At 42.9% G+C, this 144,179-nt stretch overlaps 6 protein-coding genes and 1 long non-coding RNA gene across 10 annotated transcripts; 6 read left to right on the forward strand and 1 right to left on the reverse strand.

The window, feature by feature from the left end:
- Nucleotides 1–6,905: 6,905 nt before the first annotated feature.
- Nucleotides 6,906–19,451, forward strand: LOC120061496 (TBC1 domain family member 22B-like). The gene is made up of 12 exons (XM_039011376.1): nt 6,906–7,170; nt 9,745–10,106; nt 10,303–10,470; nt 10,585–10,655; nt 13,017–13,145; nt 13,309–13,374; nt 13,543–13,657; nt 14,977–15,083; nt 15,231–15,306; nt 15,477–15,604; nt 15,731–15,826; nt 16,114–19,451. The coding sequence occupies exons 1-12, from the start codon at nt 7,115–7,117 to the stop codon at nt 16,240–16,242; spliced, it is 1,503 nt and encodes a 500-aa protein (XP_038867304.1). The 5' UTR covers nt 6,906–7,114; the 3' UTR covers nt 16,243–19,451.
- A 378-nt stretch (nt 19,452–19,829) lies between these two features.
- LOC120061497 (zinc finger protein 14-like) lies at nt 19,830–23,805 on the forward strand. Its single transcript, XM_039011377.1, has 2 exons — nt 19,830–19,985; nt 21,860–23,805. Exon 2 carries the CDS (start codon nt 21,875–21,877, stop codon nt 23,354–23,356), a length of 1,482 nt encoding a protein of 493 aa, XP_038867305.1. The 5' UTR covers nt 19,830–19,985; nt 21,860–21,874; the 3' UTR covers nt 23,357–23,805.
- A 1,754-nt stretch (nt 23,806–25,559) lies between these two features.
- LOC120061498 (small nuclear ribonucleoprotein G) lies at nt 25,560–33,896 on the forward strand. Of its 3 annotated transcripts, none has more exons than XM_039011379.1 (4): nt 25,560–25,684; nt 26,457–26,479; nt 33,447–33,571; nt 33,705–33,896. In XM_039011379.1, exons 1-4 carry the CDS (start codon nt 25,653–25,655, stop codon nt 33,753–33,755), a joined length of 231 nt encoding a protein of 76 aa, XP_038867307.1. In that variant the 5' UTR covers nt 25,560–25,652; the 3' UTR covers nt 33,756–33,896. The 3 variants fall into 3 exon arrangements, with proteins under 3 accessions (XP_038867307.1, XP_038867306.1, XP_038867308.1); XM_039011378.1 differs by lacking the exon at nt 25,560–25,684 and adding an exon at nt 26,164–26,287 and having other exon boundaries at nt 33,425–33,571; XM_039011380.1 differs by lacking the exon at nt 25,560–25,684 and adding an exon at nt 26,164–26,287.
- Nucleotides 33,897–34,661: 765 nt separating this feature from the next.
- Nucleotides 34,662–49,580, forward strand: LOC120061499 (pyridoxal phosphate homeostasis protein-like). Of its 2 annotated transcripts, XM_039011381.1 has the most exons (8): nt 34,662–34,783; nt 40,090–40,197; nt 45,503–45,538; nt 45,631–45,706; nt 45,890–46,030; nt 47,966–48,108; nt 48,211–48,309; nt 48,475–49,580. In XM_039011381.1, exons 1-8 carry the CDS (start codon nt 34,694–34,696, stop codon nt 48,628–48,630), a joined length of 849 nt encoding a protein of 282 aa, XP_038867309.1. In that variant the 5' UTR covers nt 34,662–34,693; the 3' UTR covers nt 48,631–49,580. The 2 variants fall into 2 exon arrangements, with proteins under 2 accessions (XP_038867309.1, XP_038867310.1); XM_039011382.1 differs by lacking the exon at nt 40,090–40,197 and having other exon boundaries at nt 48,475–49,522.
- LOC120061501 (transmembrane emp24 domain-containing protein 4-like) lies at nt 49,523–52,865 on the reverse strand. Its single transcript, XM_039011383.1, has 5 exons — nt 52,681–52,865; nt 52,249–52,349; nt 51,821–51,946; nt 51,176–51,322; nt 49,523–51,046 (listed from the first exon to the last, which is right to left on the reverse strand). The coding sequence occupies exons 1-5, from the start codon at nt 52,817–52,819 to the stop codon at nt 50,897–50,899; spliced, it is 663 nt and encodes a 220-aa protein (XP_038867311.1). The 5' UTR covers nt 52,820–52,865; the 3' UTR covers nt 49,523–50,896.
- Nucleotides 52,866–53,573: 708 nt separating this feature from the next.
- Nucleotides 53,574–62,523, forward strand: LOC120061502. The gene is made up of 4 exons (XR_005478335.1): nt 53,574–53,699; nt 56,023–56,093; nt 56,221–56,332; nt 62,201–62,523. It is a non-coding gene; the product is annotated as an uncharacterized LOC120061502 (long non-coding RNA).
- Nucleotides 62,524–74,401: 11,878 nt separating this feature from the next.
- Nucleotides 74,402–102,146, forward strand: LOC120061503 (SRSF protein kinase 1-like). Its single transcript, XM_039011384.1, has 15 exons — nt 74,402–74,465; nt 75,176–75,230; nt 78,731–78,867; nt 79,444–79,552; nt 79,754–79,841; nt 80,013–80,207; nt 80,799–80,964; nt 81,098–81,123; nt 81,263–81,500; nt 81,807–82,301; nt 82,735–82,835; nt 83,083–83,190; nt 83,733–83,802; nt 100,546–100,638; nt 100,932–102,146. Exons 1-15 carry the CDS (start codon nt 74,453–74,455, stop codon nt 101,117–101,119), a joined length of 2,082 nt encoding a protein of 693 aa, XP_038867312.1. The 5' UTR covers nt 74,402–74,452; the 3' UTR covers nt 101,120–102,146.
- Nucleotides 102,147–144,179: the final 42,033 nt, after the last annotated feature.

Consider the following 144,179-nt stretch of genomic DNA (forward strand, 5'->3'; position numbering starts at 1 on the left):
ATCCTGTCCTCTATAGTCATCCTGTCCTTTAGAGTCATCCTGTCCTCTTTAGTCATCCTGTCTTCTATAGTCATCCTGTCTTCTATAGTCATCCTGTCTTCTATAGTCATCCTGTCCTTTAGATTCATCCTGTCCTCTATAGTCATCCTGTCTTCTATAGTCATCCTGTCTTCTATAGTCATCCTGTCCTCTATAGTCATCCTGTCCTCTATAGTCATCCTGTCCTCTATAGTCATCCTGTCCTCTATAGTCATCCTGTCCTCTATAGTCATCCTGTCTTCTATAGTCATCCTGTCTTCTATAGTCATCCTGTCCTCTATAGTCATCCTGTCCTCTATAGTCATCCTGTCCTCTTTAGTCATCCTGTCTTCTATAGTCATCCTGTCTTCTATAGTCATCCTGTCTTCTATAGTCATCCTGTCCTTTAGATTCATCCTGTCTTCTATAGTCATCCTGTCCTCTATAGTCATCCTGTCCTCTATAGTCATCCTGTCCTCTATAGTCATCCTGTCCTCTATAGTCATCCTGTCCTTTAGATTCATCCTGTCCTCTATAGTCATCCTGTCCTCTATAGTCATCCTGTCTTCTATAGTCATCCTGTCCTCTATAGTCATCCTGTCTTCTATAGTCATCCTGTCCTCTATAGTCATCCTGTCCTCTATAGTCATCCTGTCCTCTATAGTCATCCTGTCCTCTATAGTCATCCTGTCCTCTATAGTCATCCTGTCCTCTATAGTCATCCTGTCCTCTATAGTCATCCTGTCCTCTATAGTCATCCTGTCTTCTATAGTCATCCTGTCTTCTATAGTCATCCTGTCCTCTATAGTCATCCTGTCCTTTAGATTCATCCTGTCCTCTATAGTCATCCTGTCCTCTATAGTCACCCTGTCCTCTATAGTCATCCTGTCCTCTATAGTCATCCTACGGGATTCAAACTAGCGATCTTTCGATTACTGGCCCAATGCTCCTAACTGCTAGGCTACCTGCCAGCCTATACTAGTGTCATACTGTAAACACATAAAAGGCAATGGCTTATATAAATAATGTTAGAGAATAGGAAAATTGGACAGATGAGTCAACTAATTTCCACCCACAGAAAGAATACTTATACTTGACACACACATACAAGAAGTAGTCAATGCAGTAATATTGAAGAGTTCTTTTGTTTTTTTTAACCATTTGGGGTTGCAGCTCTTTGTCAGGAGAAACCTATTACCTTACGATCCTTATTGTTGGGTATGTTTACAGTACATCAGCACAAGGATCCTACCTTTCTCTGAGAATTCACAGACCTCCATGACCTTGGCTGAGTCTCTCCGTAGTGTTACAGCTGACACCATAACCTCTAAATCAGACCACTGACCCGGCATCACCGACCGCCTGATGAGAAGACACGCAAAGTTACCCTACCTCTTCAATAAACAGTATCTTAAATAAGACATCTCAGCGCTATCCCCCCCCCCGCCACACAACAAAGAAACTACACTTGTATTTTACGACTAGCACTAACTTTGCTTATAACTTCTTTATTCTTTATTGAGGAGAAATGTACTTACTACTTACGTGGTAAGTATGTGGTTGTCTCACCTAACATTTTTTATTTAACCTTTATTTAACTAGTTAAGTCAGTTAATAACAAACTCTTATTCTCTATGACGGCCTAGGAACACAGGGTTAACTGCCTTGTTCAGGGGCAGAACGATAGAATTTTACCTTGTCAGCTCAGGGATTCGACCTTGCAACCTTTCGGTTACTAGTCCAAATTCTCTAACCACTAACTAACCACCTGCCGCCCCATGAGATACAGTATGTGGTTGTCTCACTCAGCTATCTGAAGATGACTGCACTGACAGTGACAGTGATATGTGGTTGTCTCACTCAGCTATCTGAAGATGACTGCACTAACAGTAAAAGGCTCTGGATAAATGACTAAACTGCAAAAATGTAAACATTTAACTGTACTGTTCACAACACCCAACACTGCCACTAATGTGAGTCCTCTGTTTAAAAACAAAGCTTTCACTTTCTCATACCAACAAAATAACCTGAAAACATCTGACAGTGCCCCCTTCGCCCCAAAAAAATACATTACACTTACAGTAAATCTTGTTGAAGTTTAGCATTAAATGTTAACCGAATGATGTGTCTGTAACTAGATAAAAATAAATGTAACCTTTTGATAAAAAGCTTACCTCAGCTGCAAAAAGGAGTTCAAAATGTTATGTGATTTCCTCACTCTTTCTTTACAGTAAACGAGTGCTTACAACATGCAGTGTAGTAGCCTAACAGGGTAGAAGAAGAAAACGTTCCTATTTCCTGAAAGAATGCTGTCGGAGTGGTTTTGTTGCTACTTAAACATTCATGAAGATAAAGTCACAATGCTTTTCTTTCAGAGGGAAGCGCGAGAGTAAAACAAGGGGGTCACACAAACCCAAATATGTCTGGGGGCTAAAAAAAAAAGCTCTCCTCAAAGAAAGAAATATACAGAATGCACCTCTTTATAGAAGACCAAACACTGTACTTAAACAAATCCCATCCCAAGTCCCAGGGTTTGTCCAAAGCCCATAACCCTGGCTGAACTACACGATAAAATGTGTAATTTAGCTGAGCATGTAACAACAGCTGGTACTGTATAGATTTTTGTCTCTAAACCTCAAAAGAAAATTTGAAAGAGCACATCTTGGTTGTGATTCATTGACATTTATGGAACTATGAAAGGCTTACAAAGGCCTGATTGTTCATATTATATTATACATGTAGGCCTAAATATGTTCTCATAATATGGTAAAATGTCACAGCCCTTAAAAAATAAGCAGCATAAGTAATATGTCCTCATATTCTCCCAAGACAGTTATAAAACATATTCCTGTATCCCTCTGAAGTTCAAACTGACTTAGTATAGAGCCTCATTCTGCCTCAGGCATCATTAACAGTCCCTCATTTCAGAAAACAGAGTTACTTATTGTCATGTCTTGTGACATTCTTCCCAACCATGTTTTTGTTAAGTTAACCCATGCCAAAAGAAAAGAGAGAAAGAGATCACAAGACCTGTTTGAGAGAGAGAAAAAAGTTTCAGAAAGTTTTCAAAAAGTTTACCCAGTTGATTTACATAGAGAGTAGGCTACTGAGTCAGGCAGAGGCACAGTCAAGAAGGAACTTAGTCTGAGAAGGATACATAAATTACCCTAAAACACACATAACAAACACATTAGTATTTTTGTTTGCAGGCTACATTTAGCTACTCTTCTCACTGTGTACGAGAAATAAAAAGTTATCACAGAAAACATAATACAGTAGGTAGTAAAAACAGTCTACCTGCATTTTGCCAGTTGAAGCCCGTCAACAGAAGAAATGGAAGAGGAGGAAGATGGCAGTGATTTCCCTAAGCAAACAGACAGACGAGTCTACCTGACATTCAAATATAAGGTGATGTGGAAAGACCAGCTTATTTATGTATGCGCAATTCTCATTTCCCTACATTTAAATATAAAAGAGCATTGTAAATGACATGTTTTGTGAAAGCCATTGAGAAACAATATGCTGTATTAAAGAAAATGGAATAACAATAGCCTACAACTCTGAGTAACACTAATCTACACACTATTTACTTCCACTGGCTTTCACTGCTATGATCTCGAGCAAACAAACTTAAGTGTGTGATGACTGAGCTACCCAAGCCAAAACAAAATCTACAAATGATTTGGCATATCAACAATTTACAGTCAATAGAGTGGTTCAACCGGTTTCTAGAAAGCTCACAGCTACTTACCATCAGTAAATGTCTGCCCTCTTGTGGTAATAAGAACACAATGCAGAACCTGGAAATGGGGAACAAGGTCAACAAATTTGTGTTTTTGCTTTGCAATAATCAAAGTCAATGCAACTGATGCTCAGTGTTTCCCCTATATTAATTTAGCAGTGGAGGTCCACTGCTGCCAAATTCTTGCCCACTGCTGTAGAATAATATCATGTAATTTTTTGAAAATAAAGTACCAGTCAAAAGTCTGGACACCGTTTTATTTATTTTTCTGTTGACTATTTTCTACATTGTAGAATAATAGTGAAGACATCAAAACTATGAAATAACACATATGGAATCATGTAGTAACTAAAAAAGTGTTAAACAAATCAAAATATATTTTTGATTTTATATTCTTCAAAGTAGCCACCCTTTGCCTAGATGACGGCTTTGCACAATCTTGGCATTCTCTCGACCAGCTTCATGAGGTAGACACCTAGAAAACATTTCAAATAACAGGTGTGCCTTGTGAAAAGTTAATTTGTGGAATTTATTTCCTTTTTAATGTGTTTGAGCCAATCAGTTGTGTCGTGCAAGGTAGTGGTGGTATACAGAAGATAGCCCTATTTGGTATAAGACCAAGTCCATATTAGGGCAAGAACATCTCAAATAAGCAAAGAGAAATGACAGTCCATCATTACTTTAAGACGTCAAGGTCAGTCAATCCGGAAAATCTCAAGACTTTGAAAGTTTCTTCAAGTGCTGTCGCAAAAAATCATCAAGCGCTATGATGAAACTGGCTCTCATGAGGACCGTCACAGGAAAGGAAGACCCAGAGTTACCTCTGCTGCAGAGGATAAATTCATTAGAGTTACCAGCCTCAGAAATTGCAGCCCAAATAAATTCCTCACAGAGTTCAAATAACAGACATTTCTCAACATCAACTGTTCAGAGGAGACTGCGTGAATCAGGCCTTCATGGTCAAATTGCTGCAAAGAAACCACCACTAAACGACACCATAAGAAGAAGAGATTTGCTTGGGCCAAGAAACACAAGCACTGAACATTAGACAGGTGGAAATATGTCCTTTGGTCTGATGAGTCCACATTTTAGATTTTTGCTTCCAACCGCCGTGTCTTTGTGAGACGCAGAGTAGGTGAACAGATGATCTCAGCATGTGTGGTTCCCACCATGAAGCATGGAGGAGGAGGTTGCGATGGTGTGGGGGTGCTAAGCTGGTGACACTGTGAGTGATTTATTTAGAATTCAAGGCACACTTAACCAGCATGGCTACCACAGCATTCTGCAGGGATACGCCATTCCATCTGGTTTGCGCTTAGTGGGACTATAATTTGTTTTTCAACAGGACAATGACCCAACACACCTTCAGGCTGTGTAAGGGCTATATGACCAGAAGGAGAGTGGAATGCTGCATCAGATGACCTGGCCTCCACAATCACCTGACCTCAACCCAATTGAAATGGTTTGGGATGAGTTGGACCGCAGAGCGAAGGAAAATCTGCCAACAAGTGCTCAGTACATGTGAGAACTTCTTCAAGACTGTTGGAAAAGCATTCCACGTGAAGCTGGCTGAGAGAATGCCAAGAGTGTGCAAAGCTGTCATCAAGGCAAAGGGTGGCTACTTTGAAGAATCTCAAATATAAAATATATTGTTTACTACATGATTCCATGAGTTATTTCATATTTTTGATGTCTTCACTATTATTCTACAATGTAGAAAAAAGTAAAAAACTAAGAAAAACCCTGGATGAGTAGGTGTGTCCAAACTTTTGACTGGTACTGTATTTATTTGTGCCAATACACACTTTTAAATGGATAGTCGTTGGCTCAATGACAGCTAGCATGTTATTGCGCTAACACTAGTAACAATGCACCCCCCCCCCCCTAGAAAGGCAGCCACCCATAGCTTGGATAGCATGCCGGATTCTCGTTCGTTATCGGAATTAACCAGACAAATCAAATGGAAAATGAAAAATGGATCGGCGATGGCTAGAAGACCGGTGACGTCGACCGCCGAACACCGCCTGAACAAGGAGAGGAACCGACTTCGGCAGAAGTCGTGACACTTACAAAGTAATTACTATGTAGCATAAAGTATAATCTTATTAGTGATAGAACTAGAAGTAATAGCCTTGTATCTCTATCAATTTCACAATCTAACTTCCCAAATCTGACCAAAACAAATCTGATAAACCTATTTAGACTATTTAGCAGAATGAGGCAATGCATGATGTAATCACTTCAGTGTGAGCTATATCTGATCTTCATCTACACAGTGGGCCTAGCAGATCATATAGTCATTAGCCCATAATAAAACTCTTCACAGGTTAGAATCCCAAACTGTGTACAGTATGAATGGACGGTAGACCTATGGACAGATTCAAACATGACGTTGTCAAAAAATGTATTGGTGATAACTGGATTGTAGGAACACTGGCCGCGAGGGTAGGCCTCAGTAGGCTAGCTCGTTTAATATTATTATACAGCAATAATAACAAAGCCAAATGTTTGTTTCCCCCTTTATCTAAAATGTTGCAAGTTTAAGCAATAAGGCCCGAGGAGGCGTGGTATATGGCCAATATACCATGGCTAAGGGCTGTTCTTATGTGCGACGCAACGCAGAGTGCCTGGATACAGCCCTTAGCCGTGGTATATTGGCAATATACCACAAACCCCTGAGGTGCCTTAAAGCTATTATAAACTGGTTACCAACGTAATTAGAGCAGTAAAAATACATGCTTTGTTATACCCGTGGTATACTGTCTGATATACCCCGGCTGTCAGCCAATCAGCATTCAGGGCTCGAACCACACAGTTTATAATATAATTTAAAAACTGGGTGATTCGAGGACCTGAATGCTGATTGGCTGAAAGCTGTGGTATACCACGGGTATGCCAAAACATTTATTGTTACTTTTCTAATTACGTTTGTAACCAGTTTATAATAGCAATAAGGTGCCTTGGGGTTTGTGGTATATGGCCAATATACCACACCTCCTCGGGCATTATTACTTAATTATAACTTGATGGAGGAGGCGTGTTCAGAGAAGGTTGACTTCCTTTCACTATAGTATTTCTATTGGTAAGTGTCTATGCACCTGTTAAACCCGTCCGCCAATCACACGTCCATGTCAATGTACTCCAAGATGGCGACCTCCACCGTTCTGTATTATACGGTATCGGCAATTGCAACAAAAGGACATTATTGACACACGTCAAAACTTTGTTGTTGGTTGCTGCAAAGACAAGCCGGTTTAGTATATCGAATCTGAAACGCTAAAATCTTCTCCAATGCTTTGTACATTTGTATAACTGCGCGCCGTGTTGGACTGAGAGGATTTGCATTAACCGAGCATGGCCACCGACAACATAATTCATTTCTGGAGGAAAAACGCGAAGGTTCCAGGAAGGTATGTTTCAATTCACCCTCTTGTTAATGATGAATACTCTTTCGTGATTTTTAAGATTATAAATGTGTATTCTGATAATGAGTTAACTGTATTTTAGTGGGCATAATAGCGTTGGTTTTGCGTAATTACAGTGTCATTAAATGTTAATAAAACATATGCTTAACCTTGTTTGATAGATAGCTAGTTTATGAAGCCGTTATGCGCAGGTTATCATTTTTCGTCATGAATCTTGTTCTGGAGGCCGCTGTGCAGAGTGGTCACTAGCTGACACAGCCACAAAGTCATACAATCGTATTTTAAACCTAACCACACTGCTAAGCCTAATAACTAACCCTATCCTTAAATTAAGACCAAAAAGCGATTTTCTTGTTTTCATACATTTTTACAGTATAGCCAATTTTGACTTTGCAGCTGTTCTATAGAGATATCGCTCAGTTCTGCCTCCAGGACAAGACTCATGACAATAAACATAAACCTTCCCTTTAGGCAATACGGAAGTGGTGGTGTTTGTTGCACATTGGAGCTCATGAGGTAATCTTCATGCCTTTGTCTTGGCTACCATATGTCCACACAACATGTCAGGTGGTCTGTAATGGGTGAATGTTGACATCTAGGATAAGCAGGAAAGACTGAGAAAATACTTCAGAAACGTCCCCAATACAGTATTACCAAATAGATTGGCATATGGCCTTTCTTTGGGAACCCCTTTGTGGCTGGGAAAATTGACACAATTGACAGAAATTGACACAATGTGTCTTATCTCTGCGGAGGCAGGAGCCAAGGTAATGTGAGTGGTCTCTAAGGATTGGGTGTTGTCTTTGGTGGTAGCCACAAGGCAAACACTAGGGCCAAGAACAGGAAGTAACACTGTTTCCAATCCCTGACAGAACAAGCTATGCAATAAGCTGTTATGAGATACCAACCACACATGATAGGGTATTGCCATTGTACAAATTAATAGTCTACTAAAAGGTTACTAGATCATGTCGATATCCTACAATATCCTTCTAAGACCCAGCTGATGAGCCACTTTACTGCAACATGAGCTATTATTGTGTTAAAGAGGCAATCAGCAGTTTCTACATATATATATATATATATATATATATTTTTTTTTACTTATACTGTATAGCATACTGTATATACTGTATTGCCTCATGGTTAAAACTATAATGTTGATATCATGGATGGTCAGTCCTTGAATTTAAGAGTGGTTACATTTCTCCAGCCCCATCCCTCATCTTTTTACCGAAACAGTGGCGGGGCTTTGTTCTTGTTTCAACTGCTGATTGCCTTTTTAAAGACCCAGTAACTTGACTAATTTAGTCATCTACAACAGTAGGGCTATTTCCTCTCCACCGAGCTTGGTTCCCATCAGAAACACAAAGGGAGACATACACACGGGGGCCGTTGGACTGTGTTGCAGGGGTCACAGGTCTTGTAGCATCATCAGATCGGTGGTGAGTGGCTACTCTCCATGGGGTGTCAGTAAGGCTGTTGTCGCCTCACGTCACATAATGTGTTACAGCTGTACGCCTACTGTACGAACAACCATTATCCAAAACCCAAACAGAAGAGGTTCATATTTTAGGGGGTGGGGGGGAGAGCGAGATAAGAGAAAATGAAGTCCTCTGTCTGCCCATAATGGTTGCTCTGAGGAGTCTATGCTTTATGAACCTGTCAAATTCGTAATGAGTCCACTATAAATGGCCAACATTGTCAATGAAACATGAAAAAGAGGCCTCGATGAGCCCACGTGCTCCCAGTGAAGTGCTGCTAGGCCACTGCTCTTTCTCCTCTACAGTATACAGCCAGTTTATGGAGCGCAGCACCCTCCCCTTGACCCCAGAATACACCGCACGTAAGTGCTCTGCATGCAGCCCACAGGGATTCTTTTTTCACCCTTCATTTCAACATTGATTTTTTTTTGTATGCTTACTTTAGATGGTGGATGTTCGTGTCTATATTGCCAAAAGCCTTTGAACATGTGTGGATGAGAATGGTACTGTTGGTTTGATTGTTCCACGTTAACGCTTCCAAACACATCGACAGCGTCATTGCATTTTGGTACACCAGAATTACATTCATTTCCAATAAAACGCCGCGTTTTGTCTTGCAGCGTTGCGTTGCAGAGGCAGTTGCCGTGCGCGTTCGGTGTGGTGCGTACGGTGGATTTATCGAACTCGGTATGCGTCAAACTGTATGCTGTAGACAGCTTGACAGAAATGGTAAACAGAAGGTGAATGTTGGAACTTGTGTTGCAGACACATCCGGATGACGCCGCGTACTATTTTGCGTAACGACGCTGTCGGTGTGTTCGAAGCGTAATACATTGGTCTTTCTTTTTACGCTATTGTTTTATTGGCCTTTTTATGCTATTGTTTTATTGGCCTTTTTATGCTATTGTTTTATTGGCCTTTTCATGCCATTTGGTCCAGCTGTTCCTTTTTATATTGTTTGTTGTCAATGTATCATCTTGTCTTTACCATGAGAGTGCTGTAGCTACTCAATGGTATCTTCTTTGTATCAGTGACACGTAGACTACATTTTTTATTCTCCTTTTTCTCTCTGCAGGTTTCCTAAAGACAGCCCCAAGGGAAACAACCTCAAGTCTAAAAAAGCGTCTAGTTTCCACGAATTTGCCCGTAGCACCAACGATGCCTGGGACATTGATGACGAGGACGATGAGGACTTCTTAGCTCCCATTCACCCCTCATCTCTCCCGCCCACCCTGCTCTCCACGCACCAGGTTCCTCCTCTTCCTTTACAACAACCCAGTGACACCACCAGGGAGCCAGACACAGGGCCTGCAGACCGGCTGGCTCCCCCAACAGCAGAGGGCTGTCTTCAGCAGAAGGAGGACACAGACTGTGGACAGATCAATGGCAGAGTGGTGGTGAAGTCCAGCAGTGAGGCCCTGCTCAACACCAATACAGGTAATGTGGACACTGGACACTAACGTCAGGGGGGTGGGGTGTGGATTTTAGGGAACATGTCTTTGCATTTATTGTTCATATCCCATGTGGATGTATTAAAGATATTTCTCATTATCAACTAAAAACTGATATTGTTGATAGTCTACTCTCTGCGACTTGTTCCATGATCCTCCACTCTGGGTCTCTTCCTCCACAGTGTGCTCCACCCTGCAGAAGCAACAGTCTCTCCCAGTTCGTCCTATCATCCCGTTAGTCGCCAGAATCTCTGACCAAAATTCCTCGGGGGCCCCAATCATGACAGTGCGAGACAAGAGCCGATTGGACAAATTCAAATACCTTCTGTCCTGTCCTAACACCGACCTTGGTGAGAATAAACGCCACCTTATAGATTGAAATAGCTAATACAAGAAGTCCAATGTTGTGTTTACAATGTATGTACTCTATTCTCATTCTATCTCCTGGTCCTTGTGATCCACAGAGGAGCTCCGGAAGCACAGCTGGTCAGGTATTCCACGAGAAGTGAGGCCCATCACATGGAGGCTTCTCTCTGTAAGTACCATGATGACCTTTGACTTCCTCTCTGTAAGTACCATGATGACCTTTGACTTCCTCTCTGTAAGTACCATGATGACCTTTGACTTCCTCTCTGTAAGTACCATGATGACCTTTGACTTCCTCTCTGTAAGTAGCATGATGACCTTTGACTTCCTCTCTGTATGTACCATGATGACCTTTGACTTGCTCTCTGTAAGTACCATGATGACCTTTGACTGGGCTGGAGATCACACACAAGGAGTATGACGATTGACCCCCCCCACCTTTTGCCCTCAGAGCAGTCTCAATTTGTCAGGGCATGGACTCTACAATGTGTCAAAAGCATTCCACAGGGATGCTGGCCCATGTTGACTCCAATGCTTCACACAGTTGTGTTAAGTTGGCTGTATGTCCTTTGGGTGTTGGACCATTTTTGATACATACGGGAAACTGTTGAGGGTGATAAACCCAGCAGCGAAGTAGTTCTTGACACGAACCGGTGCGCTTGGCACCCACTACCATAACCAAAGGCACTTAAATCATTTGTTTTGCCCATTCACCCTCTGAATGTCACACATACAATCCGTATCAATTGTCTCAAGGCTTAAACATCCTTCTTTAACCTGTCTCCTCCCTTTCATCTACACTGATTAAAGTGGATTTAACAAGAGACATTAATAAGGGATCATAGCTTTCACCTGGTCAGTCTGTGTCATGGAAAGAGCAGGTGTTCTTAAAACCTGTTTGGGATAGGGGGCAGCATTTTCACTTTTGCATGAAATGCGTGCCCAGAGTAAACTGCCTGCTACTCTGTCCCAGATGCTAATATATGCATATTATTAGTAGTATTGGATAAGAAACACTCTGAAGTTTCTAAAACTGTTTGAATGATGTCTGTTAGTATAACAGAACTCATATGGCAGGCGAAAACCTGAGAAAAATCCAACCAGGAAGTGGGAAATCTGAGGTTTGTAGTTTTTCAAACGCTTGTCCTAACGAATACACAGTGTCTATGGGGTTAAGTTGCACTTCCTAAGGCTTCCACTAGATGTCAACCGTCTTTAGAAACTTGTTTCAGGCTTCTGCTATAAAGGAGGGGGGAATGGGAGCTGAATGAGTCAGTGGTCTGGCAGAGTGTCTCAGGCTCGTGACGTGCGCTCCCGACAGAGTTAGCTCTCGTTCCAATGCTTTGCTACAGACAATGGAATTCTCCGGTTGGAACATTATTGATGATTCATGTTAAAAACATCCTAAAGATTGATTCCATACATCGTTTGATATGTTTCTACGACCTGTAACGGAACTTTTCAAGTTTTTGTCTGGACCTAGTGCTCATGAAGATGGATTACTGGGCTGAACACGCTAACAACTAGTGGCTATTTGGACATAAATGATGGACTTTATGGAACTTTAATCAGTAATTTATTGTCGAACTGGGATTCCTGGGAGTGCATTCTGATGAAGATCATCAAAGGTAAGTGAATATTTATCATGTTATTTCTAACTTCTGTTGACTCCAACATGGCGGAAATTTCTTTGGCTGGATTGGGCTCTGAGTGCCGTACTCAGATTATGCTTTTTCTGTAAAGTTTTTTTGAAATCTGACACAGCGGTTACATTAAGGAGAAGTCTATCTTTAATTCTGTGAATAACACTTGTATCTTTTATCGATGTTTATTATGAGCAATTCTGGGATTTCTGTGGCTATCTGCAAGATCACCGGATGTTTTGGAATCAAAACATTACTGCACGTAACGCGACAATGTAAACTGAGATTTTTGGATATAAATATGCACATTATTGAACAAAACATACATGTATTGTGTAACATGATGTCCTATGAGTGTCATCTGATGAAGATCATCAAAGGTTAGTGATTTATTTTATCTATATTTCTGCTTTTTGTGACTCCTATCTTTGGCTGGAAAATGGCTGTGTGTTTTTTTGACTTGGCTCTGAACTAACATAATCATATGTTGTGCTTTCGCTGTAAAGCCTTTTTGAAATCGGACACGATGGGTAGATTAACAAGATGTTTATCTTTCATTTGCTGTATTGGACTTGTTAATGTGTGAAAGTTACATATTTCAAATAAATATTTTTGAATTTCCCGCGCTGCCTTTTCAGCGGAATGTTGTCGAGGGGTTGCGCTAGCGGAACACATGTCCTAGAAAGGCTAATGTTTTGTACACTCAGTGTATTATATATGACAACTGCACACACATTGATATTTGTTGTGATATGATCTACATAATCTTGACTGTAGGATTGACCCTTGACCCGTATCACTCTTCTACCCTGTTCCGGTACTGTTCACATCTTCAAGAGAATATCCTCTTTTCTTGTCTTTCATTGTCGTCCTCTCTGTCGTGGTAGGGTTACCTTCCAGCCAACATGGAGCGCAGAGACCTGGTGCTGAAGAGGAAGAGAGACGAGTATTTTGGCTTCATTGAACAGTATTACCACTCCAGGACAGACGAAACTTACAAAGACACATATAGACAGGTAATACATGAGTCACCAAAGCACTAAATCCTAACAACCAATGCTACCCACTCTGGTGAGTCAGTGTTTAAGTAGCCCTGTCTACTGTAGTGAGTCAGTGTTTAAGTAGCCCTGTCTACTGTAGTGAGTCAGTGTTTAAGTAGCCCATGCTTTGTTTCCACAGATCCACATCGATATTCCGAGGACAAACCCACTAATTCCACTTTTCCAGCAGCCCGCTGTGCAAGAGGTGAGCTTCTCTCTCCCAGCTCTTCTTACTAGTTGCCTGGCTTGGATGGACAGTCTGCCAATTCCACTTTTTGATATTCTGGAGAGAAGTTTTGTTAACACGTAATAGACATGGCATATCACTTTGGATTGAATCCTGTCCTGTCTGTGCCTTCATGTGTTCAATCAGGTGTTTGAGAGGATCCTCTTCATCTGGGCTATCCGCCATCCAGCTAGTGGCTACGTCCAGGGAATCAACGACTTGGTCACTCCATTCTTTGTAGTCTTCCTCTCCGAATTTGTTGGTAGGTCGGCCGGAGGATAATGTGTGTGTGTCAGAGGAGGCTGGGAGGGGCTACAGATGTAGGATCATAATTTGAACCAGTTTGCTACAGCAGGAAAATAATCCTGCAGCAACACGACATGTGGATTATAATTAATGGACATTTTTTTGTAGGGTTTGATACATTTTTATTAGGGCAAATCAAGTCTGACATTTTAAAGTGGAAATTACAAACTTTAGAAGCCATTTTAAACCATGAATAAATACACTACAAGTTTGCATTTCCTCCTGTGCAGTAAACAATTCTCAGCAACAAAAGCGATCAAATTAAGATCCTATACCTGTAGAGGAGGACGGGCTCAGTGTAATGGCTGGAACGGAATAAATGGAATGGTATCAAACACATCAAACCTATAGAAACCACATGTTTGACTCTGTCATTTATTCCATTCCAGCCATTACAATGAGCCTGTCCTCCTATAACTCCTCCCAACAGCCTCCTCTGGTGTGTGTCATAGATTTCTGTCCAACCAGATGAGGCTTGTCCATATGAAAGGAAAATGGCCTCTGTATCCTCTGACAGGGTGTCCAATAATCTTGTTTTATATGACATACAGAAGGATTAATGCATACATTGTTCCTGTCTGGTTATTTGTCAGCATTACAAACCAGTTTGCTTCCCTTAGTGCACATGTCAAACTCAAATATATCTATGTTTTTATTATACCACCCGTGGGGCGAATTTAATTGGGTTTGAGTCATACTTTTTTTGTATTTCTCCCGGGACTCAAATCAAATGGAAACTGTAGAATTTATAATGGAGCTACATTTACAGTCTCCTCACTCTGTCCAGCTAGATAATAGTCATTTACAGTCTCTTCACTCTGTCCAGCTAGATAACAGTCATTTACAGTCTCTTCACTCTGTCCAGCTAGATAATAGTCATTTACAGTCTCTTCACGCTGTCCAGCTTGATAACAGTCATTTACAGTCTCTTCACTCTGTCCAGCTTGATAACAGTCATCTATAGTCTCTTCACTCTGTCCAGCTTGATAACAGTCATCTATAGTCTCTACACTCTGTCCAGCTTGATAACAGTCATCGAACTGAAAGCCAGGCAGTCAGGGAGCATCGAAAATGCCAAAACTCCACATTTTTACGGCAAGATTTAAGTGCGTTCCCCAGGACCTCGGTGAAGACCGAATACGGCCCGGCAGGGAAATGAGTGACACCCCTGCCTTAGTGAACTGGAAGTAGGGTTGTGAGTGACACCCCTGCCTTAGTGAACTGGAAGTAGGGTTGTGTTTCGCTGACCGTGATCGTTTGGGTTTACATCCACAGAGGAGGACGTGGAGAATTTTGACGTAGCGTCCCTGCCTCTTGACACCCAGAGGAACATTGAGGCAGACAGTTTCTGGTGCATGACCAAGCTGCTGGACGGAATACAGGTTAGTAATGTTAGTCAGTTATTTTTCTCCATCTGCTCTTATGGTCTTCATTCTGACCCACTGTTGTCTCCAGCAGTAACCCCCCCAACCCTTACAAAATCCACCTGGTGACGTGTTGTTGATATTACTGTTGTTTTGTCTATGCAGGACAACTACACTTTTGCTCAGCCAGGGATTCAGAATAATGTGAAAGCTTTGGAAGAATTGGTCAGCAGAATCGATGGTGAGATATGATCTCCTCATGTTGTTATCGTATCTGAGGTAAGATCTTACCTTTTAATTCATATGAAAATAGATCTCCAGTCTCCATTATTTTCAGATGGCCCCAGGGTCCGTTTTCATCTCTCTGTGTTTTCTCTACTCACTGTGTGACTGCGTCTTTTTCTCCCACAGAGGACATACACAACTACTTTAAGAGGTACGAGGTGGAGTACCTGCAGTTTGCGTTCCGCTGGATGAACAACCTGCTGATGAGAGAGCTGCCGCTACGCTGCACCATCCGCCTCTGGGACACATATCAGGTGACACACAAACACATAGATATTTGCATTGAACCTTTGTGTTTAGTTCTGAATGTCTGTGCGATTTACAGAGATGATGTGTACGTGTTCTACACATGCTGACCTGTCGTGTATCCCTCCTTGCAGGCTGAACAAGAGGGCTTCTCCCACTTCCACCTCTACGTCTGTGCTGCTTTCCTGATCGAGTGGCGTAAAGAGATACTCTCCATGGTCGATTTTCAGGTACCATTCATTCTATCCTTTCTTGATTTGTTTGAGTGAACAATACTTCGAGAACTTTCTATTTGAAAATGTGTTACTGTTTTTGTATGCTGTGACCCCTCCAGTGAAAAGCTCTCATTAAAAAACAAATCTGCATATTTCGGGGTTCATGACACTGCAGATTGTGACTTTCGGTGTTCATGACACTGCAGATTGTGACTGAGGCCCACCAGGGTTTATTTACACACTTCCACCCATCCGGTTCCAACATGGTATTTATGTCATCAAATGTGTCTCTGGCTTTCCAGGGTCTTCTCATGTTACTCCAGAACCTTCCCACAATCCACTGGGGGAATGAGGAAGTGGGCCTTCTCCTGGCTGAAGCGTACAGACTCAAGTACATGTTCGCTGACGCGCCCAATCACTACAAGAGATAGGCTTCTATGCAATGGTGTAAAAACAGATTCTGATATACTGTTACGAGGAATGTAAGGTTTCATTCCTCTCTTTGATATGACTGACCGACTTATAGCTTGCACACAGGTACAGAATAATTCACTCAAAATGGGAACCCTCGAACCCTATTTCTACAATAGTTTTCTTGCAGGTTCTCTCTGTTTGTTAAGACTTGTATTGGCAAGTTTCATTCCACTAACACTGCAGTGTATTATCTCAGAGCCACTTGCTTAGACATGTCAATAGCAGTCTGTTACAATTAATGCGGTAGGCATCGAGTAGGTTCTGGACATACAACACAGCTAATCCTCAACTGACTAGGTATCCCCCTTTCCCTTTCCCTTCAACCTAACTCCTATTAACCATAACCTTATGTGAGTCCTGGTATTGGGACTCTTTACTGTCCTGGTATTAGAACTCTTTACTGTTCTGGTATTAGAACTCTATACTGTTCTGGTATTAGAACTCTATACTGTTCTGGTATTGGAACTCTATACTGTTCTGGTATTGGAACTCTATACTGTTCTGGTATTAGAACTCTATACTGTTCTGGTATTGGAACTCTATACTGTTCTGGTATTGGAACTCTATACTGTTCTGGTATTGGAACTCTATACTGTTCTGGTATTGGAACTCTATACTGTTCTGGTATTGGAACTCTATACTGTTCTGGTATTAGAACTCTATACTGTTCTGGTATTAGAACTCTATACTGTTCTGGTATTAGAACTCTATACTGTTCTGGTATTGGAACTCTATACTGTTCTGGTATTAGAACTCTTTACTATACTGCATGAATGAATGATATTTTAATCCAGAGGGGATAAATACTTGGCCATCGTTTTATGGTCTTTTAAATTCAAATTCATACTGGCATTAATCAGTATTGATTGTCTCAGAAGTTTAAACATATACTTGAAAGAACTCTGAATGGATGATGAATGTTTAAGTGATCATCGTTCAAGTTTCAGAGAGAATATATTTGAGTTATTTCGTTTTTTATCTAACAAGAGTTTTGTGGTAAAGCTAGTCCACATATTTGACCACTTTGTCCCCACTTGTTCCCTTCATGGCTATATTGAGTCCAGTAAAAGGCCAGTCTGAATATCTACTGAAGAAATTGTCCAATGTAGTACAACATGATACAGGAGGTGTCACAGCTGTTACTAATAGCCGCTCTGTAAGACCAGGAAACGGTACTTTATTTCGGGGCTTACCTATAGTGGTGCCATATTGAATCCCAAGGCCTCAATGTGAATAGAATGAGAATGGGGACCGTGTGTTTTTAGATGGTGTATTATTGTTAACATTTGAGCTACATTTTCAGTTAATCTGGATCTTAGGTTATGTTTATCTCAACTGAGATACTAGCTATTTTGCTTTGTAATTCTCAGGCTTAATTTTCACATTCAGATTAGTCACACTTTCTTTTTAGATTATTTGAAACTGTGACACAATATGAAAGTTGCTAAATTGTTTCAAAATTAAGTTGTCATTTGAAACTAATGAGACCTGTTTACCCTTCAAGTAGTGTACATTTAAGAGTATCTGACACTTTACCAAATGTATATTTTATATGTTTGCGGTGTCCATAACATGCGCTGAAGGTTTTGCATGGTCTAGTTCCTCTTTCTGAAGACATATACAAAGCAACCAGTGCAATCTAAATCAACAATCTGCAACACAATGTAACGACCATCCAGGAAGTTGTTCAGATAGTAGACAAAATGACTGTTCTACTTCCTGTTGTTTGCAACAGCATCTACTCTTATTTACTATGGTTAACTTAAAAACAGTCGTCTGTAAACTTTAATAATTATAGAAGTGAAAATTGTGTATATTAAGAATTCAAATGTTTGTTTTTCAGTAAATTAATGTGTTTTGACTTGCCTCTGAGGGTTGTCTGCTAATGCTGATGTTGATATTCCAACTTTTAGTAACCCTCCTGAGTCCCTGCACAGTTACTTGATCTGTTGGAAACTGTGATATCAACACAGCTGTATTTCAAGTCTGTAATGATGCCTTTGTTATAAGCATTTGTAATGCACTTTGACTAGCATAGAAAACTGAAATGTTATAATTTGCCCTGTTTTGTTTGTACAGCATTTGTGTTTCAATTTAAAATATTGGGGTTATGTGGGAGCTTACCTGCTGTGACCTCACTTAGGTGACGTAAAGCAGGAATAGTAATTACATTTAAACAATGGAATGTGAATATTTATGTTATTATTTCACCAACCTTCATAACCATTTCTCTGCTCTGGTACGAAAGGTTTGACAATCATTCTTTAGATTTTATAATTATTGTATTGGCATTGAGGTTCAAGTTTGTGAAATTGACATGTGGATATGACATTGAACAATATGGAGTACATTTGTTTTTTCAGGTTTTAGTGACCCTATGACAACCTAAAAAAAAAAATATGTTTTAACTGAAGTTCATTTTTTTTTTAATAATCAGTACTAGGACAGTGACCTTGGTGGTATTAGACCTGTAATGATATGAATTAACTTCATGATACTGAGGAAACAGAAGTGCCATAACTTCCCTACCAGTATTATTCTCATATTGGTTTTCAAGATCACCACGTAGTTCAATTAGGATTTTTCTGCAATTTAAATCATCTAATTGAATCATTCTACTTTTGATTTCTGCATGTTCCCAGTGCACATTTTACCATGTCTTCTCAATTCAGTTCTCAATTCAGGGTTTTTGTAGAACAAAGTCAGACTTATGTTCGTTGTTGGCATTTTCAAATATATAATGATTACTTTGTGTATTTGAATATTTACCTTTCAGCCTTAAAGTAAACTATGCTCTGTCCTCATGTGTTTATTTGCTCCCAAAAATGTAGGACTTTATTATTTCAATTGAATTCATTCTACAATTCTATTATTCAATCCATGTCCCGTGTTGTTTTATGGTCATTCAAAGGTTTCACTGCATTTTGGTTCTAAAAACAGGATGTATAGTAACAGGACTACGAAACCTGAATTCATTGTCTAAAATTCATCTGTAGTCATTCAGTTTTCATTTTCTTATCTTCAATGCCAAACTATTTGGCCAATAATGTTTTCATTCAGTTCAATGCTTCTGTAGTCAATACTGGTTTTAGCCTTAAATGGAGGAAATATTACAGTAATCTGCTGTATATAAATGTTTTGTTTATATTAAACGATTGTTACCCTTTGTTTTGACTGAGTCATGGTGTTGTGGATAAGGGGGGGGGTTAGTGGTGGATGGAGGTAAGTGAGCAGATATTTTTTTTTTGTTGCATTAAATGCCCACATTGATTTCCACATACAGAGCAGTTATTTTGAATCGCCATGCTACATCTGATCCCTTACACTTTGAATGTACATACTAAATCTGGTGTTTTTATATACTCTCTGGATAAATCTAATATTTTACTGTCCACTTCATTCTCTAATCATAAACCACGGGATTCAACTCTACCATTATTACCAACTTTCCTGAAGCCATGTGTGTTCTTGAATGTCTCATTGGTCGAAAAGAAAGTACCAGAATGCTAAGTTTTGTAGTCCTACCAAAGCTCAAAGTACACAAACAACTTGGCTTCACTTTGGAACACATGGCTACGGTGCTGCAGGGAAATGGAAACAACGTTTTGATATCCAAGTATTTATCTTTAAAAAATTACTTCCTTTAAACTTGTTGGAAACTGATATGTCACCAGTATTCGGATTTGTTTGACCAAAAAAGGTAGGCTAATTTCGTTGCATGTTTTAACATTCTGTCTTGTTTTAGCTAGCTAGTTAGCCGACTAAACTCCACAATTTCGATGGCTAACAGTAACGTTAGTGTGGGCGGACTGGAGGTCCGACGTCACAAAATGTTTTTACAAAAAAAAAACTACTGATTTGAGCACCCAAAGAATGAAAATTCTTTGTGTGCTCAAATCAGTAGTTTAAAAAAATATAAATATACAAACGTGAATTTGTAACATCCTAAATCGTGGAGTTGAGGTTAACAGCCTAGTTAACGCAGCTAGCTAGTAGCAATAGCGATTTCCTGCATAATGTTTCATTCGATTTTCTTTATTCCCACGTTATCACTGCATGTAGCCTATTTTGCTATACAGGCGGTAAATCGTTTCAGTCTTTTAGAAATGGGGAAATGCCTACACTCACCTACCACACAGTTAGCCATTACATTACACAGAAGTCATTGGACGAAGGCGTTTTGTTAAGAGTCCTGACGCTCGGTCTGAACATTAAAACGCATCGCTTGCGGTACGGTTTTGGAAACCATAAGGCCCTTCTCTTTCATGTCAGGGAGAAATCGTTTTTTTTAATTTTTTTTTTACTAAAGGTTAAATTGATTACACACCATTTTTATAGGGTTCCGACACGGTTATATTTCCATGTTATATAGCACTTGTTTACAGAAAACAGACTGAAGAAAGTGGACTAACTGGGCTAATTAACTATCTGCGTCTCCGAACACCTGTGTGTATATTGGCAGCCATATTGTAAAAAGTCTTCTGTTGGATTAAGAGAAAGTTAATGGGTGAATTATGTGATGACCCTATATCTACAAATCGTTTTAAACCCTATTCTAGCCATGTGTGCAATTTTGTTGCCTCTATCACCAAAGTTAAATCATATTTAAACAGTTGAAATCGCAATTACATGGAATTCTGTGGCTAAGCTTCCAACATTTTAATGTCAATGGCACAAAATGGGTGATAATTTTTTTTGTTGTTGTAACTGATACTTTCGAAGTTGGTTATATTATATATAATTTGAAAGGTAATTTCATGAACTGTCAGAACCTCTTGTCAAACAGTTTAAAATGTATCAGGGGTTTCTGCTTTTAAAGCCATTTTTATACAGGTAATTCTGATATGTACCCTAGAGGTCAAAGTTCTGTTGACCTGAACTTTGTTGGAAAATGTGTCTGATGGATAACTGTGACTCTAAGCTTTCCAGTGAGATATGATATGAAGGGTACAAACAAGCAATACCTTTTTCATATAATGACATTGTTTGTCATATGGGGAAAATATAAGTGGATGGAGGGATGAAAGAAAGAATGATAACACACATTTTCCAACTAAGGGACATAAACCTTGAAGAAAAAAATACCTTATTATACAACATCGGCCCAACTGAGTCCGACGGCCCAAAAGTTGGGGGTCTGGCTCATGGACTATCATTGGTAGCTACGCGTCAAGGGGAATATCCGTGCTTCTACACCTGCATTGCTTGCTGTTTGGGGTTTTAGGCTGGGTTTCTGTACAGCACTTTGAGATATCAGCTGATGTACGAAGGGCTTTATAAATACATTTGATTTGATTTGAATATACCATTTAGCAAATGCTTTTATCCAGAACGATTTAGTCACGCGTGCACAGATTTTACGAATGGGTGGTCCCGGGATTTGAACCAACTATCCTGTTGTTACAATAGCAGCTGAGCTACAGAGAGGGTGACAGATATACAGCCTGTCTCTGCAGCCAACCATTGGTGCTGTAAAAAGAGAGACCAGGGAAATGTTTTGTAGGCTATAGCTAAGTTTTCCCTCATCAGGATGATGAACATGTCTAATAGACTGTCCTCTGTACCTCCAAATAGGTGCCTTGGTTGAAGATGGATGCAGTACCTTGCAGTTGGAACACTACAAGAGTTCAGGAGTCGTTTACTCGGACTAAGCCTGCCTCAGACACTCTAACAAAGCTGGCAAAACTTGTGGCACAAAAGCAAGAGAGTCAAAGCCAAAACCAACTACTGCCTGATGTGTGCCCGTGTGTGTGCGCAGACATGGCTGAGTTATTGCACCATCAGCAGGGAGAACATGCCTTACGTAAGTGTCATCGCTGCCTTTCCTGTGGCAAAGAGTTTTCGCTCCTATCCTCTTTGCAGTTGCACAAGTGCATTCATGATGCTGCTCCTTGTCAGCTCTGTTGTGGTAAACCCCAGCTAGGTGCTCCATGCAGTGCATGCAAGGCTTCAACCTCAGACTCTCAGAGTGTTCAGGATAAGTCCCTTTATCACCAGTCCCACCATCATGATAGCAGATCATATGCCTGTGCTCCGTGTGGTAAAAGCTTTAGCCAAAAGCAGTCTCTGCTTCACCATCAGCAGGCTGGCTGTAGTAAATCTGCCTCACGAACTTCAAAAGTTGTCAGCCCTCCCGCTGACACTCCCTCGCCTGAATCTGCCATCTTGTACTCCTCTCCCCCTGACTCTCCCCCCCCTGATGCCACTAGTGTCCCAGATCCTGACAGGCCAAGCCAATGCCCACTTTGCGCCAAGAGGTTTCGCTCAGGGGCTGGCCTTGCATGCCATCAGCGATCCACCCATCGGAAGGAGTGGATCATCTCTAAGTGTCCTCTACTAAAAGGAGGATGCACAAATGGGGTTAATATTTTATCGAATCAGATGGCTGGGCCATCCCAACCAAAAAGAAGAGGCAGAAAGAGCCAGCTCCTCTCCTGTCGTTCCTGTGACAGGGTCTTCCTAAGCACTGCCAAGCTGTACTTGCACAGACAAGAGTCCCACAGCAGAGAGAAGGATATCAGAAGAGATCCAAGGCCACTGATTAGCAAGCGGAGGAAAAGAGAGACATACCCATGTGAAGTTTGTGGTAAAGTGTTCTTGCACCACTTGTCACTTAAAGCACACGTCAAGAATCATAGTCAAGAACCACCAAGCCATGTTCAGCAGGTTGGGAAAGCAGCCAAAGAGACCAAGTTAGGTGAGAAGATGCCAAAAAAGCCTAAAAGCAACCTATCACGGAAGGTGGGTGGAACATTGGTCAAGGCTAGGAGAGGGAGACCAAAGAAAATCCCAGAAGAAGAGGGAGAGTTTCCTTGCCCATCTTGTGCTGAGGTGTTTTCTTTGCAGTCTGCCCTGAAGGAGCATGAGGAGTTGCATCAGCCTACAGGGAGTATGAGACAGTGCAGCGTGTGCAGTCAGGGCATGGGTATCTCTAAGAAGCCTGGGGCCAAGCTTCGGAGGGCCTACCATTGTGTGCCCTGCCTGAAGGCTTTTGTAACACTGGACACTTTCTTACAACACTGCCAAGATCACCTTGTTGTCAGTGGCGACGAGGAAGGGAGCAATTTATGACCCTGACAGCAAAATGTGAGATGTTGTACTCTTCCTTTTTTAGTTTTTTAACAAGCTGTACTGAGTTCCCAAGAGAATATGATGTGTTCATGTACATTTAAAAAATATGTTTAGACCACTCACCACAATAGCTGTTTGAATGTAATTCATATCAACATGTGATTTCAAGTTGCAACAAAAAATGTTTTTTGTGTGTGTGCTGTCTGATACCATTAATTTTGTGACTGACCAACAGTGGTACGCTGTGAAAGCAGTACAGAAACAGTCTTACTAGGCCTAAATCCTCTTGATCCTAAATCCTCTTGATTTAGACCTTTTTATATTCCTTTACAAATGTTGATCGGATCCAACCATCCATTTGTCGATATGGTTTAAATTAATTGAATATACACAATAACTAATTTAGTATGATGCTGCAGCATTAAAGGTCCAGTGCAGCAGTTTTTTTTTTAAATCTCAATATCTGATAATTTCTGGTTAACAATTAAGTACCGTTACTGTGATTTGTTTTCAATTTTAATGGTCAAAACGGAACAGAAAATAGCTTCTTAGCGAAGAGCAATTTCTCAAGCAAGAATTTAGCTAGGACAGTCTGGAAGTGGTCTGACTGGGGAGTGGAAAACTGAAAGCTGTTATTGGGATTGAGGTTTGGAACTCTTTCTTATTTGCTATTAAAGGGCATTATAATAATTTTCAAAATTTCACAGTATTATTCCAACCTCACAGTGTGGAAAGATTTACTGAGTATAACGAACATTATGAACACCTTGCTAATATTGAGATGCCCTCAGAACAGCCTCAATTCGTCAGGCCATGGACTCTACAAGGTGTTGAAAGTGTTCCACAGGGATGCTGGCCCATGTTGACTCCAATGCTTCCCACAGTTGTGTCAAGTTGTCTGGATGGCCTTTTGGGTGGTGGACAATTCTTGATACACACGGGGAAACTTGAGCATGAAAAACCCTGCAGCGTTACAGTTCTTGACACAAACCGGTGCGCCTGGTACCTACTACCATTTTGTGACCGAAAACTATTGGTAGAGTTGAAAATGCGATGGAAATACATTGAACTTTCGATTTTTTTTTATTTGGTACAGGAAAACTTTATTTTTTAACTCTTGATGACTTATGTGTGACACTGATTTAGCATTAATTTCCTAATTATTTATCTCTGCCTGTCTGTCTGTGTGTGAGATGCATACTCATGGAGCCAGCTAAGACAATGTGACGTAATATAACATGGATATTATGCAAAACACGCAGTGATTGCAACCTTGCTGCTACTGTTGGTTAGAAATTAGTTTACCAGGTTATTCATTTTCTGCAGTTTTTAGTAAACCAAAACCAGAAGAAAAATAAAAGACTTAAAGGTAGACCTTGCGCTTCAACTCTCTTAGTTGTTTTTGAAATTGACCCACTATGCTGTTTTACTTTCTGCATCTACGTCATATCGCTGAGTCTACCTTTTAAAAGAAAGTCATATTTTATTTGGGGAAAAAAGGGTTTTTAAGTTTCTACTTCGGGAAAGTGCCTTTTGTGTCCGAGTTAGCAACCTTTTCTTAGAACATACCTCATTAAAAGTATTCTCCCATGATGTTTTGTGTTGACTCCATTAATCTTCTTACAGAAAACAACAACATTGTTATATTATTCAATTGACAAAATACTATCTATATATACACGATATCCATTACAACATAAGAAAAGATCTTGGGCTTGAAGAGTTGTTCACATGTCTCACTGCCCTGCACTCTAAAATGTGATTTGTTGATTTACGTGGCACATTTTTACACTGATGCAGATGGTGAAACTACCCTCAAATCAATAAATTATTCAGATTTATAGAGAGTGAGAAATGTTATTTGACAAAGTAAATAGGCACACATTTCAAACAACTTTTCTGTCAAGGTAGTTCTGCAATTTATATGAAGAGAGAGAGAACTCATCAATGATCTACTCCCATACAGTAGAGCAGCGACGTGCCCGCTTATGTTAGAGGAAGTTTACATAACGTTCTCCGGTGTATGGTCATTGAGGTTTGGGGGATGGGAGAGGTTATTTGAAGTACAGAGTTGGGTAGGAGGATTTAGAAATGTGGAACTAATGTTGTAAACCGCAATTGACCACACACTCCAGCACAGTAGGTGACGGCATGCACCTTAAACGTTAGTTTGCGGAACGCCATTATACCGTAGAAGAAGAATACGTTTTCCGGTTCCGCTCGTTACGCATGCTTTCCGCTTTTTTCACAAAAGGAAGTCTCACGAGCTGAAGGCCCCCCCAAAAACAGAAGAAACATGAGTAAAGCACACCCACCAGAGTTGAAAAAGTGAGTTATTAAAAATACATATTCATAGTTGGTCTTCCATCCAGTGTAATTTCTAATATTTCGCTGTTCATTTTAGATAATGTGGCTAGCAAGCTAACAGGTAGCTACGCGCTAGCACAAATCTACCGGTAGTCGGTAACTAGTTAACACTGTTGTGGCTAGTAAAATGGCTAGCTAGTTATTGAATGGAACGGTTAGATAACCAAACCATGCATTCATTGACATTTAATTGATGTACGAATATAATTAAGTGTCAGTATCATGAACGGCCCGACGACGAGTTGCCTCTGCGCTCTTGTCGCATTACAATGGGGAACTTCTGTGTGCTCTAAGTTATACTGATAGCCACATTTAGTTTCGCACTGTTGTGGGAGCACGAATCCTAACTTTCGGTATCAACAGCCAATCTAGTTGGGCCTGGAAACTACTGTGAGCTTCGATTGGTCAATCACGACCCGATGTCGCGGAGTATTTTAATAATGTTTAGTTTTTTCCAATTTTCTCAACGGTTCCCCAGCCCACTTCGCTTCCTTTATTGAAAATTAATGGCATTTCCGTTTTCATCGTTCCCAACGTGCTATATGGATCTCTTGTGTAAAAAATGTAATTAAAAAAACTTTTGATGCTTTAGCGAAAAACTAGTTATTGTCCAGCTCCTAGTGAAAATCAGAGGCATGGACCAGAGCCAATCCGTCTCTGATATAGCCTTACAATCGGTGGCGTTGCGATCTCTATTAGCAACTAATAATAACATATTTTTGTTTCATTTCAGGTTCATGGACAAGAAGCTTTCGTGTGAGTACTGATTCTGAATGTTTATGGTTCTGCTGAGTTGAACGGACAAATCTCTTTGCTTGCAGAGTTGAGACTAATGTTGACAAACCCAATTAGGGCTGGGCCAAATGGCCTTAAAATCATATCTGGATTATGGGCAACTCACAATACACACTATGTGGACACCTGCTTGTCGACCATCTCATTCCAACACCACAGGCATTAATATAGAGTTGGTCCCACTGTTGTTGCTACAACAGCCTCCACTTGTCTACTAGATGTTGGAACATTGCTGCGGGGACTTGCTTCCATTCAGACACGTTAGTGAGGTCGGGCACTGATGTTGGGCAATAATAGGTGTTCCAAATCATCCCAAAGTTGTTAGATGGGGCTGATGTCAGGGTTCTGTTCAGTGAAGTTCGTCCACACTGATCTTGACAAACTATTTCTGTATGGACCTCGCATTGTGCATGGGGGTATTGTCATGCTAAAACAGGAAAGGGCCTTCCCCAAACAGTGGCCACAAAGTTGGAAGCACAGAATCGTCTAGAATGTATGCTGTAGCGTTAAGATTTCCCTTCTCTGGAACTAATTTTAATTTTATTTAAACTTTATTTAACTAGGCAAGTCAGTTAAGAACAAATTCTTATTTTCAATGACGGCCTAGGAACAGTGGGTTAACTGCCTCGTTCAGGGGCAGAACGACAGATTTTTACCTTGTCAGCTCGGGGATTCGATCTTGCAACTTTTCGGGTTACTAGTCCAACGCTCTTAACCACTGGGCTACCTGCCGCCCCACTAAGAGGCCTATCCCAAACCATGAAAAACATCCCAGACCATTATTCCGCCTCCACCAAACTTTACAGTTGGCACTATGCATTGGGGCAGGTAGCGTTCTCCTGGCATCCGCCAAACCCAGATTATTCTGTCGGAATGCCAGATGGTGAAGCGTGATTCATCCCTCCAGAGAACGTGTTTCCACTGCTCCAGAGTCCAATGGTGCCTCATCACTCCAGAGAACGTGTTTCCACTGCTCCAGAGTCCAATGGTGCCTCATCACTCCAGAGAACGTGTTTCCACTGCTCCAGAGTCCAATGGGGATTCATCCCTCCAGAGAACGCGTTTCCACTGCTCCAGAGTCCAATGGTGATTCATCCCTCCAGAGAACGCGTTTCCACTGCTCCAGAGTCCAATGGTGATTCATCACTCCAGAGAACGCGTTTCCACTGCTCCCATGGAAACCCATTTCATGAAGCTCCCGACGAACAGTTCTTGTGCTGATTTAGCTTCCAGAGGCAGTTTGGAACTTTGTAGTGAGTGTTGCATCTGAGGACATATGATTTTTCCGCGCTTCAGCGGTCCCGTTCTGTGTGGCCTACGCTTCACGGCTGAGCCGTTGTTGCTCCTAAACGTGCCGTTGTTGCTCCCAAGTGGCGTGGCAGTTTAAGGCACTGCATCTCAGTGCTAGAGGCGTCACTACTGACCCTGGTTCAATTCCAGGCTGTATCACAACCGGCCGTGATTGGGAGTCCCATAGTGCGGCGCACAACTGGCCCAGCGTCGTTAGGGTTTGGCTGAGGTAGGCTGTCATGGTAAATAAGAATTTGTTCTTAACTGACTTGCCTTGTTGAATAAACGTTTCCACTTCACAATAACAGGACTTACAGTTGACCGGGGAAGCTCTAGCAGGGCAGATATCTGACTAACTTACTTGTTGGGAATGTGGCATCCTATGACGGTGCCACGTTGAAAGTCACTGAGCTCTTCAGTAAGGCCATTCTACTGCCAATGTTTGTCAATGGAGATTGCATGGCGGTGTGCTCGATTTTTATACACCTGTTAGCAACGGGCGTTGCTGAAATAGTAAAATCCACTGATTTTGAGGGGTGTCCACATACTTTTATATATGTAGTGTATCTACATAATAATAAAAAATTATTTAAAAAAGTGCAACAAAGCTTATATAGAGAATAAAGGTCAAACAATCAAGAATAATCGAATGAATTCAGGGCTTGTAGAATTATACCTAGGCTAAATATAAGCCTTCTACAACCATAAGATAAGACCCACTAATAATTTTATCAAAATAGTTTACAGGGGTTGCATTAGCTTTCAGAAATCTGCATTTTCAAAATGCAGGCCTTTAAAAATATATATATTTAAAAAATTATACGAAATTCGCCTGCATTTTATATAAAGTCAATAGTGTTATTAAAAAAAAATATATATGTTTGCTAACAATTGAGTGATAAGGGGCGAGCAACAATATCGTTTTTCTAAACAACACTAGTGCAACACATTGAGAAGAGTATTTTCATCAGATGACAACAGAAGTGCATCTCTGGCTTGCAGCTATACAGGAGGAAATTGGCTTAGTGTCTCCTGCCAATTCAATGTTCCCTCTAAGCTGCACGCCTTCCCCGCCAATTCAATTTTCCCTCTAAGCTCCGCTGGGCTGCCTGGCATAAGAAATAGCATCCTGCGCAGAGAAGCAGAAGATTGAACTCCTCAACTTTCTAGAGTTTTCTCCGTTAACACTTAACGTTTCCCTTTTACTGTGGGTTATTGTGATCAATTCAACGTAATATTAGCCACTTTAAATGCAGCATAACAAAACAAACTATGCATGAGATGTTGTTATAGGCACAATGCATTGGAGTATGATTCTACACAGACCAGTGCGGCATAACCAATCAGAGCTGCAGTAGCCCTATATGCAACTAGACCATTGCCAAATATGGATTTGTGCCGTTCACTTTGAACTGGACTGTGTTTACACCATGAGCGGTTGTGAGTAGATGCGCTTATTTTGAGATCAAAGCGAGAGCTGCATGTAGCCACGTGTGCACATTTGTTCATATCCTTTGCTAGTAGTGAGTTATTAGCCCAGTTCTAGATATCTAGTCAGCAATGGAGTGATTGCATCTTACAAGAGCACAAAACATGTACATTTCTAGACATCTTTAAAAAGCGAGTCCCGTAAAGAGCATTTATTTCTGTCTTAAAGGGGCAGTGTTATATTTTGAGACAGGCTTGAATAAGCTATGTAGCCAATAGGCAGAGGGAGCCATAATTTGTCTGATAATCTGTAATAATGTTATGTGAATAATGCATTTTATAAAGTGGTTTCTTGCATCAAACAACACATTTTCAGTCACCTTGTCTGGAGGACAAGTAGATAAACAGGTTAATGTCAAACCCTGCATGTTTTTTTTTTCAAATCTCATGGAATGTAGGCCTACATTGAACACCACACATTGGCTGCTACTGTAGGCTGAATGATAGAACAGCTATTTCCATGTTAAAATGTTATTTTCTCCATTGTTTCTTATGGTAGGCCACTCTGTTAGGTCTACATTATGATCAAATAGCCACTGTAGCTGTTAACTGTAACTTAAAGGGGGTACAGCTTCATTGTTCTCAGTAAACATGCACTGAATTTTGCTCAGTGCAGGAAAAAATGAGAGGGAACATTGCTTACAATGAAAAGGCACGTTTTTTTATTTTATGTATACATAAAAAAATTTTGCAAAAATGATCAGGCCATCATATTTGTTTTTATCACAGAAAGAATGTAGCCAGCTACATCTCCTAATGTTTCGCTTGAAGTTAATTTTGCATTAACTTGCTATCGGAGGAAAGTATTGGAGAAAAAATTGCCTATACATCAATCAGAGAACTGTCTGGTGATCCATTGATGAGAGCTAAGTAGCACGAAATGTGTCCGTTTACATTCCTGATTTAGCGCGAACCTTGACTGAAGCCGAGCAAAATGTACAATAAGAAGCATTTTTAGATCTGCCCTTTCTGTTTAAGAAAAAAAACGCAAAAATCCTGCGTCAACAACGAACCCTGGTTTAACCTGCTTTTTGCAATCACTGATCTGGCTTTCAGGTCTGTCTATGAAAATGCCCCTTTTTTTGTTACACATTTTACCAGAACTATAACAATGACTAACTTCTGGTAGCAGGTATTCTAGAACATTAATACTTCTCATAAACAATATCTCTAGCACAAGCCCACATGCTAGTGAGTAGCCAGCTAATCTGTTATATTTAAACTCTAGTTAACTTGGATCTATTTGTTTGCTAACAAGGTAGAACAGTTGAACTGTTATGAATACACCCTCCTGTCTGTCTCCAACTGTTTGAACAACACGGCCTGTTCATTTTGTTTAGATGTTGAAATCAAGTGGCCAACCCGGATAAGATGATGCTTATTTTTCAGAATTAGAACGAGTTGCCAGTTCCTTGTATAATTGAAAATGTTTATGCTCGTTGCACATGTATAAAACAGACTAGACAACTAACAAAAGAGCATGTGGCTAAAATGCTGCTAGCTGCAATACCGTGTGTAACAAACTGGACATTAACACAATCATGTTAATTCATACAAGTTTTTAGTGTCTGCGCTGTATTTAAATTTTAAAAAGTCAGTTGAGACATGAGGGGTATCGTTAGAAGGGGAATCAACCGATTCGTTTGGACCAAACCTCAATTGACAATAGCGAGTTCAAACTGCTTGTCAGAGAGGAAGAAGTCATCTTTTATCTTTGTAGTTAGGGGCATGGTGTCTTGAGTGGAACGGTGCACAGAACGCGCAAAGGAGACGAGACCTGAAAGAAACAAACGCTCATAAAAACATATATATATATATATATATATATATATATATATATATATATATATATATATATATATAAAAAAAAACTAGATTCTTGCAATACAGGCATTTGAAACATCGTGCTAAAACGTTAATTTGATAGTGCATTTGGAAAAGTATTCAGACCTCGTGACCTTTTCCACATTTTGTTACATTATAGCCCTACAAAAAAACACACACACAATACCCCAGAATGACAAAGCGAAAATCAAGTTTAGAAATTCTTGCAAATGTATATATATAAAAAAAAAACATGCCTAATCTACATAAGTATTCAGACCCTTTGCTATGGGACTCGAAATTGAGCTCAGGAGCATCCTGTTTCTATTGATCATCCTTGATGTTACTTGATTGGAGTCCACCTGAGGTAAATTCAATTGATTGGACGTGATTTGGAAAGGCACACACCTGTCTACGGTCCCACAGTTGACAGTGCACGTCAGAGCAAAAACCAAGCCATGAGGTCGAAGGACTTGTTCGTAGAGCTCAGAGACAGGATTGTGTCGAGGCACAGATCTGGGGAAGGGTACTAAAACATTTCTGCAGCATTGAAGGTCCCCAAGAACACAGTGGCCTCCATCATTATTAAATGGAAGAGGTTTGGAACCACCAAGACTCTTCCTAGAGCCGCCCAGCCAAACTGAGCAATCGGGGGAGAAGGGCCTTGGTCAGGGAGGTGACCAAGAACTCGATGGTCACTCTGACAGAGCTCCAGAGTTCCTCTGTGGAGTGCTGCAGAGATGGTTGTCCTTCTGAAAGGTTCTCCACCTTTCAGAAGGACAACCATCTCTGCAGCACTCCACCAATCAGGCCTTCATGGTAGAGTGGCTTTGGGACAAGTCTCTGAATGTCCTTGAGTTGCCCAGACTTAAACCCAATCCAACATCTCTGGAGAGACCTGAAAATAGCTGACCGAGCTTGAGAGGATCTGTAGAGAAGACTGGGAGAAACTCCCCAAATACAGTTGTGCCAAGCTTGTAGTGTCACACCCAAGAAGACTCGCGGCTATAATTGCTGCCAAAGGTGCTTCAACAAAGTATTGAGTAAAGGGTCTGAATACTTATGTAAATGTGTTATTTCAGTTTTTGGCAAATTTCTAAAAACCTGTTTTTGCTTTTTCATTATCGGCTATTGTGTGTAGATTCATGAGGGGGGATCATTTAATCAATTTTAGAATAAGGCTATAATGTAACAAAATGTGGGAGAAGTAAAGGGGTTTGAATACTTTCAAATGCACTGTATATCACATATCACACCATAAACCCAATTTACATTTTCTTGGCCATATAACTTGTTGGACTGAAATGAAAAGTGGGTCCAACTTGTCTTTATTGGAGGGATCATCTACTAGATTCAGCCGACGGGCCGTTGTATTTTTTCTCTCTTTTTTTCTTGAGCGGATGTTCGGGGGGGGGGCTCAGAATGCAATAAGGCCCGAGGGGTGTGGTATATGGTCAATATACCACGGTTAAGGGCTGTTCTTATGCAAGACACAATGCAGAGGCCTGGATACAGCCCTTAGCCATGGTATATTGGCCATATACCACAAACTCCTGAGATGCCTTATTGCTATTATAAACTAGTTACCAACTGTTCGATTTTAGTTTTCAGAGTACAAACTCAACGGACACGTGAAAGCTTTAAACCAAGTTTATTCTTCCCTGAGGGTCAATACAGCTGCATTAGACAAAGACATGGTTTCATCCATGGTAGTATACATACCCCACTTTGGGTGGAGTCTCCTCGTTATCCGACAAACATTGCATCAGTATTGCCTGTCAGGGAGCGTGAGTGATCTGGGCCTTAAACGGTTCCTCCCCTTATCTGTACTGCCACATGATTGTTTTCCCTGCACTCAGCCCCTCCCAAGCTTCATTATGGTACCCCTCATGTCTCGTTTATAACTAATGGTTAATAATTATTAAAGCTCAAAAACCAAACCTATCACAGTGTAATTAGAGCAGTTAAAATAAATGTTTTGTCATACCCGTTGTATACAGTCTGATATATCGCGGCTGTCAGCCAATCAGCATTCAGACCTCGAGCCACCCCAGTTTATAATTACAAATAATTTGTAGACTGCAAGAAGCCCAACAGATTTGTTTGACAAAAAAAAAAAAAAATTCAAACCTTGCTTACATTGGTATACAATCACGTGTCTCTCTATGCTTGAACAGATTTCTTATTAAAATCACTCAAGCTCATTTCCTGGTGTTTTTACAGTCTTATGTATATAAAACCGCCCCGCGGGCAGCCAGTTTGGGGTTACCCTGCCTTATACTGCCTCAACTGTTGTTCTTACAGTTATACATTGTTCTCCCTCCAGTGAAGCTGAACGGTGGCAGGCAGGTCCAAGGAGTCCTGCGAGGTTTTGACCCCTTCATGAACTTGGTGATGGATGACTGCTTGGAGATGGCCCCTGGGGGAATCCAGAACACCATAGGCATGGTGGTCAGTACCAACAGCGTTAACTATACTATCTCTGGGGACAGACACATTTAGCTTTTATTCTCAATGTTATCACATACCTTGTTTTTTTTCAAGTAAATATTATATATTTTTTTGTTGTTGTTGCTATCTGTAGGTCATCCGAGGAAACAGTATCATCATGTTGGAGGCCCTTGAGAGAGTATGAGGGGTTGGGATGGCAGAATCGTCTTCAAAAAAAAGTGGAATAGTGGACCTTTTTCTTTCCGGATACGTTGACAGATGTTTCATTTGGAAATGTTTTGAATTGTGAAATCTTGTGAATAAACTTGGATATTTGTTTTCTTTATTTGTGTAATTCTGTTTTTAGCTCTACATGTTTCAAGCACTTGATTTGATTATTCTTGACAAGGTGTGCAGGCATAGGCGTTTATCAGAAGTTACATTTTAAAAATGTATTGCGCGAACGCTAGTTGACAACTTTATTCAAACTACACGCAGACATAAAAATGGTATCCACAAATAGGAGCTAATTTACTCGAACCGAGCCCGACATTCTACATTGGGTTAGGGCTGGGTAGGGAAAGTTTTTTTTATTTCAGGGTATGAACAGAGCTCTGCTATCACTAAATTGATTACTTGACATTTTGATGCTGAGCCATTCGCTGCTCAACTGCGCAACAGTCATATCTGACTAAGATCGTAAGTGTCAGAAGGGCTTCAACCTCGTCAAATATAAAACGAGAGATTATTACACAGAAAATAACGTTCCTTGCGTTTTGTCGAAGTTTAGTGACGAAAAGTAGCTAACTGCTCTCATGCCTCGTCATTGAGCAGAGTAGCCCAAGCGGAGCCAGCATTGCTATATGGATACCTAGCCGCCATGAGAAGGGCGCAAGTGGCAGGTGCAGCTAATGGATTTACTTACGGAGTCAATTATTTCTGGTTTCGGGCCGGTCACAGTTTTTCAACAAACACCCAGCTAGTTCGTGTGCACTAGATTGAATTGACGCGGAATGGTTTACCAATAGTCAACACAAGGCGTCGCTCTCACCTCACACAAGCTTTCTATGATATAGAAAGGACTTTTATTTTGACAGGTTGGTCACGTTGCTGTTGCTTACGCACAGTCGGTGGATTGAGGGTATGTGGAAAGTAGGAATGTCGGAGGAGGTTGGAAAAGCGTTACAAGCGGTGGTAGACAGGGTAAATCAAGCCGCGGCACGTCGACCCAAGGTAAATCCAGTTCAATATTATCTTGGGAAGAACCGGTGTATCTACTTTAGATAGTCGTGTCGTGAGAAATGGTCTTATCATTTAAGTGTCGAGGGTCGATGGACCAGTTATGCAAGGAAAAACACCAACCGTTGGATTGGGAAAGCACACCATAACGTTCACATTACATTTTGATACATACTGATTATTTTACGGCAAACTCTTTAAAGGCGCGCGCTGCATGCAACCCGTTAGCGCGTGGAGGGTTCTAGACGATCTGCTGCTTTTATCATTTTGATGTAAACGTCAACAATGTTTTGTAAACGTTGCAAAACATTTCTTCCATCAACTTCCGTTCACTCCTGATCGTAAGGAATGACCGTTTTGATTGGTTCATTTGAAACCATCCCACCACCATTCGAAAACAGTAGGTATACTAGAAGTTGATAGACTCCTTCCAAAATTCAAGTTGACAGAATCAGACCACACAGAAATTAGATGGAGCAACTGTCAATTCCAGCCATGGTTCATTAAATTATTCAGGCAAATTCACTGCTGCACACATTTTTTTATTTCACCTTTATTTAACCAGGTAGGCCAGTTGAGAACAAGTTCTCATTTACAACTGCGACCTGGCCAAGATAAAGCAAAGCAGTGCAGCACAAACAACACAGAGTTACACATGGAATAGTCAAACATACAGTCAATAATACAGTAGGGGGAAAAGTCTATATACAGTGCGTGCAAATGAGGTAGGATACCGGAGGTAAGGCAATAAGTAGGCCATAGTGGCGAAATAATTATAATATAGCAATTAAACACTGGAGTGATAGATGTGCAGAAGATGAGTGTACAAGTAGAGATACGGGGGTGCAAAGAAGCAAAAATAAATAGATAACAGTATGGGGATGAGGTAGTTGGATGGGATATTTACAGATGGGCTATGTACAGGTGCAGTGATCTGTGAGCTGCTCTGACAACTGGTGCTTAAAGCTAGTGAGGGAGATATGAGTCTCCAGCTTCAGTGATTTTTACAGTTCGTTCCAGTCATTGGCAGCAGAGAACTGGACGGAAAGGCGGCCGAAGGAGGAATTGGCTTTGGGGGTGACCAGTGAAATATACCTGCTGGAGCTCGTGCTACGGGTGGGTGCTGCTATGGTGACCAGTGAGCTGAGATAAGGCGGGGCTTTACTTAGCAAAGACTTCTAGATGACCTGGAGCCACTGGGTTTGGAGACGAATATGAAGCAAGGGCCAGCCAACGAGAGCATACAGGTTGCAGTGGTGGGTAGTATATGGGGCTTTGGTGACAAAACGGATGGCACTGTGATAGACTGCATCCAATTTACTGAGTAGGGTGTTGGAGGCTATTTTGTAAATAACATCGCCGAAGTCAAGGATTGGTAGGATAGTATTACGAGGGTATGTTTGGCAGCATGAGTGAAGGATGCTTTGTTGCGAAATAGGAAGCTGATTCTAGATGTAATTTTGGATTGGAGATGCTTAATGTGAGTCTGGAAGGAGAGTTTACAGTTTAACTAGACAGCTAGGTATTTGTAGTTGTCCACATATTCTAAGTCAGAACCGTCCAGAGTAGTGATGCTGGTCGGGCGGGGAGGTGTGGGCAGCGATCGGTTAAAGAGCATGCATTTAGTTTTACTTGCATCTAAGAGCAGTTGGAGGCCACAGAAGGAGAGTTGTATGGCATTGAAGCTCGTCTGGAGGTTAGTTAATAGTGTCCAAAGAAAGGCCAGAAGTACACAGAATGGTGTCATCTGCGTAGAGGTGGATCAGAGAATCACCAGCAGCAAGAGCGACATCATTGATGTATACAGAGAAAAGAGTCGGCCCGAGAATTGAACCCTGTTCACCCCCATAGAGACTCCCAGAGGCCCGGACAACAGGCCCTCCGATTTGACACACTGAACTCTGTCTGAGAAGTAGTTGGTGAACCAGGTGAGGCAGTCATTTGAGAAACCAAAGCTGTTGAGTCTGCCTATGAGAATGCGGTGATTGACAGAGTCGAAAGCCTTGGCCAGGTCGATGAATACAGCTGCACAGTATTGTCTCTTATCGATGGCGGTTATGATATCGTTTAGGACCTTGAGTGTGGCTGAGGTGCACCCATGACCAGCTCAGAAACCAGATTTCATAGCGGAGAAGGTACAGTGGGTTTCGAAATGGTCGGTGATCTATTTGTTAACTTGGCTTTCGAAGACCTTAGAAAGGCAGGGCAGGATGGATATAGGTCTGTAGCAGTTTGGGTCTAGAGTGTCTCCCCCTTTGAAGAGGGGGATGACTGCGGCAGCTTTCCAATCTTTGGGGATCTAAGACGATACGAAAGAGGTTGAACAGGCTAGTAACAGGGGTTGCAACAATTTCGGCAGATCATTTTAGAAAGAGAGGGTCCAGATTGTCTAGCCCGGCTGATTTGTAGGGGTCCAGATTTTGTAGCTCTTTCAGAACATCAGCTATCTGGATTTGGGTGAAGGAGAAATGTGGAGGCTTGGGCAAGTTGCTGTGGCGGGTGTAGAGCTGTTGACCGGAGTAGGGGTAGCCAGGTGGAAAGCATGGCCAGCCGTAGAAAAATGCTTATGGAAATTCTCAATTATCGCGGATTTATCGGTGGTGACAGTGTTTCCTAGCCTCAGTGCAGTGGGCAGCTGGGAGGAGGTGCTCTTATTCTCCATGGACTTTACAGTGTCCCAGAACTTTTGGGAGTTTGTGCTACAGGATGCACATTTCTGTTTGAAAAAGATAGGAGAGCAAAGGCTAACTACCTGTGTATATTGGTTCCTAACTTCCCTGAAAAGTAGCACATTGCGGGGGCTATTCGAAGCTAATGCAGTACGCCACAGGATGTTTTTGTGCTGGTCAAGAGCAGTCAGGTCTGGAGTGAACCAGGGGCTATATCTGTTCCTGGTTCTACATTTTTTGAATGGGGCATGCTTATTTAAGATGGAGAGGAAAGCACTTTTAAAGAATAACCAGGCATCCTCTACTGACGGAATGAGGTCAATGTCCTTCCAGGATACCCTGGCCAGGTCGATTAGAAAGGCCTGCTCGCTGAAGGGTTTTAGGGAGTGTTTGACAGTGATGAGCGGTGGCCATTTGACCGCAGACCCATTATGGATGCAGGCAATGAGGCAGTGATCGCTGAGATCCTGGTTGAAGACAGCAGAGGTGTATTTGGGGGGCAGGTTGGTTAGGATGATATCTATGAGGGTGCCGGTGTTTACGGATTTGGGGTTGTACCTGGTAGCTTCATTGATCATTTGAGTGAGATTGAGGGCATCAAGCTTAGATTATAGGATGGCCGGGGTGTTAAGCATGTCCCAGTATAGGTCACATAACAGCATAAGCTCTGAAGAAAGATGGGGGGCAATCAATTCACATATGGTGTCCAGGGCACAGCTGGGGGCAGAAGGTGGTCTATAGCAAGCGGCAACAGTGAGAGACTTGTTTCTGGAAAGGTGGGATTTTAAAAGTAGGAGCTGAAATTGTTTTGGCACGGACCTGAATAGTAAGACAGAACTCTGCAGGCTATCTCTGTAGTAGATTGCAACTCCGCCCCCTTTGGCAGTTCTATCTTGTCAGAAAATGTTATAGTTAGGAATGGAAATTTCAGGGGTTTTGGTGGTCTTCCTAAGCTGGCAGAGTCTGCTAAGGCAGTGAATAAAACAAACTTAGGAGGCTTCTAATGTTAACATGCATGAAACAAGGCTTTTACGGTTACAGAAGTCAACAAATGAGAGCGCCTGGGAAATGGGAGTGGAGCTAGGCACTGCAGGGCCTAGATCACCAGAGGAACAGAGGAGGTTTCTGGGCACAGTAGAATAGATTCAAGGCATAATGTACAGACAAAGGTATGGTAGGATGTGAATACAGTGGAGATAAACCTATGCACTGAGTGACGATGAGAGAGATAATGTCCCTAGAAACATAATTTAAACCAGGTGAGGTCACTGCATGTGTGGGAGGTGGAACTTAAGGGTTAACTAAGGCGTATTGAGCAGGGCTAAGGCGTATTGAGGCTCTACAGTGAAATAAGGCAGTAATTACTAACCAAGACAGCAATGGACAAGGCATATTGACATTAGGGAGAGGCATGCGTAGCCGAGTGATCATAGGGGTCCAGTGAGTGGCTCGGGCCGGAGACACGACAATTCAGGCAGCTAGCGGGCCGGGGCTAGCAAGCTAGCAGAAGGGCCTTAGAGGGACGTTGCTACGGAAGAAAGTCAGTTGTAGACCCTCGTGCTGTTACATCTGCAGACCAGTCGTCGTGGATCAGCAGGGCTCCGTGTGGTAAAAGGGTCCAAGCCAATTGGCGGAATAGGTATAGTGGCAAAAGCTAATAGTCCGATATGCTCTAGACAACTAGCAGGCTAGCAGATGGGCATTCAGGGGAAGTCGTGACGGAGGAGCCAGTTGATAAACCCCCTCGGGCGAGTTACGCCGGTAGTCCAGTCGTGATAGGTCGGCGGGGGTCCGGGCTGATTGACAAAATAGGTATTGTAGCCCAAGGAGTGGCTGATGGACCTCTTCGGCTAGCCAGGAGATGGGCCTAGCAAGGCTAGCTCCAGGCTAATTGGTTCTTGCTTCGGGACAGAGATGTTAGCCAGGAGTGGCCACTTGGATAGCAGCTAGATAGCTGCGATAATCCAGGTGAAAAGGTTCTGAGCTTGCGGTAGGAATCCGGAGATATGGAGAGAAATAAGTCCGATTTGCTCTGGTTTGAGTCGCGCTGTGCAGACTGGCGAGAGTTGGACGGACTAATGGTAGCTGATGACAGCTAGCAGTGGCTAGCTGGCTAGTAGCTAGTTAGCTGGCTAGCTTCTGTTGGGGTTCCGGTTCAGAAGAAATAGCAGATCCATACCACATTGGGTGAGGAGGATTCCATGAGAGTTTGTTGCAGTTGATGTTAAGAAAACATTTTTTTTTTTATATATGCGAAGAAAAAAGATATATACATGGGACACGACAAGACGAAGACAAAAAGACGTCTGACTGCTACGCCATCTTGAACAAACAATGAAACATAATACAGTGTAGACAGACAAAGACGACCCTTTCAGATTTCTGTCACCTTGATTGTAAGGAAATGCCAGCATGCTAAAATAAGTGCATTTGGACAGCATATCTTGGTTGCGTTCAGGAGGGCACAATGTTTTACACGTTACCAATACAGCTAACAAAATATAGTTTTCTATTGTGTCCCCCAATATGTCTTCCTGAATGAGCCTTAGATGTCGGCTGGGTTCATATAACACATCATTTATTTACAATATATTTTTTTGCTTTTCTTTTTCCTCTGCTCTCCCACCCAAGACGTTGCCCGTGGTTCCGCCCCGCCTGGTAGCTGTAAGTAAGACGAAACCACCTGACATGGTGATCGAGGCGTACCGAAAAGGACATCGCAACTTTGGTGAAAACTATGTGAGTGTTATACCTAGTATTGTACACTGGTTCTCTGTAGCTCAGTTAGTAGAGCATGGTCCTTTGTAGTTCAGTTAGTAGAACATGGTCCTCTGTAGTTCAGTTAGTAGAACATGGTCCTCTGTAGTTCAGTTAGTAGAGCATGGTCCTCTGTAGTTCAGTTGGTAGAACATGGTCCTCTGTAGCTCAGTTAGTAGAGCTTGGTCCTCTGTAGTTCAGTTAGTAGAACATGGTCCTCTGTAGTTCAGTTAGTAGAACATGGTCCTCTGTAGTTCAGTTAGTAGAACATGGTCCTCTGTAGTTCAGTTAGTAGAACATGGTCCTCTGTAGTTCAGTTAGTAGAACATGGTCCTCTGTAGTTCAGTTAGTAGAGCTTGGTCCTCTGTAGTTCAGTTAGTAGAACATGGTCCTCTGTAGCTCAGTTAGTAGAACATGGTCCTCTGTAGCTCAGTTAGTAGAACATGGTCCTCTGTAGCTCAGTTAGTAGAACATGGTCCTCTGTAGCTCAGTTAGTAGAATATGGTCCTCTGTAGCTCAGTTAGTAGAACATGGTCCACTGTAGCCCAGCTAGTAGAGTATGGTCCTCTGTAGTTAGTAGAACATGGTCCTCTGTAGTTCAGTTAGTAGAACATGGTCCTCTGTAGTTCAGTTAGTAGAACATGGTCCTCTGTAGTTCAGTTAGTAGAACATGGTCCTCTGTAGTTCAGTTAGTAGAACATGGTCCTCTGTAGTTAGTAGAACATGGTCCTCTGTAGCTCAGTTAGTAGAGCATGGTCCTCTGTAGTTCAGTTAGTAGAACATGGTCCTCTGTAGTTCAGTTAGTAGAACATGGTCCTCTGTAGTTCAGTTAGTAGAACATGGTCCTCTGTAGTTAGTAGAACATGGTCCTCTGTAGGTCAGTCAGTAGAACATGGTCCTCTAGTTCAGTTAGTAGAACATGGTCCTCTGTAGTTCAGTTGGTAGAACATGGTCCTCTGTAGCTCAGTTGGTAGAACATGGTCTTCTGTAGCTCAGTTAGTAGAACATGGTCCTCTGTAGTTCAGTTAGTAGAACATGGTCCTCTGTAGTTCAGTTAGTAGAACATGGTCCTCTGTAGTTAGTAGAACATGGTCCTCTGTAGCTCAGTTAGTAGAGCATGGTCCTCTGTAGTTCAGTTAGTAGAACATGGTCCTCTGTAGTTCAGTTAGTAGAACATGGTCCTCTGTAGTTCAGTTAGTAGAACATGGTCCTCTGTAGTTAGTAGAACATGGTCCTCTGTAGGTCAGTCAGTAGAACATGGTCCTCTAGTTCAGTTAGTAGAACATGGTCCTCTGTAGTTCAGTTGGTAGAACATGGTCCTCTGTAGCTCAGTTTATAGAGCATGGTCCTCTGTAGCTCAGTTAGTAGAGCCTGGTCCTCTGTAGCTCAGTTAGTAGAGCATGGTCCTCTGTAGCTCAGTTAGTAGAGCATGGTCCTCTGTAGCTCAGTTAGTAGAACATGGTCCTCTGTAGCTCAGTTAGTAGAACATGGTCCTCTGTAGCTCAGTTAGTAGAACATGGTCCTCTGTAGCTCAGTTAGTAGAGCATGGTCCTCTGTAGCTCAGTTAGTAGAGCATGGTCCTCTGTAGTTCAGTTAGTAGAACATGGTCCTCTGTAGTTCAGTTAGTAGAACATGGTCCTCTGTAGTTCAGTTAGTAGAACATGGTCCTCTGTAGTTCAGTTAGTAGAACATGGTCCTCTGTAGTTAGTAGAACATGGTCCTCTGTAGTTAGTAGAACATGGTCCTCTGTAGGTCAGTCAGTAGAACATGGTCCTCTAGTTCAGTTAGTAGAACATGGTCCTCTGTAGTTCAGTTGGTAGAACATGGTCCTCTGTAGCTCAGTTAGTAGAACATGGTCCTCTGTAGCTCAGTTAGTAGAGCATGGTCCTCTGTAGCTCAGTTAGTAGAGCATGGTCCTCTGTAGCTCAGTTAGTAGAGCATGGTCCTCTGTAGCTCAGTTAGTAGAACATGGTCCTCTGTAGCTCAGTTAGTAGAACATGGTCCTCTGTAGCTCAGTTAGTAGAACATGGTCCTCTGTAGCTCAGTTAGTAGAGCATGGTCCTCTGTAGCTCAGTTAGTAGAGCATGGTCCTCTGTAGTTCAGTTAGTAGAACATGGTCCTCTGTAGTTCAGTTAGTAGAACATGGTCCTCTGTAGTTCAGTTAGTAGAACATGGTCCTCTGTAGTTCAGTTAGTAGAACATGGTCCTCTGTAGTTAGTAGAACATGGTCCTCTGTAGTTCAGTTAGTAGAACATGGTCCTCTGTAGTTCAGTTAGTAGAACATGGTCCTCTGTAGTTCAGTTAGTAGAACATGGTCCTCTGTAGTTAGTAGAACATGGTCCTCTGTAGGTCAGTCAGTAGAACATGGTCCTCTAGTTCAGTTAGTAGAACATGGTCCTCTGTAGTTCAGTTGGTAGAACATGGTCCTCTGTAGTTCAGTTGGTAGAACATGGTCCTCTGTAGTTCAGTTGGTAGAACATGGTCCTCTGTAGTTCAGTTAGTAGAACATGGTCCTCTGTAGTTCAGTTAGTAGAACATGGTCTTCTGTAGCTCAGTTAGTAGAACATGGTCCTCTGTAGTTCAGTTAGTAGAACATGGTCCTCTGTAGCTCAGTTAGTAGAACATGGTCCTCTGTAGCTCAGTTAGTAGAATATGGTCCTCTGTAGCTCAGTTAGTAGAACATGGTCCTCTGTAGTGCTCAAACTCTAGGTGGCGTTCTGTCTTCTTCCTACAGTTTTCAGCCATTAGCTTTGCCCTCGACTGGCTCATGTGAACTACAATTACGACGCTCTGTTTTAACATTTAGAAACGTCAATAATAATCACTTGCGAATGCGGTTTGGCTTTCTAAATATATGGCCCTCATCCTTCTTTCATCAGCGAGAAACAATCCTTAAAATAAAAAAGATACCCTTATTGTAGCAGTTACAGATCCATACAGCTATGGAGCCTCCATCCTACTAAACTACACTGTACTGGTTACAGATCCATACAGCTATGGAAAACTAGATAACTTTTAAATTCAGAAAGGATGTTTCCTAAAAAGAAATGTGACACTTCTATGTTTTCTCAATGACATTCAAATCAGCATTGAAAAAAGGCGCAAGTTTAAGTTTGTTCCACCTGAGCGAGTCTGACCACAAGTCAGAGACCACCATGATGACACACCACATGTGTTTGATGGATCGCGGGAAAAGAGCAGGAGTAGGCTTTTGTAGGCTACAGTCCAAGCTACGTCTTCAATGGTGCGACTGCTGTCGGCATCCAAAGATTATCCAACTTGAATAAACGCTTGGAGGTAAGGATGACCGCAGTGGTGTAGTCTACAGCGATACTGAAATCACTATTATTGATATCTACATAGCGCATTGATGTAGCTATTTGCGCCTTACGGATTGTGGTTGTGGATGGCTGTTCACAAATGTAAGTTTGTATTTGAACCCAATAATGGTTGAATTCAAGAAGTTTAAGCTGCCTATCGATAATTGTTTTTGAAACCAGTGGACAGCCAGTGAAAAATGCTCTCTTGTGGCAGCTGCATAGTGCAGATCCCAGCCTATAGAATAACAGCTGTATAGTACAGATCCCAGCCTATAGAATAACAGCTGCAGAGTGCAGATCCCAGCCTATAGAATAACAGCTGCATAGTGCAGATCCCAGCCTATAGAATAACAGCTGCATAGTGCAGATCCCAGCCTATAGAATAACAGCTGCATAGTGCAGATCCCAGCCTGTGGAATAACAGCTGCATAGTGCTGATCCCAGCCTATAGAATAACAGCTGCATAGTGGAGATCCCAGCCTATAGAATAACAGCTGCATAGTGCAGATCCCAGCCTGTGGGATAAAAGTGGGGCTTTTATTGCTCAATCTAATTCATGCTGATAAAAAGACCTAATAGACACATGCTCAAACTTGCACACTTTTGATCAACTTAAAGGGGCAATCTGTAGTTGCTACATCCATTTTTGGACTAATAAATTATATATATTATGGTAAAGATATAATTGAATCGTATTATAGTATGTAGTAGAAAGCGATGGGTTAGAAGAAGCCTACATAAGAAACCCATAAAGTACAATTTAACATCCACATATGGCCAGCTATGTAAACTTTAACATCGATTTATCCTGCAATAGATGTCGTTCAATTGGTAACATACATTTTGGTCTTCTAATGCCTCTTAAGGGCAAAGTAATCTAAAAGTAACTGAGTGTAATCAGATCACATTACTGAGTTTGGGTAATCCAAAAGTTATGTTACTGATTACAATTTTGGACAGGTAACTAGTAACAGATTACATTTAGAAAGTAACCTACCCAACCCTGACTACACTGTAGCAGTTACAGATCCATACAGCTATGGAGCCTCCATCCTACTAAACTACACTGTAGCAGTTACAGACCCATACAGCTATGGAGCCTCCATCCTACTAAACTACACTGTAGCAGTTACAGATCCATACAGCTAGGGAGCCTCCATCCTACTAAACTACACTGTACTGGTTACAGATCCATACAGCTATGGAGCCTCCATCCTACTAAACTACACTGTAGCAGTTACAGATCCATACAGCTAGGGAGCCTCCATCCTACTAAACTACACTGTACTGGTTACAGATCCATACAGCTATGGATGCTTTCATCCGACGAAAGCACACTTCTGCTACACTTCCCGAGTTACGCTTACACACAGGTGGTCGGTGGATGCTTTATAGCTAATTAGCACAGGTGGTTGCCTCTTGTCTTCCCTCCTTTTTCCATAAACAAGCACTGTAACATTGGGATATGGCTGTGTGGGAACACGAACCCTATCAAGGTGTGTATCAATGTAACCTTTTTTTTTTTTTTTTTTTTAGAAAATGATTTATTGTTGATGTGAAAGATAAAATCCTTATGCTTCCAAAACCGTACCGCAAGCGACGCGTGGTAATGTTCAGATTGAGTGTCGGGGCTCCGAAACAAAAATCCCCCGTACAGAAGACTTCTTCGTCCAATGAGAGTTGTGTGATGTAATGGAACTGAGAGTTGGCATCAAAGTCCTCTGTAGCTCAGTTGGGTGAGAATGTCGCTTTTAATGCCAGGATGGTGGGTTTGATTCCCGGGACCCACCCGTACGTATAATCAAGGCACGCATGATTGTGAGTCGCTTTGGATAATAATAGTCTGATAAATGGCATACGTTATATACATGATGGGAACATGTACAGTTCCACATGAAACCTTTATTAGTAATGTGAAGACATTTGCGGTCTGATTTTTTTTTTTTCATTTTACTCCTCACTTTTAGGTGAATGAACTTGTGGATAAAGCTTCAAATCTTCAGGTTTGTTGAAAGGTTTAAGTCACATTGTTCTTTACCATATGGATTATGTCTATCCAGCAACCGTTAAAAATAATATTTCTGTCCTAACCTAGATTTTAGAATCATGCCCAGAAATCGAGTGGCATTTTATTGGCCATTTACAGAAGAATAATGTCAACAAACTTTTGGGTAAGTAATATGTCACATCTTGTGCAACATGTTATGTCTCCATATCTCTAAAGCTGTTAACATCAACTTGCATGTCTCCCTATACCCAGCGATCCTTGTCAAAAAGCAAGCTTTTGAACACCATTCCGTAGAAGCCTTTAGCAACACCGGCATATCTTAACTCTACTCACACACTTCCCACAGGTGTACCAAACCTGTTCATGGTGGAGACAGTGGACTCTGTCAAGTTGGCCGACAAGGTAAACAGCTCCTGGCTGCGGTTGAGAACAGCTAGTACGCAGACGTTAAAGATCATGGTTCAGATCAACACCAGTGGGGAGGAAAGTAAGTGTTCACACCAGGGGTTGGAACCCAAACATTTTTTTCCCCCAATCGTTTTGTTCTGAACAGAACCAATTTTGTTGTTGTTGTTGTTACATTACACTGTTCCGACCAGAAAAATAAAGTTATGAACCGGTTCGAACCGCCAAAAAAGTACCACTTTATTTCTTTCCTTTCTGTTCCTTTTTAAACCTCTGAAATATACATTTATTTTTTAACTTAAGCTCGTTATTAAATTAAATTACCAATCAGTGCGGATAGAGCAGCTTGCTGTGGAGTGTATAAGCGATTTAATCTGTATAGGAAAGCCGTTAAGAACCACTTTTGCAGTGAAAGCATGGTTTAATCCTATTGAAAGACAAACACACACTGTGCTGCCAGTCACAGTGTAGGGCACGAGATGCATCAGACATTTTGAGGGTGAGGATGGAGGAAGCTTGCCTTGAAGCGCTGGGCATCTTGTTATGACATGTATTATCTGAATTAGGCCCATAGAATTATACCTACGGAGCAGCGGCTTCTATGGAGGAACTTTTAATGTCTTTGAACTAGCGAGTTGGTTTAACGTTGAACCAGAGCTAGCTAGCTAACAAGCTTGTGTGTGCAGAGCGGCACCAGAATTTAAAATAAAACATTTACCTTTTTGTAGTTAATAAATCCAATGTGAAACATGGTAACTATAGTATCAAATAGCATTGAAAAAGTCAATTAATTATTCTCTAATTAAACATCTCTCCCTAATTTCTGAATTACACTTTGTCAGTAGGCTACAGTAACCTATTCTTACATGGGGAGGGGCAGGTAGCATGTACACAGACCGATTAGCAAAGATTTCCAACTGGCAGGCAGATGCTGGAATAAGTTTCTGTGTGACAGAGTGAGGGCCTTGCATAGGCACTTTGTTGCGATTTTTGTGGGACTGGAATAAAATGCTCGGAACGTGAAATAACGTTACTAACCAGTTCCCATGCTTTTAAAATAACGGTTCTGTTCCGGAACAGCATAGATCACTTTCGTTTTCGGTTCGGGTTCTGTTCCTCAAATAATTTTGTTATTTTCCGTTTTTTGGTTCTGTTTCCTGAACCGGTTTCAACCCTTGGTTCACACACATGCAGGTTGGCATTTATTGAGATGACTCATGTACTGGAGGAAGCACTGCAGAGGTCACTAGCTGGCACAGCCACAATGTCATAAAATCAGATTTTTAAACTTAACCTTAATCCTAATGCCTAACCCTGACCTTAAAATAAGACCAAAAAGCTCATTTTTTTATATATTTTTTAAACATTTCTATCTAGACAATTTTGACTTTGCAGCTGGCCCATCTAGTAGAAATCGCTCAGTTCTGCCTCAAGGGCAACAATCATGAAGTCAACCTGCTTCACAGACAGATACACAAACTACTGTTCCACACAGAGTGTACAAAACATTAAGAACACCTTCCTAATATTGAGTTGCCCCCATTTTGCCCTCAGAACGGCCTCTATTCGTTGGGGCATGGACTCTACAAGGTGTTGAAAGCGTTCCATGGGGATGCTGGCCCATGTTGACTCCAATGCTTCCCACAGTTGTTAAGTTGGCTGGATGTCCTTTGGGCGGTGGACCATTCTTGATACACACGGGAAACTGTTGAGCGTGAAAAACCCAGCAGCGTTGCAGTTCTTGACACAAACTGGTGCGCCTGGCACCTACTACCATAACCAAAGGCAGTTAAACATTTTTTCTTGCCCATTCACCCTCTGAATGGCACACATACTCAAGGCTTAAAAATCCTTCTTTAACCTGTCTCCTCCCCTTCATCTACACTGATTTTGATGTGGATTTAACAATTGACATCAATAAGGGATCATAGCTTTCACCTGGATTGTCCTGGTCAGGCTAAGTTATGGAAATAGCAGGTGTTCTTAATGTTTTGTACACTGTGTACATTACCTCTAGGTAAACATGGACTGCCTCCTGGTGAGACCGTGACCACGGTGAAACACATTTTATCCAAATGCTCTGCCCTACACTTCTCCGGACTTATGACCATAGGTCGCTATGGCTACGACCTAGCTGATGGCCCTAACCCAGATTTTCAGGTATTTGACTGTTATGATTACCCTAATGTTTTTATGTTAAGGCTTTTGGTAAAGATCTATAGGTGTGTGTGTGTGTTAAGTCTGTTGCGCATCACCAACCAGGCTTTGCTGAGTCGGCGACAGGAAGTGTGTGCCAGTCTACAACTGCCGCTTGAGGATGTGGAGCTTAGTATGGGCATGTCCACTGACTTCGAACACGCGGTGAGTTCCACTGTTCCAGCCTTCTCAATGGCTAATACAATATGTTCTTAACATATTGAATGATCAGATATTGATTAGGCTACCCATTTGCAACTCCAATGCTCATGCTGTTCGTATAAGTTATACCCCCCTGAGGTATATCTCCTCTTCCGTTTCCTCCTTTAGATTGAGGTGGGTTCAACCAACGTGCGAGTGGGTAGTACTATTTTTGGAAATAGGGATTATCCCAACACTCCCACTCCCAGTCCAGAGAAAAAGTCAAAGGTTCCGACAGAAGAGGCAGCTAAGAAGATGGAGCGTCTCACTGTGACAGAACAGTGATGTTTCTCCTTCCTACACTCACAACAGGCTGAAAAGGATTTAGTATTTTAAGAGATTTTCTGGAAAGAAACAACAGCAAGTTTCCACAGTATGTCTTTATGATGTCTTTGGTTGATGTAGTAGTTTTCTACAGAGCCCATTCATTTATTTGAGCATTTTTACATGACGTTCGATCTTTTAAGTTGACATTGCAAACTTCTTCTCACATTAGACATAGATTCTCATTAATCGATTGATGGTATTGGATATAAGAAGTTCCCTACCTCACATCTTGGTCTTGTGCCAACCCTAGATTCAATAGATACCGTTTTACACGATAACGGAAATAGAGATAATTTGGAGAGTCAAGCAGAGGTCGACTCTCGACTCCCCCTTATATCATGACGTATGGTATGAGTCGATTAAATTGTTTTGTATGGTGTCAGATATTTGACATTTTTATAATTGATAAACCAAATTAGAAAACAGCAGGTAAAGAGTGATTCATACCATATGTTTACATTGCCGTGTTATTTCATTTTGTGTGATGTCAGTGATTCTTCGTCTGAATTATTTGTTGGTGCAGTAAAAAATTTAAGAATGAACCTATGCAAAAAGGAAATAGTTTAGTTTGTTCTGTTATGAGATTTTCTATCCTATAGTTATTATGGAACAATAAGGCTGTAGTTAGCATCAATGTAAAACTAAATCCATAACTGAGGGTGATAATGATCACATTCAGTGAATTGTATTGCAAAACATTCACTTAAACAAGATACAGGGTTAAATTAAAACTGAGGAAGGTGACAAGCAATAAAATATTTATTGAAAATAACTTGTGTTATAAAAAAAATCCTATTCAGGAAATGTAAATGAATGTTACATAAACAAAGAACCACAGATGGGAATCAAATACTTTTTCCATTTTTATTGAGTACATTGAAATGACAGCCAACCAAAAGTGAAAACCTCGTGACTTTATTCCTTGTCATAACACTACAATATTGTATTTGCATCTTACTGATATCTAGATTGTAACCTAAACCCATGTTCAGTTTTGAATAACTCAAGGGTATTTTATCATGGGCATTCAAATTTAATCTGCACCTGATTTAATGATTAGTTGGTCTTTAAAAAACCGGGGCTGTTTGGACCTCTAGAAATATAAATAATGCCATGTTTTCTGGAATGATACTGCTCTTCAACAGAAGGTAAGGATGTGGATGCCATTCTACTTGTGAACTGGTGTTTGGGCGTGAACAGGTCAGTCATTAAGATATCCCTATTATTAGCTATGTTACAATCATGTTAGTAGACTAAATCACAATATAGTCCAAATACAAGTGTTCAAACCAAACGTATACAGTTTTCAGAAAGACCAAGATCTACAAAATACTAGTAATGTGGATCTGACTGCTTAGTCCAAAGTGACACAAAATGAAATTTGACTTTTGCCACTGCTTATATGTACAGTCCAACAAAGTGTATACAACAACTACACAGCAGTAGACCTAATACAACAAAATGGACACAGGTGCTGCTTACTTATCACAATAATTAAAATCACTGAATAATAATGGACAATACAAAACACACTGCATCTCCTCAATTCATTTGCTTCCCGGGTTTAAAAGGTGCAATCTGCAGTTGTTACATACATTTTTAAACTTAGAAATGAATATGTTCCCATTGATTCTGGAAGAATAACTTAAATGCCTCATGAGCTTCGTTCACCTGTTGTACCCCATCAGAACCTAAAATATAAGCTTGTTTTACTCCAATGTTTATAAACAAAGTAAATGTAAACACACAATTTTGATCTCATAGTTGGTCAGTCCTTGAATTTATAGCTGTGACTAACAATTTGTGTGGTTAAATTTCTCCAGCCCTATCCCTCAGCTGCAACTCCACCACTTCTCAACCTCATTCGTTATCTCCAGCATAATACCAGTGTTAACATATGTGAAATGGCACATTTATTTTTATATAAAAAAAATAAGTAAAGTTCTACCCGATGACATCAAAAGTTAAAACATTTTAAAAACTGATTTAAAACAGATTTGTGGTGGTGACATGGGGAGCAAGAAACTCATTGCAGGTTTTGAAAATCACTTTTTTTAGTACCTTAAATGAGCTGGTTTCACATGCGTACACTGAGGTTGAAAGTGGCGGAATTGCCCTTTTTAAGCATCTCTACTAAATCACATCGACACCATGTCTCTCTGCCAGTCAGCTCTGTATGGGTGTGATGCCTGTCTTGAACTCAATCAGTGATGGCCTGTGAGCATTACACCAACTTCTTGGCCTCAAAGAAGCTCTTGAGGTGCTTCATCTGCCAGATGCCAGTGACAATGAGGATAAGCGTCTGAGCTATCGACCACCAAAGCACGCGCTGGTTGGTGCTCTCACTTGTCATGCGGAACCGCTCCTCACGATACTGTTAAAAGACAGACATTCCACAACACGGATTTGTATGGCATGTTTAAATACATTTCAAGATTTTATTATCACATATGTTGTAGCTTAGTTATTACACTCAAAATGTAGACTTTATCTTTCAACTTACCCGCTGATAGTTTTGTTCTTTCTGGATTTGTTCTACTTGGTCCAGTAATTGTCGAGCTCTTAATTGCAGCTCTGTGAGCTTGTCTTTTGCTGCGATTTCAGGGTAGTTGTTGGTATGCTCACCAACCTGAATATCCAGGTGGACTCTCTGTAAGATAGAACACAAGGTTATTATGCCAGACTTGTGTATGTGTGTCGTTAACAGGGTGAATGGGCAAGAAAAAAATATGTAAGTGCCTTCGAACAGGGTATGGTAGTCGGTGCCAGGCGCACCGGTTTGTGTCAAGAACGGCAACGCTGCTGAGTTTCACGCTCAACAGTTTCCCTGTGTGTATCAAGAATGGTCCACCACCTAAACGACATCCTGCCAACTTGACACAACTATGGGAAGCATTGGAGTCAACGTGGGCCAGCATCCCTGTGGAACGCTTTCGACACCTTGTAGAGTCCATGCCCCAACGAATTGAGGCTGTTCTGAGGGCAAAATGGAGAGGGGGGGGGGGGGGGGGGGTGCAACTCAATATTAGGAAGGTATTCTTAATGTTTTGTATTCTCAGTGTATTTACTGCTTTATGGATTTTTTTTTTGTAAGCAGAACATTTTTCTGAACAACCCATTCTGTATGAGCAACACATCCCACTCATACCAGTTTGCCACCAGCAAACAGGGCCATCTTGGTGGAGTTGGAGAGCAGGCAGATCTGGTGCTCGCCTGGTGTATGGGATGTGAAGGTGAACCGTCCATCTGACCCATACTGACGAGACAGGATGATCTAGAATAAGAAGGGTTTGGAGAGAAATAGAGACGATGAAACACACATGGAGGCATTGTGTGCATGAAGATATGATATTTAGATTGTTGTCTTGTGTATATGTATTGTGTGATGCAAAATGAATTGCCCTCATTGAGGTCATTCAAGTTTCCTGAATATACAAACTGTAGTGACTGTACACATTTGAGAGTGTGGTAACTTTATTTCTAATCTCTCATGGACTGACAACGTAAATTACGCAAAATTGTTGTTCTGGGTTAACCGAGATTACATTACATTTCTTTTCTCATTGATGGACTGACCTTAGTATCTGGATCCTTGATCTCCACATGCATTCCAAGGCCAGGGGTGGCTGGGAGGAACGATCCGGTCTGCTTGTCCCACAGCTGGGTCCTGTATTTCCCTAAAAATAGAGAGATGACATTTGACAAATAAAACAATTTTATGAAAGCTATTCCTCATATCCTCAATAGATGGCATACTCCATCTCAAAAAACAATACACTGCACTGGCTCACCACATATTAAGTAATCTTCTCATCTTTTGTAGCTAGCTCGAAAACGATTTTTATTTATTAAGACCCATGTGATAGATATTTTTCATCCATCCGGAAATTAAAGACATGCATGCACTAACTGACTGAATAAAAATAGCCTATGAGCCAGAAGCAGCTAACTAGCTAGCTAACGTTAACCAGCTATAGCTAACGCTAAAACCATAGCTAGCTAACTTACCAATAACCATAGTTTCATCTGGAATTTCCTCTATAAAGCATTTTTTCTCCGTCTCCCCAATGTGAAAATAGAGAGCGTAACTTGGAGAGAGCCAAGCAAATAATATGATAATTCCGGCGCCAGGTACAGTGAGCATCATGTCAAAACAGCTTTGTTGTCACCATCAACAGAGTCAGCGCAGTAGATGCTAGTGATGGGTCGTTCGCGAACAAACGGCTCTTTTTGAACGGATCTCTTTGGTGAACGTTGGGAACCGAACCGCATCGGTGAAAGAGCCGTTCATTTGGTTCCCTGATTTGCATACTGCTACTACTGCTTTTTGAGCTCAAATCAACGTTTTTCTGTAGATAATTTAGAAAATAATGATCCAAAGAGGATTAATCCTCACTGCAGAAACAATAGTGGAGAGAGCGCGTCAATCTGATCCGTTTGGGAGCCAAACGAGCCGGCTCTTTTACGTGAACGGAGCCGATTGAGCCGCGCCGGCTCACTAAAAAGAGTCCGAATGCCCATCACTAGTAGATGCAAGCAGCTGCTGCTCTACTTTTATTTTGAAACCCCGTCGGAAGTGTTTTACATTTTTTTACAGGATCGCACACTACCCAGAATGCACTTCACCGAGACAGATTTTGGTGGCGTTATGATGCGAGAATATCTCGGCATCTACAATTGCATTTCACTGTGGGACGTTATAAAACGGTGTTTGGATGTTGTAAAGACAATTTGTCTGTGGCATTTAGCTATTTTTTTCTGATTCAAAGTTATCCTCATGGCTTAGTACAAAGCAGTAACGTAAACTCACCCCATTCCGTACAAATGTGCGCAACCGCAACATTCAAACGAGGCTACAAAGAAATCTAATGGGACTGTAGCGACTGTGTTGACTTCAAAATCGGGAGTGTGAACTAGGTTTCTATTCAAGCGTTGATCGTTCATTTCTAGCGAGAAATGTGTTAAAGCTGCGGTGTAAGCAAGATAATCAACTCTGTTTTCTGGGAAATAATGCAACTCTGTGGAAGGTTGGTGCCACAATGAGCCAGATATTTCACAGGATGTGTAAATGTGAAGCATCCGGTTGGCGTTTCCACTCACTACCAGATATGGTGGTGAGAGTAAGCCCAGTGGCCGGCAGTGGGAGGAGATGGATTTTGTCCGACATTCTACTAATTTTCTCATCAATGAAACATTTGATGTCCATACCGTCCCCCCACCAAAAAACTAGAATCTGTAACAAAGAATCTGAAAAAATTCTGTTTAGAAAGAGTGCCAGGACGAATTTAGTTATTGCACATACGCACTTCAGAGTAGGCGCTCCCTAACAGAAATATGCAATTAAATGCTATAAAGTGTCAACAGGATCTCACTAGTTCGTGCTTGGTTCTGCCCACCTCGTTTTGTCCAATGTTGTTCATAGAGCTAATGGTGTGGAGTAGCTGATGTATAGTTGAAGTCGGAAGTTAACATACACCTTAGCCAAATACATTTAAACTCAGTTTTTCATAATTCCTTACATTTAATCCTAGTAAAAATTCCCTGTTTTAGGTCAGTTAGGATCACCACTTTATTTTAATCACGTGAAATGTCAGAATAATAGTAGAGTGATCTATTTCAGCTTTTATTTCTTTCATCACATTCCCAGTGGGTCAGAAGTTTACATGCACTCAATTAGTATTTGGTAGCATTGCCTTTAAATTGTTTAACTTGGTTCAAGCGTTTTGTGTAGCTTTCCACAATAAGTTGGGTGAATTTTGGCCCATTCCTCCTGACAGAGCTGGTGTAACTGAGTCAGGTTTGTAGGCCTCCTTGCTCACACACACTTTTTCAGTTCTGCCCACAAATGTTCTATGTGATTGAGGTCAGGGCTTTGTGATGGCATCTCCAGTACCTTGACTTTGTTGTCCTTAAGCCATTTTGCCACAATTTTGGAAGTATGCTTTGGGTCATTGTCCATTTGGAAGACCCATTTGCAACCAAGCTCTAACTTTGATGTCTTGAGCACCCCCACAACATGATGCTGCCACCCCCGTGCTTCGCGGTTGGGATGGTGTTCTTCGGCTTGCAACCCTCCCCCTTTTCCCTCCAAACATAACAATGGTCGTTATGGCCAAACAGTTCTATTTTTGTTTCTTCAGACCAGAGGACATTTCTCCAAAAAGTATGATCTTTGTCCCCATGTGCAGTTGCAAACCGTATTCTGTCTTTTTTTATGGCGGTTTTGGAGCAGTGGAAGCCACTTCCTTGCTGAGCGGCCTTTCAGGTTATGTCGATATAGGACTTGTTTTACTGTGGATATAGATACTTTTGACCTGTTTCCTCCAGCATCTTCACAAGGTCCTTTGCTGTTGTTCTGAGATTGATTTGCACTTGTGTTTATACTTGCGGATTATTGTCTGTACAGATGAACGTGGTACCTTCAGGCGTTTGGAAATTGCTCTCAAGGATGAACCAGACTTGTGGAGGTCTACAATTCTTTTTCTGAGGTCTTGGCTGATTTCTTTTGATTTTCCCAAGATGTCAAGCAAAGAGGCACTAAGTTTGAAGGTATGCCTTGAAATACATCCACAGGTACACCTCCAATTGACTCAAATGATGTCAATTAGCCTATCAGAAGCTTCTAAAGCCATGACCTAATTTTCTGGAATTTTCCAAGCTGTTTAAAGGCACAGTCAACTTAGTGTATGTAAACTTCTGACCCACGGGAATTGTGATACAGTGAATTATAAGTGAAATAATCTGTCTGTAAACAATTGTTGGAAAAATTACTTGTGTCATGCACCGACTTTCCAAAACTATAGTTTGTTTACAAGACATTTGTGGAGTGGTTGAAAAACTAGCTTTAATGACTTAAACCTAAGTGTATGTAAACTTCCGACTTCAACTGTACATCAAAGAGGATTTGATCATCCCACATGTGAGTGCTGCTGGACTGGTTATTCCTTGATAGATTTACAGATCTTCCTGATCTTAAATTGAACAATTATCTCTCTGTTTTCTTGTACGTCACAGTTAATTATCGCTCTGTTTTCTCTTACGTCGCAGTTAATTATCGCTCTGTGTTCTCTTACGTCGCAGTTAATTATCGCTCTGTGTGTTCTCTTACGTCGCAGTTAATTATCGCTCTGTGTGTTCTCTTACGTCGCAGTTAATTATCGCTCTGTGTGTTCTCTTACGTCGCAGTTAATTATCGCTCTGTGTGTTCTCTTACGTCGCAGTTAATTATCGCTCTGTTTTTCTTTTAGCATCACAGTTTCTATGACTTCATTGTGATGAAAGCTTGAGGCAAAAACAAACTAAAATGTGCGGTATATTGAAATATGTAAGTTCAACTTTATTCTACCATAGGTCCACTCTTCAGCTTCGATGTCCACAATGACATTCGGCTGGTGAATGACGCCACCGTTGAAAAAGACGAGGTCAGGAGATCTGTATTTGTTTAATCACAATTAATATACTATTCAAATGCGTTTTTGTTACCTTTTCGAATCAAATGTATTTGTCAGTGCAGCTTTAACACTGGTGAGCCTCCTTGGTATGTCGTAGTCTCACACAGGTAGAGTGGTGCTGAGGAGCTGGTATGAGAAGAACAAGCACATCTTCCCTGCTAGTCGCTGGGAGACCTATGACCCCGGAGAAGAAATGGGACAAATACACCGTGAGTAGTATGTCTCTAAGCTTAAAACACTGGCAATATCTACGTAGGAATATTATGATTGCTTTCTTAGTTTTATCAAGCTACAGTGCTGTGAAAAAGTATTTGCCCCCTTCCTGATTTCTTATTTTTTTGCACATTTGTCACACTTAAATGTTTCAGATCATCAAACAAATTTAAATATTACACAAAGATAACCCAAGTAAACACAAAATGCAGTTTTTAAGTGATGATTTTATTTATTAAGGGAAAAAAGCTATCCGAACCTTCATGGCCCTATGTGTAAAAGTAATTTCCCCCTAAACCTAATAACTGGTTGTGCCACCCTCAGCAGCAACAACTGCAATCAAGTGTTTGCGATAACTGGCAATGAGTCTTTCACATCACTGTGGAAGACTTTTGGCCTACTCTTCATTGCAGAATTGTTTTAATTCAGCCACATTGGAGGGTTTTCGAGCATGAACCGCCTTTAAGGTCACGCCACAGCATCTCAATCGGATTCAAGTCCGGACTTTGACTAGGCCACTCCAAAACCTTAATTTTTTTTTTTTTTTTAAGCCATTCAGAGGTGGACTTGCTGGTGTGTTTTGGATCATTGTCCTGCTGCAGAACCCAAGTGCGCTTTAGCTTGAGGTCACGAACTGATGGCCGGACATTCTCCGTCAGGATTTTTTGGTAGAGAGCAGAATTCATGGTTCCATCAATCACAGCAAGTCGTCCAGGTCCTGAAGCAGCAAAGCAGCCCCAGACCATCACACTACCACCACCATATTGGACTGTTGGTATGATGTTCTTTTTCTGAAATGCTGTGTTACTTTTACGCCAGATGTAACGGGACGCAAACCTTCCAAAAAGTTCAACTTTTGTCTCGTCAGTCCACAGAATATTTTCCCAAAACATTTACATTTACATTTAAGTCATTTAGCAGACGCTCTTATCCAGAGCGACTTACAAATTGGTGCATTCACCTTATGATATCCAGTGGAACAACCACTTTACAATAGTGCATCTAACTCTTTTAAGGGGGGGGGGGGGTTAGAAGGATTACTTTATCCTATCCTAGGTATTCCTTAAAGAGGTGGGGTTTCAGGTGTCTCCGGAAGGTGGTGATTGACTCCGCTGACCTGGCGTCGTGAGGGAGTTTGTTCCACCATTGGGGTGCCAGAGCAGCGAACAGTTTTGACTGGGCTGAGCGGGAACTGTACTTCCTCAGAGGTAGGGAGGCGAGCAGGCCAGAGGTGGATGAACGCAGTGCCCTTGTTTGGGTGTAGGGCCTGATCAGAGCCTGAAGGTACGGAGGTGCCGTTCCCCTCACAGCTCCGTAGGCAAGCACCATGGTCTTGTAGCGGATGCGAGCTTCAACTGGAAGCCAGTGGAGAGAGCGGAGGAGCGGGGGGACGTGAGAGAACTTGGGAAGGTTGAACACCAGACGGGCTGCGGCGTTCTAGATGAGTTGTAGGGGTTTAATGGCACAGGCAGGGAGCCCAGCCAACAGCGAGTTGCAGTAATCCAGACGGGAGATGACAAGTGCCTGGATTAGGACCTGCGCCGCTTCCTGTGTGAGGCAGGGTCGTACTCTGCGAATGTTGTAGAGCATGAACCTACAGGAACGGGTCACCGCCTTGATGTTAGTTGAGAACGACAGGGTGTTGTCCAGGATCACGCCAAGGTTCTTAGCACTCTGGGAGGAGGACACAATGGAGTTGTCAACCGTGATGGCGAGATCATGGAACGGGCAGTCCTTCCCCGGGAGGAAGAGCAGCTCCGTCTTGCCGAGGTTCAGCTTGAGGTGGTGATCCGTCATCCACACTGATATGTCTGCCAGACATGCAGAGATGCGATTCGCCACCTGGTTATCAGAAGGGGGAAAGGAGAAGATTAATTGTGTGTCGTCTGCATAGCAATGATAGGAGAGACCATGTGAGGATATGACAGAGCCAAGTGACTTGGTGTATAGCGAGAATAGGAGAGGGCCTAGAACAGAGCCCTGGGGGACACCAGTGGTGAGAGCACGTGGTGCGGAGACAGATTCTCGCCACGCCACCTGGTAGGAGCGACCTGTCAGGTAGGACGCAATCCAAGCGTGGGCCGCGCCGGAGATGCCCAACTCGGAGAGGGTGGAGAGGAGGATCTGATGGTTCACAGTATCAAAGGCAGCCGATAGGTCTAGAAGGATGAGAGCAGAGGAGAAAGAGTTAGCTTTAGCAGTGCGGAGCGCCTCCGTGACACAGAGAAGAGCAGTCTCAGTTGAATGACTAGTCTTGAAACCTGACTGATTAGGATCAAGAAGGTCATTCTGAGAGAGATAGCAGGAGAGCTGGCCAAGGACGGCACGTTCAAGAGTTTTGGAGAGAAAAGAAAGAAGGGATACTGGTCTGTAGTTGTTGACATCGGAGGGATCGAGTGTAGGTTTTTTCAGAAGGGGTGCAACTCTCGCTCTCTTGAAGACGGAAGGGACGTAGCCAGCGGTCAAGGATGAGTTGATGAGCGAGGTGAGGTAAGGGAGAAGGTCTCCGGAAATGGTCTGGAGAAGAGAGGAGGGGATAGGGTCAAGCGGGCAGGTTGTTGGGCGGCCGGCCGTCACAAGACGCGAGATTTCATCTGGAGAGAGAGGGGAGAAAGAGGTCAAAGCACAGGGTAGGGCAGTGTGAGCAGAACCAGCGGTGTCGTTTGACTTAGCAAACGAGGATCGGATGTCGTCGACCTTCTTTTCAAAATGGTTGACGAAGTCATCCGCAGAGAGGGAGGAGGGGGGGGAGGGGGAGGAGGATTCAGGAGGGAGGAGAAGGTGGCAAAGAGCTTCCTAGGGTTAGAGGCAGATGCTTGGAATTTAGAGTGGTAGAAAGTGGCTTTAGCAGCAGAGACAGAAGAGGAAAATGTAGAGAGGAGGGAGTGAAAGGATGCCAGGTCCGCAGGGAGGCGAGTTTTCCTCCATTTCCGCTCGGCTGCCCGGAGCCCTGTTCTGTGAGCTCGCAATGAGTCGTCGAGCCACGGAGCAGGAGGGGAGGACCGAGCCGGCCTGGAGGATAGGGGACATAGAGAGTCAAAGGATGCAGAAAGGGAGGAGAGGAGGGTCGAGGAGGCAGAATCAGGAGATAGGTTGGAGAAGGTTTGAGCAGAGGGAAGAGATGATAGGATGGAAGAGGAGAGAGTAGCGGGGGAGAGAGAGCGAAGGTTGGGACGGCGCGATACCATCCGAGTAGGGGCAGAGTGGGAAGTGTTGGATGAGAGCGAGAGGGAAAAGGATACAAGGTAGTGGTCGGAGACTTGGAGAGGAGTTGCAATGAGATTAGTGGAAGAACAGCATCTAGTAAAGATGAGGTCAAGCGTATTGCCTGCCTTGTGAGTAGGGGGGGAAGGTGAGAGGGTGAGGTCAAAAGAGGAGAGGAGTGGAAAGAAGGAGGCAGAGAGGAATGAGTCAAAGGTAGACGTGGGGAGGTTAAAGTCACCCAGAACTGTGAGAGGTGAGCCATCCTCAGGAAAGGAACTTATCAAGGCGTCAAGCTCATTGATGAACTCTCCAAGGGAACCTGGAGGGCGATAAATTATAAGGATGTTAAGCTTGAAAGGGCTGGTAACTGTGACAGCATGGAATTCAAAGGAGGCGATAGACAGATGGGTCAGGGGAGAAAGAGAGAATGTCCACTTGGGAGAGATGAGGATCCCAGTGCCACCACCCCGCTGACCAGAAGCTCTCGGGGTGTGCGAGAACAGGTGGGCCGATGGGGAGAGAGCAGTAGGAGTAGCAGTGTTATCTGTGGTAATCCATGTTTCCGTCAGTGCCAAGAAGTCGAGGGACTGGAGGGAAGCATAGGCTGAGATGAACTCTGCCTTGTTGGCCGCAGATCGGCAGTTCCAGAGGCTGCCGGAGACCTGGAACTCCACGTGGGTCGTGCGCGCTGGGACCACCAGGTTAGAGTGGCAGCGGCCACGCGGTGTGAAGCGTTTGTATGGTCTGTGCAGAGAGGAGAGAACAGGGATAGACAGACACATAGTTGACAGGCTATAGAAGAGGCTACGCTAATGCAAAGGAGATTGGAATGACAAGTGGACTACACGTCTCGAATGTTCAGAAAGTTAAGCTTACGTTGCAAAAATCTTATTGACTAAAATGATTAAAATGATACAGTACTGCTGGCTGGTGAAGTAGGCTAGCTAGCAGTGGCTGCGTTGTTGACTTTGTTTGAAAGTGTAGCTGGCTAGGTAACCTCGATAACTGGCTAGGTAACCTCGATAATTACTCTAAACTACACAATTATCTTAGATACAAAGACAGCAAAGACAACTATGTATCTAGCTAACACTACACTAATCAAATCGTTCCGTTGTAATGTATTATTAGTTTCTACAGTGCTGCTAGTCGGTAGAAGTTGACTAGCTAGCTAGCAGTTGTTGACTAGGTAGGAGAACGGTGGCGCGGCGACGAAAATAGCTGGCTAGCTAACCTCGATAATTACTCTAAACTACACAATTATCTTAGATACAAAGACAGCAAAGACAACTATGTAGCTAGCTAACACTACACTAATCAAATCGTTCCGTTGTAATGTATTAGTTTCTACAGTGCTGCTAGTCGGTAGAAGTTGACTAGCTAGCTAGCTCCCCAAAAGTCTTGGGGATCATCAAGATGTTTTTTTTTTGCCAAAAGTGAGACGAGCCTTTATGTTCTTTTGGTCAGCAGTGGTTTTCGCCTTGGAACTCTGCCATGGATGCCATTTTTGCCCAGTCTCTTTCTTATGGTTGAGTCATGAACACTGACCTTAACTGAGGCAAGTGAGGCCTGCAGTTCTTTAGATGTTGTTGTGGGTTCTTTTGTGACCTCTTGGATGAGTCGTCGCTGCGCTCTTGCGGTAATTTTGGTAGGCCGGCCACTCCTGGGAAGGTTCACCACTGTTCCAAATTTTCTCCATTTGTGGATAATGGCTCTCACAGTGGTTCGCTAGAGTCCCAAAGCTTTAGAAATGGCTTTGTAGCCCTTGATAGATGTCATGATGTCATAGATGTCATGATAGATGTCAATTACTTTGTTTCTCATCTGTCCCTGAATTTCGTTGGATCGCGGCATGATGTCTTGCTTTTTGAGATCTTTTGGCCTACTTCACTTTGTCAGACAGGTTCTATTTAAGTGATTTCTTGATTCAACAGGTCTGGCAGTAATCAGGCCTGGGTGTGGCTGGTGAAATTGAGCTCAGCTTTCCAAAACATGTGATTAACCACAGTAAATTCATGATTTAACAACAAGGGGGGGGGGGGGGGGCAATTACTTTGTCACATAGGGCCATGAAGGTTTGGATAGCGTTTTTCCCTTAATAATTAAAATGATCACTTAACCCAAGTAAACAAAATAATGCAGTTATCTTTGTGTAATATAAATATGTGTTTGATGATCTGAAATATTTAAGTGTGACAAATGTGCAAAAAAATAAGAAATCAGGAAGGGGGCAAATACTTTTTCACAGCACTGTATGTGATTGTTATAGTAGGTTTTTATTTTGCGGCTCTCTGGCTGTTTCTGTTTTGTCTCTCGTTTTCTCACACGCCCAAATTAATGATCAAAAGAATGTTGCATCAATTGCTAGATAGATTATTATCATGCCTAGTGGCTCATGATTTATAGCCGTCTTCAAAGCACAACAACAGGATTGTTTCATAGGTATGCTCCACATGACGACGAATGGGTGTCCGTTTTTAAAGTGCTGCATGCATGGGCCTGTTCACTTTCAGTTGTTAGTTCATAAAACATGTCAGAAATGGCTGAGGCAACTTGAAAATAGGCCTATTAATAATTGAATAATTGTAGTGAAAATTGTGTTATTAGGTTAAAAAAAAATGGATATGAAGTTGGGAGGTTGATTGTAAAACGTGCAGTAGTTTCTTGTTTTTCAGATCCGGTGAAGATATTGCCTTCAGGATCATTCTGGACCCAGATTTTATTTTCATGTTTTACTATTAATGTATTGTCAGATGCATTCTCCTTTCAGATGAATACATTTCATTAACTTTAAAACATTAGGTTACTCTTCATTGTTACTCCTCTACCTTTTTATTTAAATTCCCCAAAGTGTTGTTGCCTAAATCATGAAACCGTAGTGATCTCTTTACCAATAACATAACAGTTCTGTTGAAGAAATATTCCCATTTGAATTCCTATGAAAATATTTCCTTTAATTAAAAAAAAAAAATACAAATAAACCTACAGTTGGATGCTGTCCACTGTGTTGATATAAATTAGATTATATCAACTTGATTTATTTATATTATTAAAAATATATATTTTAATTTGTCCTTGTCTGTTGTTTTTAAGTGTCATGAATGAGAATATGGTTTGGTTGGCTCTTGGAGATAATTTAAAAACAAAACAGTTAAAAGTTGCAGATTGAGCTGCCTGTGTTTTCTTTGCCCTTTAGCTTCAAGATACCACACCCTTGTCTCTTTCACTCTCTCTCTCACGCACTTCACCCTGATGTGTCGAAACCTCATAGCGTTCTTCATGCTGTACATACAAGGACCAGACAACGCCTATTGTGTCACAGAAAACGGATATACAGTCCGATTGGGAGATGTTTGAGTCCAAGTGCTTTGCTTTTGGGCACTGCTATGTGTGCTTTAGCAGCATGCAGAGATCCAAGCTCGTTTTGCTCCAGGTCCTGACTCTGAGTCAGTACCTCTGGGCCCAGGAGGACCTAACAGCCATCTCACCACAGGACTGCAGTCTGGAATGTGTCCTGCAGGTGAGCCTCCACACATAGTAATTAAGCCTCTGCCACTACCTGACTTTCTATATCGTTCACAAAATGTTTGGCTAATTTTCACTGCTATTGTTGAACACCGAAGGGTAGGAATCAGACTGGGTTATTAGGAAAGGGGGATACCTAGTCAGTTGTACAAATGAATGTATTCAACTGAAATGTGTCCTCCGCATTTAACCCAACCTCTCTGAATCAGAGAGGTGAGGGGGGCTGTCATAATCGACATCCACGTTTTCGGGGAATGGTGGGTTAACTGCCTTGCTCAGGGGCAGAAGGACAGATTTTTAGCTTGTCACCTTTCAGTTACTGGCCCAACGCTCTAACCAGTAGACTGACTTGTACCAACAAAGTTGATTTGATTTCTGTCAGCTGCAAAGTTTCCTGCACCTCAGATGAGGAATACTGAAAGGTAAAATGCTTTGTTTTCTGCCGCTATACACTTATTTTACAAATCGTGTTGTCAAGAGTTCTTGACAAACCTGATATGTCCTGTTTACTACATGCATAATATACATTTTCTGGTTAAAAAAAAAGTTAATAATCTAAAATATTACAAAGGTAACTGACCAGCGAAGGCCTGTGACATGCAGGATAAAAAAAAATGGGCTAAATTAAGGACAACATCTTTAAGTGGATTACAGAAGTACAAAATTATTAATCCCAGTACATAGTCACTGTAGAGTAGATTTAAAGTAGTACAGTGATTGACCGTGTGAAGTTTTGCCCTAGTACATTTCTCCTATCTGACTTAGGAAGTGATATATGCCATTAACAAGCAGATGCTTTTATCCAAAGTGATTTACAGCCATGCATACAAAGGTAGTAGGCAAGATGGGAGGCCTTTAATTAACCTACCTAGTATACTACCCACCTGACAAGTGAGAGCCTGGGCTCTCTGGCTGTTTCTGTTTTCTAATTTTCTCCAGCTGTGTGTTGTCTCTTAGACTAGCAATGACTCCTGAGTACACAGCCAAAAGGAAAGGATGAGAACCTTGGGCTCCTCCTCTCCTCCACCACTGTGTTTACCTATTCACTGTGTCACATACAAGTCCTTTATGCATACCCTGTCCTCTCACGCACCATCTTAGGGGGGTGCAGGATGTGAATACTGCAGAATCAGCAGAGAAGATGTTGGAAGAACCCTAGGCATTCCCTCTGTCGAGGCATTTGGAAGTAAGTGTGTTTCAGACTGGACTGACTAAACAGGTTCTCATCCTACAGAAATTATTCACACCTTCTTTCCACATGTTGTTGTTGTTACAGCCTGAATTTAAAATAGATTAAATTTAGATTTTGTGTCACTGATCTACACACAATACCCCATAATGTCAAAGTGGAACATTTTTGAGAAATTAATAAAAACTTGAGTCAAATATTCAAACCTTTTGTTGTGGCAAGCCTAAATAAGTTCAAGAGTAAAAATGTGTTCAAATCGCTTAATAATATGTTGCATAGACTCATTCCGTGTTCAATAATAGTGGTAAACATTAATTTTGAATGACTACCCCATCTTTGTACCCCACACACACACATTTACCTGTAAGGTCCCGCAATCGAGTAGTGAATATCAAGCACAGATTCAACCACAAAGACCGGGGAGGTTTTCCAATGCCTCTCAAAGAAGGGCTCTGATTGGTAGATGGGTAAACATTTTTAAAAAGCAGATGCTTAATATCTCTTTTATCATGGTGAAGTTATAAATTAGGCTTTGGTGATGGTGTATCGATACATCCAGTCACTACAAAGATACAGGCGTCCTTCCTAACTCAGTTGCCAGAGAGGAAGGAAACTGCTCAGGGATATCACCATTAAGTCAATGGTGATTTTAAACACGTTACATAGTTTAATGCTTGTGATATGAGAACTTAGGATGTATCAACAACATTGTAGTTACTCTTCAATACTAACCTAAATGACAGAGTGAAAATAAGGAAGCCTGTTCAGAATAAAAAAACATGCATCCTGTTTGCAAAAAGACACTTAAGTAATAATGCAAAACATTTGGCTAAGAAATTAACTTTTTGCCCTGAATACAAAGTGTTATGTTTGCCGCAAATACAACACAACACATCAATGAATACCTCTCCTCATATTTTCAAACAGGGTGGTGGTTGCATCATGTTATGTTACACTGGCTATCGGCAAGGACTAGGGAGTTTTAGAGAATTAAAAAGAACCAGAATACAGCTATAAGCACAGACAAAATCCTAGAGGAAACCTGATTCAGTCTGCTTTCCAACAGTCAATGAGAGACAAATTCACCTTTCAGCAGGACAATAACCTAAAACACAAGGTCAAATCTACACTGGAGTTGCTTTCCAAGATGACATGGAATGTTCCTGAGTGGCCTAGTTACAGTTTTGACTTAAATCTGCTTGAAAATCTATGGCAACACTTGAAAATGGCTGTCTAGCAATTACCAACAACTTGACAGCGCTTGAATAAGTTTTAAAAAGATTGGACAAACCAGGTGTGCAAAGCTCTTAGAGACTTACCCAAAAAGACTCACAGCTGTAATCATTCATGTAGATGCTACCATGATTTCAGATAAACATGAATGAATTGTGAATAATAATAATGATGAGTGAGAAAGTTAGAGGCATAAATATCATGCCCCCACAGTTGTGTCAAGTTGGCTGGATGTCCTTTGGGTGGTGGACAATTCTTGATACACACAGGAAACGGTTGAGCGTGAAAAACTCAGCAGCATTACAGTTCTTGACACAAACCGTTGTGTCTGGCACCTACTACCATACCCCTTTTGAAAGGCACTCATATTTTTGTATCTTCCTCATTCATCCTCTGAGCGGCACACACAAAATTCATGTCTAAATTGTTTCAAGGTTTAAAAATAGTTTTGTAACCTGTCTCCCCTTCATCTACACTGATTTGAAGTGTATTTAACAGGTGACATCAATAAGAGATCATAGCTTTCAGTTGGATTCACCTGATCAGTCTGTCATGGAAAGAGCAGGTGTTATTAATGTTTTGTATACTCAGTGTATACAGTACATTCAGAAGGTATTCAGACCCCTTCTCCTTTTCCACATTTTGTTACATTAGTCTTATTTTAAAATGTATTAAATAAATGTTTTTCATCGTTAATCTACACCCAATACCCCGTAATGACAAAGCGAAAAAAGGTTTTTAGAAATGTTTGCAAATGTATTAAAAACTGAAATACCTTATTTACATAAGTATTCAGACCCTTTGCTATGAGACTCGAAATATAGCTCAGATGCATCCTGTTTCCATTGATCATCCTTGAGATGTTTCTACAACTTGATTGGAGTCCACCTGTGGTAAACTCAATTGATTGGACATGATTTGGAAAGACACACACCTCTCAGTATAGGATCCCACAGTTGACAGTGCATGTCAGAGCAAGTCATGAGGTCGCGGGAATTGTTCGTAGAGCACCCGAGACAGGATTGTGTCGAGGCACAGGTCTGGGGAATGGTACCAAACATTTCTGCAGCATTGAAGGTCCCCAAGAACACAGTGGCCTCCATCATTATTAAATGGAAGAGGTTTGGAACCACCAAGACTCTTCCTAGAGCCGCCCAGCCAAACTGAGCAATCGGGGGAGAAGGGCCTTGGTCAGGGAGGTGACCAAGAACTCGATGGTCACTCTGACAGAGCTCCAGAGTTCCTCTGTGGAGATGGGAGAACCTTCCAGAAGGACAACCATCTCTGCAGCACTCCACCAATCAGGCCTTTATGGTAGAGTGGCCAGATGGAAGCCACTCCTCAGTAAAAGGCACATGACAGCCCGCTTGGAGTTTGCCAAAAGGCACCTAAGGACTCTCGGACAATGAGAAACAAGATTCTCTGGTCTGATGAATCCAAGATTGAACTCTTTGGCCTGAATGCCAGGACAACGACCCTAAGCACACAACCAAGACAATGCAGAAGTGGCTTCGGGACAGGTCTCTCAAGCCACTCAAGGAACCAATCGAACATCTCTGGAGAGACCTGAAAACAGCTGTGCAGCAACACTCCCCATCCAACCTGACAGAGCTTGAGAGGATCTGCAGAGAAGAATGTGAGAAACTCCCCAAATACAGGTGTGCCAAGCTTGTAGCGTCACACCCAAGAAGACTCGAGGCTGTAATCTCTGCCAAAGGTGCTTCAACAAAGTACAGAGTAAAGGGTCTGAATACTAACACTACCGTTCAAAAGTTTGGGGTCACTTAGAAATGTCCTTGTTTTTGAAAGAAAAGCATTAAAATACCATCAAACTGATCAGAAATACAGTGTAGACATTGTTAATGTTGTGAATGACTATTGACCTTACAGTGAAATGCTTACTTACAAGCCCTTAACCAACAATGCAGTTTTAAGAAAAATAAGTGTTAAGTAAAGAAATAGCTGAGTTAAAAAATAAAAGTAACAAATAATTAAAGAGCAGCAGTAAAATAACAGTACCGAGGCTATATACGGGGGATACCGGTACAGAGTCAATGTGGAGCCTATATACAGGGGGTACCGGTACAGAGTCAATGTTGAGGCTATATACAGGGGGTACCAGTACAGAGTCAATGTGGAGGCTATATACAGGGGGTACCGGTACAGAGTCAATGTGCGGGGGCACCGGTTAGTCGAGGTAATTGAGGTAATGTGTACATGTAGGTAGAGTTAGTAAAGTGGTCTGAATTTTTCAAATGCACTGTGTGTGTGTATATATCTATATCTCACTGTATAATAAACACTGCTTTTGTGTTCCATGTTAATCATTGCTATTATTATTATCATCAATTTCCCCCAGGTTGTGTTCCGTGGCCATGTTTGGTCTTTCTGGGTGGACAGAGCTCTGATGTGTGCCAGCATTATGTCCATGCTCCACACGATGTGACTGTAGAGTTCGTAGCTGATGAGAACACTAAATATGACACTATCGTTGTCTCCTGGCAACCCAGCCAGTTTGGTAAGGGCAAACATAAGATACAAACATTTTCCTGTAATCATCAATCGTCTACTGTAGATCCAATGTAGTGGTCATTTATAATGTGGTTGTGATGTCACTCAAATGGAATATGAATTAATAGAATGATAAGGTACAGGCCTAGATGGTACCAATCAAATATAAAGTAATAATGGTGACTGTCATCGTGTATTGGCATAAAAATTACATTCATGTTAATGAATAGTATTACCATGCATTCCTGTGTATGTTAACTCACTCACTCGTTACTGGCCTTGTCCCTGTGTTTGTTCCAGGGATCTCCTTCCTCAGAGGGTTCCAGGTCTCCCTTCAGGCCTTGGGAGGATCTCATATGGCCTGTCAGCTTTTTCTTTTTCAAATCAATATTTCTCTCTCTGCCTCACATGCCAAAACGGTAGGACACTTTGCTAACATGACACCATTTCCCACAAAATTGGTCAGAATCTTTGTTGAAAACACATCTATGACAAGGTGGATAAAACCCAGTACAACATTAATACCAGCTTCTTACAGAACTTTTATATACTATTTTTCACTGAAAGGTAGTGAAAGGAAAGCTGCTGTAAAGTGAAACTGTTTAAAGTAAGAATGATATACGTTATTGGACCAGTAAAGCAGGGTTTTGTCTTGTCAGGATTCCCACAACGTCTAATGATGTTTATTGGGTGTTGTAGGTGTACCAGTCAGACACCTTCTCCCGTCTAACCCTGGGGACCCAGTATGCTGTCACTGTGATGGCCCTGCCAGTTCCTGAGTTGTGGGATAAATTCTATCACAGCACAATGTTCTCCACACGCAGTAAATTGTCCTTCTCAATATTCAGTACCACATCAATGGAACACAAGAACATTGTTCACTAACACTGTTGGCTTCATCTATGACAAATGTTATTTATTTTGTAAATTTACAATCAACCATAATAAATAAATAAATCAACCATAAAAATTAAATTACAAAAAAAAAAGCTAATCTATTGTATATAATGTGTGAATTCCCTTGCTGTTTTGCAGCATGCCCAGAGAAAAACGGACTTGAACATTGCAAGAAAGGTGAGAAATAAAACTTTGCTGCGTTTTAAATGTTTACAATCTTATGAACCGTTCTCTGTACGGCATTGGTTCATGTTGTTTGTAAATGTTTTTTTGTTTTCTGTTATAGATTGGTACCCAAAACATATAGAAGTCCAGCAGGAAGAGGATGACGTTATTGTGACATTCAACCTTGCTCCCACACATTTTGGAATCGACCGCTACTTCTCATTATGTTATGGAGAGGGGCGGCGGGGAGGAGGTGGCCTGAAGAGATACATCATTACACCTGTGAGTGAGAGCATGTGATCGACTCTTTTACATGTCTACATGGAGAAGGATTTACTGTCATTATTAGTCTGCCGTGTTTAATGATTTCTACCTTTCTATTGTTACTTTCTTTAGAATTCCACAAGAAACAGAACTCACTACAGTTACCATCTCCAAGGCCTGATGGTAGGGTTCAACTACACATGTGAGGTGAGTCATTGCAAATGTGACACAACACATACTCTATACAAACAAAACTTGTAGTTCCAGCCAATGTTTCCATAAATCACTCCTCTTTTAAATTTATTTTTATTTTTTAAATCTCAGATCGCAGTTGATGAGGTAGACGCTGTAAGAAAAACATTTAATGTTCAAGTGATGCAGATTAAGCACGGTATGTTCCAATCAAGACCAACATTTATACAAGTTATACAAATTCTTGTAGATATTTTTTGCTGTGTACTTAGCGTAGGTATGAGAGATTTTTTGATTGGTTTATTTTATTTCCTTGTCATACACCAATTGGTATGGCCTTAATACACTGCTTCTTCCAACCAGCCTCACAACCGCACATCACATGTAACCACGCCAGCCCAGCACCTCCACATCTGGCTTTTCTTCTGCGACCAGTTACCTAGACAGCTGATGAAACTGTAGGTTTGCACAACCAAATAATTTCTGCACAAACTGTCAGAAACCGTCTCAGGGAAGGTCATCTGCGTGCTTGTCATTCTCTTCAGGGCAGGTTGGAGAAGTGTGCTCTTCATGAATGAATCCCGGTTTCAACTGTACCGGGCAACTAACACAATTGCATTTTATATATGGCAATTTGAATGCACAGAGATACCGTAACGAGATCCTGCAATCCATTGTCGTGACATTCATCCACCGCCATCACCTCATGTTTCAGCATGATAATGCACAGCCCCATGTCGCAAGGACCTGTACACAATTCCTGGAAGCTGAAAATGTCCCAGTTCTTCCATGGCCTGCATACTCACCAGACATGTCACCGTTTGAGCATGTTTGGGATGCTCTGGATCGATGTGTACGACAGCGTGTTCTAGTTCCTGCCAATATCCAGCAACTTTGCACACCCATTGAAGAAGATTGGGACAACATTCCACAGGCCACAATCAACAGCCTGATCAACTCTATGTGAAGGAAATGTGTTGCGATGCATGAGGCAAATGTTGGTCACACCAGATACTGACTGGTTTTCTGATCCACGCCACTACCATTTTTTTTAAAGGTATCTGTGACCAACAGACACATCTGTATTCCCAGTCATGTAAAATCCATGGATTAGGGCTTAATTATTTTTCTTCCATTGACTAATTTCCTTATGAACTGTAACTCAGTAAAATCTTTGAAATTGTTGCTCGTTGCGTTTATATTTTGGTTCAGTGTATATAGTCTATCTTGCTCCCGTCAGACCCACCTCCCACTGCCACTCCATCCCTGACCCTGCTGCTCCCTGTTGGCGTTGCCCTGGCAGCCATGTTAGTGGTGTTATTACTGGCTGTCATCTGGAAGAATCCCAGGCAGATTAGGAGGAAGATGGAGATAAATCCAGGTCGGCATTTTTACATTTCACTAACGATACCAATGCTTTCTTTGCGTGTGCAGGTCAAACAGACAAACGTTTTCCTCTGACAAGAACATGGTAATACAAGATTTTTGTGTTTGTTGTGGTTTTCAGAAATAATCGAGCAACATCATGGCAAGAATGGGAACGAGGAACATGTGTCACTGACCAGCAGGTTAACTCCGCCTCGACTACTGATTTGCTACAGCAGCGATGACGGCCATGCCCATGTCCGAGCGGTAATGCAACTAGCAGTCTTCCTGCAGCAGCACATGGCAACACAGGTAACACAGGGAGGAGAATATCAGTACGACAGAACGGTGTGCAACGTTTAATTCAACACAAGCGGTACTGTACTGAACGACCAGTTGAAGAATGTTGTGATTATAGTGGCCCAGAGAGTGTTTGTGTATGCCATGTTGGACGTGATTTCAAATGGTCACATCCATATTGATCAAGCCACCCCTTGCCACACCCACCAAACAGGAGCAAACGTTCCTCAAAGGCTGTTGAAGAATGGTACACATTGTTTTGCGGGGAAACCTGTAATTCAGTTCAAATTGTTATGAAACAAAGCAATCTTTGAACCGAATGGAATGCACCCCTGCCCTGGTCTGTGTTAAATAAATAGAAAGAAAAAAAATTATTGGTTGAAATGGCATTTTAAATGGACAAATGTAAATGTTATTTATAATATCTTATATTATTTGTATTATTATTATTATATTATTATTTCTTGTTGTCTGTTGCATTGTTGCGCCAGGTGTTTCTGGACCTGTGGGAATCTCTAAGCTTGGCAGAGGAGGGGACCATGGGATGGCACTGCAGGAGGATCCAGGAGAGTGACTTTGTTCTGGTCGTCTGTTCCCGGGGACTACAGAGGCGGCCAACGGAGAGAGATGCGGGGGAAAGCAGAAGCTCTGCTGCAGCCGTAGTATCCCTGATGGGAGAAGAGCTTGGCCGTGCCAAAGCCAAGGGGAGAGACATCTCCAAGTACATGACTGCCATATTTGAGTACTCTGAGGAGAAGGACATCCCTGCCGAGCTAGGGTTTGTGTCACGCTACACCCTAACTAGAGACTTGCCTTTGCTCTTCTCCCACATCCATGGTGTGGCCCTACATAAGCCCGGGGGGTATCTGAGAATAGAACACATTACAGAGGAGGGTTACACCAAACTGCCTGCCGGTGCTGCTCTGCAATGGTCTATATATGAAGCTGGCATGGCATTGACTAATCATCAGGAATCATGTGATGAATGGGGAGGTAAATCTCAAGACAATCATGTGGAATGTGTGTGAGCATCCCAGTTGGGCCCTGCACTGCAAACTCCGAGGCAATTGACTTATGACGACTGTATTACCAGTATTATTAAAACACTTCTTTCCAAAGTGGTCCTCGATGGGGAACTATTCTGTGACTACTGAGCCGCGATAAGCTTTTAAAAATGGCCTTGCTTATACAATATGTTAGGAGGATTATCTTATTGGTGTGTTATATGTGCTGTGGTTAGGGTTGGCCATGGGCTATGGTGGATCCTTTTAGATTCCCTACAAATAATCTGAGAATAACACCAGACACAATCTATACATTTTGATTAGATGTTTTGGGATGTAAATATTTTTGTGATTAAATTACCACACTAACATATCACACAAGCAAACACCCGAGGCTGTCCAGATCTCTAACACCTCTGACGTAGATGGAAAATTATTTTTGAAATGGGGAAATATAGGCTGAAGGATTTTGATTGTGAAAATGTTTGATGCCATGCGATCTTAATTAACTAAATACAAAATCCAGATGTATTTTCTTCTGGTACTGATAATATTTATTTACATGAATGATCTGTATGTAGAATGCTATAGCCTGAACAGCCGCTAGTGGTCGCAGTTTACCTGTCTATTGACGGTCTCACTATCTGCAGGCTAGGATATAAACTAAGAGATAGAATATAAACTAATTTGACAGTCATTTCATTCAGTCCAGAAAAGAGTATAAATCAAATTAATATAGTTTTTATTTGCAATAGGCTACATTTTATGTGATTCCATATGTTATTTAATGAAGAAAGCTGCGGAATGGGAAACAGGATTTTGATTGCCTTGACAGTTGAATAGGTTTTCTCATCTCCGTTCTGCTAGCAGCAGGAAATTATGCTGGAATTTTTTCTCTCAAAATAAGAGTCCCCCCTGCAAAGACATGCTAAACTTTGGGGAAATCGATTTTTGAAGCACTCTAGTGCAGTGAAACGTGTTGCACAGCATTGCAACAATCTAGGAACACTAGATATACCAGCATTTATTTTGAAAGTTTACACAAATACTGGTATGTTCAACTCTATTTAAATAGAGGGGTATGAAGTGCTCCTGGATGTGTATGAGAGTCCCCCTCAAAGCCTGAACATATTTGGTTAGTAGAGACCCTACTGAGTATTTTCCATCAAGCTTTTTTGTTGTTGCTATAGCCCAATGTGTAATACGCTCTATTCAGTGGCGACCCGTCATTCTGCCCCACCTGTTTTGAGACCCACATTTTTTGCAAAAAAAACAACAAATGTTTTGGGGAGGCTTGCATGTTATTTGGGCATTAATATGTGTCACAGATAAGTTTGCAAACAATGTAAAAAAAAAAAAAAAAAAAATGTATATAATTGAGTTAATAAAGCCTCATACAACCATGGTCTCTTGATTGTTTTCTTTAGTAAGGCGCAGGTGTTTCAGCCTAGCTCAGTGCTTTCTGCAGTGGTGGGGCGGGCCAGCAGAAAATAGGAGCATTGCGCCGTGATTGGCTCAGTATTCTGTCACTCATGGGGACCTTACGCAATCGCCTAGCTTCAGTCCTTTAGTAATGGTAGACATCCACAATTTCAGCCCTTTGGGTCCTACCATGGATTTATATTACAAGTGCTCTTCCAAGACGGCTCAAGGTCATTGGCCACAGAAATGACGTCAAATCACGTTATATGTACAGTAGCTTTGATTGGACTGATCATGTCAACATCGTACTTTCACTTAGCTAGCAGTCATCATCGTGAATCAAGTCTACTGGCAAATCCTTTTTAATCCTTGTCATATGAAGAGAAATAATGAAGATAAAATATAGATATAACTAGTAGTTATTGGCAGAGAGGTTTGGAACTCTTTGTTATTGGTCTATTAACCAATTTATCACATGTCGATGTCACCATGTAAAGCTGAAACTCCCACCCATGTAAACCTGGTGATTTAGAAGGCCCTGTGTAAATTGTATTTTCAACCAGCAACTAATTTACTATATCAGTAAATAACACTGAACTTGTTCACGCATTTACAGTGTTAGTTTTATCAGCTGCTGTACAATATGACATAAAACACAGGAAAAACGAATTTTGACTGCACTGGGCCTTAACATAAAAAAATATTTTATTTTTTTAAAGTCAGTTATTGACATTGCAATGTTGAAACGCGGGCGTTTAATCTGAAGGTTTCCTCATTGCCATACGAGAGTGACGTCGTCGTTTGTGCTGCTGGCAGAACGAACGTCTCTGAACTACCGGATCAACATGGAGAGAAAAGGTAATCTTCATAAAGATACAAAATACAAACGTTTAAGCAGTTGTGCGTTAACATATTATTAACAAATGTCAATTGATGTCGTTTTTAAAGTTACAGTTCATTATAACGACGTAATCTTATGTACGAAGTATTTTGTGGAACTGCATCTACTGCTAAGCTGAACGCTAGGCACGCGTTGGTTCAGCTAGCTACCTTTTACTAACCAGTTAGCACCATCAACCTGGCCCCTACAATCATTGCTAACTGCTTCCATTTCATGTGCTTTTCATGAAAAAGTAATTGAGTAAACGTGGAGGGAATAATGCAATATTTATACGACAGATCTTCAGTGAGTGGTGGTTGCACGAAAGCTTGTTAACTAACGTTAGCTGGCCAAACATCGCAGTGGTTGTTCCTGTTTTAATAGAGGACGTTACTGAATATTTTCAATCACTATCTCACTTGTGTAATACGACCAGATTTTGATTCCTGCCTGTTTTCTGCGGTAATAGCTAGCTAGTTAACAACTGTGGCTAACGTTAGCTAGCTAGCTAATCATTTATTTGATACCTCAGCCAGCTTTCAAATGTCTTTGGCTAACTAACTTAGCTAGCTAGCACATAACGTTCAACCCAGTGAAGAAACATAGCCTCTAAAATACTGGTTAACCAGAAATGGGATAGTTAGCTAGATGATATTGAATAAATGTGTTTTTATCATTACATTTACAGTTCTAGCACTTCAAGCAAGGAAGAAGAGGGCGAAAGCAAAGAAGTCGAGCAAGAAGTGAGTATTTATGTAGTGTACTGTTAGCATGTCTCGCTACATTTGACACAGGGCATTTAGTTTGACCATAAGCATTGAATCAAGTATCCATAGGGTCCTAAAAAAGACCGACTGCGCGTTGTGGTCCAGTATGTCGACGACAGTCACATTACTAGACTGCACTTGCGGCAGTTGTACTGATGTCGCAGTACCCGTGATGTCGTGTATTTTTCGTTTGGATAAATTGTCAGTTGCCTGTCAAGTCAGTACATCCGTTTTCTACCACATACCATAAACACCCAGTTAATTATTTATTTAGGAATGAAACTATATGAGATGTTGTAGAAAAATGCATTTGTGTGAAGTTTCAGGGAAATACTTTAGATGTCATCTGTCCTTCGTTTCCATAGCAGCAGTTAATTGGTTGGCTTTGAGTGTGTGAACTATAACGTCCTCTGTTTGGTTTATTCTCTGTAGTCAGAAGGAATGCAGCATATCTGGAAATGTAATGAACTAATAACATCAATATTTACATAGTGACACAAACTGCCATCACACCAGTGTATAGTGTGACCATGACACGTCTAAGGTAGATATGGACATCTGAATGCATAGAGGAGGGCTACACCTGGGGCGCCCAAAGCACTTCTGGGTTTTGTTTCCATCGGATTGTTAATTGCACTCAGTTAATTGGTGTCCTAGGCCTACACTAAATCAGTCCCGAATTAGTAGGCAAGATTGAAAGCTGGCAGAAGTGTAACTGGCCTCGAGGGCCCGATTTTGAGTTGCACCGGCACATAGTTTAGTACAAATGTAGGTGACTCTTGGGCCTGCCCTGAACAAAAATATACCTTTTTAAAAAATCCTATGACACCCATTTTCAATATTCTGAATGATGTAGAGTATTTTAGTTAATGTTGAGATCGTTGTGGTTTACCCAACAACAGCCAAGCCAACCCACACCATGCCAGCAGACATCCTTTCTGTAGGCCAGATATTATGTAATGCCTAGCTGCTGTGCTGCTATTTAGAGGAGCAGGAGAACGATGAAGTCCTCAGCACGGGCCAGCTGAAGCACAACGTTATGGATGAGGGAAAATGCCCTGCCCTTGAAGTTATTATTCGTTTGTCAGTTCCTCCTTTTGCTGACCTAAACAATGCTAAATCGTTTATTTTAGTGTAAGAGCGCCTCTCATCAGACATCTATTGCCAACCTAGAAGTGTTTTGTCCTCTGTTTCACATTAATAAATCACATTTTAAACATTAACTTGAGTCATTTTGCTTATGTAATGTTGTCCTTCAAAACAATGGATTCGCACACTGTAGTCATCCTATGTACATGTGTGAACAACATTGTTTTATAGAGGATTATGCAATGGGTGGGTATAATCCTGAATGCTGATTGGTTAAAACCGCATTCCAACTGGTGTCTAGTCCACAAATTACAACCGGCTAAATTTAAGGCGTTGAAATGCCTATTTACTCTGTTCAATCTGACTGCGCAATCCACTGCAGGCAATTTATAAACTTGTTCTCTAGATTAAAAAGCATCTAAACTAACATTTTAGTTTTCAACAGCAGAGATTTGTATAAATCTTGTTGTCTGACTCTCCAACATTTGCAACATTGTTTCAATATTCAAATTCGATCTCCGGCTGTCCCATAGTAATGAACATGTTGGGATGAGACATACAGGTAGGCAGATTTTGTCAGCCAGTCATGAATCAGCATCGTTTTTATGGATATATTCAAAGAACTATCAATGGAAAACAGGTCAAATTAAATAGTGTAGCTAGTTTGCAGTCTTTCCAGCTTCAGTTTGAAGTGATTTTTGTGTTGTTGACTAGCTCCTCTCAACAACAGTGTCCTGACGAGAGAACACATTTTCTATGCCAGGCGAAATCGCACCTCATTAGCTCATTATTATGGATGTATCCAAATAAATGTCACTAGAAAACAGCTTATGCAAATGCACTACTTTGCTGTTATTCTGGCTGCACTTTTTGATGTGACTGTAAGTTAGCCATAGTTGGCTAGCTAGCAAGCAAGGGCTAAGAACGTTGCCAGCCAGTATGGCAATGGAACATCTAGAACAAACGACTGGGTCACGTCTCTGGCAACCAAACCGATAGAACGAACGACCAGCCGGCTTGGGTAGCAACCCTAGATTTGTGTCAAAACTATATCTTGTGGAAGAATGAATAGTATGAATACATTTATCAAAATGTTTTTAATGAAAATATGTAAATCATTTAAAAAAAAAAATTTGAATATGTAACCCATTGTATAAAAGTCATAATGCCCTCAAAGCTGGTGTTTGGAGGATATATCAGCATCCTCCTCACATCTGATTGGCTTGAAGGGCATTCTAGAGCGTGCATTATTTCCCTGTATAAACTGGGTGGTTAGAGCCCTGAATGCTGATTGGCTGACAGCCGTGGTATATCAGACCATATACCAAAGGTATGACAAAACATTTATTTTTACTGCTCTAATTACGTTGGTAACCAGTTTATAATAGCAATAAGGCAACTCATGGGTTTGTGGTAGCTAATATACCACGGCTAAGGGCTGTATCCAGGCATTCGGTGATGCGTCGTGCGTAAGAACAGCCCTTAGCCATAGTATATTGGCCATATACCACACCCCCTCGTGCCTTATTGCTTAACACAGTATATTTCACGGTAGAATTCAATGTCTATAGTTCATTCTTGCATATTTGAGCTGCTTTTGAAAGCAAAAGCCGAATTGAAAACATTATTGGCATTGTTGAATTCAATTTTCATAATGGCAAGCTAGTACTGATGGTTAACTAAACTAGTACTGATGGTTAACTAAACTAGCAAATATGTTGGTTTGGTTACCAAGGCAACTAGGGTAGCTATCTAGTAAACGTTCTAGCTACTTCTGTGGATGTTGGAACACATTTCTACCGGCAAATGTGTTCAATTATAGCCATGGTATAAAAGGGATAATCACCTCGGGGCTCTATGCGTTCTCTGGAAGATAATGCAACTCTGTGGAATATTGTTCATTATTTTTCATTATTTTCCATAGAACGCATAGCCCCCCCCCCCCCCCCCCCCACACACACACACACACCCACTGATTATCCCTCAGTTAGTGGGCTGTCACTCTACTGTGAGACGTCGTGAATGGAAAGGGTATAACAGTCCTGTATTAAATGTTAGTGTAATTGCCATGCAAGTATCACTCATCTCTGGAAAAATGTAATGTTTTCCCTGGAATGATGGTTATAGAATGTAGACCTAATACTGTGCTGTTATACAACAAGATATCATCTTAGTGCCAGTAGTAATATACATTAGTACTTCTGCCAGAAATACCAGAATGTTTTGTCTTGTACTATTTTCTGTGACTGAAAATAGTTCTACTAATGATTTTTAAGGAAAGGGGGAGAAAGTTGAACACTAAAGAGTTTCGGTAAATATTGTCCAACGCCTGTGCTACGTGCATAGGAGAAGGTCTCTAACCATTGTTCTGCGTGTCCTCCATCCAGACAGCCAGCCCACCCCAGGGGGGCAGCACCACAGCAGCAGCCCCAGCCAGAGGCTTCTCCCCAGGAGCCAGATGAGCCTGAGGAGATCCTAGGATCTGATGATGAGGAGCAGGAGGACCCCAATGACTACTGCAAGGGTGAGGGGATGACTGCTGCAAGGGTGGTGAGGGGATGACTGCTGCAAGGGTGGTGAGGGGATGACTGCTGCAAGGGTGGTGAGGGGATGACTGCTGCAAGGGTGGTGAGGGGATGACTGCTGCAAGGGTGGTGAGGGGATGACTGCTGCAAGGGTGGTGAGGGGATGACTGCTGCAAGGGTGGTGAGGGGATGACTGCTGCAAGGGGGGGGGTGTGACTATGATGAAGTGCCCTGCTAGTCTCTAGGGAGTTCCTGCAGTGTCTGCTTTCTTTCTGAGTTCTGGCTGTGTGGATAGAACTGACCAGAAAATTACGTTCCTTCCTAATATGTGAAACTTGCCACTGGTTTCAGGCAGAGCCAAGAGTTTAAAGTCGGCAAAGTCAACCAACTCATTGTATGACTTTTTAAAAGTAGAATGTTATTTCATTATTAGTCCTCTCTAGTTGTAATACATTACCTTGGGAGTCTACAATAGTCTACATTAGGTTATTTTGGACTTCAAGGCTGAGCCAATGACTCGTTTTAATGATGTTGGCTTTCCTACTGTCACTAATCTCCCTCTGCTGCGTGTCTAGGTGGCTACCACCATGTAAAGATAGGAGACCTGTTCAATGGGAGGTACCATGTGATCAGGAAGCTGGGCTGGGGACACTTCTCCACTGTGTGGCTGGCCTGGGACATCCAGTAAGATCACTTCTCATATCATTGTCTGTGAAGGCCTGAGATTGCATCACACTAGATTCTGATCAACAGATCTTCACAATTCCAGAAGCAGTATTTGTTAAATCAACATTTAATTTTTTGCTGAAATAATCCTATATTGCATAGAATCAAACATACATTGTCTTCTGTGTCAGCTTGATTGACTGACTGTTTGTTTTGTAGGGTGAAGAGGTTTGTGGCTATGAAAGTGGTGAAGAGTGCAGAGCATTACACAGAGACGGCTGTAGATGAGATCAAACTGCTCAGTTCTGTGAGTACTAACTTAGTCAATCATACTCACCAGCATGACATCAGCCTGATATTTTAATCTGTAAAATACTTCCTTTTCTTCCCTGTGCCTTTGTTTACCTTTCCTTTCAGACATTTATTCTGATAGGTTTTTTTAATTTCCTGTTTTTTGTTTTGTTTTTGTGGTTCGTAGGTGAGGAACACGGACCCTGACGATCCCAAGAGGGAGATGGTGGTTCAGCTACTGGATGAGTTCAAGATCTCCGGCATCAACGGGACTCATGTGTGCATGGTGTTTGAGGTGCTGGGGCACCACCTACTGAAGTGGATCATCAAGTCCAACTACCAGGGCCTTCCTCTGCCCTGCGTCAAGACCATCATACGACAGGTAATACCACAGGGCGTAGTCCTCCATACCGGGGCTATCCAAACCTAATCCTAGACCCTGTTGCTGATCAGGATTAGGGTCAATTCCATATCAATTCAGCAAGTTAACTGGGATTCCTTATTTCCTCCATGAAAAGCAATGAATTGAAATTGAATTGGCACCAACCCTGCTACTTATCCTTTACCTCATTGACCTTGTAAAGATTCATTTAAAAACGATTCAGTCCTATTTTTTTTTTAATGTCTTATCTACTTAAACTATCACAGGACCTCTGGCTGAAGTGAAATTGATTTCCAGACTTCCTTGACCAATGACCAAGAGGGATGGCAATATGGGACTAGTATTACTGAGTGGTGCAGCGGTCTGAGGCGCTAGAGGCGTCAATACAGCCCCACTCTTTCGATCTCGGGTTGTATCACAACCGGCCGTGATCAGGAGTACCATAGGGCGGTGCTCAATTGGCCCAGCGTTGTCCGGGTTAGGGGAGGGTTTGGCCGGGGCAGGCCGTCATTGTAAATAAGAATTTCGTTCTTTAACTGACTTGCCTAGTTAAATAAAGGTTAAATAAAGTAATTGGTGCCCATTGTGCAGGTTCTCCAGGGGTTGGACTACCTTCACACCAAGTGTGAGATCATCCACACTGACATCAAGCCAGAGAACATCCTGTTGACGGTGAATGAGCCATACGTGAGGAGGTTGGCCGCCGAGGCTACGGAGTGGCAGAAAGCAGGGGCTCCCCCACCCTCAGGGTCCGCAGGTAGGGGTTAAGCACCCCACAGACGCACCGCACAGATGCCGACACACAGACAGCAGCACTCGTGCAACAGTTCCCCAAAATATGGTACTTTGCTGTACAGCAGTATGTTGATTTGTCTCTGTTCTATTTTCAGTCAGCACAGCTCCAGCTCCAAAAGCAGTAAGTCTCCCCTTTTCACTCATTGCCTTGGCTAACAATTTCAGCCATTCAGTGTTACTGTGCTACTGCAGCCACAACCAGTAGCTATTGTATTCAGTAAACCCTGTTGACGTCTGTCCTGCTTCCTCTTCCTCTCCAGACGACCAAAATGTCCAAGAACAAGAAGAAGAAATTAAAGAAGAAGCAGAAGCGTCAGGCGGAGCTGTTGGAGAAGTGCATTCTGGATCTGGAAGAGATGGAGAAGGCTCCGGAGAGGGAGGAGGAGGATGATGATGAAGAGGATCCGGAGTCTCCCGTATCTCCCAAGCAGCAGCGGCCATATTGTGCTCCTCTCAGACAGGTCTCCTTACAGGAAGTAGCCAGCCAAGACACAGCAGGTGACTTTCTGTAATTCAATTCAATACTACTTTATTGTCACTCAAGGGGACGTTAGTATTTTTCAATCATGGGCCTGGAGATCCACACTGGGTTGTACAGCTTTTTGCTCAGCAGTGATGCACCTGATTCAACTAATCTACTAATTATCAAGTCCTTGATTAGTTGAACCAGCCGAGCTGGGACAAAAGCCTGCACACCCAGTTGGGTCTCCCAGATTAGGATTAAGAACACAGAATTAGACTAATTAGAAGGGAACTACTAGTCCAGCCTCCACTAGATCTAATGTTATTTTCTCATTTACCCAGGATGCATTGCGGGTGCAGAGGTGACGCGGTTAGGACCAGAAGGGATAATAACAGACGCAGAAGTGAACTGTAACGGCCTTCATCCTGAGGAAGAGGACGATAAAACGGAGGAGAGGAAGGCACAGTGGAGAGAGCAAGACCAACACAACGGTAACGTAGACCAAACAGAGGATTGTCCTCTTCTTCAGGAGTCTCCACCACCTCAACCCGTGTATAACGGCCTGGTGGCCCCGGATACCCCAGAGAGTGAGGAGGGGAGTGGAGCTCTGACCTGGAAGGTGGCTGAAATAAAGACTAAAGCATCCGAGTCTGAGACGAAAAGCTTTGATGGCCAGGAGGAGCTATCGCCAGAGGAGCAGAAGAATCAGGAAAGGAGTCAAGTAGAAGTGACAGAGGAGGCGCAGGGCAGGAGTTGGAAGGAGCAGAACAGGAGTCGTGGGGAGGAGGAGGTGCTGGAGAACGCCCAGTTTGGAGAACAGGAGAGTCTGAAGGATGGTGAGTAGACAGTCGGGATGGTGAGTAGGCAGTCGGGGTGGTGAGTAGGCAGTCGGGGTGGTGAGTAGGCAGTCGGGATGGAGAGTAGGCAGTCGGGATGGAGAGTAGGCAGTCGGGATGGAGAGTAGGCAGTCGGGATGGAGAGTAGGCAGTCGGGATGGAGAGTAGGCAGTCGGGATGGAGAGTAGGCAGTCGGGATGGAGAGTAGGCAGTCGGGATGGAGAGTAGGCAGTCGGGATGGAGAGAACACGGGTATCAAAAATCAGATATCTGTATTTTTAAACAGGCGGATTTTGGATTATTATGCTAATTCGATTTTGGCGTGGGCGTCGACTGTAGTAGAGTACGTTGTTGTATTCCTTCTTTATTTAACGGTCAGATCAGTGTTGTAATGGCTGCTTGCTGAGTTTCTCTTCTCTCTTTCTCGATGCAGCCAAACTAGCAGCGGGGAACCTCCTGGTGAACCCCCTGGACCCACTCAACGCAGACAGACTGAAGGTCAAGATAGCGGACCTGGGAAACGCCTGCTGGCTGGTGAGTATCTGCAGATGACCTAAGGGATTTCCTGCTTAAGTCTTCCCCGGGCATTAATGTCGCCTGCTTGCTTGAGTTTGCCAATGGAATAATCCTCCCCCGTCCCCAAAAAATCAGAACTCCGCCCCAGCACCCTCCAATCAAACGTGGACAGTAATTCAAAAAGAAAACCACTGTTTGAACCCAGTTCTGCAATAGCAGTCTCATTGACCTGGCTTCCCCTTGCCCCTTTCTGTCTCCTCCGCAGCACAAGCACTTTACGGAAGACATCCAGACGAGACAGTACCGTTCTCTAGAGGTGCTCATAGGGTCTGGCTACAACACACCAGCTGACATATGGAGTACAGCCTGCATGGTAAGACTGGACAACACACTTTACAACATTTTAAAACCAGTAAATAAACGGAAAAGTAGAAGAGATTAATTTAGTCGTTTCCTTGCTGTAATTGGATGTAGTCTTGGGTGGATCACGAAGCTACGACGGACTAGAATTCCCTTTTACTAGCCATGTGAATTTCCCCACTTGGGATAATTAAGCAATAAGGCACGAGGGGGTGTGGTATATGGCCAATATACCACAGCTGAAGGCTGTTCTTATGCACTGCGCAACGCGGAGTGCCTGGATACAGCCCTTAGCCGTGGTATATTGGCCATATACCACAAACCCCTGAGTTGCCTTATTGCTATTATAAACTGGTTACCAACGTAATTAGAGCAGTAAAAATAAATATTTTGTCATACCTGTGCTGTACGGTCTGATATACCACAGCTGTCAGCCAATCAGTATTCAGGGCTCGAACCACCCAGTTTATAATGGAGGATAATTGACTCGTACACTGTCTGCTTCCTGCCATTAGGTTGTCTGTGTTTTGGTGTTTATTGTTTCCTTCTCTGCAGGCGTTTGAGCTGGCCACTGGGGACTACTTGTTTGAGCCCCATTCCGGGGAAGATTACTCCAGGGACGAAGGTAGTTATGCAGCCGAATATTAATCTGCTTGATTTGAATATATGTTTAGTAGTCTAATTTTAGAAGGTTGCCTCTGTGCTAATCTTACATAGGCCAGATAATTATTAGAATCAGGTATCAGCTGAATCCGGTTATTTACAACTGGGGTTGGAGTTAAAACCCACAGGAGGGTCGGCTCTCCAGGAACAGGGTTGTAGAGCCCCGTTGTAAACCTACAGGAGGGTCGGCTCTCTAGGAACAGGGTTGTAGAGCCCTGTTGTAAACCTACAGGAGGGTCGGCTCTCTAGGAACAGGGTTGTAGAGCCCTGTTGTAAACCTACAGGAGGGTCGGCTCTCCAGGAACAGGGTTGGAGAGCCCCGTTGTAAACCTACAGGAGGGTCGGCTCTCCAGGAACAGGGTTGTAGAGTCCTGGTGTAAACCTACAGGAGGGTAGTTCTCCAGGAACAGGGTTGGAGAGCCCTGGTGTAAACCTACAGGAGGGTCGGCTCTCCAGGAACAGGGTTGTAGAGTCCTGGTGTAAACCTACAGGAGGGTAGTTCTCCAGGAACAGGGTTGGAGAGCCCTGGTGTAAACCTACAGGAGGGTATCTCTCCAGGAACAGGGTTGTAGAGTCCTGGTGTAAACCTACAGGAGGGTAGCTCTCCAGGAACAGGGTTGGAGAGCCCTGGTGTAAACCTACAGGAGGGTAGCTCTCCAGGAACAGGGTTGGAGAGCCCTGGTGTAAACCTATAGGAGGGTAGCTCTCCAGGAGCAGGGTTGGAGAGCCCTGGTGTAAACCTACAGGAGGGTAGCTCTCCAGGAACAGGGTTGGAGAGCCCTGGCCTACAGAGAAGAGATATTTTAGATTCTTGACATTAACCGTTTTCATACTGTGAAATACCTTCCCGAAATATTAATAGGTTTTCATTCAATCTTTTCTTGTCACTTTGGGGTTTACTTGGTCCTAAATATTAATATATGCATTAATGATTAAAAACCAACAGTTATACTTTATGCAGTAAGTGATGTGTACATTCAATGGTGTACAATACCGTGCAATGCATTTGATGGTACAATATTGATTAGTAGTCTAGTTGACAGTAAAGACTACAGTGATTTTGTAATTGGTTTAATAGCCATCTGGATACATTGTTGTAGCATGTGTCAGCTAGCCTGGGCCTGTTCATTACTGTAGCCAGCTGGTCTATCATAGTCATACCATGTGTTTAAATGGAGAGATGAAGTTGTTGACTATAGCACGTTGTGTGGTATTGTAGCTGGCTATATGTCAGCTATAGTCAATCCTAAAGGGCCAGTTTCCCGGATTATTTTAAAGCCTTGACTTGGACTGGAGAGTATGTGCAGATTTAACATTGAAAGTGTTTGTTTTTTTAACCTATCCACCCCTCTTTTTACAGTCTTCCTGCTACGTAATAACCTGCTAGGTGTCATTAACCTATCCACCCCTCTTTTTACAGTCTTTCTGCTACGTAATAACCTGCTAGGTGTCATTAACCTATCCACCCCTCTTTTTACAGTCTTTCTGCTACGTAATAACCTGCTAGGTGTCATTAACCTATCCACCCCTCTTTTTACAGTCTTCCTGCTACGTAATAACCTGCTAGGTGTCATTAACCTATCCACCCCTCTTTTTACAGTCTTTCTGCTACATAATAACCTGCTAGGTGTCATTAACCTATCCACCCCTCTTTTTACAGTCTTTCTGCTACGTAATAACCTGCTAGGTGTCATTAACCTATCCACCCCTCTTTTTACAGTCTTTCTGCTACGTAATAACCTGCTAGGTGTCATTAACCTATCCACCCCTCTTTTTACAGTCTTTCTGCTACGTAATAACCTGCTAGGTGTCATTAACCTATCCACCCCTCTTTTTACAGTCTTCCTGCTACATAATAACCTGCTAGGTGTCATTAACCTATCCACCCCTCTTTTTACAGTCTTTCTGCTACGTAATAACCTGCTAGGTGTCATTAACCTATCCACCCCTCTTTTTACAGTCTTTCTGCTACGTAATAACCTGCTAGGTGTCATTAACCTATCCACCCCTCTTTTTACAGTCTTTCTGCTACGTAATAACCTGCTAGGTGTCATTAACCTATCCACCCCTCTTTTTACAGTCTTCCTGCTACGTAATAACCTGCTAGGTGTCATTAACCTATCCACCCCTCTTTTTACAGTCTTTCTGCTACATAATAACCTGCTAGGTGTCATTAACCTATCCACCCCTCTTTTTACAGTCTTTCTGCTACGTAATAACCTGCTAGGTGTCATTAACCTATCCACCCCTCTTTTTACAGTCTTTCTGCTACGTAATAACCTGCTAGGTGTCATTAACCTATCCACCCCTCTTTTTACAGTCTTCCTGCTACGTAATAACCTGCTAGGTGTCATTAACCTATCCACCCCTCTTTTTACAGTCTTTCTGCTACGTAATAACCTGCTAGGTGTCATTAACCTATCCACCCCTCTTTTTACAGTCTTTCTGCTACGTAATAACCTGCTAGGTGTCATTAACCTATCCACCCCTCTTTTTACAGTCTTCCTGCTACGTAATAACCTGCTAGGTGTCATTAACCTATCCACCCCTCTTTTTACAGTCTTCCTGCTACGTAATAACCTGCTAGGTGTCATTAACCTATCCACCCCTCTTTTTACAGTCTTTCTGCTACGTAATAACCTGCTAGGTGTCATTAACCTATCTACCCCTCTTTTTACAGTCTTTCTGCTACGTAATAACCTGCTAGGTGTCATTAACCTATCCACCCCTCTTTTTACAGTCTTTCTGCTACGTAATAACCTGCTAGGTGTCATTAACCTATCCACCCCTCTTTTTACAGTCTTTCTGCTACGTAATAACCTGCTAGGTGTCATTAACCTATCCACCCCTCTTTTTACAGTCTTCCTGCTACGTAATAACCTGCTAGGTGTCATTAACCTATCCACCCCTCTTTTTACAGTCTTCCTGCTACGTAATAACCTACTAGGTGTCATTAACCTATCCACCCCTCTTTTTACAGTCTTCCTGCTACGTAATAACCTGCTAGGTGTCATTAACCTATCCACCCCTCTTTTTACAGTCTTTCTGCTACGTAATAACCTGCTAGGTGTCATTAACCTATCCACCCCTCTTTTTACAGTCTTTCTGCTACGTAATAACCTGCTAGGTGTCATTAACCTATCCACCCCTCTTTTTACAGTCTTTCTGCTACGTAATAACCTGCTAGGTGTCATTAACCTATCCACCCCTCTTTTTACAGTCTTCCTGCTACGTAATAACCTGCTAGGTGTCATTAACCTATCCACCCCTCTTTTTACAGTCTTTCTGCTACGTAATAACCTGCTAGGTGTCATTAACCTATCCACCCCTCTTTTTACAGTCTTTCTGCTACGTAATAACCTGCTAGGTGTCATTAACCTATCCACCCCTCTTTTTACAGTCTTTCTGCTACGTAATAACCTGCTAGGTGTCATTAACCTATCCACCCCTCTTTTTACAGTCTTCCTGCTACGTAATAACCTGCTAGGTGTCATTAACCTATCCACCCCTCTTTACAGTCTTTCTGCTACGTAATAACCTGCTAGGTGTCATTAACCTATCCACCCCTCTTTACAGTCTTTCTGCTACGTAATAACCTGCTAGGTGTCATTAACCTATCCACCCCTCTTTTTACAGTCTTTCTGCTACGTAATAACCTGCTAGGTGTCATTAACCTATCCACCCCTCTTTTTACAGTCTTTCTGCTACGTAATAACCTGCTAGGTGTCATTAACCTATTCACCCCTCTTTTTACAGTCTTCCTGCTACGTAATAACCTACTAGGTGTCATTAACCTATCCACCCCTCTTTTTACAGTCTTTCTGCTACGTAATAACCTGCTAGGTGTTATTAACCTATCCACCCCTCTTTTTACAGTCTTCCTGCTACGTAATAACCTGCTAGGTGTCATTAACCTATCCACCCCTCTTTTTACAGTCTTCCTGCTACGTAATAACCTGCTAGGTGTCATTAACCTATCCACCCCTCTTTTTACAGTCTTTCTGCTACGTAATAACCTGCTAGGTGTCATTAACCTATCCACCCCTCTTTTTACAGTCTTTCTGCTACGTAATAACCTGCTAGGTGTCATTAACCTATCCACCCCTCTTTTTACAGTCTTCCTGCTACGTAATAACCTGCTAGGTGTCATTAACCTATCCACCCCTCTTTTTACAGTCTTTCTGCTACGTAATAACCTGCTAGGTGTCATTAACCTATCCACCCCTCTTTTTACAGTCTTCCTGCTACGTAATAACCTGCTAGGTGTCATTAACCTATCCACCCCTCTTTTTACAGTCTTTCTGCTACGTAATAACCTGCTAGGTGTCATTAACCTATCCACCCCTCTTTTTACAGTCTTCCTGCTACGTAATAACCTGCTAGGTGTCATTAACCTATCCACCCCTCTTTTTACAGTCTTTCTGCTACGTAATAACCTGCTAGGTGTCATTAACCTATCCACCCCTCTTTTTACAGTCTTTCTGCTACATAATAACCTGCTAGGTGTCATTAACCTATCCACCCCTCTTTTTACAGTCTTTCTGCTACGTAATAACCTGCTAGGTGTCATTAACCTATCCACCCCTCTTTTTACAGTCTTTCTGCTACGTAATAACCTGCTAGGTGTCATTAACCTATCCACCCCTCTTTTTACAGTCTTCCTGCAACGTAATAACCTGCTAGGTGTCATTAACCTATCCACCCCTCTTTTTACAGTCTTCCTGCTACGTAATAACCTGCTAGGTGTCATTAACCTATCCACCCCTCTTTTTACAGTCTTTCTGCTACGTAATAACCTGCTAGGTGTCATTAACCTATCCACCCCTCTTTTTACAGTCTTTCTGCTACGTAATAACCTGCTAGGTGTCATTAACCTATCCACCCCTCTTTTTACAGTCTTTCTGCTACGTAATAACCTGCTAGGTGTCATTAACCTATCCACCCCTCTTTTTACAGTCTTTCTGCTACGTAATAACCTGCTAGGTGTCATTAACCTATCCACCCCTCTTTTTACAGTCTTTCTGCTACGTAATAACCTGCTAGGTGTTATTAACCTATCCACCCCTCTTTTTACAGTCTTCCTGCTACGTAATAACCTGCTAGGTGTCATTAACCTATCCACCCCTCTTTTTACAGTCTTTCTGCTACGTAATAACCTGCTAGGTGTCATTAACCTATCCACCCCTCTTTTTACAGTCTTCCTGCTACGTAATAACCTGCTAGGTGTCATTAACCTATCCACCCCTCTTTTTACAGTCTTCCTGCTACGTAATAACCTGCTAGGTGTCATTAACCTATCCACCCCTCTTTTTACAGTCTTTCTGCTACGTAATAACCTGCTAGGTGTCATTAACCTATCCACCCCTCTTTTTACAGTCTTTCTGCTACGTAATAACCTGCTAGGTGTCATTAACCTATCCACCCCTCTTTTTACAGTCTTTCTGCTACGTAATAACCTGCTAGGTGTCATTAACCTATCCACCCCTCTTTTTACAGTCTTTCTGCTACGTAATAACCTGCTAGGTGTCATTAACCTATCCACCCCTCTTTTTACAGTCTTCCTGCTACGTAATAACCTGCTAGGTGTCATTAACCTATCCACCCCTCTTTTTACAGTCTTTCTGCTACATAATAACCTGCTAGGTGTCATTAACCTATCCACCCCTCTTTTTACAGTCTTTCTGCTACGTAATAACCTGCTAGGTGTCATTAACCTATCCACCCCTCTTTTTACAGTCTTTCTGCTACGTAATAACCTGCTAGGTGTCATTAACCTATCCACCCCTCTTTTTACAGTCTTCCTGCTACGTAATAACCTGCTAGGTGTCATTAACCTATCCACCCCTCTTTTTACAGTCTTCCTGCTACGTAATAACCTGCTAGGTGTCATTAACCTATCCACCCCTCTTTTTACAGTCTTCCTGCTACGTAATAACCTGCTAGGTGTCATTAACCTATCCACCCCTCTTTTTACAGTCTTTCTGCTACGTAATAACCTGCTAGGTGTCATTAACCTATCCACCCCTCTTTTTACAGTCTTTCTGCTACGTAATAACCTGCTAGGTGTCATTAACCTATCCACCCCTCTTTTTACAGTCTTCCTGCTACATAATAACCTGCTAGGTGTCATTAACCTATCCACCCCTCTTTTTACAGTCTTCCTGCTACGTAATAACCTGCTAGGTGTCATTAACCTATCCACCCCTCTTTTTACAGTCTTCCTGCTACGTAATAACCTGCTAGGTGTCATTAACCTATCCACCCCTCTTTTTACAGTCTTCCTGCTACGTAATAACCTGCTAGGTGTCATTAACCTATCCACCCCTCTTTTTACAGTCTTTCTGCTACGTAATAACCTGCTAGGTGTCATTAACCTATCCACCCCTCTTTTTACAGTCTTTCTGCTACGTAATAACCTGCTAGGTGTCATTAACCTATCCACCCCTCTTTTTACAGTCTTTCTGCTACGTAATAACCTGCTAGGTGTCATTAACCTATCCACCCCTCTTTTTACAGTCTTCCTGCTACGTAATAACCTGCTAGGTGTCATTAACCTATCCACCCCTCTTTTTACAGTCTTTCTGCTACGTAATAACCTGCTAGGTGTCATTAACCTATCCACCCCTCTTTTTACAGTCTTTCTGCTACGTAATAACCTGCTAGGTGTCATTAACCTATCCACCCCTCTTTTTACAGTCTTCCTGCTACGTAATAACCTGCTAGGTGTCATTAACCTATCCACCCCTCTTTACAGTCTTTCTGCTACGTAATAACCTGCTAGGTGTCATTAACCTATCCACCCCTCTTTACAGTCTTTCTGCTACGTAATAACCTGCTAGGTGTCATTAACCTATCCACCCCTCTTTTTACAGTCTTTCTGCTACGTAATAACCTGCTAGGTGTCATTAACCTATCCACCCCTCTTTTTACAGTCTTTCTGCTACGTAATAACCTGCTAGGTGTCATTAACCTATTCACACCTCTTTTTACAGTCTTCCTGCTACGTAATAACCTACTAGGTGTCATTAACCTATCCACCCCTCTTTTTACAGTCTTTCTGCTACGTAATAACCTGCTAGGTGTTATTAACCTATCCACCCCTCTTTTTACAGTCTTCCTGCTACGTAATAACCTGCTAGGTGTCATTAACCTATCCACCCCTCTTTTTACAGTCTTCCTGCTACGTAATAACCTGCTAGGTGTCATTAACCTATCCACCCCTCTTTTTACAGTCTTCCTGCTACGTAATAACCTGCTAGGTGTCATTAACCTATCCACCCCTCTTTTTACAGTCTTTCTGCTACGTAATAACCTGCTAGGTGTCATTAACCTATCCACCCCTCTTTTTACAGTCTTCCTGCTACGTAATAACCTGCTAGGTGTCATTAACCTATCCACCCCTCTTTTTACAGTCTTTCTGCTACGTAATAACCTGCTAGGTGTCATTAACCTATCCACCCCTCTTTTTACAGTCTTCCTGCTACGTAATAACCTGCTAGGTGTCATTAACCTATCCACCCCTCTTTTTACAGTCTTTCTGCTACGTAATAACCTGCTAGGTGTCATTAACCTATCCACCCCTCTTTTTACAGTCTTTCTGCTACATAATAACCTGCTAGGTGTCATTAACCTATCCACCCCTCTTTTTACAGTCTTTCTGCTACGTAATAACCTGCTAGGTGTCATTAACCTATCCACCCCTCTTTTTACAGTCTTTCTGCTACGTAATAACCTGCTAGGTGTCATTAACCTATCCACCCCTCTTTTTACAGTCTTCCTGCTACGTAATAACCTGCTAGGTGTCATTAACCTATCCACCCCTCTTTTTACAGTCTTCCTGCTACGTAATAACCTGCTAGGTGTCATTAACCTATCCACCCCTCTTTTTACAGTCTTTCTGCTACGTAATAACCTGCTAGGTGTCATTAACCTATCCACCCCTCTTTTTACAGTCTTTCTGCTACGTAATAACCTGCTAGGTGTCATTAACCTATCCACCCCTCTTTTTACAGTCTTTCTGCTACGTAATAACCTGCTAGGTGTCATTAACCTATCCACCCCTCTTTTTACAGTCTTTCTGCTACGTAATAACCTGCTAGGTGTCATTAACCTATCCACCCCTCTTTTTACAGTCTTCCTGCTACGTAATAACCTGCTAGGTGTCATTAACCTATCCACCCCTCTTTACAGTCTTTCTGCTACGTAATAACCTGCTAGGTGTCATTAACCTATCCACCCCTCTTTACAGTCTTTCTGCTACGTAATAACCTGCTAGGTGTCATTAACCTATCCACCCCTCTTTTTACAGTCTTCCTGCTACGTAATAACCTGCTAGGTGTCATTAACCTATCCACCCCTCTTTTTACAGTCTTTCTGCTACATAATAACCTGCTAGGTGTCATTAACCTATCCACCCCTCTTTTTACAGTCTTTCTGCTACGTAATAACCTGCTAGGTGTCATTAACCTATCCACCCCTCTTTTTACAGTCTTTCTGCTACGTAATAACCTGCTAGGTGTCATTAACCTATCCACCCCTCTTTTTACAGTCTTCCTGCTACGTAATAACCTGCTAGGTGTCATTAACCTATCCACCCCTCTTTTTACAGTCTTCCTGCTACGTAATAACCTGCTAGGTGTCATTAACCTATCCACCCCTCTTTTTACAGTCTTTCTGCTACGTAATAACCTGCTAGGTGTCATTAACCTATCCACCCCTCTTTTTACAGTCTTTCTGCTACGTAATAACCTGCTAGGTGTCATTAACCTATCCACCCCTCTTTTTACAGTCTTTCTGCTACGTAATAACCTGCTAGGTGTCATTAACCTATCCACCCCTCTTTTTACAGTCTTTCTGCTACGTAATAACCTGCTAGGTGTCATTAACCTATCCACCCCTCTTTTTACAGTCTTTCTGCTACGTAATAACCTGCTAGGTGTCATTAACCTATTCACCCCTCTTTTTACAGTCTTCCTGCTACGTAATAACCTACTAGGTGTCATTAACCTATCCACCCCTCTTTTTACAGTCTTTCTGCTACGTAATAACCTGCTAGGTGTTATTAACCTATCCACCCCTCTTTTTACAGTCTTCCTGCTACGTAATAACCTGCTAGGTGTCATTAACCTATCCACCCCTCTTTTTACAGTCTTCCTGCTACGTAATAACCTGCTAGGTGTCATTAACCTATCCACCCCTCTTTTTACAGTCTTTCTGCTACGTAATAACCTGCTAGGTGTCATTAACCTATCCACCCCTCTTTTTACAGTCTTTCTGCTACATAATAACCTGCTAGGTGTCATTAACCTATCCACCTCTCTTTTTACAGTCTTCCTGCTACGTAATAACCTGCTAGGTGTCATTAACCTATCCACCCCTCTTTTTACAGTCTTTCTGCTACGTAATAACCTGCTAGGTGTCATTAACCTATCCACCCCTCTTTTTACAGTCTTTCTGCTACGTAATAACCTGCTAGGTGTTATTAACCTATCCACCCCTCTTTTTACAGTCTTCCTGCTACGTAATAACCTGCTAGGTGTCATTAACCTATCCACCCCTCTTTTTACAGTCTTTCTGCTACGTAATAACCTGCTAGGTGTCATTAACCTATCCACCCCTCTTTTTACAGTCTTCCTGCTACGTAATAACCTGCTAGGTGTCATTAACCTATCCACCCCTCTTTTTACAGTCTTTCTGCTACGTAATAACCTGCTAGGTGTCATTAACCTATCCACCCCTCTTTTTACAGTCTTCCTGCTACGTAATAACCTGCTAGGTGTCATTAACCTATCCACCCCTCTTTTTACAGTCTTTCTGCTACGTAATAACCTGCTAGGTGTCATTAACCTATCCACCCCTCTTTTTACAGTCTTTCTGCTACGTAATAACCTGCTAGGTGTCATTAACCTATCCACCCCTCTTTTTACAGTCTTCCTGCTACATAATAACCTGCTAGGTGTCATTAACCTATCCACCCCTCTTTTTACAGTCTTTCTGCTACGTAATAACCTGCTAGGTGTCATTAACCTATCCACCCCTCTTTTTACAGTCTTCCTGCTACGTAATAACCTGCTAGGTGTCATTAACCTATCCACCCCTCTTTTTACAGTCTTTCTGCTACGTAATAACCTGCTAGGTGTCATTAACCTATCCACCCCTCTTTTTACAGTCTTTCTGCTACGTAATAACCTGCTAGGTGTCATTAACCTATCCACCCCTCTTTTTACAGTCTTCCTGCTACGTAATAACCTGCTAGGTGTCATTAACCTATCCACCCCTCTTTTTACAGTCTTTCTGCTACGTAATAACCTGCTAGGTGTCATTAACCTATCCACCCCTCTTTTTACAGTCTTCCTGCTACGTAATAACCTGCTAGGTGTCATTAACCTATCCACCCCTCTTTTTACAGTCTTCCTGCTACGTAATAACCTGCTAGGTGTCATTAACCTATCCACCCCTCTTTTTACAGTCTTCCTGCTACGTAATAACCTGCTAGGTGTCATTAACCTATCCACCCCTCTTTTTACAGTCTTAATGCTACGTAATAACCTGCTAGGTGTCATTAACCTATCCACCCCTCTTTTTACAGTCTTCCTGCTACGTAATAACCTGCTAGGTGTCATTAACCTATCCACCCCTCTTTTTACAGTCTTTCTGCTACGTAATAACCTGCTAGGTGTCATTAACCTATCCACCCCTCTTTTTACAGTCTTCCTGCTACGTAATAACCTGCTAGGTGTTATTAACCTATCCACCCCTCTTTTTACAGTCTTTCTGCTACGTAATAACCTGCTAGGTGTCATTAACCTATCCACCCCTCTTTTTACAGTCTTTCTGCTACGTAATAACCTGCTAGGTGTCATTAACCTATCCACCCCTCTTTTTACAGTCTTTCTGCTACATAATAACCTGCTAGGTGTCATTAACCTATCCACCTCTCTTTTTACAGTCTTCCTGCTACGTAATAACCTGCTAGGTGTCATTAACCTATCCACCCCTCTTTTTACAGTCTTTCTGCTACGTAATAACCTGCTAGGTGTCATTAACCTATCCACCCCTCTTTTTACAGTCTTTCTGCTACATAATAACCTGCTAGGTGTCATTAACCTATCCACCCCTCTTTTTACAGTCTTCCTGCTACATAATAACCTGCTAGGTGTCATTAACCTATCCACCCCTCTTTTTACAGTCTTTCTGCTACATAATAACCTGCTAGGTGTCATTAACCTATCCACCCCTCTTTTTACAGTCTTCCTGCTCCGTAATAACCTGCTAGGTGTCATTAACCTATCCACCCCTCTTTTTACAGTCTTCCTGCTACGTAATAACCTTTTAGGTGTCATTAACCTATCCACCCCTCTTTTTACAGTCTTCCTGCTACGTAATAACCTGCTAGGTGTCATTAACCTATCCACCCCTCTTTTTACAGTCTTTCTGCTACATAATAACCTGCTAGGTGTCATTAACCTATCCACCCCTCTTTTTACAGTCTTCCTGCTACGTAATAACCTGCTAGGTGTCATTAACCTATCCACCCCTCTTTTTACAGTCTTCCTGCTACGTAATAACCTGCTAGGTGTCATTAACCTATCCACCCCTCTTTTTACAGTCTTCCTGCTACGTAATAACCTGCTAGGTGTCATTAACCTATCCACCCCTCTTTTTACAGTCTTTCTGCTACGTAATAACCTGCTAGGTGTCATTAACCTATCCACCCCTCTTTTTACAGTCTTCCTGCTACGTAATAACCTGCTAGGTGTCATTAACCTATCCACCCCTCTTTTTACAGTCTTCCTGCTACGTAATAACCTGCTAGGTGTCATTAACCTATCCACCCCTCTTTTTACAGTCTTTCTGCTACGTAATAACCTGCTAGGTGTCATTAACCTATCCACCCCTCTTTTTACAGTCTTTCTGCTACGTAATAACCTGCTAGGTGTCATTAACCTATCCACCCCTCTTTTTACAGTCTTTCTGCTACGTAATAACCTGCTAGGTGTCATTAACCTATCCACCCCTCTTTTTACAGTCTTTCTGCTACGTAATAACCTGCTAGGTGTCATTAACCTATCCACCCCTCTTTTTACAGTCTTCCTGCTACGTAATAACCTGCTAGGTGTCATTAACCTATCCACCCCTCTTTTTACAGTCTTTCTGCTACATAATAACCTGCTAGGTGTCATTAACCTATCCACCCCTCTTTTTACAGTCTTTCTGCTACGTAATAACCTGCTAGGTGTCATTAACCTATCTACCCCTCTTTTTACAGTCTTTCTGCTACGTAATAACCTGCTAGGTGTCATTAACCTATCCACCCCTCTTTTTACAGTCTTCCTGCTACGTAATAACCTGCTAGGTGTCATTAACCTATCCACCCCTCTTTTTACAGTCTTTCTGCTACGTAATAACCTGCTAGGTGTCATTAACCTATCCACCCCTCTTTTTACAGTCTTTCTGCTACGTAATAACCTGCTAGGTGTCATTAACCTATCCACCCCTCTTTTTACAGTCTTCCTGCTACGTAATAACCTGCTAGGTGTCATTAACCTATCCACCCCTCTTTTTACAGTCTTCCTGCTACGTAATAACCTGCTAGGTGTCATTAACCTATCCACCCCTCTTTTTACAGTCTTTCTGCTACGTAATAACCTGCTAGGTGTCATTAACCTATCCACCCCTCTTTTTACAGTCTTTCTGCTACGTAATAACCTGCTAGGTGTCATTAACCTATCCACCCCTCTTTTTACAGTCTTCCTGCTACATAATAACCTGCTAGGTGTCATTAACCTATCCACCCCTCTTTTTACAGTCTTCCTGCTACGTAATAACCTGCTAGGTGTCATTAACCTATCCACCCCTCTTTTTACAGTCTTCCTGCTACGTAATAACCTGCTAGGTGTCATTAACCTATCCACCCCTCTTTTTACAGTCTTTCTGCTACGTAATAACCTGCTAGGTGTCATTAACCTATCCACCCCTCTTTTTACAGTCTTTCTGCTACGTAATAACCTGCTAGGTGTCATTAACCTATCCACCCCTCTTTTTACAGTCTTTCTGCTACGTAATAACCTGCTAGGTGTCATTAACCTATCCACCCCTCTTTTTACAGTCTTCCTGCTACGTAATAACCTGCTAGGTGTCATTAACCTATCCACCCCTCTTTTTACAGTCTTTCTGCTACGTAATAACCTGCTAGGTGTCATTAACCTATCCACCCCTCTTTTTACAGTCTTTCTGCTACGTAATAACCTGCTAGGTGTCATTAACCTATCCACCCCTCTTTTTACAGTCTTTCTGCTACGTAATAACCTGCTAGGTGTCATTAACCTATCCACCCCTCTTTTTACAGTCTTCCTGCTACGTAATAACCTGCTAGGTGTCATTAACCTATCCACCCCTCTTTACAGTCTTTCTGCTACGTAATAACCTGCTAGGTGTCATTAACCTATCCACCCCTCTTTACAGTCTTTCTGCTACGTAATAACCTGCTAGGTGTCATTAACCTATCCACCCCTCTTTTTACAGTCTTTCTGCTACGTAATAACCTGCTAGGTGTCATTAACCTATCCACCCCTCTTTTTACAGTCTTTCTGCTACGTAATAACCTGCTAGGTGTCATTAACCTATTCACCCCTCTTTTTACAGTCTTCCTGCTACGTAATAACCTACTAGGTGTCATTAACCTATCCACCCCTCTTTTTACAGTCTTTCTGCTACGTAATAACCTGCTAGGTGTTATTAACCTATCCACCCCTCTTTTTACAGTCTTCCTGCTACGTAATAACCTGCTAGGTGTCATTAACCTATCCACCCCTCTTTTTACAGTCTTCCTGCTACGTAATAACCTGCTAGGTGTCATTAACCTATCCACCCCTCTTTTTACAGTCTTTCTGCTACGTAATAACCTGCTAGGTGTCATTAACCTATCCACCCCTCTTTTTACAGTCTTCCTGCTACGTAATAACCTGCTAGGTGTCATTAACCTATCCACCCCTCTTTTTACAGTCTTTCTGCTACGTAATAACCTGCTAGGTGTCATTAACCTATCCACCCCTCTTTTTACAGTCTTCCTGCTACGTAATAACCTGCTAGGTGTCATTAACCTATCCACCCCTCTTTTTACAGTCTTTCTGCTACGTAATAACCTGCTAGGTGTCATTAACCTATCCACCCCTCTTTTTACAGTCTTCCTGCTACGTAATAACCTGCTAGGTGTCATTAACCTATCCACCCCTCTTTTTACAGTCTTTCTGCTACGTAATAACCTGCTAGGTGTCATTAACCTATCCACCCCTCTTTTTACAGTCTTTCTGCTACGTAATAACCTGCTAGGTGTCATTAACCTATCCACCCCTCTTTTTACAGTCTTCCTGCTACGTAATAACCTGCTAGGTGTCATTAACCTATCCACCCCTCTTTTTACAGTCTTCCTGCTACGTAATAACCTGCTAGGTGTCATTAACCTATCCACCCCTCTTTTTACAGTCTTCCTGCTATGTAATAACCTGCTAGGTGTCATTAACCTATCCACCCCTCTTTTTACAGTCTTCCTGCTATGTAATAACCTGCTAGGTGTTTATTGTACATGGTTGTTATGAGTAAATCTATGATCATGTGATGTTGACTACCTACCTTCATTCCTGTCTTTATTTCCCCCTCAAACTATTGGAGCTGTAGTTCTGTCAACACCACATCCTCTCCAGTTCCCCACGCCCTCTACTCATCTCCCTCCTCCTCCTCCCTCATTCGCGCTTCATCTCTTCTCCTCCTCTGATTCTGTGCGAGGCTTTTTGCTCATACTTGTGTACGTTGAGTAACTTTAAACATTTTTCAATTTGGCACAGCTTGATTTGATTCAGTGGAACGTTTAGGTATTTGCTGAGGTAGGTGGAAGCTAGCCCAGGGCTAACTGTCATAAGCTACAGCTCTCCATCTGCTACAGCCAGGTGTTGACTACTCACACCTTGAATCTGAACACCTAGTTATAGATTGGCCCGACGTTGTGCGTGTGGACACGTTTTACTCGTGAGTACCAGAAGTCCTCACAAGAATCATAAAGAAGCTCAAATTCAGAAGTGGGGACTGTCCTCACTTGTTTTTAAAGGCTATTATAGGGTTAGGAGTAAGGGTTAGGAGTAAGGGTTAGGAGTAAGGGTTAGGAGTAAGGGTTAGGAGTAAGGGTTAGGAGTAAGGGTTAGGAGTAAGGGTTAGGAGTAAGGGTTAGGAGTAAGGGTTAGGAGTAAGGGTTAGGAGTAAGGGTTAGGAGTAAGGGTTAGGAGTAGGAGTAGGAGTAAGGGTTAGGAGTAGGAGTAAGGGTTAGGAGTAAGGGTTAGGAGTAGGAGTAAGGGTTAGGAGTAGGAGTAAGGGTTAGGAGTAGGAGTAAGGGTTAGGAGTAGGAGTAAGGGTTAGGAGTAGGAGTAAGGGTTAGGAGTAGGAGTTAGGAGTAGGAGTAGGAGTAAGGGTTAGGAGTAGGAGTAAGGGTTAGGAGTAGGAGTAAGGGTTAGGAGTAGGAGTAAGGGTTAGGAGTAAGTTGTAAGGGGTAGGAGTAAGGGTTTAGGGAAAATAGGATTTTGTATGTCAAGTATAGTAAGACATAGGTGAATTGGTTAGAAGATCCTCAGATCAATTCACCTAAATCAACTGATCATTAAAATACCATGTCCATTTATCTTACTGGCTTGTAATATCTGCGTGCGTGTAGCAGACATTGTCTTCCTTCTGCTTCGTGACTTCAGTCTACTGAAACTAGTTTCTGCCATAGAGAGAAATCTCCCGAGAGGATGGTGTTAAATGGATTATCTCTATGGTTTCTGACAGCTCTGTTCCAAAGGCTGAAGGTGTTCAGTTGGTAAAGATACTGTGGTTGTCGTCTACGTGTGCTTCATGTCATACTATGTTCTCATTGTCTTTAATATTGTTTTATTTAACCTTTTTATTTAACTAGGCAAGTCATTGAAGAACAAATTGTAATTTACAATGACAGCCTACACCGGCCAAACCCAGACGAAGCTGGGCCAATTATGCGCCGCCCTATGGGACTCAATCACGGCCAGTTGTGATACAGCCTGGAATCGAACCAGGGACTGTAGTGACGCCTCTAGCGCTGAGATGCAGTGCCTTAGACCGCTGCGCCACTCGGGAGCCACAAAATATGCTGCCACTTGCTTCTTTCTTCATCTCTGCTTCCTCCTTGCTTTCTCATTTCTCTCTCTTTTATATATATATATATATATATATATACTCACAGCTCTGATTTATTGAGTTGTTGGGAAAAGTTCCCCACCACTATGCACTGAGTGGGATATTCTCCCAGGAATGGTTCACCAGAAGAGGTACTGTTTGTCTGTGGCCAGCACTGGGGGATGTGGGGAGGTAGAGCAGGCAAGTTCCTCTGACAGCACCAGGAGACCCAACTGCTACATTCCAAATGTCAACACTTGTATACTACGTAGAATCACAACCACTTTAAATCCAGTCTCTGTCATGTATAGGTGTTCTCTACTTAGTTTTAGGCAGCTGTCTTGGTACTGTTTGACAGGTAGTTATAGGGATTGTACACCCCAAAATAAAAGGCGGGTTCCTCAAAGTGCTGTTAGACTGACCCCTTCACCATCACCCAGGGTGGGCTTGTGACTGACTGGCACACCAAGTCTGATGACTGTCTCGTCCTCTTCTCTTCCCCCTGTCTCTCGTTGTGTCTGTGCAGACCACATTGCATTGATCATTGAGCTGCTGGGGCAAGTCCCACACAAACTCGTAACAGCTGGGAGATATTCCAAGGATTTCTTCACCAAGAAAGGTAAAGCAAAGCGGTTATGTAAGGTTTTTAAATGACCTATCTCTCCTTTGTTGTAAATCTATGCGTGTATTTCATAGTGCCAATAATTTTTTGGGGTTGGATTTTCTTGTATGCTGTAATTTTAAAGGAAAGCTTTTAGTAACGGTCTTGAGTGGTGTGTGATGGTGGTGAGTCTTGTCGTGTGCTGTGGTGATGTGAAACGCTGTCTGACTGGCTGGCTGACTGCCGTCTCTCTCTGTCTAATCCTTCTATGTGTCTCTGAGGCTGACTGTCTCTTAACTTCTCTTTCCTAGGGGACCTGAAGCACATCACCAAGCTGAAGCCCTGGGGGTTACTAGAGGTGCTGCAGGATAAGTACGAGTGGTCCAAAGAGGAGGCTGATTGTTTCGCTGACTTCCTCCTCCCCATGCTGGAGCTGGTACCAGAGAAGAGGGCCACGGCTGCAGAGTGCCTGCGCCATCCCTGGATCGCCCCCCAGTGACGGCCCCCAGTACTGCAATACAAAACACCTAGGGCCTCTTCAGTAGGCAAACGTTTTTGAATGTTGCAGCTAATTTGAATGACGAGCTGACTTATCTCATTTTTTTACTTGTCATTGAGGCATGTTTGTTCTCCGTTACGTTCGTTCCATAACGTTTTGCCCTGCTGAATGCGGCCCGGTTTGCCCCTGATAACCTTCCAACCACTGCAATGTAAAACCCCGGGGCTATGTTCAGGAGTATGTAACGTTACTGAACGTTCAGATAAAAATGTATGGTGTCGAACACATGATCATCTGTCAGAGTAGGGAATCGTGTCTGCTCTTTTCATTACATTTCTATCTGCAATATTCCATTTTGTCATTTTAGTCATTTAGCAGACATTCTTATCCAGTGTGTCTGCTGCTAGACCAGTGTTTCCCAACTCCGGTCCTCCAGTTCCCCCAACAGCCCAACTCCGGTCCTCCAGTACCCCCAACAGCAGCCTTTTGTTGTAGACCTGGACAAACCTACCTGATGCAGCTCATTGAGGACCTGATGAATAGTTGAATCAGGTGTGCTTATCTGAGAATGTGTACTCTGGTGGAGTTAGGAAATACTGTGCGAAATGACTCCAAATGTGAAAGTAGCGTTTCACGTCCCTGAATTACAACCCTAGATGTATACCCTCTAGTGGAGGCATCTGGCCACTGGGATGCAAATTAAACCTCTTACAAGAGACTTGTTGCAACAGATCACTTTCCAATTGGATCATCTGAGATGGCTATTTATTTTTGGTTTGTATTCTTACATTTTGTTATTATTATCATCATCCTATATTTGTTTCTCTTTTTTTTTGTTGTACTGATGTTTAAGAAGCCAGTAGACAACATTGACCATAAACCAATCATTTTGGTGGTCCAGAATTCTGTGCTCTGTACACTTCTCACCCATATACACTATATATAAAAAGTATGTGGACACCCCTTCAAAATTAGTGGATTCGGCTATTTCAGCCACACCCGATGCTGACAGGTATATAAAATCAAAGCACGCAGCCATGCAATCTCCATAGACAAACATTGGCAGTAGAATGAATGGCCTTACTGAAGAGCTCAGTGACTCAACGTGGCACCGTCATAGGATGTCATGTTTCCAACAAGTCAGTTCGGCAAATTTCTGCCCTGCTAGAGCTGCCCCGGTCAACTGTAAGTGCCGTTATTGTGGAAACGTCTTGGAGCAACAACGGCTCAGCCGCGAAGTGGTAGGCCACACAAACTCACAGAACAGGACCACCGAGTGCTGAAACGCGTAAAAAGCATCTCTCCTTGGTTGCAACACTCACTACCAAGTTCCAAACTACCTCTGGAAGCAACGTCAACTCCATATTTAATGGTTTTGGAATTGAGATGTTCATTGAGTAGGTGTCCACATACTTTTGGTTATGTAGTGTAAGATAACTTGTGATTCCCACCACCATCTTGCTTTGTTCTACCCCAGCACAAGACCCTGGAGCAGAACAAGATCAAGGAACTGTAGTCACTAGTGCCCTCCACCACTTTTGTAACCCTGTCTCTGTCATCTAACTTGATACCACTTGGTTTTTCCTCTAAAGGCAAATAGTACAAATGTGTTACAAAACAAAATGCCTTATGGGTAAAGGTGTGTTAGGAAGTTGCACATAAGGCAAACGCACATGAACGAACGTGTAGGTTGCAGTCCGCTCTTTTCTGACTGAACTATTTCTACTTCTCCACAGGAAATACATTAGAGGACTGTCTAGCTGTTCCGATCAGTAAAACTCACACCACCTTGTTTGTACAGAATCCGTTATTCTACTACCTTGTCATTGATTCATTCTCATCGGATTAGAGACTGGTTTTCTCATGTTTTGTGGGTTTCATTAAGTAATATTATGTTCATAAGAGCCCCATCCAAAATAAGAGATTTTGAGAGAAAAAATAAAATTGTGTGTGTGTATATACCTGTACCAAAGACTTTGCCTTGTTCTGTATATTACAGCCATGTACAGTTTTTAACAAATCCTAGGATGTGTCTGAAATCGCACCCGCTTCCCTTTACAGTGGATTCGGAAAGTATTCAGACCCCTTCACTTTTTCCACATTTTATGTTACAGCGTTATTCTAAAATGGATTCAATTTGAATTTTTCCCTCGTCAATCTACACACAATACCCCATAATGACAAAGCGAAAATAGGTTTAAGAAATGTTTTCACATTTATTTAAAATAAACTATCAAATTTACGTAAGTATTCAGATCTTTTTCAGTACTTTTGTTGAAGCTCCTTTGGCAGCCTCGGGTCTTCTTTGGTGTGACGCTACAAGATTGGCACACCTGTATTTGGGGAGTTTCTCCCATTCTTCTCTGCAGATCCTCTCAAGCTCTGTCAGGTTGGATGGGGACTGTTTTGCAGCACAGCTATTTTCAGGTCTCAAGGACATTCAGAGAGTTGTCCCGAAGCCACTCTTGCGTTGTCTTGGTTGTGTGTGTAGGGTTGTTGTCCTGCCATTCAGGCCAAAGAGTTCAATCTTGGTTTCATCAGACCAGAGAATCTTGTTTCTCATGGTCAGAGTCCTTTAGGTGCCTTTTGGCAAACTCCAAGCCGGCTGTCATGTGCCTTTTACTGATGAGTGGCTTCTCTTTGCTCATTCTACCATAAAGGTCTGATTGGTGGAGTGCTGCCGAGATGGTTGTCCTTCTGGAAGATTCTCCCATCTCCACAGAGGAACTCTGGACTCTTGTCAGAGTGACCATCGAGTTCTTGGTCACCTCCCTGACCAAGGCCCTTCTCCCCTGATTGCTCAGTTTGCCAGGGCGGCCAGCTCTAGGAAGTGTTGGTGGTTCCAAACTTCTTCCATTTTAAGATTGATGGAGGCCACTGTGTTCTTGGGGACCTTCAATGCTGCAGACATTCTTTGGTACCCTTCCCCAGATCTGTGCCTCGACACAATCCTGTCTCGGAGCTCTACTGACAATTCCTTCGACCTCATGGCTTGGTTTTTGCTCTGACGTGCACTGTCAACTGTGGAACCTTATATAGACAGGTGTGTGCCTTTCCAAATCATGCTTTATCAATTGATTTTACTACAGAAGGACTCCAATCAAGTTGTAGAAACATCTCAAGGATGATCAATGGAAACAGGATGCACCTGAGCTCTATTTTGCGTCTAATAGCAAAGGGTCTGAATACTTATGTAAATAAGGTATTTCAGTTTTTTATTTTTAATACATTTGCAAAAATGTCTAAACCTTTTTTTGCTTTAGTATTATGGGGGATTGTGATGTCATTATGGGGTATTGTGATGTCATTATGGGGGATTGTGTGTAGATGAGGAGAAACATTTATTTAATACATTTTAGAATAAGGCTGTAACGCAACACTCAAGCATCTGCAGAGAAGAATGGAAGAAACTCCCCAAATACAGGTGTCCCAAGCTTGTAGCGTCACACCCAAGAAGACTCGAGGCTGTAATCACTGTCAAAGGTGCTTCAACAAAGTACCGAGTAAAGGGTCTGAATACTTATGTACATGTGATATCAGTTTTTATATTTTAAGACATTTGAAAACATTTCTAAAAACCTGTTTTTGCTTTGTCATTATGGGGTATTGTGATGTCATTATGGGGTATTGTGTTTAGATAGATGAGGGGGGAAAAAATCTATTTAATCCATTTTAGAATAAGGCATCAACGTAACAAAAATGTGGAAAAAGTCAAGGGGTCAGAATACTTTCCAAATGCACTGTATAGTGCACTCCATGGGAAGAAGGGTGCAATTTGGAACGGACCCTACTCTGTCTTAGCTAAAATGATTTAGCTGGGTAGTGATGTTTTAATGACGCGTGTGCAAGTGTGCTAGATCTTTTGTACGCATGTCCATCAGCTGTTAAATGGCACCGTCTCCTAGAGGTCTGAACCAAGAGTTGTATATCACACCATTTTTCTTACATGAATGTCACTTTGATTTGTCTTACCTTCCCGGGGTTACCCACTTGGTCATTGGGTAAAAATATATTATTTTCTGGAACTACTACATGTACCCATCTCATTGTTATTAAATTATTAGAGATGCACATTGTTTTTTTGTTGTTGCACCCACCATGCATCATGTGCGCAATGGTCATGTGAGGTGAAATGTGTATTTTGGGATGTGAAGCACTCCGTTTGTTTGACCTGACGAAGATCTGTTTTGGATGGAAGCGTTGTCAATAAAGATGTGTATTGGGAGCTTTAACAGTGTGCGGGCCTTCTTGTTCTGTACTAGTCATCTTTATTAGCCCAGCACCTATGTTTTTAAGTGTGTGCTTATGACCACAAACATAAAATGTGTATTGACGGTTATACAGTTATATTGTATACACAAAACATTGCTAAATAACAACATGATGAAATAACACTGCATTAAATTACCAAGGCTCGAAAAAGGGGCGAAAACCACGTGAAAACAGGGTACCATTGGATACAGTAATGCCCAAACAACTGTCCTCTAGCATAATGAGTAATAAAACTGTCCTCTAGCATAATGAGTAATAAAACTGTCCTCTAGCATAATGAGTATTTAAACTGTCCTCTAGCATAATGAGTAATAATACTATCCTCTAGCATAATGAGTAATAAAACTGTCCTCTAGCATAATGAGTAATAAAACTGTCCTCTAGCATAATGAGTAATTAAACTGTCCTCTAGCATAATGAGTAATAAAACTGTCCTCTAGCATAATGAGTAATAATACTGTCCTCTAGCATAATGAGTAATAAAACTGTCCTCTAGCATAATGAGTAATAATACTGTCCTCTAGCATAATGAGTAATAAAACTGTCCTCTAGCATAATGAGTAATAAAACTGTCCTCTAGCATAATGAGTAATAAAACTGTCCTCTAGCATAATGAGTATTTAAACTGTCCTCTAGCATAATGAGTAATAATACTGTCCTCTAGCATAATGAGTAATAAAACTGTCCTCTAGCATAATGAGTATTTAAACTGTCCTCTAGCATAATGAGTAATAATACTGTCCTCTAGCATAATGAGTAATAATACTGTCCTCTAGCATAATGAGTAATAAAACTGTCCTCTAGCATAATGAGTATTTAAACTGTCCTCTAGCATAATGAGTAATAAAACTGTCCTCTAGCATAATGAGTAATAAAACTGTCCTCTAGCATAATGAGTATTTAAACTGTCCTCTAGCATAATGAGTAATAAAACTGTCCTCTAGCATAATGAGTAATAATACTGTCCTCTAGCATAATGAGTAATAAAACTGTCCTCTAGCATAATGAGTAATAATACTGTCCTCTAGCATAATGAGTAATAAAACTGTCCTCTAGCATAATGAGTAATAAAACTGTCCTCTAGCATAATGAGTAATAAAACTGTCCTCTAGCATAATGAGTAATAATACTGTCCTCTAGCATAATGAGTAATAAAACTGTCCTCTAGCATAATGAGTATTTAAACTGTCCTCTAGCATAATGAGTAATAAAACTGTCCTCTAGCATAATGAGTAATAAAACTGTCCTCTAGCATAATGAGTAATAAAACTGTCCTCTAGCATAATGAGTAATAAAACTGTCCTCTAGCATAATGAGTATTTAAACTGTCCTCTAGCATAATGAGTAATAAAACTGTCCTCTAGCATAATGAGTAATAATACTGTCCTCTAGCATAATGAGTAATAAAACTGTCCTCTAGCATAATGAGTAATAATACTGTCCTCTAGCATAATGAGTAATAAAACTGTCCTCTAGCATAATGAGTAATAATACTGTCCTCTAGCATAATGAGTAATAAAACTGTCCTCTAGCATAATGAGTATTTAAACTGTCCTCTAGCATAATGAGTAATAAAACTGTCCTCTAGCATAATGAGTAATAAAACTGTCCTCTAGCATAATGAGTATTTAAACTGTCCTCTAGCATAATGAGTAATAAAACTGTCCTCTAGCATAATGAGTAATAATACTGTCCTCTAGCATAATGAGTAATAAAACTGTCCTCTAGCATAATGAGTAATAATACTGTCCTCTAGCATAATGAGTAATAAAACTGTCCTCTAGCATAATGAGTATTTAAACTGTCCTCTAGCATAATGAGTAATAAAACTGTCCTCTAGCATAATGAGTAATAAAACTGTCCTCTAGCATAATGAGTAATAAAACTGTCCTCTAGCATAATGAGTAATAAAACTGTCCTCTAGCATAATGAGTAATTAAACTGTCCTCTAGCATAATGAGTAATAAAACTGTCCTCTAGCATAATGAGTAATAAAACTGTCCTCTAGCATAATGAGTAATTAAACTGTCCTCTAGCATAATGAGTAATAAAACTGTCCTCTAGCATAATGAGTAATAAAACTGTCCTCTAGCATAATGAGTAATAAAACTGTCCTCTAGCATAATGAGTAATAAAACTGTCCTCTAGCATAATGAGTAATAAAACTGTCCTCTAGCATAATGAGTAATAAAACTGTCCTCTAGCATAATGAGTAATAAAACTGTCCTCTAGCATAATGAGTAATAAAACTGTCCTCTAGCATAATGAGTAATAAAACTGTCCTCTAGCATAATGAGTAATAAAACTGTCCTCTAGCATAATGAGTAATAAAACTGTCCTCTAGCATAATGAGTAATAAAACTGTCCTCTAGCATAATGAGTAATAAAACTGTCCTCTAGCATAATGAGTAATAAAACTGTCCTCTAGCATAATGAGTATTTAAACTGTCCTCTAGCATAATGAGTAATAAAACTGTCCTCTAGCATAATGAGTAATAATACTGTCCTCTAGCATAATGAGTAATAAAACTGTCCTCTAGCATAATGAGTAATAAAACTGTCCTCTAGCATAATGAGTATTTAAACTGTCCTCTAGCATAATGAGTAATAAAACTGTCCTCTAGCATAATGAGTAATAATACTGTCCTCTAGCATAATGAGTAATAAAACTGTCCTCTAGCATAATGAGTAATAATACTGTCCTCTAGCATAATGAGTAATAAAACTGTCCTCTAGCATAATGAGTAATAATACTGTCCTCTAGCATAATGAGTAATAAAACTGTCCTCTAGCATAATGAGTATTTAAACTGTCCTCTAGCATAATGAGTAATAAAACTGTCCTCTAGCATAATGAGTAATAAAACTGTCCTCTAGCATAATGAGTATTTAAACTGTCCTCTAGCATAATGAGTAATAAAACTGTCTTTTAGCATAATGAGTAATAAAACTGCCCACTAGCATAATGGAATGGTCTAGTCAAAGCCCAGACCTCAATCCAATTGAGAATCTGTGATATGACTTAAAGATTGCTGTACACCAGCAGAACCCATCCAACTTGAAGGAGCTGGAGCAGTTTTGCCTTGAAGAATGGGCAAAAATCCAAGTGGCTAGATGTGCCAAGCTTATAGAGACACACCCCAAGAGACTTGCAGCTGTAATTGCTGCGAAAGGTGGTTCTACAAAGTATTGACTTTGGGGGGGTGAATAGTTATACACGCTCAAGTTTTCTGTTTTTTTGTCTTATTTCTTGTTTGTTTCACAAAAAATATTTTGCATCTTCAAAGTGGTAGGCATGTTGTGTTAATCAAATGATTACAAACCCCCCCAAAAATCTATTTTAATTCCAGGTTGTAAGGCAACAAAATAGGAAAAATGCCAAGGGGGTGAATACTTTCGCAAGCCACTGTACGTGTCAGAATCTGGACTGAAACAGAATCCCTTTGGGCTGGAATCCACAGTGTTGTTGTCATTGAGTGAGGGCTGGAGTCCACAGTGTTATTGTCATCGAGTGAGGGCTGGAGTCCACAGTGTTATTGTCATCTAGTGAGGGCTGGAGTCCACAGTGTTATTGTCATCGAGTGAGGGCTGGAGTCCACAGTGTTATTGTCATCGAGTGAGGGCTGGAGTCCACAGTGTTATTGTCATCGAGTGAGGGCTGGAGTCCACAGTGTTATTGTCATTGAGTGAGGGCTGGAGTCCACAGTGTTATTGTCATCGAGTGAGGGCTGGAGTCCACAGTGTTATTGTCATTGAGTGAGGGCTGGAGTCCACAGTGTTATTGTCATTGAGTGAGGGCTGGAGTCCACAGTGTTATTGTCATCGAGTGAGGGCTGGAGTCCACAGTGTTATTGTCATTGAGTGAGGGCTGGAGTCCACAGTGTTATTGTCATCGAGTGACAATAGCACTGGACGCATGCCACCTCTGAAACAGGAGAGATTTCACAGACTGGACAGGGTAGGTTGGTCATCTCACCTCTCCTGGACAACAGGGATGACAACTTCAGTCACTGGGGGTGACAGCCAGGGGCCTGTACGACTGTTCATGAGCTAAGGTTGCCTAAAGGCTGGATAGAGAGGAAGGCCAGCAAGGGCATTTTGAAACGGCCTCTACGTCCGCCCCTGGCTATACATGTTGGCTCAGCAAACACAGGATGCTATACATTAAAATGTGCAGGTTAGTTAGGCTAGATTCTTCTAATCTCACTTGATGCAAACTGCATCCACCCACAGATCTTGTTTACACTCCCGGTGTTAAAACCAGAACAGAGTGAAACAGACCATACAGCACACAGCAGCATGGAGGTACCCACGAAGAAGAGGGCTGTTCTAAAGGGATGGATGTGAAGTCCAGAGAACTTCCTTTATGAAGAAGAAGGAGGGAAAGGGGGACGAGGGGGAGGAGAAGTAGAAGGGGGAGGATGAGAAGAAGACATTGTTTTTCACAACTTACTGTGAGTCACTGTCTGTTTGAGTTTCTCTTCACTGCCATCTCGTTTTCAGTCTCCATTTGGTCGTCTGCCAGACAATTCCAAGCATCCAGATTAACTTGTCATATGAAGTTATAACTGAAATTGAAAAAAACAAAACAAAACAAATCCTTCCTAATTCAAGTCCGCCATCTTTTGAGAGCTGAGGTGGTTCCCACTGGGTACACACTGGTTGAATCAACGTTGTTTTCCTGTCATTTCAATTAAATTACTTTGAACCAAGGTGGAAAAGGGGTTGAATTGACCTCTGTGCCCAGTGGGTTCTCTCTGCTTTTCTTTGGCTTGTGCTGAAGTCAGTGAGAAAATCACTGTTCTGCTGGAGCAAGGACAGCGCACGCCTTCACAAAGATGGTGGATAAATGAAGATGTCTTACTCAGGCTGTTTACCATTGAAAAAACAACAACACCGTTCCTGTCTCTTTTAAGCTTTGTCAAAATTGACTTTTCATAGTAGGTTTAGGAGAAGTTTACGCAGCAGGGTAGGATAATTTACGTAGAAGGTTAGGGGAATTAGGTTAAGGTTAGGTTAGGTTAGGGTTAGCTAAAATGTAAAGGAGTCCAAGAAATTTGACTTTGCTTGGGAAGTAATCTTATACAATGTCTGACTCTGTCGCTATCAATTGATTTGTTCACTTCCTGTAAAAGAGAATATGCATTGATGGGTTGCACCTCCTTCACGTCGTTACCATTGTTATCAATGTTCTACAGATGCCGCAGCATATTGACGTCCGACTGAAGGTTAATGCTTAGTCTTTCTGAACAGGGGGTTAATGATTCTTTCATCAACATTACACAATAATGGCCTGGAAATATGATGACATTGCTAAAGTAGACACATAATTAGTAGAAAACAACTTTGTCGACATTACGATGTTGTCAAGGTTACTTTGCTAGCTCATGGCAACATTGCAGACTTCACCACCCTCTGGAGAGCCCTGTGGTTGCGGGTGGTGCAATTGCCGTACCAGGCGGTGATACAGCCCGACACGATGCTCTCAATTGTGCATCTATAAAAGTTTGTGAGGGTTTTAGGTGCCAAGACAATTTTTTTCTGCCTCCTTCTTCACCACACAGTCTGTGTGAGTGGACCATTTCAGTTTGTCAGTGATGTGTACGCCGAGGAACTTGAAGCTTTCCACCTTCTCCACTGCGGTCCCATCAATGTGGATAGGGGGGTGCTCCCTCTGCTGTTTTCTGAAGTCCACGATCATCTCCTTTGTTTTGTTGACGTTGAGTGAGAGGTTATTTTCCTGGCACCACATTCCCAGAGCCCTCACCTCCTCCCTGTAGGCTGTCTCGTCATTGTTTGTGGTGTATTTAATTTAGTGACATCAGTCCTAAAACTAACGTTCAAAGCAATATTGTGACAAAACATAAAAACCATGAATGATTAAATTGAGAGTTCATCTACATTATCATAATAAAACATATTTGTTAGCGGAATAACATTAGGGAAAATTGGGTCTATAATTAATTTTCCTAACCCATTATTATTATTATTATTATAATTAAATAGCCGACCTACAAGAAGTCAAAAGTATAATTAAACTACGTAGAATTGCAGGAAATTAGCTTCAAAACAATCACATTTTCCTAGGTCCTTTAAATTAAACAAAATCAAGCTGGTGGTTTTTTAATATAGTGACATTTTTCAAATGTGAAAAAGGTGGGCCCTGGGAAAAAAAAGTTTGGGAAAGGACTTCCTATTGGTTAAGGAAAGATCACATAATTCCATCCAGGTCACCAGGAGGGTTGAGCCAATGAATTATACTCATAAGAAAACATTCCGTAACTGCAGGTGGCATTAATCGCCAACCTTGGCTTTATACATGTTTCAACAACACCCTCCAGGGGGCAGTGTTCACCCTTTCAATTTGTTTACCAACTCATAGAAGTAGTAGTAGAAGAAAATGAAATACTTTCAACTGAGATGGCATTAGAGGCACTGCTCTCACAGACGCCATGCAGGGGTGGGAAACTACAGTCCTCAGGGGTGTGGTTGGTGTCACACTCCCCCCCCCCCCCCCCCCCATCCCTAACAAACACAGCTGATTAATCAAACTGCATTCTAAACTGAAGATCATGATTAGTTGATTATTGGAGTCAGGTGTGTTAGCTGGGCCTGGGGCAAAACTGTGACACCAATCAGGCCCCGAGGACTGGAGTTGTCCACTCCTGTGTGGAACAGATACAAATATGTGATGTCTGTCTCAGTCTATGGTCTGGTCTGCTTAGTTCATTGACCGTATAGGAACAAGAAAAAAGGAGTGTGTGAGTTGTCTCGCTTCCTCTGCCGTCTCTGGCCTTTACCCGCCTGATGATACAATGTCTCTGGTCAGAGTGAAGATGATGTTTGCATGATTTACAACAAGTAATGGTAGTTTAAAACAGTTTTATAAAACTGTATGTTTCCTAGGTTTAATCATGGTAAGTGCTACTTGTTAAGAGTTGGCATGTCTCCTGTGTTGGAGACAAGCGTCATGCCGGTACAGGTGTGAGGTATTGAATTATTCAAGGTAAGGAGATGAGAGGCGGTAGGAGTAAGGTGACAGAACATGTTGCATAGTGGAACCAGATACACCTAGCTAGGGGCTATTCTTTTGATTGATTTATAAGACTTCTGACTAAGTATTAAACGTGTCAATTCTCCAATGTGATGTGATAACCTCAACATTGTTTACAAATGCAAAAAGTAGTAAAAAAACAAAAACATGACTGTAACAATATTAAAATGTTCCTTCTTCTGCGCTTGTGCATTAATGTATTTGGGTTTGTCCAACACATGGACCAGATATACTGTAGTCCAGTCAGGAATCTCACACTTGAAGATGTAATGAACTAATCGGATCTGTGTAATGGATCTGTGTAATGCATCTGTGTAATGCATCTGTGTAACGCATCTGTGTAACGCATCTGTGTAACGGATCTGTGTAATGCATCTGTGTAATGCATCTGTGTAATGGATCTGTGTAACGGATCTGTGTAACGGATCTGTGTAACGGATCTGTGTAATGCATCTGTGTAACGCATCTGTGTAACGGATCTGTGTAATGCATCTGTGTAATGGATCTGTGTAACGGATCTGTGTAACGGATCTGTGTAATGCATCTGTGTAATGGATGGAATGTTTTCCTGTGTGGAATCATGTCAAACATGTTGTTGTTGCTGTAGTTGTCTAAAAAGGATCTAATAGTCTGACTAAAGCCACATGTAGCTGACATTGGACTTTATATCCCTGGGTGTTATATTGAGGATGTGATTATATTTCACTATCTGATATAATATGTGTACTTGTACTGTATGTGTGTTGTCCCCCCACTACAGAAGAACGGGGAGGAGATGTGTGGTGTAGTCGGCTGCCACCGACCCAAAGGCACCAGTCTGCCCCGCTGTGTCCCCCCTATCTGCCAAGAATCAGTGCTCCAAACTGGTACGCACACAGTGCGCACTCACTCACTCACTCACTCACTCACTCACTCACTCTCTCACTCTCTCACATACACACACACACACACACACACACACACACACACACACACACACACAGACATAAGGGATTTTGCTGTAGCCTACTTGAATGAGAGGACCATGTAAACAAGACATGGACAACATCCCCCTCCAGTGGACAGATGTGGTAGCACGACTACTATTACTGGACATGGAGGGAATGATTTTGCTCTCTTCTCTAGCACCTGCTCCGAATGCTATCCTAACTGACCATGTTGACAGTGATGAAAGGGTGTCATAGAGATGTACACAGGCAATCTGTAAATAGCACACCGAACTACCTCATCCCCATATTGTCATTTATCATCTTGCCCTTTTGCACCCCAGTATCTCTACTTGCACATCATCATCTGCACATCTTTCACTCCAGTGTTAATGCTTAATTGTAATTATTTCGCCTCTATGGCCTATTTATTGCCTTACCTCCCTACTCTTCTACATTTACACACACTGTGTAAATGTATGTTATTGACTGTATGTTTGTTTATGTGTAACTCTGTGTTGTTGTTTTTGTCACACTGCTTTGCTTTATCTTGGCCAGGTCACATTTGTAAATGAGAACTTGTTCTCAACTGGCCTACCTGGTTAAATAAAACAATAAAAACTCCTATAGTGAATTTCAATGACTACAACCATAGGAGTTGTCAAGACAACACAAACAGATCTGGGACCAAGCTTTATAGTCCGTGGTGGAAATAGTTTGACTGATAATTGAGATAGTGTTTTGATCTAACTCTTGTCCTCAACACTCTTCTCTCTTCAAAACCTGTATGCCACCTACTACCAAAGTAAGTGTGCAAGTGGTCTGAAGTGTAAGGGTGACATCACCAACACCAACTTTGCCAGCTGAGAAGACTCCAACGCCAGGAAGCCCAACACCAACTGAGACCAGCATCAACTGAGACCAGCATCAACTGAGACCAGCATCAAGATGACTTCCTGGTTAATAAAGGTTAAATTAAAATGATCTGAAGTCACACGTCAGACTGTGACCAGTGCCCACACTGACTGACAGAGAGGAAAGGATACTATACTCAAGGAATATAAAGAATCTCTCTCTCTCTCTCTTAATCGCTCTTTTCCTCTCATCCCCATTTCACCAGAAATAAAGTTCTCCAGCTTTTAGTCCTAAAAAAATGGAAATTAGTTAGCGTTTTCTACTTCTGGTTTGTTGGGCATTCCTAGGGGGAAATGACTGGAGAAAATAATGGGGTTTTGGGATAAAAACAGAAAAGAAGGCCTGAGATTAACACAGACTTAGGACATCTTGAACTATGAAGCCTTTTTGTACTCAAACTAAGTCTGTCGCTAAAGAGTCGCTGTCTACCAGAGAAATGGAACCACTACTTAGCTAAACAAGATAGTTAGCGTTCTGCTTACCAGCTAAGCCTGAGTTTAACACAGACCTTTAATATCCACATAGGGTTTGCCCAACGGGCAATGGTGGCCACAGAAAGACCCCATTACTATTGCTCTCTATAGGGCAGCAACAAAATATATATTTTTTTACATTTATTTAACCATTATTTAACTAGGCAAGTCAATTATTTACAATGATGGACAATGAAGGATCTCAACTTGAGTGGTGAAATTAAACTATTCTATAAACTCTGAATATTCCAACTCAAGTCATCCATCCAAACCTATCTGTGGTTGGACATCAATGGATGCAGTGGGACATTATACCATTAAAATGTCGATTGATATTTTCACCTGTGTAGCTCAGTTGGATGTTGTTTCTTTAGATAAAAGCGGCTGCTAAGTGGCACATAAATTCACCATTCTGTAGGTTCTGTCTGCTTGTGGTGTTACCGTGGGCACCAGATTCCCTGGCTTGGCTGATTGGCTATTCAATTGGCTCATAAATCAAGCGTCTTTTGTTAACGCATTTGAAAGATTGAATATCTGCTCTTCCTAAACAGATTTGCATATGACACCAGTGCAATGGATGCATTAAGTTAAGTCAGATAAACAAATCGGGCTGGGTTTATATTTGAATGTAAATCACTCACATCACTGTGATGTTGCGGAGGAAACAGCTATGAATATAAATGATACAAATCTCAGAGACATTAAACATACACAATCAGTACACTGCCAGAAGTGGAAAAACGTGATGTGATGTGTTTAATCTTCACATACAGTAAATACAGTAGCATACAGTAAATACAGTAACATACAGTAAATAAAGCATAAAGATGCTGCTCAGATCTAGAACAGACTCTTTTCATGACTCTCTAACTTTTAATGCATTCCAATCCCCCATGCTCCCTATTTTATATTTTAACTGATTTCAACCACTATGACGTAGTGACCCAGCGTCGACCGGGTTTTGGCCGGGATAGGCCGTCATTGAAAATAAGTATTTGTTCTTAACTGACTTGCCTAGTTAAATAAAAGGTTAAATAAAAAATATATGCTGCCCTACCAAGCAAAAGGCTGTAACTGCTCATAGTGTGGAACTGAGAAAAATGTATTTTATTTACCTTGGTTTCACAGTAACTTGATGCAGTTACTGCTAACATGACCCCCATTTTCTCCTAATTAAGCATGTATTAATGTAGTAAAAATGACATTAACTCATTTTCGACCAAATGAGTAGTTACTGCCTTTTAGCTCGGTAGGGCAGTGTGGTGTATGTGTCAACTCTCAATAAACCACTGTGGGAGCATAATGAGAGTTGTGTGGACTTTGTTTCACACTCTGGGGGATCGCTTCATAGTAAGGCCACAACCTTCAGGGGGAGACGCGGGAGATTCGTAACACCCAGCGCTGGTGCTTTACATGGAGAGGTAGAGGAGGAGTTACCCATCCTGGTCTGGCACCTCCGAGGAAATCTAGAGGTGGGAGATGCAGGCAGGATTAGCCTAGAGAGCGTGTACCCAGCAGGTGTCCCCAGGGTGCTGGGCAAGGGGCCTGGAGGTGCGGACTGGGCTCCCCGTAGTGGCTCCCTGCAGAATACAATGACATTTATTTATAAATTCCCTTTCTACATGAGCAGTTGTCACAAAGTAGCCTGGCCCGGTGGAGGAAAGTGTCACTGGGGCTGCGCGGACAGAAAACATGTGTCCATCTGAGAGAGAGAGAGAGAGAGAGAGGAGAGAGAGAGAGAGAGAGAGAGAGAGAGAGAGAGAGAGAGAGAGAGAGAGAGAGAGAGAGAGAGAGAGAGAGAGAGAGAGAGAGAGAGAGAGAGAGAGAGAGAGAGAGAGAGAGAGATGAATGGACGGATGAGATTGTGTTTGCTACCATAGTACTACAACATAGACATGAGAATAACACTGATGGCTGGTGGAATAAGTACTATAACAAGTATCAAAAGAACTACACAATAAAATAGAAAAATGTGTAAGGTGGCTCCACAAGAGAAAAGTGGGAAGGAGGTGACCCAGATCCCCCTGAAGAATTCAGACCACAAACAAATCAGTATGTGTGACAGGTGGGCTTTGATGCCGCTGTAAAGAGGGTTAGGCCTTGGACTGCCCTGTGATTGTGGGGGATTGTGTGTGTGTGACAGGCAGGGCTGATTTGAATGCCTCTACTGAGCGCCAGGCCTAGGCTATAGCTATTTGCTGGTTTACTTAGCTTCTCCATTGTCTGGCTGACAGACTTGTCAACAGCTGCTACGACTCACTCACTCACCCTGCTACAACTCACTCACCCACCCTGCTACGACTCACTCACTCACCCTGCTACGACTCACTCACTCACCCTGCTACGACTCACTCACCCACCCTGCTACGACTCACTCACTCACCCTGCTACGACTCAATCACTCTGCTATGACTCTCTCACTCACCCTGCTACGACTCACTCACTCTGCTACGACTCAATCACTCTGCTACGACTCACTCACTCTGCTACGACTCTCTCACTCACCCTGCTACGACTCACTCACTCTGCTACGACTCACTCACTCACTCTGCTACGACTCACTCACTCACTCTGCTACGACTCACTCACTCACTCTGCTACGACTCACTCACTCTGCTACGACTCACTCACTCACTCTGCTACGACTCACTCACTCACTCTGCTATGACTCACTCACTCTGCTACAACTCAATCACTCTGCTACGACTCACTCACTCTGCTACGACTCACTCACTCTGCTACGACTCACTCACCCTGCTACAACTCAATCACTCTGCTACGACCCACTCACTCTGCTACGACTCACTCACTCTGCTACGACTCACTCACTCTGCTACGACTCACTCACTCTGCTACGACTCACTCACTCTGCTACGACTCACTCACTCTGCTACGACTCAATCACTCTGCTACGACTCACTCACTCTGCTACGACTCAATCACTCTGCTACGACTCAATCACTCTGCTACGACTCAATCACTCTGCTACGACTCAATCACTCTGCTACGACTCACTCACTCTGCTACGACTCAATCACTCTGCTACGACTCAATCACTCTGCTACGACTCACTCACTCTGCTACGACTCACTCACTCTGCTACGACTCACTCACTCTGCTACGACTCAATCACTCTGCTACGACTCACTCACTCTACTATGACTCACAATCTCTGCTACAATTCACTCACTCTGCTAGGACTCAATCACTCTGCTACGACTCACTCACTCTGCTACGACTCACAATCTCTGCTACAATTCACTCACTCTGCTAGGACTCACTCACTCTGCTACGACTCAATCACTCTGCTACGACTCAATCACTCTGCTACGACTCACTCACTCTGCTACGGCTCACTCACTCTGCTACGACTCACTCACTCTGCTACGAGTCACTCACTCTGCTACGACTCACTCACTCTGCTACAACTCACTCACCCACCCTGCTACGACTCTCTCACTCACCCTGCTACGACTCAATCACTCTGCTACGACTCACTCACTCTGCTACGACTCTCTCACTCACCCTGCTACGACTCACTCACTCTGCTACGACTCACTCACTCTGCTATGACTCACTCACTCTGCTACGACTCACTCACTCTGCTACGGCTCACTCACTCACCCCGGTACGACTCAATCACTCTGCTACGACTCACTCCCTCTGCTACGACTCACTCACCCTGCTACGACTCACTGACTCACCCGGTTATGACTCACTCACCCTGCTACGACTCACGGACTCACTCACCCATCCTGGTAGGATTCACTCACAGACCCTGCTACGACTCCCTCACCCTGCTACGACTCACTGACTCACCCCGTTACGACTCACTCACCCACCCTGCTACAACTCTCTCACTCACCTTGGTAGGATTCACTCACAGCCCCTGCTACGACTCCCTCACCCTACTACTACTCACCCACTCACCCAGCTACGACCCACTCACTCTCCTTGCTACAACTCTCTCACTCACCCTGCTACGACTCTCTCACTCACCCTGCTATGACTCTCTCACTCACCCTGCCACGACTCACGCTGCTCCCACTCACTTACCCTTACTGCGACTCACTCACTCACCCAGTAACGACTCACTCACCCAATAACGACTCACTCACCCAATAATGACTCACTCACCTTGCTACAACTCACCCACTCACCCTGTGACATCACTCACCCTATTATGACTCACTGACTCACCCTAATACAACTCACTCACCCTGCTACGACTCACTCACTCACCCACCCTAATATGACTCACTCACCCTGCTACAACTGACTGACTCACCCTAATAAAACTCACTCACCCTAATAAAACTCACTCACCCTATTACGACTCACTCACCCTAATACGACTCACTCACCCTATTACGACTCAATGACTCACCCTAATACGACTCACTCACCCTATTGCGACTCACTGACTCACCCTAATATGACTCACTCACCCTATTACAACTCACTGACTCACCCTAATATGACTCACTCACCCTATTACAACCCCCTGACTCACCCTAATACGACTCACTGACTCACCCTAATATGACTCACTCACCCTAATACGACTCACTGACTCACCCTAATATGACTCCCTGACTCACCCTAATATGACTCACTCACCCTATTATGACTCACCCTAATACGACTCACCCTAATACGACTCACTGACTCACCCTAATATGACTCACTCACCCTAATACGACTCACTGACTCACCCTAATATGACTCACTCACCCTATTACAACCCCCTGACTCACCCTAATACGACTTACTGACTCACCCTAATATGACTCACTCACCCTATTATGACTCACCCTAATACGACTCACTGACTCACCCTAATACGACTCACTGACTCACCCTAATATTACTCACTGACTCACCCTGCTGCGACTCACTGACTCACCCTGCTGCGACTCAGTTATTTTGGGATGATCTAAGAGTTATACTTTTTGACACCTTCATTAAATGTATTGAGAATAGCAGTCTCAAGCCCAATTTGAAACAAGGTATAATTACATTACTACCCAAACCTGGAAAAGACAGTAGATATATTGATAACATTAGAACTATAATTTTACTAAGTAACGATATAAACTATTTTCACATGTGTTTGCCAGCAGATTAAATGAAGGCAGATTGTAAATGAGACTCAATCTGGCTTTTTGCAAAATAGGTCCATTTTGTGGACCTATTTTGGACCTAATAGACTATGGTGAAATGATAGAGGATGATAGGTTGATTTTATTTTTAGATTTTGGAAAGGCAGATGACAAACCACTCAGAGAACCCCCTTAGCTATTCATTTAGTTAACCTCTTCTCAGATGCATCAGGTTTGAGTCTAAATATGAATAAATGTGAGCTTATGGCCAGACATGACCATCCATTCATTTCATTTCGTCATATCCCTATGAAGTACAATTAAATATCTGTGAGTTGTTGTCACAAAGGACAGTGATGCAAGTGTGAAATCAAAATCTTGAAAACAGTTTATTGAAAGCTGAAGCTATTGGCTTCAAAGAGATTTATCTACACTGAGCAAAAATATAAACACAACATGCAAGAATTTCAAAGATTTTGCTAAATGACAAAATCCCCCTCCCAAACAGAGACTATTGGTCATGTTTGATGAGCTGAAATAAAAGATAGCAGAAATGTCCCATACGCATAAAAAGTTTATTTCTCTCAAATGTTGTGCCCAAATTTGTTTACTTGTTCCTCCCTGAACACGTGCCTCAGGCAATTTTATGAATTAGTCTTCATTATTGCGTCTGTCTCTTTAGGATGGATGCTCTTTTGAGTCTAATCTGATCCTAGATCTGTTTTAGTTTTGACAGACCAATTAGATCTGATTCACTCTGGCTACGTTTACACAGGCAGTTCTGATTGTAAAAAGACCAATTAGTGGTAAAAAAAAATATCAGAATTGGGCTGCCTGTGTAAACGTAACCCCTTTGTCTTTTGTTTTATAGTGGTTTAATCATTTTAATAAGGCTGCTTATGAAGCAGATCTTTAGCCATTAATAAGCTATCAGATGATGATAATTGAAATCTGTGAATAAAGGCCAATTTCACATACCTTCACTGCACAAGTGATGCAATTAAAGCTTTGTCAAGGCATCTTGTCACAGCATACGTTTGAGATCTAGATGTATAACATCAAATGAAAGTTTAGGGATCAAACATTTATGGACAGAATAAATCATGTCATTAAACATTGGCATTGATTTCTTATAAATGGACAGGCTTCCTGACTGGGACATACATAGCTACATCATAATTTATACCAGCAGACGTCCCAAATGGCACCCTATTCCCTATATAGTACACTACTTTTTACCAGGGCTCATGGCACCCTATTCCCTATATAGTACACTACTACGGGTTAACAGTTGTGCACCATAAATGGAATAGGGTACCATTTAAGATGCATCCTGGGTAATCCAATAGAAGGGCAGAAGCATTAGTAAATGCCACCTGGCACAGTGGCAGTTCTAATAAACACGGCAGCTGTATTACATTTACAGGCCAGCTTTCCTCAGGCAGAGCTACGCTAATTTACCTGTGTGATTGAAGACTCCAAATGTTGCATAATCAGTTGCTGTGTGGTCACCTTCGGATTTCAGTCATTGATCTCCTCACAGTGACAGTTTCCCATCCAAACAACAATCCCACGCTTGTTTATCCATGTGGTTAAGCAACACTGACATATCATCATCAGTCTTCCCAATCCCATTCAAGGCTTTTTAACATTGCACCAGAGTAGTAAACTAAAGAACAGAATAGCATATGAGGAGAACAGAACATAATATGAGGAGAACAGAACAGTATATGAGGAGAACAGAACAGAATATGAGGAGAGCAGAACAGAATATGAGGAAAACAGAACAGTATATGAGGAGAACAGAACAGAATATGAGGAGAACAGAACAGAATATGAGGAGAACAGAACAGAATATGAGGAGAACAGAACAGAATATGAGGAGAACAGAACAGAATATTAAATATAAATATAATTTAAATATGAAATTTAAATGTTTTTTTAGAGTAAAGTACATCGAAAAAAATCAAAAGAAAACTGCAAACTGAATAGGAGACCAAACAAGCAGCAAACAAAGAAGAAAGGCTTTTGAAAAAGTAACAATTTTTTCATAAAATTATACCGTTTTCTTAGCTAGCTAAGTTGTTTACCTGTTGCTAGGCAGTTGCTAGGGACATTCCTGGAAGAAGCTAGCTAGCTAACAAGGAGTGTCTAGTTGGCAGAAGAGAAGAAGGGACAAAGAAGGGACAAAGTGGGACAAAATAAGGACAGAAGAAAAGGGAAAGGGGGGAAAGGGGACATTAAGGTGAAGCAGTCCTCTAAAGACACAAAAGACAATAATACAAGAAACAACACTTCTATTGCCTCTCCCTCTACGATACGCACTTCCGGGTTGGAGCGATTAGTTGCATTCCGCTTTGCTCCACAGGTAGTATTACATTTCATTTCATTACAGTACAACAGTTTGATTTGTTTGATCTTAGCTGGCTACATAGCCGTCTTTGTATCCAAGATAATTGTGTAGTCTAGAGTAATTGTCGAGGTTACCTAGCCAGTTAGAGGTTACCTAGCCAGCTACACTTTCAAACAAAGTCAACAACGCAGCCACTGCTAGCTAGCCTATTTCACCAGCCAGCAGTACTATATCATTTTAGTCAATAAGATTTTTTGCAACGTAAGCTTAACTTTCTGAACATTCGAGACGTGTAGTCCACTTGTCATTCCAATCTCCTTTGCATTAGCGTAGCCTCTTCTGTAGCCTGTCAACTATGTGTCTGTCTATCCCTGTTCTCTCCTCTCTGCACAGACCATACAAACGCTTCACACCGCGTGGCCGCTGCTACTCTAACCTGGTGGTCCCAGCGCGCACGACCCACGTGGAGTTCCAGGTCTCAGGCAGCCTCTGGAACTGCCGATCTGCGGCCAACAAGGCAGAGTTCATCTCAGCCTATGCTTCCCTCCAGTCCCTCGACTTCTTGGCACTGACGGAAACATGGATTACCACTGATAACACTGCTACTCCTACTGCTCTCTCCTCGTCTGCCCACGTGTTCTCGCACACCCCGAGAGCTTCTGGTCAGCGGGGTGGTGGCACTGGGATCCTCATCTCTCCCAAGTGGACATTCTCTCTTTCTCCCCTGACCCATCTGTCTATCGCCTCCTTTGAATTCCATGCTGTCACAGTTACCAGCCCTTTCAAGCTTAACATCCTTATCATTTATCGCCCTCCAGGTTCCCTTGGAGAGTTCATCAATGAGCTTGACGCCCTGATAAGTTCCTTTCCTGAGGATGGCTCACCTCTCACAGTTCTGGGTGACTTTAACCTCCCCACGTCTACCTTTGACTCATTCCTCTCTGCCTCCTTCTTTCCACTCCTCTCCTCTTTTGACCTCACCCTCTCACCTTCCCCCCCTACTCACAAGGCAGGCAATACGCTTGACCTCATCTTTACTAGATGCTGTTCTTCCACTAATCTCATTGCAACTCCCCTCCAAGTCTCCGACCACTACCTTGTATCCTTTTCCCTCTCGCTCTCATCCAACACTTCCCACACTGCCCCTACTCGGATGGTATCGCGCCGTCCCAACCTTCGCTCTCTCTCCCCCGCTACTCTCTCCTCTTCCATCCTATCATCTCTTCCCTCTGCTCAAACCTTCTCCAACCTATCTCCTGATTCTGCCTCCTCAACCCTCCTCTCCTCCCTTTCTGCATCCTTTGACTCTCTATGTCCCCTATCCTCCAGGCTGGCTCGGTCCTCCCCTCCTGCTCCGTGGCTCGACGACTCATTGCGAGCTCACAGAACAGGGCTCCGGTCAGCCGAGCGGAAATGGAGGAAAACTCGCCTCCCTGCGGACCTGGCATCCTTTCACTCCCTCCTCTCTACATTCTCCTCTTCTGTCTCTGCTGCTAAAGCCAATTTCTACCACTCTAAATTCCAAGCATCTGCCTCTAACCCTAGGAAGCTCTTTGCCACCTTCTCTTCCCTCCTGAATCCTCCTCCCCCTCCTCCCCCCTCCTCCCTCTCTGCTGATGACTTCGTCAACCATTTTGAAAAGAAGGTCGACGACATCCGATCCTCGTTTGCTAAGTCAAACGACACCGCTGGTTCTGCTCACACTGCCCTACCCTGTGCTTTGACCTCTTTCTCCCCTCTCTCTCCAGATGAAATCTCGCGTCTTGTGACGGCCGGCCGCCCAACAACCTGCCCGCTTGACCCTATCCCCTCCTCTCTTCTCCAGACCATTTCCGGAGACCTTCTCCCTTACCTCACCTCGCTCATCAACTCATCCTTGACCGCTGGCTACGTCCCTTCCGTCTTCAAGAGAGCGAGAGTTGCACCCCTTCTGAAAAAACCTACACTCGATCCCTCCGATGTCAACAACTACAGACCAGTATCCCTTCTTTCTTTTCTCTCCAAAACTCTTGAACGTGCCGTCCTTGGCCAGCTCTCCTGCTATCTCTCTCAGAATGACCTTCTTGATCCAAATCAGTCAGGTTTCAAGACTAGTCATTCAACTGAGACTGCTCTTCTCTGTGTCACGGAGGCGCTCCGCACTGCTAAAGCTAACTCTCTCTCCTCTGCTCTCATCCTTCTAGACCTATCGGCTGCCTTTGATACTGTGAACCATCAGATCCTCCTCTCCACCCTCTCCGAGCTGGGCATCTCCGGCGCGGCCCACGCTTGGATTGCGTCCTACCTGACAGGTCGCTCCTACCAGGTGGCGTGGCGAGAATCTGTCTCCGCACCACGTGCTCTCACCACTGGTGTCCCCCAGGGCTCTGTTCTAGGCCCTCTCCTATTCTCGCTATACACCAAGTCACTTGGCTCTGTCATATCCTCACATGGTCTCTCCTATCATTGCTATGCAGACGACACACAATTAATCTTCTCCTTTCCCCCCTCTGATAACCAGGTGGTGAATCGCATCTCTGCATGTCTGGCAGACATATCAGTGTGGATGACGGATCACCACCTCAAGCTGAACCTCGGCAAGACGGAGCTGCTCTTCCTCCCGGGGAAGGACTGCCCGTTCCATGATCTCGCCATCACGGTTGACAACTCCATTGTGTCCTCCTCCCAGAGTGCTAAGAACCTTGGCGTGATCCTGGACAACACCCTGTCGTTCTCAACTAACATCAAGGCGGTGACCCGTTCCTGTAGGTTCATGCTCTACAACATTCGCAGAGTACGACCCTGCCTCACGCAGGAAGCGGCGCAGGTCCTAATCCAGGCACTTGTCATCTCCTGTCTGGATTACTGCAACTCGCTGTTGGCTGGGCTCCCTGCCTGTGCCATTAAACCCCTACAACTCATCCAGAACGCCGCAGCCCGTCTGGTGTTCAACTTTCCCAAGTTCTCTCACGTCACCCCGCTCCTCCGCTCTCTCCACTGGCTTCCAGTTGAAGCTCGCATCCGCTACAAGACCATGGTGCTTGCCTACGGAGCTGTGAGGGGAACGGCACCTCCGTACCTTCAGGCTCTGATCAGGCCCTACACCCAAACAAGGGCACTGCGTTCATCCACCTTTGGCCTGCTCGCCTCCCTACCTCTGAGGAAGTACAGTTCCCGCTCAGCCCAGTCAAAACTGTTCGCTGCTCTGGCACCCCAATGGTGGAACAAACTCCCTCACGACGCCAGGTCAGCGGAGTCAATCACCACCTTCCGGAGACACCTGAAACCCCACCTCTTTAAGGAATACCTAGGATAGGATAAAGTAATCCTTCTAACCCCCCCCCCCCCCTTAAAAGAGTTAGATGCACTATTGTAAAGTGGTTGTTCCACTGGATATCATAAGGTGAATGCACCAATTTGTAAGTCGCTCTGGATAAGAGCGTCTGCTAAATGACTTAAATGTAAATGTAAATATGAGGAGAACAGAACAGTATATGAGGAGAACAGAACAGAATATGAGGAGAACAGAACAGAATATGAGGAGAACAGAACAGAATATGAGGAGAACAGAACAGAATATGAGGAGAACAGAACAGAATATGAGGAGAACAGAACAGAATATGAGGAGAACAGAACAGTATATGAGGAGAACAGAACAGAATATGAGGAGAACAGAACAGTATATGAGGAGAACAGAACAGAATATGAGGAGAACAGAACAGTATATGAGGAGAACAGAACAGAATATGAGGAGAACAGAACAGAATATGAGGAGAACAGAACAGTATATGAGGAGAACAGAACAGAATATGAGGAGAACAGAACAGAATATGAGGAAAACAGAACAGTATATGAGGAGAACAGAACAGAATATGAGGAGAACAGAACAGAGATAAGTCATCGGACAACAGCCCAACTCCAGTCCTCCAGTACCCCCAACAGCCCAACTCCAGTCCTCCAGTACCCCCAACAGCCCAACTCCAGTCCTCCAGTACCCCCCAACAGCCCAACTCCAGTCCTCCAGTACCCCCCAACAGCCCAACTCCAGTCCTCCAGTACCCCCCAACAGCCCAACTCCAGTCCTCCAGTACCCCCAACAGCCCAACTCCAGTCCTCCAGTACCCCCCAACAGCCCAACTCCAGTCCTCCAGTACCCCCAACAGCCCAACTCCAGTCCTCCAGTACCCCCAACAGCCCAACTCCAGTCCTCCAGTACCCCCAACAGCCCAACTCCAGTCCTCCAGTACCCCCAACAGCCCAACTCCAATCCTCCAGTACCCCCAACAGCCCAACTCCAGTCCTCCAGTACCCCCCAACAGCCCAACTCCAGTCCTCCAGTACCCCCAACAGCCCAACTCCAATCCTCCAGTACCCCCAACAGCCCAACTCCAGTCCTCCAGTACCCCCAACAGCCCAACTCCAGTCCTCCAGTACCCCCCAACAGCCCAACTCCAGTCCTCCAGTACCCCCAACAGCCCAACTCCAGTCCTCCAGTACCCCCAACAGCCCAACTCCAGTCCTCCAGTACCCCCCAACAGCCCAACTCCAGTCCTCCAGTACCCCCAACAGCCCAACTCCAGTCCTCCAGTACCCCCCAACAGCCCAACTCCAGTCCTCCAGTACCCCCAACAGCCCAACTCCAGTCCTCCAGTACCCCCAACAGCCCAACTCCAGTCCTCCAGTACCCCCAACAGCCCAACTCCAGTCCTCCAGTACCCCCAACAGCCCAACTCCAGTCCTCCAGTACCCCCCAACAGCCCAACTCCAGTCCTCCAGTACCCCCAACAGCCCAACTCCAGTCCTCCAGTACCCCCAACAGCCCAACTCCAATCCTCCAGTACCCACAACAGCACAACTCCAATCCTCCAGTACCCCCAACAGCCCAACTCCAGTCCTCCAGTACCCCCAACAGCCCAACTCCAGTCCTCCAGTACCCCCAACAGCCCAACTCCAATCCTCCAGTACCCCCAACAGCCCAACTCCAGTCCTCCAGTACCCCCAACAGCCCAACTCCCGTCCTCCAGTACCCCCAACAGCCCAACTCCAATCCTCCAGTACCCCCAACAGCCCAACTCCAATCCTCCAGTACCCCCCAACAGCCCAACTCCAGTCCTCCAGTACCCCCAACAGCCCAACTCCAATCCTCCAGTACCCCCCAACAGGCCAACTCCAATCCTCCAGTACCCCCCAACAGCCCAACTCCAGTCCTCCAGTACCCCCCAACAGCCCAACTCCAGTCCTCCAGTACCCCCAACAGCCCAACTCCAATCCTCCAGTACCCCCCAACAGGCCAACTCCAATCCTCCAGTACCCACAACAGCCCAACTCCAGTCCTCCAGTACCCCCAACAGCCCAACTCCAGTCCTCCAGTACCCCCCAACAGCCCAACTCCAGTCCTCCAGTACCCCCAACAGCCCAACTCCAATCCTCCAGTACCCCCCAACAGGCCAACTCCAATCCTCCAGTACCCCTCAACAGCCCAACTCCAGTCCTCCAGTACCCCCAACAGCCCAACTCCAATCCTCCAGTACCCACAACAGGCCAACTCCAATCCTCCAGTACCCCCAACAGCCCAACTCCAGTCCTCCAGTACCCCCAACAGCCCAACTCCAGTCCTCCAGTACCCACAACAGCCCAACTCCAGTCCTCCAGTACCCCCAACAGCCCAACTCCAATCCTCCAGTACCCACAACAGCCCAACTCCAGTCCTCCAGTACCCCCAACAGCCCAACTCCAGTCCTCCAGTACACACAACAGCCCAACTCCAGTCCTCCAGTACCCCCAACAGCCCAACTCCAGTCCTCCAGTACCCACAACAGCCCAACTCCAGTCCTCCAGTACCCCCAACAGTCCAACTCCAGTCCTCTAGTACCCACAACAGCCCAACTCCAGTCCTCCAGTACCCACAACAGCCCAACTCCAGTCCTCCAGTACCCCCAACAACCCAACTCCAATCCTCCAGTACCCACAACAGTCCAACTCCAGTCCTCCAGTACCCACAACAGCCCAACTCCAGTCCTCCAGTACCCCCCAACAGCCCAACTCCAGTCCTCCATTACCCACAACAGCCCAACTCCAGTCCTCCAGTACCCCCAACAGCCCAACTCTGGTCCTCCAGTCAGCCCAACTCCAGTCCTCCAGTACCCACAACAGCCCAACTCCAGTACCCCCAACAGCACCTTTTTGTTGTAGCCCTGGACAAACCTACCTGATTAAACTCATTGAGGACCTGATGAATAGTTGACAAGTTGAATAAAGGCTACAATTCAACTGTGCTGTTGGAGGGGTACTTGAGGACCGGAGTTGGGCTGTTGGAGGGGTACTTGAAGACCGGAGTTGGGCTGTTGGAGGGGTACTTGAGGACTGGAGTTGGGCTGTTGGGGGGGTACTTGAGGACCGGAGTTGGTCTGTTGGAGGGATACTTGAGGACCGGAGTTGGGAACCACTGGCCTACAGTATGATGGCATTAGCCTTATGGGCATTTACAAAGCATCCCTTGACAGTATGCATCTGAAGCAGAGAATAGCTTAACTCACACATTGTTGACATATTGTTCAGCTTTATGTTCTCAGTTTAAAAACGATACCAGTAGACAATGTATAGCAGACCCGTTACTGACAGTTGTCTGTGTTCAGGTTTTGACGGGCAAAAAGGTTTCTTTGCTTTTCCGACAGCTCTTGAGTCTCATCTTGGTGTCACCAATGGGGTTTCATGATTGCGGAGAATCTGAAAACATGCAATTTGGGTTAGCCATTCGGCTGTTGTTGTCAGGAGAATTAATGCGGTGGTCTTCCAACATGGCCGCCAGGGGGCGTCGTACGTAAACTGCAAGCCCTCTATTGGAATTCAGAGGACCATCTCTCTAATCCTGCAGAAACTAATCTTGACATTGTGAAGAGATATGATCTGATCAGTATGTACTCCTATTATCTTGTGATTATGTTTGATCACGTTAATAATTCAGAAAGCACACAATACTCCCACGGGTTGGTGGAAAGGTAAGCCTGTTCTACCCGAGAACATAGTGGAAAATCTACTGTTGAACCATCAATGGCCTGTCCTCACAGTCCATGTCAAAATTAATCTTGAATCAGCACTATGGACAGCACCTCGCAAAGCTTAGTGGGCAGCACCCTGCAGAGCCAACAATGCCTTACTCTATGTCATGGACTTTTGAGTACGATATAACCTATTTTTAAAACCTCTTATAAAGTTGGGTTTGAAGCATCAACTGGGAATTTGATATTTTCGACAGATATTGTCTGTTTGTTTAATATCTGTTAAAACGCTGTCAGTTCCACTTTAAGCACTTACTAATTCATAACATATTGTATGAATTGGAATTTGTAACATATCATACGAATTGAAGGAAACAATAATTTTTTGTTGTTGCAGGATGTAACATATCATACGAAATGAATGACATAGTACACAATTGTACACGATTTTTGGCGACTCGTTTTGGCTCGTGAGCACTACTTTTGAAATGATACAAAAGCTCTGGAGCATCACTTTAAGACATTTAGAAGTAAAACAAATTAATAAATTATCTTGGAGTAATGTTTTGACCTCGTTTTGGAAATACAAAGACAATGTCTGAGGAGAAATGTTTAAGATTTTATGTTCATGCAAATTCAGATTTTACAGTTACTGTTTGTGAGTTAAAAACCCCCCGAAAAGATTAGTTAGGAATGCAATTTTTATTTTTTTATTTTTTATTTCACCTTTATTTAACCAGGTAGGCTAGTTGAGAACAAGTTCTCATTTGCAACTGCGACTTGGCCAAGATAAAGCATAGCAATTCGACACATACAACAACACAGAGTTACACATGGAATAAACAAAACATACAGTCAATAACACAGTAGAAAAAAAGAAAACTAAAAAGTCTATATACAGTGAGTGCAAATGAGGTAAGATAAGGGAGTTAAGGCAATAAATAGGCCATGGTGGCGAAGTAAATACAATATAGCAATTAAACACTGGAATGGTAGATGTGCAGAAGATGAATGTGCAAGTAGAGATACTGGGGTGCAAAGGAGCAAGATAAATAAATAAATACAGAATGGGGATGAGGTAGATAGATGGGCTGTTTACAGATAAGCTATGCACAGGTGCTCTGACAGCTGGTGCTTAAAGCTAGTGAGGGAGATATGAGTCTCCAGCTTCAGTGACTTTGCAGTTCGTTCCAGTCATTGGCAGCAGAGAACTGGAAGGAAAGGCGGCTGAAAGAGGAATTGGCTTTGGGGGTGACCAGTGAGATATACCTGCTGGAGCGCGTGCTACGAGTGGGTGCTGCTATGGTGACCAGTGAGCTGAGATAATATTAATAGCTCTGTTTATACATCCTCTCCCCTCTTTCATGGTATCTGAGTGGCGCAGAGGGTCTAAGGCACAGTTTCTCAGTGCTTTGAGGCGTCACTACAGACAACCTGTCACGCCCTGACCACAGAGAGCTGTTTATTCTCTATGTTGGTTGGGGCGTGATAGTGCCAAGGGTGGGTCATCTAGGTGAATTGTATTTCTATGGTGGCCTGATATGGTTCCCAATCAGAGGCAGCTGTTTATCGTTGTCTCTGATTGGGGATCATATTTAGGTAGCCATTTTCCCCATTGTGTTTGTGGGATCTTGTCGACAGTTAGTTGCCTGTGTGCACACCAGTAGCTTCACGTTTCGTTTGTGCTTTATTGTTTTTGTTTGGTGAGTTTCTATTAATTATAAGATGTTGAACTCTACTCACGCTGCGCCTTGGTCCGATCATTATGATGAACGTGACAGAAGATCCCACCACCAAAGGACCAAGCAGCGTGGACAGGAGGAGTGGATATGGGAAGAAATCCTGGATGGAGAAGGACCCTGGACAAGGGCTGGAGATTATCGCCGTCCAAGGGAGCAGATGGAGGCAGCGAGAGCGGAACGGCGACGATACGGGGAGATTGGCGGAGTCAGGGTTTAGACCTGAGCCAACTCCCCGTGCTTGTGTGTGACCGGTCAGGCACCGTGTTATGCCGTGATGCGCACTGTGTCTCCAGTGCGCATTCACAGCCCGGTGCGTTCTGTGCCAGCTCCTCGCATGTGCCGTGCGAAAGGGAGCATCCAGCAAGGACGGGTTGTGCCGGCTCAGCGCTCCTGGTCTCCAGTACGTCTCCTCGGTCCAGATATCCTGCGCCGGCTCTAAGCACTGTGTCGCCAGTGCGCCTTCACAGCCCAGTGCGTCCTGTGCCAGCGCCCCGCACTTGCCGGGCTAAAGTGAGCATCCAGCCAGGACGGGTTGTGCCTGCTCCTCGCACTCTCCCTCAAGTGCCTGTTCCCAGTCAGGTGCATCCTGTTCCTGCTCCTCTCCTTGGAGTGCGTGTCCACAGTCCAGTACGTCCTGTGCCTTTTCCCCGCACTCGCCCTGAGGTGCGTGTCATCAGCCCAGTGCCACCTGTACCGGTCCCACGCATCAGGCCTCCAGTGCGCCTCCACAGTCCAGTACGTCCTGTGCCTCTTCCCCGCACTCGCCCTGAGGTGCGTGTCATCAGCCAGGTGCCACCTGTACCGGTCCCACGCATCAGGCCTCCAGTGCGCCTCCACAGTCCAGAGCTTCCGGCGACAGTTCCCGGTCCAGAGCTTCCGGCGACAGTTCCCGGTCCAGAGCTTCCGGCGACAGTTTCTGGTCCAGAGCTTCCGGCGACGGTTTCCTGTCCAGAGCTTCCGGCGACAGTTTCCAGTCCAGAGCTTCCGGCGACGTTTCACAGTCCAGAACCTCCTGAGACGGTCCACAGTCCGGAACCTCCAATGACGGTCCACGGTCCGGAACCTTCTGAGACGGTCTACGGTCCGGAACCTCCTGAGACGGTCTACGGTCCGGAACCTTCTGAGACGGTCTACGGTCCGGAACCTCCTGAGACGGTCTGCGGTCCTTAACCTTCTGAGACGGTCTACGGTCCGGAACCTCCTGAGACGGTCTGCGGTCCGGAACCTTCTAATTTCTATTAATTAAAAGATGTGGAACTCTACTCATGCTGCGCCTTGGTCCGATCATTATGACGAACGTGACACAACCTGGTTTGAATCCAGGCTGTATCACAACTGGCACTGATTGGGAGTCCCATAGGGTGGCGCACAACTGGCCCAGTGTCGTCCGGGTCTGCCCGGTGTAGGCCGTCATTGTAAATAAGAATTTGTTATTAACTGACTTGCCTAGTTAAATAAATAACAAAAATAGGCTTGTAATATGTACTACACAATAGATTTACTGTAAAATTGAATGTCTAGTACTGCATTCTTATATCAATTAGAATTGTTCCAACACCAAATGTCTAGCAGTGCATTAATTTATATCAATCATAATCATATCAACACACCGTTAATGGCGAATATTGCTGTTGATAAGTAGAGGAGTCATGAATCCCTTTCAATAGCAGAAATCTTAATTCCTCAGGCAGACCAGCTGTGAATTACACAGACGGGATTCAGTCAAAGCTGGATGAGTCAGAGCCCAGCAGTTCCCTGTGCGAGCTTCTCTCTCGCCCCCCCCCCCCCCCCCCCCCTCTCAATCCCATGGCTGTGTTCGCCTGTCACAGACATCAGGACCCTCCTGTGAACACTCTCCCTGACCCAGTCTGTAATCCCTACATGTTTCAAGCAAAGAATTCCAAGGTAACCTGTCTAAATGACTATCTCCCCTTGATACTCACATCTGTAGCCATGAAATGCTTTTATGTTTTTTCCTTTCAATTAAGTCCTAGACAACCAGATGAGGGGAGTTCTTTACAAATTAGTGACCTTAATTTATCAACCATGTAAAAGGGAGGAGCGAAAACCCGCAGACTCTCAGCCTTCCATTGGAATGAATTTGATACATGTTGCCTATAGGGAGGAGGTCAGAGAACTGGCAGTGTGGTGCCAGCACAACAACCTATCCCTCAACGTCAGCAAGACAAAGCAACTGAATGTGGACTACAGTAAACAGGGGGCCAAGCACACCCCTATTCATATCGACGGGGCTGTAGTGGAGTGGGTCGAGAGCTTCAATTTCCTCAGTGTCCACATCACTGTCATGACTGTCTCTCCTTGGTTAGGATCAAAGGCACCAGATCAGCTCGGCACAGGGCTGACAGATAGCCAGACCCCCCCCCCCCCCCCTCTCCCACCAGAGAGGAAGGGGGTAGTTGGGACGGTTTTATGACTTAACTTCATTGGGATAGGGGGCAGTATTTTCACGTCCGGATGAAAAGAGTGCCCAAAGTAAACTGCCTGTTTCTCAGGCCCAGAAGCTAGGATATTCATATAATTGGTAGATTTAGATAGAAAACACTCTAAAGTTTCTGTGAGTATAACAGAACTGATATGGCAGGCAAAACCCCGAGGACAAACCACCCCCCCCCCAAAAAAATTCAGCTTACCACTGTTTTCAATGGCTAGTACTATAATTATAAGCCCAAGTCCTCCCAGATTGCAGTTCCTAGGGCTTCCACTAGATGTCAACTGTCTTTAGAAAGAGTTTCATGCTGGTTTTTGGAAAAATTAGCCAGGAATTGTAGTTTTTCTAGGTGGCTCCCATTGTGGCTGTAGTGTTTCCAAGCGCGTGGAGGAAAGCGCGTTCTTGGTTATTTATCTCCGGTAAAGACAATAACGATTCTCCGTCTTAAATTTTATCGTTTATTTGCGAATTAGGATACCGAAGGTTTGATTATAAACATTGTTTGACTTGTTTCGAAAAGTTTATTAGTAAGGTTTGGGATTCATTTTGTATGCATTTTGATGGAGGGAAACTCAGTGGATTTTTGACTGAAGCGTGCCAGCTAAATGGAGTTTTTATGGATATAAAGAAGGACATTATCGAGCAAAAGGACCTTTTGTGATGTAACTGGGACCTTTTGGAGTGCCAACAGAAGAAGATCATCAAAGGTAAGGCATTTTTTATATCGCTATTTCTGACTTTCGTGTTGCACCTGCCTGGTTGAAATATGTTTTTCATTTGTTGGTATGCGAGGCGCTGTCATCAGATAATCGCATGGTTTGCTTTTGCCGTAAATCCTTTTTGAAATCTGACACATCGGCTGGATTAACAACAAGTTAAGCTTTATTTTGATATATTACACTTGTGATATTATGAAAGTTAAATATTTATAGTAATTTAGTTTGAATTTGGCGCTCTGCAATTTCACCGGATGTCGTCGAGGTGAGACTACCGTCCCACTGATCCGAAAGAAGTTAACGCTGGTTGTAAATTTTCTCTCACTTGCCCTGCAGTATTGAACAAAGGAATGTGTTGTGTTTAGGGAGAGACTCTTGCCTAAGAACTCTAACATCAAAAGATTGGACATTGGAACATTAGTTTTGAAATCCAAACGTTTGGAATGGTTGGTGGGGATCCACCATGTCATATCATTTATTATTTTGTGATATCATTAAGGATGGTATAACCAAGATAACTGTAACTCTGAAAGTGTACACGTCTTAGTTATCAGGCTTGCATCTAAATGTTGTATAAAATCAATGATTAAGTATAAGAATACTTTACGTAAGATAGAAATATGATTTTAGCCTTCTAAATGAGATAATGGCTTTTCATATAAACCTGAAAACAGTCATTACATTTTATTGTTTATTTGCGTATTAGGGTACCTAAGGTTTGATTATAAACGTTGATTGACTTGTTTGGATAAGTTTATTGGTAACGTTTGGGATTCATTTTGTATGCATTTTGAAGGAGGGAAACCGAGTGGATTATTGACTGAAGCGCGCCAGCTAAACTGAGTTTTTATGGATATAAAGGAGGAATTTATCGAACAAAAGGACCATTTGTAATGTAACTGGGACATTTTGGAGTGCCAACAGAAGAAGATCTTCAAAGAACAATGGAACAAATCAAACATTTATTGTGGAACTGGGATTCCTGGGAGTGCATTCTGATGAAGATCATCAAAGGTAAGTGAATATATATAATGCTATTTCTGACTTATGTTGACTCCAACATGGCGGATATCTTCTTGGGTTGTGTTGGTCTCTGAGCGCCATACTCAGATTATTTTATGGTTTGCTTTTTCCGTAAAGTTTTTTTGAAATCTGACACAGCGGTTGCATTAAGGAGAAGTATATCTTTAAATCTGTGAATAACACTTGTATCTTTTATCAATGTTTATTATGAGTTTTTATGTGATTTGATGTGGCTCTGCAAATTCACGGGATGTTTTGGAGGCAAAGCCAAATGTAAACTGAGGTTTTTGGATATAAATATGAACTTGATCGAACAAAACATACATGTATTGTGTAACATGTTGTCCCGGGAGTGTCATCTGATGAAGAAAATCAAAGGTTAGTGATTAATTTGATCAATATTTCTGCTTTTTGTGACTCCTCTCTTTGGTTGGAAAATCGCTGTATGCTTTCTGTGACTAGTTGCTGACCTAACATAATGATATGTTCTGCTTTCGCCTAAAAGCTTTTTCGAAATCGGACACTGTGGTTGGATCAACGAGAATTTCATCTTTAAAATGGTGTCTAATACTTGTATGTTTGAGAAAATTGAATTATGAGATTTCTGTTCATTGAATTTGGCGCCCTGCAATTTCATTGGCTGGTAGCGAGGGGTTCCGCAAGCATGTTGTGCTGCTGCCATGTTGTGTTGCCTCCATGCTGTTGTCATGTTGTGTTGCTACATTGCTGTGTTGTCATGTGTTGCTGCCATGCTATGTTGTTGTCTTAGGTCTCTCTTTATGTAATGTTGTGGTGTTTCTCTTGTCATGATGTGTGTTTTGTCCTATATATATATTTTTATAATCCCAGCCCGCAGTCCCCACAGGAGGCCTTTTGCCTTTTGGTAGGCCGTCATTGTAAATAAGAATTTGTTCTTAACTGACTTACCTAGTTAAAACTTCTTTGGGATAGGGGGCGGTATTTTGACGTCCGGATGAAAAGCATGCCCAAAGTAAACTGCCTGCTACTCAGGCCCAGAAGGATATGTATAGGATATGCATATAATTGGTAGATTTGGATAGACAACACTCTAAAGTTTCTAAAACTGTTAAAATAATGTCTGTGAGTATAACAGAACTTAGTTGGCAGGCAAAACCCAGAGGACAAACCATCCAGAAATGTTTTGTTGTTGAGTTGACTGTGTTTTCTATTGGATTTCTATGGGGAACTAGATTTATGAGGCACCTGGTTGCAGTTCCTATGGCGTCCATTAGATGTCAACAGTCTTTAGAAATTGGTTGATGTTTTTCCTTTGAGAAATGAAGAAGTACGGCTATTCAGAATGAGAGTCAAGCCAAGTGGACTCTTTTGTTTGGGGCGCGCGACCTGTAGCTCGCTCCACTTTGATTTTATCCGCTATTGAACACAGTATATTCCGTCTAAAATTGTATCGATTATTTACGTTTTAGGATACCTAAGGATGGATGAGGAAAGTTGTTTGAAATGTTTGGACAAGATTTACAGGTAATTTATCAGATAATTTGTAGTCATGTTGGGCGAGTTGGAACCGGTGTTCTTCTGAATCAAACGCGCCAAATAAATTGACATTTTGGGGATATAAAAAAGGAGTTTATCGAACAAAAGGACCATTTGTAATGTTAGTCACATGTTAGCCTAGTCACTTTATTTCTAGTTTAGTACATGTACATTTCTACCTCAATTACCTCGTACCCCTGCACATCGACTCGGTAATGATACCCTGTTTTTATCAAACTGGTTTCCGCTCAGGTTATGTAACTTTCAAGTTATCGTTACTTATTGTGTATTTATTATTATACTGAACAAAAATATCAATGCAACATACAACAATTTCAAAGATTTTACTGAGTTACAGTTCATATAAGGAAATCAGTCAATTTAAACAAATTCTTTAGGCCCTAATCTATGGATTTCACATGACTGGGCATGGGTGCAGCCATGGGTGGGCTTGGAAGGGCATAGGCCCACCCACTTGGGAGTCAGGTCCACCTACTAGGGAGCCAGGCTCAGCCAATCACCCCCTCCTCAGATGATTATTGTCTGCAGTTGTGAGGCCAGTTGGATGTACTGCCAAATTCAACCGGCTTATGGTAGAGACATTTAAAAAAGTTTTTTTTATTATTTAACCTTCATTTAACTAGGCAAGACAGTTACAAACAAATTCTTATTTACAATGATGGCATAGGAACAGTGGGTTAACTGCCTTGTTCAGGGGCAGAACAACAGATTTTTACCTTGTCAGCTCAAGGATTTGATCTAGCAACCTTTCTGTTACTGGCCCAACACTCTAACCACTAGGCTACCTGGTAGAGAAATGAATTCTCTGGTAACAGCTCTGTTGGACATTCCTGCAGTCAGCGTGCCAATTGCAAACTCCCTCAAAATGTTTGACATCTATGGCATTGTGTTGTTTGACAAAACTGCACATTTTAAAGTGGCCTTTTATTGTCCCCAGCACAAGCTGTTTAATCAGCTTCTTGAAAGGCCACACCTGTCAGGTGGATGGATTATCTTGGCGAAGGAGAAATGCTCACTAACAAGGATTCAAGCAAATTTGTGCATACAATTTGAGAGAAATATGTTTTTTGTGCATATGTAATATTTCTGGGATCTTTTATTTCAGCTCATGAAAAATGGGACCAACACTTTACATGTTGTGTTAATATTTTTGTTGTTACATTTCTAGAATTTTTCTGTTTTCTCTCTGTCTCTGCATTTTATTACATTTCTATAATCTTTCTGTTTTCTCTCTCTCTCTGTATTTTTTGGGAAGGTCCTGTAAGTAATAATTTCACTGTTAGTTTACGAAGCAGTTGTTTACGAAGCATGGGACAAATACAATTTTATTTTATTTGGAAAGTATTGTAGGTGTGTGTGTGTGGAGAGCAGAGATGCTAAATCCATGGCATCCATGTTGTGTGTTGAGAGCAGAGAGGCTAAATCCATGCTATGTGCTGAGAGCAGAGAGGCTAAATCCATGGCATTCATGCTATGTATTGAGAGCAGAGAGGCTAAATCCATGGCATCTATGCTATGTGTTGAGAGCAGAGAGGCTAAATCCATGCTATGTGTTGAGAGCAGAGAGGCTAAATCCATGGCATCCATGTTATGTGTTGAGAGGCTAAATTCATGGCATCCATGCTATGTGTTGAGAGCAGAGAGGCTAAATCCATGGCATCCATGTTGTGTGTGGAGAGCAGAGAGGCTAAATTCATGGCATCCATGCTATGTGTTGAGAGCAGAGAGGCTAAATGCTTGGCATCCATCTTGTGTGTGGAAAGCAGAGAGGCTAAATTCATGGCATCCATGCTATGTGTTGAGAGCAGAGAGGCTAAATCCATAGCATTTATGTTATGTGTGATAGGCAGAGATGCTAAATCCATGGCATCCATGCTGTGTGTGGAGAGCAGAGAGGCTAAATCCATGACATCCATGTTATGAGTGATGGATCCAGGCAGGGGGCACAGCGGGCATAACAGCTGGCACCGTGGCACTGCAGCACGGGTGATGTCTCTTCAAAGAGAGAGCTGGAGCTGAACATGGTGCTGCTGCTCAGTGCTGCTGCTAACCCACTGTCTGTCTATTGCCCCTGGAATAGTTGGTCAAGCAATATAACAATCACATTGTGTTTAACTCTGTTGGTGTGTGGAGTATAATGTTCAGCCTCGGGTCAGTGTACTATTTATCGTGGTCAAATTGTGTAAAAGTGGTTGAAGTTCTGATGATTCTGTATCTAAATAATTGGATTCTTTATATGAAATGTTTTATCCAGCATCAGCAGGTTGGGATGTAATGGCCATTTTGATTTGAGGTCTATACAGCGACCATCGTGTAGCTATGTGTGACAGAAATTAATCTATAGCACATGATCACACTCACCAACAGGGGGAGTTCTTCTCCTTTCTCTTAAAGGCTTAAAATGATTACTTTGGGATTTTGGCAATGAAACCCTTTATCTACTTGGATATGAACTCATGCATACCATTTAATGGATACCATTTTTATGTCTCTCCTTCCAGTATGAAGGAAGTTAGAGGTAGTTTCACAAGCCAATGCTAACTAGCATTAGCACAATGCCTGGAAGTCTATGGTATCTACTACCATGCTAGCAGTTACCATAGTCTTCCAGTAAGTGTGCTAATGCTAGTTAGCAATTGAGGCATAGCTAGTTAGCAACTTCCTTCAAACTGCACGTAAGAGACATACAAATTGTATCCACGAGTTCATCTGACTCTTGAGAAGTAGATAAAGGGCTTTATTGCCAAAATCCTAACGTATCCCTTTAAGCTTACTATATGCTTCCCAGTCAAAACAGTTTGCACATATATTATGGTGAAAAGTTGTGATGTTTTTGTTTGTTTTGCTGTTCGGCATCGTTTGGCAGGTTTTTTTTGGGCTGTTCGAGCGCACAATTTTTTTTCTTACGGCTAGTTGAAGTTCGGTAGCCGAAGTCTACGCCCCTTAGTTGGCGATTGGTCAACAGTAGGGATTCTTCAATTCAGTTAAATTCAAATCAATGAGAGATGACTAGTTTTCATGCGCATTTTTTTCATTTGAGAAATACATCTACTAAATTTTTATTCAACGCTGTATTTTTTACTGTGACATCATTACGTCCAGCTGTTTTATTTATACAATATGGTTAATGCATCCTAGCAGGCAAATTGTCGCATCTATTTTCTATTCAAACTTTCTATTCAAACTTTCCCTCTGGTGGGCGTCATCCTGCGGCTGGAGCTGCACGTCAGAGAGGGGGGCTCTGACGTGCAGCTCCAGCCGCAGGATGACGCCCACCAGAGGGACGACGCCGAGGACGAGGAGTGGGTTGGTCCGGCCGGCGAAGGTGCAAATCACAGATGTTGGGGTCCAGAATGGCCTCCACCGGAGCCCAACACCTCTGGGCCATACCCCTCCCAGTCCACCAGATACTGGAGCCGACCCCCACGACATGGGGAGTCCAATAGCGATCTGACAGCATACGCTGGACCCCCCTCGATGTCCAGGGAGGGGTGGAGGTGAGTCGTGGGGTACAGTATCAGCTAAGGAACCAGGAACCACAGGCCTGAGAAGGGAGTCATGAAAAGAGGGTGAGATACAATAGTGACTGGGTAGTTGTAAACTGTACGTCACCTCGTTGACCCTCCGGAGAACCTTGAACAGCCCCACAAACCAGGGGCTCAGTTTCTTGTAGGGCAAGCGGAGTGGGAGGTTCCTAGTAGAGAGACAGACGCGATCCCCAGGATGGAACACAGTGGTCTCACTGCGGTGGCGGCCTGACTGTTCCTTCTAGTGATGGATGGCGCCGCCGGAACCACTCATCTACCGCAGGAGCTGCGGTCTGGCCCTGGGTCCACGGGGCCAGGGTTGGCTGGAAACTCAAAACACACTGGAAGGGGGTCAACCCAGTGGAGGAGTGACATAGGGAGTTCTGGGCGTACTCTGCCCAGGGAAGGAATTGTGCCCACTCACCCTGCCGGTCCTGACAGTGACTCCTCAGGAACCTCCCCAACTCCTGGTTCATCATCTCCACCTGCCCGTTGGACTGAGGCCGATACCTGGAAGTGAGGCTGTCCGTGACCCCGAGCCAAGAAGGCCCTCCATAATCGTGATGTGAATTGGGGGCCTCGGTCAGAGACGATGTCCTCCGGAAGGCCATAATGCCGGAAGACCTGCTGGAAGAGTGCCTCAGTGACCTGGAAAGCAGTTGGGAGACCCGAAAATTTAATCGACATGACTTGGAAAATCAATCCACTACCACCAGAATGTCAGTGAAACCATCAGACTGGGGAAGATCGGTTACAAAGGCAATGGAGAGATGTGACCAAGGTCGCTGAGGCACGGGAAGCGGCAGGAGCTTCCCTGCTGGAACATTCCGGGGGGATTTGGTTTTAGCACATACGGAAAGTAGTTGACGTACCGAGTGCCATCCTGCACCAAGGTGGGCCACCAGTACTTCTCAGCAATGGAGTGGATGGTGTGATAAATACCTGGATGCCCAGCGATAACAATACCTGGATGGCCAGGTCAGCAGCCAATTCCTTTCCTGTGGGAACAGATGCACTCGGGAGGACAATCCCGGGGTGCGGGCTCCCTCTGTAGAGCCTGGCGGATCTCCACATCTACGTCCCTCTCCCGAATCATAGACACGGGAGAGGGCATCGGCCATGATGTTCTTAGAACCTGGGTGATAGCTCAGCGTGAAGATGAACCTGGTGAAGAAAAGTTCCCACCTGGCTTAGCGCAGATTCAGTCTCCTCGCTGTCCGTATGTACTCTAGGTTCCGATGGTCGGTGAGGATGACAAATGGCTCCCTGGCGCCCTCCAGCCAGTATCTCCACTCCTCTAATGCCAACTTCACCGCCAGGAACTCCCGATCACCGACGTTGTAATTTCGCTCTGCGGATGACAATTTCTTGGAGATAATGGCACAGGATACAATGTCAATGGGTTACCCTGTCTTTGTGACAAAACGGCCCACACGCCCACCTCAGATGCGTCTACCTCAACCACGAAAGGTAGCATGGGATCTGGGTGTTTTAGCAAGGGGGCGGAGGTGAAACGCCCCTGGAGGAGACAAAATGCCTTGTCGGCTGCTGGAGACCACACCAACCTACGAGGCCCACCCTTGAAGTGAGAGGGGCGGCGATGGCGCTGAAGTTCCTGATACAGCGGCGGTAGAAGTTGGCTAACCCCCAAAAACATTGCAACCCCTTGATGGTGGTTGGGACTGGCCATGACCTTAACGCATCTATCTTCTTGTCCTCCATCCTCACTCCCTGCGGACTGATTTGGTAACCCAAAAGGATACATCCCTCTGATGGAATTTGTACTCCTCCGCCTTGACAAACAGGTGATTGACCAAGAGGCATTCCAGGACAGCTCGAACGTGGGTGATATGATCTTTCAGGTTGGTCAAGAAGATCAGGATGTCATCGATGTACACAATCACCTGACGTCCGAGCATGTTCCTGAACACCTCGTTGACGAATGCCTGGAACACTGACGGAGCACTGGCTAAGCCAACGGGCATAACCAAGTACTCGTAGTGACCAGACATCGTGCTGAATGCTGTCTTCCACTCATCCCCCTCCCGGATGCAGATGAGATTGTAGGCACTCCGCAGGTCCAGTTTGGTGAAGAACTTTGCCCCGTGGAGCTGCTCGATGGCTGACGGAACCAACGGGAGAGGGTACTGATACTTCATGGTGATGTCATTGAGTCCTCGGTAATCGATACCGATGGGCGTAATCCTCCCTCCTTCTTGGTCACAAAGAAGAAACCAGCCGACGCCGGAGACGTGGATGTGTGGTTGAAACACAGTTGGAGCACCTCTTGACTGCAATCCTCCATGGCCTGGGTCTCAGCCGTGATTGGACTCCACGGTGAGGGTGAGTGATGTGTGGGATGGTCTCAGATCCTAATGGCCGACAGTCGGGACCTTGAATCGGAAAAGGAGAGGAGAACGGGTAGATGGTAGTTTTGAGGGAGGAGGCAAGGGTCTGATCCATAAAGTTCTCCGCGGTGCCTGAATCCACTAAAGCTGTCGACACAGTAAATGACGGACAGTCAACCAGAGTGATGGACACCAAATGAGTCTAGCAGGAAGAGCTGATTCTGGAATACTCTTTCATTGTCTAGGGAATGGAACATCACGTGACCGTCCCTCTGCTCTAGTGGATCCCGTATTCCGAAGTACCGGACACCGCTGGAGCTTGTGCCCTCCTTTCCCACAGTACAGACATAGCCCGAGCTGCATATGTCTGCGTCGTTCTGCCGCGGAAACGTGTGTGACCCCTACCTCCATGGTTTCAGGCTCTGATCCCGAGTACTCACCAAAAGAGGGAGAGAAGCGATGAGAATGCAGACACTCCCGGAGAAGGTTATCCAGGCGGATGGCCACCGCCATGCGTGTGTCCAGGGTGAGGCTGTCATCCCGACAGGCCAGTTCCGCCTGGACCTCCTCGCACAGACCTCTTCTAGGTACTGTGCGAAGCGCCGGCTCATTCCATCCACTGGAAGCTGCTACTGTCCGAAAGTTGAGCGCATACTCAGCAGCCGTCTGATTCCCCTGTGGTAGGTGAAGCAGACGCTCACCTCCCTCTCTGCTCTCTGCGGGATGATCAATCATGCATTTAAACAGAGCAATGAATCCCTCATATGAATCTAGCTCCTCCTCTCCTCTCTCCCAGACGGCCGTAGCCCATTCCAATCCCCACCCAGTCAGCAGAGAAATAACCGTGGCAACCTTAGAGCTCTAGGTGGTGGGAGCTCCCAACTGGTGTGAAAAATAGAGGGAGCACCGAAGGAGGAAGCCACAGCATTTGGATGGTGGGCCGTTGCGCTGGCTCGCTGGGTAGACTGACTCTAAAGTATCCTCCACTGCTGGACTGAGTATCTAGACGCTGCAGACTTCGGAGAACCTCTTGCATGGCCTTCTCCAGTTGAGCCTTCTGGTCATGGTGTTGACATAGAAGGTACCCTTGTTCGTCGACCATCTGAGAGATATCCGATTTTCCTGCTGCTTCTATAGTTTGAGTTGGTATTCTGTAATAATGGAGCTGTGAGTCAGGAAGCAGGAAGCAGGTTCAGGTGAAACGTTTAATATAACAACAAAACCAAGAACGAGACAATTCCATGTGGCTACAAGCCGGTACACAAGAATAATACCAACTGGTGAGTGAATATAAGAGAGTGACATATAAGGGGGAGGAAATTATGGTATTGAAGTATTGAAGTTCAGGTGTGAATCATAATGATTAACAGGTGTGCGTAATGATGAATCCCTGGACCGGTGGTTAGTATTCCGGCAACGTCGCACGCCAGAGGGGAGGAGCAGAAGATGTGACATTATTTGGTGTTTTACATTGTACACAGGACATTTTTGCAAAATTCTGCATGCAGAGTCTCAATTGGGTGTTTGTCCCATTTTGTGAATTATTGGTTTGTGAGTGGACCCCAGACCTCACAACCATAGAAGGCAATGGGTTTGGTAACTTATTAAGTATTTATAGCCAAATCCTAAGTGGGATGTTGAGTTTTAT

This window comes from Salvelinus namaycush, chromosome 16 (genome assembly GCF_016432855.1).
Source record: "Salvelinus namaycush isolate Seneca chromosome 16, SaNama_1.0, whole genome shotgun sequence".
In the NCBI taxonomy this organism is placed as follows: Eukaryota; Metazoa; Chordata; class Actinopteri; order Salmoniformes; family Salmonidae; genus Salvelinus; species Salvelinus namaycush.

Excerpts from the sequence above, each read along its gene's own strand:
- LOC120061496 (XM_039011376.1), top strand. The coding sequence starts at position 7,115 with ATGGCCACCGACAACATAATTCATTTCTGGAGGAAAAACGCGAAGGTT. Across the intron at positions 10,107-10,302 it reads CCTGCTCAACACCAATACAG|TGTGCTCCACCCTGCAGAAG; the intron begins GTAATGTGGACA and ends CTTCCTCCACAG. Across the intron at positions 15,827-16,113 it reads TCTCCATGGTCGATTTTCAG|GGTCTTCTCATGTTACTCCA; the intron begins GTACCATTCATT and ends CTGGCTTTCCAG.
- LOC120061497 (XM_039011377.1), top strand. The coding sequence starts at position 21,875 with ATGGATGCAGTACCTTGCAGTTGGAACACTACAAGAGTTCAGGAGTCG.
- LOC120061498 (XM_039011378.1), top strand. The coding sequence starts at position 26,230 with ATGGCATTTCCGTTTTCATCGTTCCCAACGTGCTATATGGATCTCTTG. Across the intron at positions 26,288-26,456 it reads GGATCTCTTGTGTAAAAAAT|GTTCATGGACAAGAAGCTTT; the intron begins GTAATTAAAAAA and ends GTTTCATTTCAG. Across the intron at positions 26,480-33,424 it reads CATGGACAAGAAGCTTTCGT|TTATACATTGTTCTCCCTCC; the intron begins GTGAGTACTGAT and ends TTGTTCTTACAG.
- LOC120061499 (XM_039011381.1), top strand. The coding sequence starts at position 34,694 with ATGTGGAAAGTAGGAATGTCGGAGGAGGTTGGAAAAGCGTTACAAGCG. Across the intron at positions 40,198-45,502 it reads GCAACTTTGGTGAAAACTAT|GTGAATGAACTTGTGGATAA; the intron begins GTGAGTGTTATA and ends CCTCACTTTTAG. Across the intron at positions 45,539-45,630 it reads ATAAAGCTTCAAATCTTCAG|ATTTTAGAATCATGCCCAGA; the intron begins GTTTGTTGAAAG and ends GTCCTAACCTAG.
- LOC120061501 (XM_039011383.1), bottom strand. The coding sequence starts at position 52,819 with ATGATGCTCACTGTACCTGGCGCCGGAATTATCATATTATTTGCTTGG. Across the intron at positions 52,350-52,680 it reads AGATGAAACTATGGTTATTG|GGAAATACAGGACCCAGCTG; the intron begins GTAAGTTAGCTA and ends CTCTATTTTTAG. Across the intron at positions 51,947-52,248 it reads TCAAGGATCCAGATACTAAG|ATCATCCTGTCTCGTCAGTA; the intron begins GTCAGTCCATCA and ends TTCTTATTCTAG.
- LOC120061503 (XM_039011384.1), top strand. Across the intron at positions 75,231-78,730 it reads GCAAAGAAGTCGAGCAAGAA|ACAGCCAGCCCACCCCAGGG; the intron begins GTGAGTATTTAT and ends TCCTCCATCCAG. Across the intron at positions 81,501-81,806 it reads AGCCAGCCAAGACACAGCAG|GATGCATTGCGGGTGCAGAG; the intron begins GTGACTTTCTGT and ends TCATTTACCCAG.